Genomic DNA, 125,690 nt, shown 5'->3' with positions numbered 1-125,690 from the left:
CTGAGGCAGGAGAATGGTGTGAACCTGGGAGGCGGAGCTTGCAGTGAGCTGAGATCATGCCACTGCACTCCAGCCTGGGCGACACAGCGAGACTCCGTCTCCAAAAAATAAAATAATAATAATAATAATAAAGTGTTCAGGGATAAAGAGAGAAAAATAAATTTAGATTGTATACATATGTAAAATACATTTTAAAAGGTAAGCTTGTCTTTTTTATTCCTTAAAGGAGCAGATATTAAAAAAAAATAGAAGGCCGGGCGCGGTGGCTCACGCTTGTAATCCCAGCACTTTAGGAGGCCGAGGCGGGCGGATCACGAGGTCAGAAGATCGAGACCACAGTGAAACCCCGTTAGCCGGGTTGAGGCCTGTGTCCAGTATCGGGTGAGGCAGAGAATGGTGAACCGGAGGCGGACGACCGAGATTGCCCACTGCACTCACCGGCAAGACGAGACTCTCTCAAGAATAACTCATCTTTTTAGCCTCCACATATTTACTTGCTTCTTCACAAGTTACTTGGTCTAATTCAGTATATAAGTAACTGACTCTCACTGCTTTTTCTGTGCCACGTAAAACTTGCATTGTATTAATTTGTGTGCTTTTCTCCTGTGGACCTGTCTTATGCCAATTTAATCCTCAGGCCCAGCCAAAAAAAAAAAAAAAAACCCTTAAAGGGAGCTTAGCTTCCCTCCATGACCCTCAATGGTGGCTGTAATCAAACCACATCTTCCAGGCGAACAATACCACATCCTATGGCCTTGCAATGGCATGGCCTCCCTCCAGCACGGCCTCTGTGGAGGAGGGGGAGGCAAGGGTGGTGAGATCTCAGGCCTCCCTCATGCTACCTCCTATTAGTTATATGACCCCTGGTGTCACCTCTCCCACACTGTAGGCTCCAGGGAGTAGGATTCACATGGGGTTCATTTGTCCTCCCTGCCTCCAGCAGACTCCAGGCACAGGTGTGTTCCCAGAGTAAAGGGCTCACTGTCTGCTTCCTGGGTGAATCATTCTCCCCACAAACCCATGAGGTGAGTGCAGTGGTGGCTTCAGCTCACCGCCTAAGGACAGGCTCCAGGCTGTAGCACAGGGAGGGCCCTGTGGACTCTGCTGAGGAACCATATGAGCTCCCAGAGGCCAAGTGCAGGATAGAGAACAGAGAAGCAGCTGCTCAGAGAACTCTAGCCCTGCAGAGGCCCAAATATGGCTGCTATTATACAGAAGGTGAGGACAAAAATGCTGGAGACATTGCTCCTGAATCTCATTTTGCCACTTGTAAAACAGGGAAAACAACCCACCCTCATGTCCCCAGGTTGTTAGGAAAATCCACTACATGAAGATGTGCAGTCTCTGGCTGGGAGCAGGACACCAGCTGCCCAACAGCACAGGCTCAGGGCATGGCACTGTCCCCACTGTCCCCATCCTCAACCTGGAAGCTAGCACCTTGCTGCCCTGCCACTCCTGGATACAGGACAGAGAACAGGAACTGGGACTGTGGTCTCTCAGTAGAGGCTGGGTGAACAGCCATCTGTGGCCACACGGATTGAGATCTTTCCTGCTCACTTTTCAAACTGGGGCACAGGCTGAGTGCCCAACAGAAAGACAACTGGAAGAGCGGCAGGTAAAGCAGGCCGTGGCCCTGCAGTGCCATCACTGTCCTCATTTGAATTCTGGCTCCTCTGTTCCTCCACAGCCCCTCCGCATGGCGCTCCACCCCAGTCTTCAGAAGTTTCTGCCTCAAGCTCAGGGAGCTGGTACTGAGGTGCAGGTAGGAGAAGGTGCAGCCTCTGCTGAGTAGAGGACATGTGCCCTGGGGATCCAGAGTCCAGAGTGACTGACACCAGCCCTGAGGATGTAATTTGTCCTCCCAGACCTGTTAACAGAGCCTGCAGAAGTTTGCACAGGGCTGCTGAAGATTTTTATCCCCTCATTTTACAGGAAGGAGCTGGGGCCATGCCAGAGTCACTGAGCTGGACCGGGAGCACGGCAGGGCCCAGCCATCCACAGCCCCCAATTTCAGTACTCTCTAACAACCTGAGAGCCTGAGCCTTCGGATCATCTTGATTCCTACTTTGATAAAGAGACGGATGGGGTGGAAGGACCTGGCATAGAGATTGGACCAGTCCAGCACTGACAGAGCCAGGACCTGGGGTCAGGAACTGAGCTTAGCTCCAGGCTCATCTGAAGTCACCCTGACAGCCTGAGGATGGAGACCTTATTTCCATTCATAGGCATGGCAGTTGGCAGGGCCTGGTCCCAGCTGAGCATGGTTTTCCAAGTACACAGCTGGGAATTAAGTCTTCTCTGCCGCCCTCCCCTGCAGTCTTGCCTGGATCCCCCCGGTCATCTACTCCCAGTACCAAAAACTCCTGTATCCTTGAAAATCCCCAGTACTGAGAGGTGACAGCATGCTGGCAGTCCTCACAGCCCTCGCTCGCTCTCAGCGCCTCCTCTGCCTGAGCTCCCAGTTTGGCGGCACTTGAGGAGCCCTTCAGCCCACTGCTGCACCGTGAGAGCCCCTTTCTGGGCTGGCCAAGGCTGGAGCCCGCTCCCTCAGCTTGCAGGGAGGTGTGGAGGGTGAGGCGGGAGCGGGAGCGGGAACCAGGGCTGCAGGCGGCACTTGCAGGCCAGCTGGAGTTCCGGGTGGGCGTGGGCTTGGCCGGCCCTGCACTCGGAACAGCCTGCCGGCCCCGCCGGCCCCGGGGCAATGAGAGGCTTAGCACCCGGGCCAGCGGCTGCGGAGGGTGTACTGGGTCCCCCAGCAGTGCCGGCCCACCGGCTGTGCCCTTGATTTCTCGCCGGGCCTTAGCTGCCTTCCCGCTGGGCAGGGCTCGGGACCGCCATGCCTGAGCCTCCCACCCCCTCTGTGGGCTCCTGTGAGGCCCGAGCCTCCTGGACGAGCACCGCCCCCTGCTCCACGGCGCCCAGTCCCATCAACCACCCAAGGGCTGAGGAGTGCGGGCGCACGGCTCAGGACAGGCAGCTCCACCTGCAGCCCCAGTGTAGGATCCACTGGGTGAAGCCAGCTGGGCTTCTGAGTCTGGTGGGGATGTGGAGAACCTTTATGTCTAGCTAAGGGATTGTAAATACACCAATCTACACTCTGTATCTAGCTAGTCTGGTGGGGCCTTGGAGAACCTTTGTGTCCACACTCCGTATCTAGCTAATCTAGTGGGCAGGTGGAGAACCTTTGTGTCTAGCTCAGGGATTGTAAATGCACCAATCAGTGCCCTGTCAAAACAGACCACTGGGCTCTACCAATCAGCAGGATGTGGGTGGGGCCAAATAAGAGAATAAAAGCAGGCTGCCTGAGCCAGCAGGGGCAACCCGCTCGGGTTCCCTTTCGCACCGTGGAAGTTTTGTTCTTTTGCTCTTTGCAATAAATCTTGCTACTGCTCACTCTTTGGGTCCGCACTGCCTTTATGAGCTGTAACACTCACTGCGAAGGTCTGCAGCTTCACTCCTGAAGCCAGCAAGACCAAGAGCCCACTGGGAGGAACGAACAACTCCAGACCCACTGCCTTAAGAGCTGTAACACTCACCGCCAAGCTCTGCAGCTTCACTCCTGAGCCAGCGAGACCACGAAGCCACCAGAAGGAAGAAACTCTGAACACATCGAACATCAGAAGGAACAAACTCCGGACACGCCGCCTTTAAGAACTGTGACACTCAGAGCGAGGGTCCGCGGCTTCATTCTTGAAGTCAGTGAGACCAAGAACCCACCAATTCCGGACACAGTACCATGAAGGAATGAAAATACATAACAATGTAATGTATCATGTTTTATTTCTTAGAGTAGTGACAAATGAAAGCTAAGTGTAGCAAAGGTGCAGGGACACAGGCACCTTTGTGGACTAGGTGTGAGTGTAAGCTGGGTTCAGTGGTCTTTTGGCCAACGTAGTGAACCCCCGTGTCTACTAAAAATACAAAAATTAGCCAGGTGTCGTGGTGCAGGCCTGTAGTTCCAGCTACATGGGAGGCTGAGGTGGGAGCATCGCTTGGACCTGGGAGATGGAGGTTGCAGTGAGCCAGGATCACACCATGGCGCACCAATCTAAGCCACAGAGAGACTGTCTCAAAAAATAAACCACAAGGAAGGAAGGAAGGGAGGGAAAGGAAGGGAGGGAGGGAGGAAAGAGAGAGGAAGGAAGGAAAGAGAAAGCAAGAAGGAAGGAAAGAAGAAGAAAGGAAAGAAAACAAAAGAACGGAAGAAAGAGAAGGAAAGAAAGAAGGAAAGAAAAAAGAGAGGAGAGAACAGGAGGGACAGGTGCCCCTGGGAAGGGGAGAGGATCAAGACGTGCCTGGAAAGCGGACTCTGAACCTCAAGACCCTGTTCACAGCCAAGCGCGCGACCCAGGGAGGCGTTAACTCCCCAAGCGCCTCCTTCAACTCATTCTCCCCAAGTTTCGGTGCCTGTCCTGGGGCGGACAGGACCCAGAAACAAACCACAGCCCGGGACGCCGCCGCCAGGGCGAAGGTTAGTTCCGGTCCCTTCCCCTCCCCGCCCCACTTGGACGCGCTTGCGGAGGGTTACGTTGACGAGACTCTTATTATTTATTTATTTGTTGTCACCAACCTGTGGCGGAATTTGCAGTTGCATATTGGCTCTGATTCGCCCCGCCCCGAATGACGGCTGCCGGGGGACAGTGAAAGTACAGCCGCGCCGCCCCCAGTCAGCCTGGACACATAAAGCAGCATGCGTCCCGGGAACCCGGCAATCTCTGCGTCCACAAAATACACGGACGATGCCCGATATACTTTAAGGGCTGAAACCCACGGGCCTGGGAGACTAAGAGCGTTCCCTACGGCCATGGGACAAGGAGAACAGAGCGCCCCGGCCGCTTCGGGGGCCCGGAAAAGGCGCGGCACAGGACCCAGGGAGGCGCGGGGAGCCAGGCCTGGGCTCCGGGTCCCCAAGACCCTTCTGCTCGTTGTCGCCACGATCCTGCTGTCGGTGAGTCCCCGCCGCGGTCCCTGGCTGGGGAAGAGCGCGCCTGGCGCCTGGAGGGGGCAGGGAGAGAGGGGGACACGGCGGGGGTGCGTGGCCCGGGTCGCCTGCGGCCGGGCATGTCCGGGCAAGACGCACCAGTCGTCGTAATCGGGGGAAGAGCCGGGTCCCCGGGCTAGGCAGGAGCGACCCGGGCCGCGAGGAAGCAGAGCGCGCGCTCCACTCGGTGTAAATTCCCGAATCCAGTGGAGGAGGGCAACAAGGTGGGAATTCCCGAGTAAGCTGCGTGAAGCCAAGGAGAGGTCGTCGGACTTTGATTTTGTTTTCTTTTCTTACTTTCTGTTTCTTTCTCTTTTTCTCTTTCTTCCTTTATTTCTTTCCCTCCCTTCCTTCCTCGCTCAGTTCCTGCCTTAATTTCTTTTTCTTTTGCGCCTTCGAATGAATTCCTAAAGGAGCTCATTGCAGATCGCTTTGAACCTGCGGCCAGCGAAGAACTCCCCTGTGGTCGCTGCGGCCCAGTGCTTCAGTTCCGTGCGCGGGAGCCGTCGCGGGCGCAGCTGGAGAGGCCCCTTCCCCTCCTTAGCGGCTGCGCCCCTACGCGTGCGGGGCCGCTCATCGCCAATGCCACTGCTTGGGGTTCCTTGGGAAATGAGATTTAGGAGAAGGGAGTCTGTGGCACTTGGGGCCTGACCTGCTTGATAATAGCAGCTGCACTTTGGTCTGGGAAGAGCCTTTCTTGCCACCTCTTGGCAAGTGTCTGTGATAATCGGGAAGGGACAAAGAGTCGGCTTTGTAGGGAACAGCATGGTGTGCTCAGCGCCTGAAACAGCGCCTGGGGCCAGGAGAGGTTGTGAATCATCACATTTTACAGAGGAGGAGACCGCAGCTCAGAGGGGCTAAGTGTGTGGGCCCAGACCTAACTCAAGACTGTACAGAGGGGCTGGAAGGGAGAGGAGGAACAGTGAAAGGAAGGTCAAGAGAATGCTGATGTTGACCTAGAAGAATGTCAGTGTGAAGCACTGGAGTTTTATGGGATATTGTTACACACCTCATGTTGAGTTCACTGTTTCCACCCCACACCACTGTGTGTCCTTGGTCTCACCTCTGAGTGGAGGGAGGACCGAACCGTCATGGTGAGGAGAGTGTACAGAGGCATCTGCTTCCCCCTCCTGCTGTGGTTTCTGTGGGCCTAGGTCCCCGCGGCATCTTGCCTCTCTCTGGGTGGTGGATCTTTGGTCTCTGGCTGCTTTTAAAGATTTTTCTTAGCACTGGTTTGCAGTGATTTGGTTTGTTTGCTCTGTTGTGGGGTTTTTTTTTTTTTCTATAAAGAATTTCTTGGATTTTTGGCTTTAGACTTTTATGTTCTTTCTACTTGGAAGAGTTTTCTGTAAAGAAAGCCACAACTGGGTTGTGTTGAATTTCTTGGATTTGGGGTTTTAGAGTTTATGTTCTCCTTGGAGACTTTTCTGTAAAGAAAGCCACAACAGCCGGGTCTGGTAGCTCATGCCTGTAATCCCAGCACTTTGGGAGGCCGAGGCGGGCAGATTACATGAGGTCAAGGGTTCGAGACCAGCCTGACCAACATGGTGAAACCCCGTCTCTACTAAAAATACAAAATTAGCTGGGTGTGGTGGTGGGCACCTGCAATTCCAACTACTTGGGAGGCTGAGGCAGGAGAATCACTTGAACCCGGGAGGCAGAAGTTGCAGTGAGCAGAGATGGAGCCACTGCACTCCAGCCTGGGAGACAAGAGCAAGACTCCAACTCAAAAAAAGAAAGAAAGAAAGCCACAACAGAGTTATGTTGAATTTCTTGGATTTGGGGTTTTAGAGTTTATGTTGTTTTGGTTTATTTTGTTTTGTTTTGTTTTAAGATGGAGTCTCACCTCCGTCGCCTAGGCTGGAGTGCAGTGGTGCGATCTCGGCTCACTGCAATCTCTGCCTCCTGGGTTCACGCCATCCTTCTGCCTCAGCCTCCCGCGTAGCTGGGACTACAGGCATGCACCACCGCGCCCAGCGAACTTTTTGTATTTTTAGTAGAGACGGGGTTTCACTGTGTTAGCCAGGATGGTCTGGATCTCCTGTCCTTGTGATCCACCCGCCTTGGCCTCCCAAAATGCTGGGATTACAGGGGTGAGCCACCATGGCTAGCCGAGTTTATGTTCTACTTGGAAGATTTTCAGCCATTATTTCTTCAAATACTCTGTCTCTTCTGGTGACTGAGATCTTATTACATTTACGTTAGAATGTTAGATTTTATATCAGAGCTAACTTAGTGTCTGTTCTTTTTTCTCCCCCATCATTTTCTATGTTTCACTTTGGGTAGTTCCCAGTGAGGGCTCTTCAAGTTCATTGATCTGCTTCTGCAGAATCTAACCTGCTGTTAATCTCATCTACTGTATATCAGATATATTTTTTTTGAACTTTAGAAGTTCTCTTTTGGCATTTTTAATATCTTCCATCTATTTCCTGGTCATCTTTGTGTTTTTCTTTTTTGAGACAGGGTCTTACTCTGTCACCCAGGCTGGAGTGCAGTGGCACAGTCAGAGCTCACTGCAGCCTCAACCTCTTGGGCTCAAGTGATCCTCCCACCTCAGCCTCCCAAGTAGCTGGGACCACAGGCACTTGCAACCACACCTGGCTAATTTTTGTATTTTTAGTAGAGACAGGGTTTCACCATGTTGCCCAGGCTGGTCTCAAACTCCTGCGCTCAAGGAATCCTCCCACCTTGTCCTCCCAAAGTATTGGGATTACAGGCCTGAGCCACCATGCCCAACCTATGATTTTGGTGGTGGTGTTTTTTGTTTTCCTGTTTTTTAAATATCCTTAAGTATATTTGTAAGCTTTAGATGACCTGTTTTAAGGTCTTTAATCTATCAACACCATTATATCTGTTATTACTGCCCCTATTTCTGTTGATTACATTTTTTTCCTGCCCGTAGGGACATTTTTTTTCATGCATAGTAATTTTTTATTGCATGACATTGTGAATTTTGCTTTCTTGGGTACTGAACATCATTGTGTTCTTTCAAAGTCTATTGGGTATTATTCTGGTCACAGTTAGAAAACTGAGGATCAGTTTGCTCCTCTGATACTAGCTTTTCACTACATATAACTATATACCTTGTGTTCAGTTGACTTATTCAGGGGCTCATTTAGTTAACTACTAAAGGTATGGTGGTTGACTTCTGATGGTAACTAGCCAGCACCCCTGGCATGCGTTCTGTCCACTGTGGGAAGGGGAACATGCAGATCTCCCAGCCCTGAGTGGTCCACAATCTAGTCTGTCCTTCCCTGGGTGGCTTCTTCTCAGGCACCCAGAGTCAGTCTCAGCAGACACTGGACATGTCCTCTGCAAGGATCCAGAGTCCTCCAGGCAGCTGCTTCTCCCAGTCTCTGCCCTGCACTTGGCCTCTGGGAGTTCCTGCCTGTGGTTCTCAACAGAGGCTACGGAGCTCTAAGGGTTATTTCCCCTGCTGTAGCTAGAGGCTGTCCTTACGCAGTGAGCTGAGGCCACAGCTAGTCTCACTGCCTGTGCTTGGCGGCAGGGGCAGGAGTGATTCATTCATCAGGTAGAGGAGGAGCCCTTTACTCTGGGAAAATCTGTGCCTGGGTTGGGGAAGGACAAATGAGCCCTGTGTGAATACTGCTCCCTGGAGCCCACAGTCTGGTGGAGCAGGTGACAGCAGAGACCTAAATAACTATCAGGAAGCATGATGTCCCACCACTGTCACCTTCCCCACCTCCAGAGTGGCTGTGCTGGCTCCAGAGATGTCATCCCTCCATATTTGACTGACAGAGGGAGGCTATGCAGTCCCAAGGCTCCAGATCATGGTAGTTTGGCCGGGATAATATGGTTTGGTTAAAATCAACATTGAGGGTAATGATTGTACTAATCAGAGCATGTGTTTAAAGCTCTGTGTTCTAAGCACTTTCCATACATATTAACACTTTCAGTTCACATAACAACCTATGCAGGAACTGTGATTATCCTGGGCAGTTTTAAGGATGTGGGTGACTCAGAGAGGAAAGAAGAGGTTACTCGGGTTAACTTTTGACGAGAAATATTAGCAGGTGTTCATCTCAAACTTGGTATAAAGCAAGGAGCCTGAATCACAGGTGGGTGAGTCACAAGACAGGGAAACCCCGCCAATGACTCATGTCCGGGAGGCGGCAGGGTCCCTAGAATTCAATGGGACAAGACTGAAATAAGCCAAACCTCTGGCCTCCCTTCTTCTTGTTTTCCTTCTCTCTCTTAACCATGCCCATGGACACCCCCATGAGCCCATTTCTGTGGCCCAACACAGCCGTGCATCTCTGGCCGCATGCCCATTCTCCCTCAATCAGAGAGGCCCGCAGACAGCACAGCCTCGTCCTGCACAGCAGAAAGAGTGAATGGTGATGAGTGGCTCTATATTATTTCAACTCTCCTACATTTTGTAATCATATTACAATATTAATTCAGCAGTACCGCTCTTGTTTTTACTCCCCTCCCCCATTATACTGGCTTCCTGTCTGTCTGGAATTCTGTCTGTGTGAACTCTTTCCTCTATGTCCATTACTGTCCCTGCCACCGATGGCATTTGTCACTTCTGCCTGGGCAGCCCCTCCAGACTCTTTGCATGTTCGTGGACTTTGGGGTTAATGATGGCTGTGCCTCAGCTCCTGTGAATGGAAACTGTGCTAAGGAAAGGAAGGGCCGTGCCGTGTTCCTGATACTCCAGGCTCCTTGCATACGTGGTTGCCAGGCACCTCATGCCTTCCATGAGTGAATGAATGAGTAAAGTGGATTCTAGGAAGCTGCACTAACCCAGATGTTGTGTCCTCAGCCTGCTCATAGAGTGTGTTAAACGTGAGAGGTGGGGAGTGTGGCAGGCAGGCTGAGGACAGAACAGAGGATCTGAATAGAGTGCGGAGGAACACCCAAGTCCATTGTCAAGTTTTGACCAGGGACATCCCTCATCAGATCCGCCCTTTAAAGATCATTGTTCACCCAGTGGAGAGTGGCTTAGATGGGTGACCTCAGGTGCGGCCTGGGCAGCATATGGGATGGGTCCTAGTGATTAGGGTGAGGGTCAGGTTGCATTATTGTGAAGGAGGCAAGTGGCAGCTAAGGCGGATCTGAGGGAAATGATGATAACGCAGGCTGGTGATGCAATGGGTTTGGTAAGAAGAGGAAAGAGGCCGGGCGCGGTGGCTCACGCTTGTAATCCCAGCACTTTGGGAGGCCGAGGCGGGCGGATCACGAGGTCAGGAGATCGAGACCACGGTGAAACCCCGTCTCTACTAAAAAAAAAAAAAAAAAAAAAAAAAAGGAAAGGTTTGTGGTGGATTCTAATGTTTCTAATCTGAGACTTGGGTGAGGTCAGGAGTAAATGGGCATAAATGGCTTTAAGAATTAGGAACCTGAATGTGTTATTGGAGACAGTATGGACACGTCATTGCTCACAGACCTGCAGTACACAAAATGCTAAAATATTTCAATCTGAATAGAGATGAAATGAAATGGAAACACAGATATTTTTCTTTTTACTTTCTTTCTTTCTTTTTTTTTTTTTTTGAGACAGTTGCACTCTTGTTGCCTAGGCTGGAGTGCAATGGCGCAATCTCGGCTCACTGCAACCTCTGCCTCCCGGGTTCAAGCGATTCTCCTGCCTCAGCCTCCTGAGCAGCTGGGATTACAGGCGCTTGCCACCACACCCAGTAATTTTTGTATTTTTAGTAGAGATGGGGTTTCACCATGTTGGCCAGGCCAGTCTCAAACTACTCCTGACCTCAGGTGATCCACCACCTTGGCCTCCCAAAGTGCTGGGATTACAGGCGTGAGCCACCTCACCTGGCTGGGAACATGGATCTTAAGGAAAGAAGGAAGATCATCAGGAATAGAAATATTAATGCACATATAAAGAATGATTATTTCCTCTTAATTTCTTGAAAATATTCACTATCAAGTAATATAACACTTTGTAGGGTTTGTGACATATGTACATGCCTGAGACAACTCTAGCAGAAAGAATGAGTAGTGGAGATGAATGAATCTGTATTATTTCAAGTCTCCTACAGTTTATAATATTACCATATTAATTCTGCCATACAACTCAGTAATAAAAAGGAACAGAATACTGATGCACATGAAAATATGACTGAACTTCAAAATAATTATGCTGAGTGAAAGAAGCCAGACAGAAAATCATATATAGTATCTGATTCCACCTATGATATTTATAGCCAGAAATGGTTTAATTAAAAAAGAAGGATCTTAAATCAACAAGTTTACAAATGTAGGAATTAGAAAAAGAATGAACCAAACCCAGAGTTAGCATTATAAAGGAAATAATTATTAGAAAAGAAACAAATAAAACGAAGAATAGAAAAACAGTAGAGGCCGGACGTGGTGGCTCATGCCTATAATCCCAGCACTTTGCGAGGCCAAGACAGGAGGATCTCTTGAAGCCGGGAGTTTGAGACCAGCCTGGATACGGCAAAACCCTGTCTCTACAAAAAAAATACAAAAACCAGCCTGGCCTGGGGGAACACACCTGTGATCCCAGTTACTTGGGAGGCTGAGGTGAGAGGATCACTTGAGACCCAAAGATGTAGGTTGCAGTGAGTCAAGATCACATCACTGCACTCCAGCCTGGGTGACAGAGTGAGACTCTGTCTCAAAGAAAGAAAGAAAAAGAAAAAAAAGAAAAACCATAGAGAAAATCCACAGAACCAACAATGATTCTTCAAAACTATTAATTAAGCTGACAGAATTCACTAGTGAATTCTAACAAGCTTTTAAGGAAGAGCTAATACCACTACTTCTCAAACTCTTTCAAAAACTTAAAGAGAAGGGAACCTTTCTTGACTCTTTCCGTGAGGCCAGCATTGCTCTGATACCCAAGCAGATAAAGATACTACAAGAAAATAAAGCTACATCCCAGTATCCCTAATTGATGCAAAAATCTTCAACAAAATACTATCAGAGAGAATTCAACAATACCTTAGATGGACTATACACCATGACCAAGTTGGATTTATTTCCGGAATGCAGGAATGTTTCAACAAATGAAAATCGAACAATGTAATACATTGCATTAATAGAATGAAGGGGGAAAAAGACACATGATGAAAACGCTGAGCAAACTAAGAACAGAAAAAAACTTCCACAACATCATAAAAGCCATGTAAGAAAACCCCACAGCTAACATCATACTCAGTGTTGAAAGATGGAAAGCTTTTCCTTTAAGATTAAGAACAATGTAAGGATACCCACGTACCTTTGCCGCTCAGCATAGTACTGGAAGTTCTAGCCAAAACAGGCAAGAAAAAGAAATAAGAGCATCTGAACAATAATCTGTGTTTTCAGATGATATGATGTTACTGGTAGAAAATCAGAAAGATTTCACAAAAAATTAAACTGCCAAAAATAAAATTATATCAAATTTTTAAAATTTTGAAATTTATTGTTGTTCAGTAAGAGACAGTACAGATTGCAATCTGGGAGATTTCAAACCAAATGGTAAGAAACTTGCCATACAGCAGGTATAGGACAGTTAGGAGGATGTATTTTGACAACTTCATGATTGACTATTATAAATTTATATTCTTTTTAAAGGCAATCAGAGCCATTTAAGCTGATTTTTCTATAGCTGCTTGATTTAACTTCACTGAACCATATTATATCATGATGAAGGTGTAAAACTTACATTTTGTGGGTTTTTTTTTATGATTACAGCTAATGTTTCAGGGATATCGGGATGTCTTAAGTTTTGGCTACATGGTTATGGGTGATTGCCGTGGGGTATATCTAAACTGTTTTTAATTTTTCTTTAATAGTACTAAAATGAATTCATCAAAGAAGCGGAATACAAAATCAACTGGAAAAGTCAATTGCATTTCTATACACTACCAATGAACAATTCAAAAAAAGAAATTAGGAAAAAATCCATTTACAATCATATCAAAAATAATAAAATAGGAGTAAACTCACCAAGGAGGTGGAAGACTTGTACAATGAAAACTATAAAACATTACTGCAAATAATTAAAGAATACAAAACTAAATGGAAAGATATGCCATGATTATGAATTGTAAGACTAATTATGTCAACATTTCCTAAAGTGATCTACATATTCAATGTAATCTGTATCAAAATCCCAAGGACATTTTTGCAGAAATGAAAAAATGTATCCTAAAATTCATATGGAATTTCTAGGGGCTAGAAGAGCCAAAACAATCTTGAAAATGAATAAAAATGTAGTAAGATTCACATTTCCTGCTTTTCAGAACTTCCTACAAAGCTGCAGTAATCAAAATAGCATGGTACTGGCATAAAAGCAGAAAAATCGATCAGTGGAATAGAATAGAGCAGCCAGAAATAAACACTCACATATATGGCCAAATTATTTTTTACAAGGGTGCCAAGACTGTTGAATGGAGGAAAGGGCCGTCTTTTCAATGAATAGGGCTAGGAGAACTGGATATCCACATTCAAAAGAATGAAGTGAACCTTAGCCTAACATCGTATATAAAAATAGCTAAAAACAAATAAAAGATGTAAATCTAAGTGCTAAAACTATAGAACTCGTGAAAGAAAATATAGGATAAAAATTCTGTGACATTGGATTTGGCAATAATTTCTTGGATATGACATCATGGACACAGGCAACAAAAGAAAAAATATACATTTTGGACTTCATGAAAATCAGTAACTCTTGTGCATCAAAAGATACTATTAACTGGATAAAAAGGCAAAACCCACAGAATGAGAGAAAATATTTGTAAGTTATATATCTGATAAGGGCTTAATATCTAAAATATATAAAGAAATCCTATAGTCTAACAAAACGAAAACAAACAACCCAGTTAAAAATGGGCAACTGATTTTTATAAACATTTCTCCAAAGCAAATATACAAATGGTCAGTAAGTATATGAAAAGATACTCTAATCACTAATCATTAGGGAATTGCTGGTCAAAACCACAGAGATACCATCCTATACCCATCAGGATGACTATTATAAAAAACACACACAGGCCGGGTGTGGTGGCTTACGCCTGTAATCCCAGCACTCTGGGAGGCCGAGGTGGGCAGATCACAAGGTCAGGAGATCGAGACCATCCTGGCTAACATGGTGAAACCCTGTGTCCACTAAAAAATAAAAAGAAAATTAGCCGGGCGTGGTGGTGGGCGCCTGTAGTCCCAGCTACTCGGGAGGCTGAGGCAGGAGAATGGTGTGAACCCAGGAGGCGGGGCTTGCAGTGAGCTGAGATCGCACCACTGCACTCCAGCCTGGGCAACAGAGCGAGACTCCATCTCAAAAAACAAACAAGCAAAAAAACAAAACATACACACAATAAGCATTAGCAAGGTTGTAGAGAAGTTGGAACCCTCATGCCCTGTTAATGGGAACGTAAAATGGTGCAGCCACTATGGAAAACAGTATGATAGTTCCTCAAAAGTAAAAACGGGATTACCAGATGATCCATCATTCCCACTTCTAGGTATATGTTCAAAAAAATTGAAAGCATGGTTTCAAACAGATAATTGAACACCCACGTTTATAGCAGTATTATTCACAATAGGCAAAAAGTGGAAGAAACCCAAGTTGGACAGATCAATAGATAATGTGGTATATTCATACAATGGAGTATTACTCAGCCATGAAAAGGAAGGAAATACTGGCACATGCTACACAATGGATGAACATTAAAGACGTGCTCAGTAAAATGCCATTCATAAAAGGACAAATGAAATAGGATTCCACTTCTATGAGGTATCTAATGTAGTCAAATTCATAAAAACCAAAATTAGAATGTTGGATGCCAGGGGTTGTAAGGAGGGACGAATGGGAAGATGAAATAACTTCTGAGGATGGATAGTTGTGATTGTTGCACAACAACATTAATAAATGTAGTGTCACTGAACTATGTACTTTAAAAGATTAAAAGATAAGTTTCATGTTATATATAATTTAACTTAGTTTTAGATTTAAAAAAACAGCATTTATTATAGTCACTATAACAATTACATACAAAATGGAAATATTGTTGATTTAAAAAGCCAATGCACAGGCTGGGCGTGGTGGCTCACACCTGTAATCCCAGCACTTTGTGAGGGTGAAGTGAGCAGATCACCTGAGATCGGGAGTTCAAGACCACCCTAACCAACATGGAGAAACCCCATCTCTACTAAAAATACAAAATTAGCTGTGCATTGTGGCGCATGCCTGTAATCCCAGCTACTCGGGAAGCTGAGGCAGGAGAATCGCTTGAACCTGGGAGGCAGAGGTTGTGGTGAGCCGAGATTGTGCCATGGCACTCCAGCTTGGGCAAAAAGAGCGAAACTCCATCTGAAAAAAAAAATCCAATGCACAATTAAAATGGGATTCTAAAACATACTTAATTAACATTAAATATGCAGGTAAGAAGGAACAGGTAAAAAAATAGAATGGACAAAAAATGGTAAAATTATAGAACTATTTTGGCTATATGAATAATTACACTAACTGTAAATCCACCAAACACTATAACTCAAAGGTAGATATGGTTCTAAGGATGAAAAAGCAAGACTTAACTACATAATGTTTATAAGAGATGGAATTTTTTTTTTGAGACAGAGTCTTGGTCTATTGCCCAGGCTGGAGTACAGTGGTGAGATGTTAGCTCACTGAAACCTCCTCCTCCCGGGTTCAAGTGATTCTCCTGCCCTAGCCTCCCAAGTAGCTGGGATTACAGGCACGTATCACCATGCCTGGCTAATTTTTGTATTTTTAGTAGAGATGGGGTTTCACCATGTTGGCCAGTCTGGTCTCGAACTCCTGACCTCAGGTGATCTGCCCACCTTGGCCTCCCCAAGTGCTGGGATTACAGGCATGAGCCATTGTGCCCAGCCAAGAGATGGAATTTAAAAGCAAAACGCAGGTATAGTAGGAGCAAATGGATGAAAATAGATATACCATTCAATAATAAGCCTAAGAAAACTGCTGTGGCTATCTTAATATCATATGAGGTGGATTTTAAGGCAAAGAATGTTATAAGACATGAAAAGGGACCTTTGTAGTGTTAAGAGAGTTAATTCATCCAGTAGGCATAATAATCATAAGGTATATGTCCTCAATAATAGAGCTTCAAAATAAATGAAGCAAAAATTTACCCAGCACTTTGGGAGGCCAAGGTAGGCGGATTCACCTGAGGTCAGGAGTTCGAGACCAGCTTAGCCAAAATAGAGAAACCTTGTCTCTACTAAAAATACAAAAATCAGCCAGGTGTGGTGTCGTACACCTGTAATCCCAGCTACTGGGGAGGCTAAGGTAGGAGAATCACTTGAACCCAGGAGGCGGAGGTTGCAGTGAGCCGAGATCATGCCACAGCACTCCAGCCTGGGCAACAGAGTGAGACTCCAATCTCAAGGTGGTTCAGATCTTTTATGACTTTACTGGAATGGTTTGACAAAATATCAGTAAAGTCATAAAAGATCTGAACCACCTTGACTTAATTGACATTTATAGCACACACATGCATCTACTGAAAACTCATTCTCTTCTAGTGAAGATGGTACCCTCACTCATTTTATAGCCCATATTCTGGGCTATAAAATAAGTCTTAAGTAAAGTCTCTTTTAAAAAAGAGAACTCATACAATGTATGTTCTCTGATCTCAGTGAAATTCAATTGGAAATAGATAACAATGTCTAGAAAGACGTCCAAATTTGGATGCTAAGCAACACACTTATAAATAATCCATGGTTCAAAGGAGACATTAAAAGGTAATTCAAAAATATTTCAAAATAAATGATAATGAAGGTTTAATGCATCAAAACTTGTGGGAAGCTATTAATATGTTTTTTTTGTTGTTGTTGTTTTTGAGATGGAGTCTCGCTCTGTTGCCCAGGCTAGAGTGCAGTGGCACAATCTCGGCTCATTGTAACCTCTGCCTCCCAGGTTCAAGGGATCCTCTTGCCTCAGCCTCCTGAGTAGCTGGGATTACAGGCACGTGCCACCACGCCCAGCTAATTTTTGTATTTTTAGTAGAGATGGGGTTTCACCTTGTTGGTCAGGCTGGTCTTGAACTTCTGACCTTGTGATCCGCCCGCCTTGGCCTTCCAAAGTGCTGGGATTACAGGCGTGTGCCACTGTGCCCGGCCACTAATATGGTTCTTAGAGTAAAATGTATAGCTTTCAATGGTTCTATTAAAAGAATGGGAGTTAAGGGAAATGGAGAATGGCCCTTAATGAGTTAGAGTTTCTTTTGGGGGTGATGAAAATGTTCTAAAATTGATTATAGTGATGGTGGCATAACTCTATGAGTATATTAAAAACCATTAAGCCGTACATTTTAAATGAGTGAATTATGTGAATATAATTGTTAATTATGTGAATTAGACCTCATCAAAGCTATTAAGAAAAAAAGCACTGAATAAAATCCATGACCTGAAGATCCCCATTAATAAATTATAAAATGTAAATGTAAATTAAAACTAAGGGAAATAACAAGGAGGATTAAAAATCAGTGTAATCGAATATAAACAATAAAAACAAACTGAATCAAAAGTTTGTTCTTTAAAACTATCAACAAAATTAATAACCCCCTAACTAGACTAACAGGGAAAAAAGAGAACAGAAAGTACCAGTGTTAATCAGGAATTAATAACGATTTATTATTAAAAACTATGCACCATTAAAAGGATAATAAAGAGATCTTATCAATAACTTTAGGCCAATAGACATAGACAACATAGGTGAAATGGACAAATTATTTATTTATTTATTTTATTTATTTTTTTGAGACGGAGTCTCGCTCTGTCGCCCAGGCTGGAGTGCAGTGGTGCAATTTCGGCTCACTGCAAGCTCCATCTCCCGGGTTCACGCCATTCTCCTGCCTCAGCCTCTCCGAGTAGCTGGGACTACAGGCGCCCACCACCACCCCCGGCTAATTTTTTGTATTTTTTAGTAGAGACGGGGTTTCACCGTGGTCTTGATCTCCTGACCTCGTGATCCGCCCGCCTCGGCCTCCCAAAGTGCTGGGATTACAAGCGTGAGCCACCGCGCTCAGCATTTTTTTTTTTTAAAGGAGTCTCACTCTGTCTCCCAGACTGGAGTTCAGTGGCGTGATCTCAGCTCACTGTAACCTCTGTCTCCTGAGTTCAAGCAATTCTCCTGCCTCAGCCTCCCAAGTAGCTGGGACTACAGGCATGTGTCACCATGTCCGGCTAATTTTTTTGTATTTCTAGTAGAGACAGTGTTTCTCCATGTTGGTCAGGCTGGTCTCGAACTCCTGCCCTCAAATGATCGCCCGCCTCAGCCTCCCAAAGTGCTGGGATTACAGGCGTGAGCCACTGCGCCCGGCTGAAATGGAAGATGATTGAAAACATATGTCCACAATAAATTTGTAAAAGAATATTCTATGGCAGTCTTAATTTTGATAGCCAAAAGCTGAAAACGGCTCAGAGATCTATCAGCAGAAAAATAGATAAGCACATGGCATAATCGGGGCATATGTATACAATGAAATTTGTTTATCAACAAAAAGGAACAACACTACTCATACATAGAATGACAGGTGAATCTCAAAACAATAAGCCGAGTTTAAAAAGGCTCACGAAGATGAGTATATGTATTCAAAATTTCAGAACTGGCAATACTGATTGATCGTGGAAAAACCAATCACTTCTTCGAGCGGTGTTGCCGATTAGGATTACCTGAGAAGGGGCTATAGGGATTTTCTGTGGTTATCCTCATATTGTATGATTTTAGATAAAGGATTTGGATTATATATGTGTATGAATTTATCAAAACTCACTGAATAGAACACTTAAGAATTATGCATTTTGGTCCTGCGTGGTGGCTCATGCCTGTAAGCACTTTGGAAGGCCAAAGCGGGTAGATAACTTGAGGTTAGGAGTTCAAGACCAGCCTGGCCAACATGGTGAAACCCCATCTCTACTAAAAAGACAAAAAAATTAGCCAGGCATAGTGATGTGCGTCTATAATCCCAGTTACTAGTAGGCTGAGGCAGGAGAATAGTTTGAACCTGGGAGGCGAAGGCTTCAGTGGGCATATATATATATATGCATTTTGCTGTTGTGGGTATTCATTGCACAAATCTGCAAACTTTACTGAGTGCTTGAAAATTTTCATAGTAAAATGTCAAAGGAGAGAACCTATCAGGAGAGCCAGGGAAGACAGGAGAGAATAGGAATGTGACAGCAGAGAAAGGGGACATAGATGTTGTCTGAACCCAGAGGGGGCCCAGCCAGAGGAAGGGACAATTTGAGGGACACATGTTAGCTTCACTGTCACCAAATACTGGACAAGCTTTTATGAAAGAGGGCTGCATTTTGTCTTGCTTAAATTCAGGCAGTTGAAATGAGCTCAACAAAATGTTTTCATTTTGACTTTTATAGTCTAAATTTCACTTTTTATCTTAAAACACTCTCAATATTATAGGAAATTTGCAAAAACTACACAAATACTTTTCCCTGAATCATCTGAAGGCTAGGTGTTGACTTCATGACATAATTCCTCAACACTTTGGTGCATACTTTTTACAAATAAGAACGTTCTCCCCCATAACCATGATACAGCATTCAAAATGAGAGTATTAACATCAACACGTTACTACAACTAATCCTCAGACCCTATTCAGATTTCTCTAATATGGCCAGACACAGTGGCGCACACCTGTAATCCCAGCACTTTTGGAGCCGAAGCGGGAGGATCACTTGAGGTCAGGAGTTCAAGACCAGCCTGGCCAACATGGTGAAACCCCATCTCTACCAGAAATGTGAAAAATTAGCCAGGTACGGTGGCACATGGCTGTAACCCCAGCTACTCAGGAGGCCGAGGCAGGAGAATCGCTTGAACCCAGGAGGCGGAGGTTGCAGTGAACCGAGATCACGCCATTGCACTCCAGCCTGGGTGACAGAGCCAGACACCATCTAAAAAAAAAAAAACTAAAAACAGAAAAAAAACATCACCACCACTACCACCACCACCAAGCTTCTCCAATAGCTCTTATGTCATTTATAGCACAGAGATCCTCTCCCGAATAGCTGTACTGCTGTTTTCTGTCGTCTGTGACTCTTTGGTATTTAGTGGGGCATTGATATATTTTGGGGACAGCTTATCAGGTACCTGCTTTTTAAAAAATATTTATTTGTGATAAAATACATATATTTAATAAAACTTACCATTGTAACTATTTTAAATGTACAGTTCAGGTGTGTTAACATTCACATTGTTGTGTAACCAATCTCCAGAACACTTTTTGTCTTGATGAAGTGAAATCCTATACCCATTAAACAACTTCTGATTCTCCCCTCTACCCAGCCTCTGACAACTACTGTGCTTTCTGTCTTTATTAACTACTCTAAGTACCGCATATAATTGGAATCATACAGTATTTGCCTTTTCTTTTTCTTTTTCTTTTTTTTGAGACAGTCTTGCTCTGTCACCCATGCTGGAGTGCAGTGGCATGATCTCTGCTCACTGCAACCTCCACCTCCTGGGTTTAAATGATTCTCCTGCCTCAGCCTCCCAAGTAGCTGGGATTGCAGGCGCCCACGACCACACCTGGCTAATTTTTTCATTTTAAGTAGAGACAGTGTTTCACCATTTTGCCAGGATAGTCCCAAACTCCTGACCTCAGGTGATCCACCTGCCTTGGCCTCCCAAAGTGCTGGGATTACAGGTGTGAGCCATTGCACCCAGCCAGTATTTGTCATTTCTGACTGGTTTATATCATGTAGCATAATATTCTCAAGGTTCATCCATGTTGTAGCATTTGTCAGCATTTCCTTTTTTAAGGTGAATAAGATTCCATTGTATGCATATACCACATTTTGTTTATTCATGCATATGATGGAGACAGACTACTTCCCTATTTTGGCTGTTGTGAATAATACTGCTATAAACATGGGGTGATCTGTTTGAAACTCTACTTTTTTTAAGAAAAAAATGGATGATTCATTATATAAAATTATGCTTGGCAGAATACAGAAAAATTATTTCTTTTACCTTTACATACTTATTACAAGTACCAAGCAAAGTATAAGAATTGGAAGAACTCATTACAAATTACCAAAAAGTATTTGTTTGGTGAAATTATTCAAATCATGAATACTAAGTAAATTAATACACTTCAAAATATATGAAGTGTAAAACAAGCATGAAAACAGTGATCTTGGCCGGGTGAGGTAGCTCAAGCTTGTAATCCCAGCACTTTTGGAGGCAGAGGCGGGTGGATCACTTGAGGTCAGGAGTTTGAGACCAGCCTGGCCAACATGGCAAAACCCTGTCTCTACTAAAATACAAAAATTAGTCAGGCATGGTAGTGGGGCCTGTAATCTCAGCTTCTCGGGAGGCTGAAGCAAGAGAATCGCTTGAACCCGGGAGGCGGAGGTTGCAGTGAGCCTGGATCATGCCTTTACGCTCCATCCTGGGCCACAGAGCAAGACTCCTTCTGAAAAATAAAAGTAAACAGTGGTCTTAAATGAGGATTTGTTTCACAAAATTAACCAACAAACAAGAAGCACAAGAAAAAGTTTGTCAGGTTAGGCAGAAAAGAACAAATCAAATGTATTGTTGGGTGGCATTGAACAAAAACCAACATCTAGGCAACTAGGATTCCAAAAAGAAAAAAAAAACCTAAATGAGTAATTTGGATTCCAACTAGGATTCCAAAAAGAAAAAAAAACCTAAATGAGTAATTAGGACTCAGAAAAAGTATATTCCAATACTCTATATCGTTTTTCTACTAATAACAGAAAGAAGGATTTAGGCTGGGCACGGTGGCTCATGCCTATAATGCCAGCACTTTGGGAGGCCGAGGTGGGCTGATCACTTGAGGTCAGGAGTTTGAGACCAACCTGGCCAACATGGTAAAGCCCCGTCTCTACTAAAAATACAACAATTAGCTGGGTGTAGTGGCGCATGCCTGTAATCCCAGCTACTTGGGAGGCTGAGGCAGGAGAATTGCTTGAACCTGGGAGGTGGAGGTTGCAGTGAGCTGAGATCACGCCACTGTACTCCAGCCTGGGCAACAAGAGGGAAACTCAGTCTCAAAAAATAAATAAATAAATAAATAAATAAAAATAAAAGAAGGATTTAGAGGCCAAGTATGACCTGTAGACCCAGGTGCTCTCAAAGCATTTGCACTGAAGTCGTCTTGGAACGGACATATAAATGAACTTTACTGTTACTCAAAGGTGAGAAACCGTATGCATTATAGCAGGGCACGGCAGCTTACACCTGTAATCCCAGCACTTTGGGAGGCCAAGGCGGGGTGGATCACTTGAGGCCAGGAGTTCGTGACCAGCCTGGCCAAGATGGGAAAACCGCGTCTCTACAAAAAAATACAAAAACTAGCCAGGCGTGGTGGCACACACCTGTAATCCCAGCTACTCGGGAGGCTGAGGCAGGAGAATTGCTTGAACCTGGGAGGTGGAGGTTGCAGTGAGCTGAGTTTGCACCACTGCACTCCAGCCTGGGTGACAGAGTACAGTGGCATGATCTCCGCTCACTGCAACCTCTGCCTCCTGGGTTCAAGCAATTCTCGTGCCTCAGCCTCCCAAGTAGCTGGGATTACAGGTGCCTGCCACCATGCCTGGCTAATTTTTGTATTTTTCGTAGAGGTGGGGTTTCACCATGTTGGCCACGCTGGTCTCGAACTCCTGACTTCAAGTGATCAGCCTGCCTCGGCCTTCCAAAGTGCTGGGATTACAGTCATAAGACACCACGCCCAGCCTTAATTGGATCTTTGAGCTCTGGGCGGAGCCCACACTGAATCCTGGGTTTTCCAAAAAGGGAGAATAATTATGAGGCTAGACCATGTGATGCTTTTACAGTGCACTTAAACAATTTTTTCCCAAAGACATTTCTAAGTGTCTAAATTACACTTTTTCTTTTTTTCTTTTCTTTTTTTTTTTGAGACGGAGTCTCGCTCTTTCACCCAGGCTGGAGTGCAGTGGCGCGATCTCGGCTCACTGCAGGCTCTGCCCCCTGGAGTTCACGCCATTCTCCTACCTCAGCCTCCCGCGTAGCTGGGACTACAGGCGCCCGCCACCTCGCCCGGCTAATTTTTTGTATTTTTAGTAGAGACGGGGTTTCACCGTGTTAGCCAGGATGGTCTCGATCTCTTGACCTCGTGATCCGCCCACCTCGGCCTCCCAAAGTTCTGGGATTACAGGCGTGAACCACCGCGGCCGGCCCACTTTTTCTTTAAAACCCCAGAGTAGCTTCTGTTTAATAGCTATTAATGAAGAAAACAGAATTCAGTCAACTGAGAAGAAAAAAAGTTTTGCTCAAAAAGATAAGGCCCGGCCGGGCGCGGTGGCTAAGGCTTGTAATCCCAGCACTTTGGGAGGCCGAGGCGGGTGGATCACGAGGTCAGGAGATCGAGACCACGATGAAACCCCGTCTCTACTAAAAATACAAAAAATTAGCCGGGCGTGGTGGCGGGCGCCTGTAGTCCCAGCTACTTGGAGAGGCTGAGGCAGGAGAATGGCGTGAACCCGGGAGGCGGAGCTTGCAGTGAGCCGAGATTGCGCCACTGCACTCCAGCCTGGGCGACAGAGCGAGATTCCATCTCAAAAAAAAAAAAAAAAAGATAAGGCCCTAGGAGAGAGAGACATAAAACCAAAAACATGAAGGCCTTTTAAAGGCCTTCACGCCCGCGCGCGCGCACACACACACACATATGCACATACACATTTTGGATGTTAGCTTTTAATTAAGCTGACTGTCAATCATTGAGCTTCAAAAAATCTTTCTCCTTCCCAGAGGCCTCTCAGCAGAGATGGCCCCAATATTTCCCATTTTCAAGTTTACATGGTATCAAAAGGAACAAGACAGACACACAAACAAATGGAAACATCTCAGAAAAACCCAAGAGGAAATGCACTACGGCAAAACAGACTCTCAAAACTAACGCAAAACCTGATACCAACCAAAGGGAAAGTGGGTGTATGAGCCAGCCATATTGCTTCCCTTGGCAGTACCGGATAAATGGCTTAACAAGCCCAAATGGGAAAACAATAGGCTCCTGGCATAGGATCCCATTGACTCACCCTTTGAGCACATCCGCTCCTTATCTCTGTTCTTCCCCAGTAGAGAAAGAGACGTGTAGATTTGTTAAATGGCTTAACAAGCCCAAATGGGAAAACAATAGGCTCCTGGCAAAGGATCCCATTGACTCACCCTTTGAGCACTCAGCTCCTTATCTCTGTTCTTCCCCAGTAGAGAAAGGGACATGTAGATTTACACATAAACAGCCCTCTGGAGGGTCCCCCGGGGAAACCTCACCTGACAGCTGCTGGGATCCTCCTGAAGACTGTCTCATCGCAAGCTACCAGCCGCTGAATGCAGCACTGTCCTTATCTTCTAGCTGGCGAGTTTTTTGTTCCCAGACCAAACTGAGGGTGGGGCTGCCCAATAATGAGATGCAGGTGAACTGGGGAGGAAGCGCGTATTTCTGTAACTGGTTACAGGGAGAAGGCCTGGAAATTATCACCAGACCAACTCAAAATTACAAAGCTTTTCAGAGTTTATATCCCTTCTAAGCTATATGCCTACATGTAAGTGTGCATTCATCTAAAGACAAGTGATTAACTTCTTTTAATCTGTAACTAAGGTCTGAGTCCTGAAGACCTTCCTCCGGAGCCTCAGTAAATTTACTTAAGCTAAATGGGCCCAGGTGCTGGGGTGATACCCTTATCTTGTCTCCCGCTAAATCGTGGAGGTTTGGGGAGTTCCTTCAGACCTCCCACACACTTGTTTGTGGAGGCCTGGGGAGTTTCTTCAGACCCCCAGTAAAACTTGTTTAATCCTAAATGGATCCTTGTTAAGAATTCCTTCATTATTTTGTCATGCTTTAAGGCCCAGGAAAGGCCTAGGCAAAACTCTTGGTGCGGTTTTGTTACATCCCAGACTTTATATAAGGGCACTGGCTTTTTTTTTAGCTTTTAATATTTAACTTAACCCCTGAGTCAGTACTGACACAGTTGTGATGGAGGGCTGAGTTAGTGAAACCTGGCCTGCCACAATACTGTTTTTCACAGTGCGCGTTTACATTCCCACCAACAGGGCACGAGGGTTCCCGTTTCTTCACACCTCACCAGCTCTTGTTATTTTCCATGCTGTTGTTTTTAATATAGTAGATGTCAGCGGTGTTGAGCATCTTTTCATGTGCTTATGGGCCCTTTGCTTATCTTCTTTGGAGAAATGTCTTTCAAGTCCTTTGCCCTTTTTAAACTTTTTTTAAAATTTTTATTGTAAATTAAGAAATTACGGCCAGGCACAGTGGCTCATGCCTGTAATCTCAGCACTTTGAGAGGCCGAGGCAGGAAGACTGCTTGAGCCCAGGCGAATGTTCAAGACCTGCCTGGACAACATGGCAAGTCTCAATAAATTGTATGTACTTATGGGGATTTATAGGGTACAAGTTATGTTATGATTTATGAATACGATATGGAATAATTAAATCAGCTAATTAATATGTCCATCACCTCAAATACTTACCATTTTTATAGTGAGAACATTTGAAATTTATTCTTTTAGCAATTTTGAAGTGTACAATACGCTGTTATTAACTATATTCATTCCACTGTGCAACAGATCTCAAAAATCTTATTCTTCCTGTCTAACCGGTGCTTTGTACCTTTGATTATCATCTCCCCATTCCCCCATGCCCAGACTCTAGTAACTACCATTCTACTCTCTGCTTCCGAGTTCAATTGTTTTCTTTTTTTTTTTGAGACAAAAATTTCACTTTTGTTGCCCAGGCTGTAGTGCAATGGTGCCATCTCAGCTCACTGCAACCTCCGCCTCCCGGGTTCAAGTGATTCTCCTGCCTTAGCCTCTTCAGTAGCTGGGATTACAGATGCCCACCACCACGTCCAGCTAATTTTTGTGTTTTTAATAGAAACAGGGTTTCACCATGTTGGCCAGGCTGGTCTTGAACTCCCGACCTCAGGTGATCCACCCTACCTTGGCCTCCCAAAGTGCTGGGATTCAGGCATGAGCCACTGCACCCAGCCTAGTTGTTTTCAATTTCACATATGAAAACATACAGTATTTCTCTTTTTGTGCCTCACTTATTTCACTTAGCATGATGTATTCCAATTCCATCCATGTCATTACAAGTGACAAAATTTCTATCTTTTTAAAGGCTGAATAGTATTCTGTATTGTCTACATACCACATTTTCTTTATCCATTCATCTGTTGGTGGACACAGGTTGATTCCATAACTTGGCTGTTGTAAATAGAGCTGCAATGAACATGGAAGTGCAGATATCTCCTTGATATACTGATTTCAAATCTTTTTGGTAAATACTCAGACGTGGGATTGCTGGATCATATAATAATTCTATTTTTAGTTTTTTGAGGAAGCTCCATACTGCCTTCCATAATGGCTGTACTAATTTACATTCCCACCAACAGTGAACAAGGGTTCCCTTTTCTCCATATCCTCACCAACACTTGTTATTGTTCATCTTTTTGATAATGGCCATTCTGATAGGTATAAGATGATATCTCATTATGGTTTTAATTTGTACTTCCCTAATGATTCGTGATGTTGAATTTTTTTTTCAAATATCTGTTGACCATTTGTGTGTCTTCTACGAGAAATGTCTACTCAAGTCCCTTGTCCATTTTGTAATCAGATTATTTTTTCTCTTTGAATAGAATTATTTGAGTTCCTTATGTATTTTAGATATTAACCCCTTATCAGATGTATGGTATGCAGATATTTTCTCCCAATCTGTAGCTTATTGCTTCACTCTATTATTGTTCCTTTGTTGTGCAGAAACTGGTTTTTTTTTTTTTTTTTGAGATGAAATTTCACTCTTGTTGCCTAGGCTGGAGTGTAATGGCATGATCTTGGCTCTTGGCAACCTCCACCTGGGTTCAAGCAATTCTCCTGCCTCAGCCTCCTGAGTAGCTGGGATTACAGGTGCATGCCACCATGCCCAGCTAATTTTGTATTTTTAGTAGAGATGGGGTTTCTCCATGTTGATCAGGCTGGTCTTGAACTCCTGACCTCAGGTTCTGCAGAAACTTTTTATGTTGATATAATTCCATTTGTCTATTTTTGCTTTTGTTGTTTGCACTTTTGGGGTCAAATTTTAAAAGATGTTGCCCAGACCAATGTTGTATAGTTTTAGCCCCTGTGTTTTCTTCTAGTAGTTTAATAGTTTCAGGTCATATATTTAAGTCTTTAATCCATTTTGAGTTGATTTTTGTATATAGTGTAAGATAAGGGTCCAATTTCATTCTTGTGCATATGGATATCCAGCTTTCCTAATACCATTTATTGTGGAGACTTTTTTTTCTCATTGTGTATTCTTGGCACTTTTGGCAAAAATCAATTGACCATAGCTATGTGGATTCATTTCTAGGCTGTGTATTTTGTTCCATTGGTCAATATGTCTATTTTTATACCGGTGCCATGCTGTTTTAATTATTATTGCTTTGTAGTATAGTTTGAAATTAGGTAGTGTGATGCCTCCAGCATAATACTTTTTGATCATGATTGCCTTGGCTATTTGTGTTTTTTTTATGTTTGCATATGAATTTTAGGATTGTTTTCTCTATTTCTATGAAAAATGATATTGGAATTTTGATAGTGATTACATTGAGTCTATAGATTGCTTTGGATAGTATGGACATTTTAACAATATTAGTTCTTCCAAGTCATGAACATTTATTTTCATGCATTTGTGTCTGTTTCCATTTTATTTGTCTCTTCTGTTTTGTTCATTAGTGTTTTACGGTTTTCAATGTACAGGTCTTTCACTTCCTTAGTTAAATTTACTCCTAAGATTTTTTTTTTGTCATTGCTCTTAATAGGTTTGTTTTCTTAATGTCTGTTTCATATAGTTCATTATTAATATATAGAAATGCTACTGATTTTCATATGTTGATTTTGTATCCCACAACCTTACTGAATTTGTTTACCATTTCTAACAGTTTTTTGCTGGAGTCTTCAGGGTTTTCTATATATAAGATCATGTCATCAGCAAATAGATAATTTTACTTCTTCCTTTTCTATTTGAATACCTAATAATTCTTTTCTTTTTCTTGCCTAATTGCTCTGGGTAGGACTTCCAGTACCATGTTGAAAAGAGGTGGTGAGAGTGAGCATCCTTGTGTTGTTCCTGATATTAAAGGAAAAGCTTTCAACTTTTCATTGCTGAGTATGATATTAGCTGTAAGGTTGTCATATAAGGCTTTTTTTGTGTTGATACATTCCCTTTACACCTAATTTAATGAGAGTTTTTATCATGAAAGAATGTTGTGTTTTGTCAGATGCTTTTTCTACATCTATTGAGGTGATCATATGGTTTTTGTCCTGCATTTTGTTAATATGGTATATCACATTTATTGATTTTCATATGTTGAATCATCTTTGCATCCCAGGAACAAATTCCATTTTATCATGGTGAATGATTCTTTTAATGAGCTATTGAATTTGGTCTGCTGGTATTTTGTTGAAGATTTTTGCATCTGTGTTTGTTAGAGATATTGGCCTACAATTTTCTTTTCTTACAGTGTTCTATTCTGGCTTTGGTATCAAGGTAATGCAAGCCTTGTAAAATAAGTTTGGAAGTAGTCCCTCCTCTATAATTTATTTGGGAAAGTTTAGAAAGGATTGGTTTTAGTTCTTGTTTAAATGTTTTGCTGAATTCATCAGTGAAGCCTTCTGCGTCCTGGGTGTTTCTTTGATAGGAGACTTTTCATTACTGATTCAATGTCCTTAATCATTATTGGTCTGTTCAGATTTTCCATTTCTTCATGATTCAGTATTGGTAGGTTGTATGTGTCTAGAAATTTATCCATTTCTTCCAGGTGGTTCAATCCTTTGGCACATAATTGTTCATAATATTTTCATGTGGTCCTTTGTATTTCTGTGGTATCCATTGATCCATTGTAGTGTGTCTCCTCATTTTTTTTTTTTTATTTGAGACAGAGTCTCCCTCTGTTGCCTAGGCTGGAGTGCAGTGCCATGATCTCAGCTTACTGCCACTTTCACCTCCCAGGTTCAAGCGATTTTCGTGCCCCAGCCACCCAAGTAGCTGGGATTACAGGTGTGCACCACCATGCCTGGCTATTTTTTTTTTTTTTTTTTTGTATTTTAGTAGGCACGAGGTTTTGCCCTGTTGGCCAGGCTGGTCTCCAACTCCTGGCCTGAAGTGATCCATCCGTCTTGGCCTTCCAAAATGCTGGGATTATAGGCGTGAGCCACTGCACCTGGCCTCCTCATTCATTTTTTAATTTAATTTATTCATCTTCTTTCTTTTTTCTTAGTCTAGTTAAAGGTTTGTGATTTCATTTATTTTTTCAAAAAACTAACAGAATTTTTATAATCTTTTGTATTTTTATCTAGTCTCTTATTTATTTTTGCTCTGATTTTTATTATTTCTTTTGTTCTGCTAACTGTGGGCTTAGTGTATCTTTTTTTCTATTTCCTTGAGGTACAACATTAAGTCTTGTATCTGAGATCTTTCTTCTTTTTTGATGTAGGCGTTTATTGCCGTTTCCTCTTAAAACTGCTTTTGCTGCATCCCATACATTTGGTTATGTTGTTTCTATTTCATTTTCTAATATACTTTTAAAATTCCCTTTTGATTTCCTCTTTGACACATTGGCTGTTCAGGAGCTTGTTACCATTCAAGTTCTCTGTTCGTTTCTTAATCACATTGTTGGCTTTTTGTTGTTGTTGTTGAGTTGAAGTTTTTTATATATTTTAGATATTAATCTTTTATCAGATATATAACTAGCAAGTGTTTTCCTCTTCCTGTGGGTTGCCCCTTCACTGCTGATCATCATTGGATGCACAAAAGTTTTTAATTTTTACATAGTGCAATTTATCTATTTTTTTCCTACATTGCTTGTGTTTTGGGGATCACATTCAAGAAATCATTGCCAAATCCGAGGTCAGGAAGAATCGTTCCTATGTTTTCTTCTAAGTTTTAGGGTTTTCACTTTTATGTTAGATTTTGGATCCACTTTGAGTTAATTTTTGTATATATGTAAGTTAAAGGTCCGAGGTCATTGTTTTGTGATGAGTCAATGTCTAGATTTCCCAAGACCATTTTTAAAAAGATTGTCCTCTCTTAATTAGATGGTCTTGATACCTTTGCCAAAAATTACTTGATCATATACAGTCATGCACTACATAACAACATTTCTGTCAACAACAGACTGCATATATGATGGTGGCTCCATGCAATTATGTAACATACTACACAGGTTTGTAGCCTAGGAGCAAAAGGCTATACCATATAGGCCAGGTGTGTCATAGGATACACCATCTAGGTTTGTGTAAGCACACTCTTCTGATGTTCACACAATTGCCTAATGACCCTTTGCTCAGAACGATGTTGAGCAATACATGGCTGTACGTGCAAGTTCATTTCTGGGCTCTCTGGTCTATATGTCAGGCACCTTTTAAATCAGAAGTTCACTATTTAATGTTTGATCCTGTATCCCAATTTTTTAAGTTTGCTATATTATAACTCCCATTTATAAAAATGCATGTCTGTGTGAGAGAGAATAGGAGAAAGAAAGAGAGAGAGAATAGGCATACCTATAGAAAAATAGTGGAACTCAATGAGACAAAATATTAATGGATGCTATCTTTCATTGAGAATATCACGTGTGGTTTGTGTATTCTTCTAAAAACTTTCCTTGCCCACATTTTCTGGAATGAACATGTTTAGAAGAGTTTTTAAGTGTATGTTACTTGGCCTTCCCTGAAATACAAAGGGACAAACAAACACTAAAGGATGTTTGAGGGGTGAGAGCTGCAAGAAAGATGAGGGTTCTGTTTAGCTTGGGCGCCTGGGGTCAAGAGAATGTGAGTGGATCCTGGGAGGGGTGAGGTCTGGAAGCCACTCATGCCCATCCCTGCTTTGTCCCCACAGGTCTCAGCTGAGTCTGCTCTGATCACCCAACGAGACCTAGTTCCCCAGCAGAGAGTGGCCCCACAACAAAAGAGGTCCAGCCCCTCAGAGGGATTGTGTCCACCTGGTATGTTCAAGATGGATCTCTGATCCTTGCCCCTCCTCCCCTTGTCTCCATGAGCTTCCAGTCTGTTTCCTTTGCACTTCCTCGTTCTTTATTCCACAGAGAGGCATTGGGTGCCTCCAGTTCGAGGCTCTGTCCTTCTGGAGCCTTCCTGCTAGGATGGTATCAAGACACACAAATGAATGAGACAGCCAAAGAAACTGATAGCAACCTTGAGAGAGAATTGAGTGGGACAGAGATGGGGCTGGTGAGGCCTCCAGGCAATCGTGACTTTGGGCTGACATCCGGAGGAGGGCAGGGCCAGAAGTTCAGAGAGCCAGGAAGAGTGCTCCTAGGAGGGTTCCACTGGAACAATTGCCAGGGGGCAGGGGTTGGGGAAGATGGAGCAACGGCAGGGGGCTGCTGTGGGGAGTGGAGGGTTAGGAAGTTAGAGAGACAGGTGGGGTCAGATCCCACACAGAGGAAGTTGGATTTTATTTCATGAGTGATGGATGTCCCTGAGAAGTTTTCAGCAGAGGGCCACCAGCATCGGATGTGCATCTTGAGTGCTCACTCCTGGATTGAAGCGGAGCAAGACAGGAAGCAGGTGGAGGGCCTTGAGTGTGAGGCGCTCCCCTGGGATGTTATGTGGTGCCCCGTAAGGTCATTTGAGCCCCCAGAGATGCAGCAGGAACCTGGCCTGAAGTGTGCTTTACTGTTGTGTTCGCCTCGCACTTCTTCCCCTCTTTCCCCCGTGTGTATGAGTTAGGAATTGATTGCTGCATGAAGGTTTCCAGGCAGGCAAGTGTGGCAAGCAGTGGCTTTTAAAGTCCATTTACAAATTTGCATTTCTTTTCCATGACTAAGGGCCACAGGAAAGGCTTGCCTGAGGGCAAACCCGCACATTGCACTTGTGGGCTTGCCAGGAGCAGAGCATGGAGAAGGAAGAACCCAGCATGAAGCAGACACAAACTCATCTGTAGATGCTCCTATTGCTGTGGTCCAGGGTCAAGACCAGGAAGCAGGACGGGAATAAGAAGGACTCAAGACATATTTGGGGTGTGGATGGATGACGTGTAGGGAATGAGGACAATCGAGGCACCAAATTCAACTGCTCAGGGTAACTTGGCCTCTGAGGGGACAGTGTGTGGCAGGGCTAGCAGTACACATTTGGGGACCCTAGCACATAGGTGATGCTTGAAGCTGCTGTCTTGAGGGTGTCCACCTGGAAGAAACTGTAAATACTGAGAAGGAGGGGCACAACTGAGCCCATGAGGATTTGCAGTTGGAGACGATAGGCTAGGGAGACAGGACTGCAATGGGCTGAGCAGAAGCAGTTAGAGAACTTCCATCCTAGAGGGGAGATGGCCCTTCCAGCTACAGGGAGCAGCCCATAGCAAGTGTCGAGGACTGAGACGTGAAAACTCCTTGAAATGTGCATTTCTCTTCCTGTGAATGAGGTCAAGAATCTGTTCATGACACAGACACTATTTGTACACTGGTTCTGCAAAGGTTTTCTTCACTCCTAGTAAGAGGTTAGTTTTTTTTTTTTTTTTTTTTTTTAATCATTGAGTCACATGAATTCTTACAGATTAGGGAAATTACACATTGATTGATGGATTGAGATAGGATTTCACTCTGTTGCCCAGGCTGGAGTGCGGTGGCAGGATCATAGCTCACTGTAGCCTCAACCACTTGGGCTCAAGCGATCCTCTCACCTCGGCTTTCCAAAGTGTTGGGATTACAAGCGTGAGCCACTGCGCCGGGTCCAAAATTCTAATAAAATTTCCCATATAACGCCGGGTGCGGTGACTCACACCTTTAATCCCAGCACTTTGAGAGGCCAAGGTGGGCAAATCACTTGAGGCCAGGGGTTTGACACCAGCCTGACCAACATGGCAAAACCCTATTTCTGCTAAAAATACAAACATTAGCTGGGTGTAGTGGCGTGCCTGTAGTCCCAGCTACTTGGGAGGCTGAGGCAGGAGAATCGCTTGAACCCGGGAGGCAGAGGTTGCAGTGAGCTGAGATCGTGCCATTGCACTTCAGCCTGGGTGACAGAGTGAGACCCTGTCTCAAAAAAAAAAAAAAATTATCATATATATTTGCAGTCATTTTGTGGTTTCCTATTTTGTAATTAAGTCATTGAGCCACCTGGACTTCATTTTGTTGTAAGAGGAGAGTGAGGAAGACACATTATTATTTTCCAGCCACCTTTTTAGTGGCCCCAACACTATTATTAAATAGTCACATTTTTATCAGTGACATGAATCACTATCATTAAGTATGATACTTACATTATGTATGATAATAATGTATCATTATGATACATTATTAAGGTTTGTGTAATTTGGATTTTTTAGAATATCTTTCAATATTAATAAAAATAATTCAGGAATCTTGTGGATAGATGATTATGGTCTATTTTTTGCTTTTGTTTTTACTCATTCTGCCAGTCTCTGCCTTTTAATTGCAGAGTTTAAACTATTTTCAATTAACATAGTTATTGACAAGAAAAGATTTGTTTCTGCTCTTCAGCCATTTGTTTTCTTTATGTCTTACATATATTTATTCCTCCCTTACGACCTTTTAAAAAAACTTTAGTTTATTTCTTGGGATGTACCATTTTCACTCACTTCTTTTCTGCATATTTTAAAATGTATTTTCTTTTTTTTCTTAAATATATATTTTGTGTATCTATTTAATAAATATATGTTTAAATATATACTTAATAAATATCTTAAAGATAGATATCTTAAATATCTATCTTAAAGGTAGATATCTTAAATATCTATCTTAAAGGTAGATATCTTAAATATCTATCTTAAAGGTAGATATCTTAAATATATATATAGATATATATATTTTTTTGAGACAGAATCTGCTCTGTCACCCAGGCTGGACTGCAGTTGCGCGATCTCAGCTCACTGCAGCCTGTGGCTGCTGAGTTTAAGCGATTTTCCTGCCTCAGCCTCCTAAGTACAGGGAGTATCCACCATGCCTGGATAATTTTTGTATTTTTATTAGAGACAGGGTTTTACCATGTTGGCCAGGCTGTCTCTAACTCCTGACCTCAAGTGATCCACCTGCCTCGGCCTCCCAAAGTGTTGGGATTACAGGTGTGAGCCATGCACCCAGCCTGAAACTTATTTTCTTACTGGTTTCCTTGAAGATTACAATTACCTTCTTAAGTCTCTAAACAGGTAGTTTTATAATACCGGCATAATTTCATTGCAATCCAAATACTGTGCTCCTGTATAGCTCCATCTTTCTAGCTTTCTATTGTTGCTGTCATAGATCACCTCCTTGCACATTGTGTGACCACTGACGTCGATCTTAAGGACATGTATGTGTATGGAGCAAGGTTGACTTGTGATGGTTGATTTTGTGTGTCAACTTGGTTACCCAGATACTTGGCCAAATATTATCCTAGATGTTTCTGTGAAGGTGTTTGTTGTTGTTGTTGTTGTTTTTAGATGGGATTAACGTTTAAATCAGTGGGCTTTGAGTCAAGCAGATTACCCCCATAATGTTGGCAGGTCCCATCTAATCAGTTGAAAGCCTCAATAGAAAAAAGACTGACCTCCATCAAGAAAGAGGGTGTTCTGCCAGCAGGCAGCCTTCAGACCTAAGCTGTGACTCTTCTCTGCTGGCATATCCTGTAGTACCTTTTGAATTTGCCAGCCTCCATAGTTATGTGAACCAATTCCTTAGGATAAACTCTATCTCTCTAGAGCAGGGACCCCTGACCCCCAGGCCATGGACCAGTACTGGTCCGTGGCCTGTTAGGAACCAGGCCACACAGCAGGAGGTGGGCTGCATTACCGCCCGAGCTCTGCATGCCGTCAAATCAGCGGAAGCATTAGACTTCATAGGAGCGCGAACCCTACTGTGAACTCACATTTGAGAGACCTAGGTTGTACACTCCTTATGAGAATCTAATGCCTGATGATCTGTCACTGTCTCCCATCACCCCCAGATGGGACTGTCTAGTTACAGGAAAACAAACTCAGAGCTTCCACTGATTCTACATTATGGTGAGTTGTATAATTATTTCATTATATGTTACAATGTAATAGTAATAGAAATAAAGTGCACAGGCCGGGTGCAGTGGCTCACGCCTGTAATCCCAACACTTTGGGAGGCCGAGGCGGGCGGATCACGAGGTCAGGAGATCGAGACCATCCTGGCTAACATGGTGAAACCCCGTCTCTACTAAAAATACAAAAAATTAGCCGGGCGTGGTGGCGGATACCTGTAGTCCCAGCTACTTGGGAGGCTGAGGCAGGAGAATGGCGTGAACCCAGGAGGTAGAGCTTGCAGTAAGCCGAGATCGCACCACTGCACTCCAGCCTGGGCAACAGAGCGAGACTCCGTCTCAAAAAAAAAAAAAGAAAAGAAAAGAAATAAAGTGCACAATAAATGTAACGCGCGTGAATCATCCTGAAACCATCCCCATGCCCCCAACTCCAGTCCGTGGAAAAATTGTCTTTCAGGAAACAGTCCCTGGTGGCAAAAATGTTGGAGACCCCTGCTCTTGAGAGCCCTGACTAATACAGAATTTTTAAAGATTTGAAATTCTTTTAAACCATACTTGATCTCCAAGTAATGGAAATAATAAGATTATATTTCCACCTAACATAATACAGCTATCCTGTATACAACTGAAAATGCATTAACCCTTTCTCCAGAAGAGGATGCAAAGTTCTTGAGTAGTGTTTACTCCTTTCCTTGATACCCTGGAACATAAATACTATAAAGTGAACAATACTTAAATACTATGATATAAATTCAAAATATGTCACATAACAAGGGGATAAGAGAAGGAAGGAAACACAGATATTTGCTTAACATATATTTGCACATAAACACACACACATAACACAATAAGGAAGAAATACTTATAACGATTACGGTCCGTGTTTCCATAGCTGGTCACGTCATTGTAGCTGATATTTATAAGAAGCTTCTTTTGCTGTGCATTCTGTATTCCCTGTGCCCTCACTAAGCACCTCAGCTGGTCATGGCTCTATGCCTGGTAGAGTCAACCAACCTTTATTCCTGAAGGGTCTGAGCTATTAGTGGTCCTGCCTTAATTGGGTTGTGGTAGTTTTCCATTGACTTTACTCACAGGTCATGGTAATACTAAGAGATGCCGTAAGGAATCTCCTGTATTCTAGACATCCTCTTCCTTATGTCCGTGGTGGAATAACAGTCCACTTTCCCCTTCAATTTCCCCTTTGTGGTCAGAATCAGTCAATCCAGCCAGCAGGGTTTGTGTAACTGGTTTTTGCCTGTTGATTCAGAGGCATGAGGAGCCCAAAGTGGCCAAGTGGCAGTCTTAACTTCAAGCTACACAGAATCACTGTTGTGTCTCCTCATGGAATCATTCCTCCCTCTGAAACTCAGAGCTCTAGCAAAGCATAAAGCAGCAAAAATTTTGATAACGGGCCACTAAGGGTATTGTGGAGTGGGGCCATTCCTGCTTCCACCCCTAGATTCCTGGACACATGAATCTTAGCAATGGAAGAAACAACCGCATGTATTGGAGGATAATTCAGAGCATAGACAGCCTCCTGGAGAACCTTGTTGCAGCCCTTCAAGGTACTGCCACCCAGCTAACATTGTAAATGAGTCTTCAAAAGGCCATATCCCACCATCTTACCAAGCCAGTAGCTTTGAGATGGTGGGGAACATGGTAAGACCAGTAATTCCATGAGCACAGGCCCATTACAGTGGGTACTTCATTTGCCATCAAGTGAGTCCCTCAATCAGAAGCAATGTTGTGTGAATACCATGACTGTGGATAAGGCATTCTGTGAGTCCACAGAGGATAGTTTTGACAGAAGCATTGCATGCAGGGAAGGCAAGTCTATGTGCAAAATAAGCTTCTCTTCCAGTAAAAATGCTGCCCCCTCCATGATAGAAATGGTTCAGTGTAATAATCAACCTGCCACCAGGTAGCTGGCAGATTGACCCTCTGAATGGTGCTATATCAGAGACTCAGTGTTGGCCTCTGCTGCCTATAGATTGGGCACTCAGTAGCAGCTGTAGCCAGGTTGGCCTTGGTGAGGGAAGTCTGTATTGTTAAGCCCATACATAACCTCCATCCCTGCCACCATGCACACTTTGTTCATGAGCCCATTGAGTGACAAGGGTGGCTGGGAAAGAAGCTGACTGTTATCCACAGAACAGGTCATCCTATCCATCTGATTATTAAAATCCTTCCCTGCTAAGATCACTTTTTTGTGAAGATATTTGTGTCACATGGGGCACAAATATCTTCACTTTTTTTTACCCATTGAGAGAGGTCTATCCACACACCTCTTCCCCAGACCTCCTTGTTATCAGTTTTCCTTCTGAGTCTCTGACTGTCCAGCCAAATCATTGACCGCAGCTCATGAATCAGTATATAACTGCATGTCTAGTCATTCTTCCCTCTAAGCAAAATGAACAACCAGGTACACTGCTCAGAGTTCCGCCCAGTGGCAGGATCTCTTTTTTTTTTTTGAGACGGAGTTTCGTTCTTATTGCCTAGGCTAGAGGGCAATGGGGCGGCCTTGGCTCACTGCAACCTCTGCCTCCTGGATTCAAGTGATTCCTCTGCCTCAGCCTCCCAAGTAGCTGGGATTACAGGCATGTGCCACCATGCTTGGTAATTTTGTATTTTTAGTAAAGATGGGGTTTCACCATGTTGGTCAGGCCAGTCTCGAACTCCTGACCTCAGGTGATCTGCCCACCTTGGCCTCCCAAAGTGCTGGGATTACAGGAGCGAGCCACCGCACCCGGCCTAGAGGATTTCTTTTCACTACTGTCCTTCAGGGACATCCCAGACAGTGGATGTGATGCTGCAAACGTCCACTTCTAAGTGTTACCTGTATGTGGTGCAGAACCATCTGTGAACCTTCTTCTGGCAACTGACCATAGGGAATTCCTCATGAGGCCATAAGTGCAGGCCGGGCAAAAGAAAGTAATATCGCAGGAGTGGGGATCATGGGCACTTGGGCCACTTCTTCATGTAACTTTCTTGTGCCTTCAGGGCCTACTTAAGCCCAATTTTGTATATATACCAATTACATTTGAAAATGGAAATGGAAACTTTAGGCTGTATGTGCCCAAACTTATGGCTTGGTAGGCAAAATAACACTCAGTTCACGATGAGCAGTCAGGTCGTAGAGTAATTTGATGGCCTATGGTTAACCATTCAGTCTGCACTAAGGCCCAGAAACAAGCCAAGAGCTGTTTTTCAAAAGGATAGTAGTTATCTGCAGAGGATAGCAAGTTTTTGCTCCAAAACCTAAGGACCTGTGCTGTGGTTGACCTAGAGTGGGCTACCAAAGGTTCAAAATAGCGTTGCTGTCTGCCACCAATACTTCAAGCACCACTGGGTCTGCTAGGTCATATGGCCCAAGTGACAAAAATGTCTACGGCAGCCTGGACCTGTTGCAGAGCCTTCTCTTGTTCTGAGCACCACTCAAAACTAGCACATTTTTGGTCACTTGATAAATAGGCCAGAGAAACACACCCAAATAAGGAATATGTTGCCACCAAAATCAAAATAAGCACACTAGGCACTGTGTCATTTTCTTGGTTGTGGGGGGGTGGGGGTGGCAGATACAACACTTTATCTTTTATCTTAGAAGAGAAGGAATATCTTATGTGCCACATCATTCAACAACTAGGAATTTGTTTCCTAGTTGTTGTCCTTCTACTGAGGTAGAAGGCCCTTGAAATTTTGTCAGATTTATTTCCCATCCCCCGACATGCAAATGTCTTACCAGTAAGTCTAGAATAGTTGCTACTTCTTGCTCATGAGGTTCAATCGGTATAATGTCATCAATGTAATGGATCATCTTGTGTGATATCTTGTGGAAGGGAAAGGCCATCAATATCCCTGCAGGCCAGACGTGGTGGCTCGCGCCTGTAATCCCAGCACTTTGAGAGGCCAAGGTGGATGGGTCACTTGAGACCAGGAGTTTTAGACCAGCCTGGCCAACATGGTGAAACCTCATCTCTACTAAAAATACAAAAATTAGTTGGATGTGGTGGCACACATGGGTAATCCCAGCTACTTAGGAGGCTGAGGCATGAGAATTGCTTGAACCCAGGAGGTGGAGGTTGCAGTGAGCTGAGATCATGCCACTGCACTCCAGCCTGAGAGACAGAGCAAGACTCTGTTTAATAAAAAAAGAAAAAAACCTGCAAACTAAATTATGACATAGGGGTGCGAGTTGATGCATCCTGGAGATAGGATAGTGAGGGTATATTGCTGGCCTTGACAACTGAAAGCAAACTGCTTCTGGGAGTCTTTATTGACAGGTATGACCAACAAAGCATTTGCCAGTTCAATACCTGCATACCAGGTACCAGGGTACCAGGGATGTGGTGATTTGCTCAAACAATGAAACCATCTCTGGTACAGTTACAACTGGAATCACCTCCTGGTTAAGCTTATGATAATCCACTGTCATTCACCAAGATCCATCTGTCTTTGGCACAGGCCGAATAGGCAGGTTCAATGGGCATGTGATGGGAATCACCACAGATGCATCCTGGGTGGTGGTAATGATCTCTGCAATCCCTCCAGGAATGTTGTATTGCTTTTGTTTTTTTGTGCTTTACAGGCAGGGTATCACTCTGTCACCCAGGCTGGAGTGCAGTGGCACAATCATAGCACACTGCAGCTTGAACTCCTGGGCTCAAGCAATCCTCCTGCCTCAGCTTCTTGAGCAGCTAAGACTACAGGCATGTACCGTCATACCTGGATAATTTTGTATGTGTGTGTACAGACGGAGTCTCACTATGTTGCCCAGGCTGGTCTTAAACCTCTGGCCTCAAGTAATCCTCCTGCCCTGACCTCCCAATGTGCTGGAATTACAGACATGAGCCACCAGGCCCATCTGGTATTGCTTTTGATTTACTATCTTTTTTAAGTAAATGCAAATCTGGTGGCTTCCAACTGGTCTTTTCCACCGTAACAGTCTTCACTTCACATGTCAGGGAATGAAGGTGAGGATTGTGCCAGCTGCTGACTATGTCTATTCCAATTACGCATACTAAAATGGGGAAATCAGACAGGATGGGTTTGGGGACCCACTGGCCCCTTTCTGAGATGGACTTGAGCTTAGTTTGAATAATACCAACATAATTTCAGTGGTATGCAAACACTGTACTCTTGTACTTCTCCGTCTTTCCTCCTCCATCTTGTTGTTGTCATAGATCACATCCTTGTACATTGTGTGCCCATTAACATCAATTTGGAATTATTCTTTTCTGCATTTGCTCTTTAAATCATATAAGTAAATAAGAGGATTTACAAACCAAATGTACCATAATACTGTGCTATAGACTGAATTGTGTCCCCAAAATCATATGTTGAAGCATTACCATTCAATGAGATGGTATTTGGAGACGGTGCCTTTGGGAAGTAATTGGGTTTAGATGAGGTCATGAGGGTGGGGCCCTCATGATGGGATTAGTGCCTTTTTAAGAAAAGACACCAGACAACTTGCTCTCTCTCACTCACTCTCTCTCTCTCTCCCCCTCTTCTGGTGTGTGCAAGGAAGAGGTTACGTGAATGCACAGCAAGATGGTGGCCATCTCTAGAACTATGATAAATAAATGTCTATTGTTTAAGCCACTCGGTCTATGGTATTTTATTATAGCAGCCTGAGTAGCTGCATACCAGCATTTATATTTACCTAGATAATTACCTTTTCCAGTGTTCTTTATCTCTTCGTATGCCTTTGAGCTATTGCCTAACGTCATTACATTACCTCCTAAAGGATTCCTTTTAGCATTTCACAGGGCAGATCTACTAGTAATGTGCTCCATTACCTTTCATTTATCTAAGAATGTCTTAATTTCTTCTTCATTCTTGAATGATAATGTTCCTGGATATCAAATTCTTGGTTGCAGGATTTTGTATGCTTGTGTTTTTGTTTCTTTGGCACTTTAAATATGTTACCCACTCCTTTCTGGCCTCTATGGTTCCTGGTGAGAAATTAGCTAATAACCTTATTGAGGTTCCCTTGTACATACTGAGTGGGCCACTTGCCACTTTCAGGATTTTCTGTTTGTGTTGGGCTTTTGTCCATTTGAGTATAATGTGTCTCAGTGTAGTTCTCTTTTAACTTATCCTGCTTAGAGATCATTGAGCTTCTTGGATATGCAGACAAATGTTTTTTAAAAGTCTTGCACCTCCTTGTTAAATATTATTCCTAAATGTTTTATTTGTTTTTATGTCATTGCCAGTGAAATTGTTTTCTTAATTTCCTTTTTGGATTGTTCTTTGCTACTGCAAAGCTTTTACACTGAAAACTATCAAACATTGCTGTAAGAAATTTTAAAAAAGCAAAATAAACAGGAAGCTATTCCATGTTCATAGATCAAAATGGTGTTAAATTACAGATTAAATGCAACCCCTACCAAAATCTCAGTGGTGTTATTTTAAAAATGGAAGAACTTATATTCAAAGTCATATGGAATTAAAAAGGACTTACTGACCAAAAACAATCTGGTAAAAGAAAAGCAGAGTTGGCGGGACTCACACTTTCCAATTTTGAAACACATCGTCATTCCAGGGCAGCTTTAGTCCCCCTTTCTTTGGATCATTCTTTGACTCTATAGAGATTCCTCCCATTTTCTTCCCATGGCTGATGGTGTGAGCTTTAATTTTGAAGGCTTTTCCCATTGTTGTATGACATCTGCTCCTGATGTATCTTCCACTGGCTCGGAGCTCTTTCAGAACAGGTATTAGGACATTCTTCTGTGCATTTTAAAGGTCTAAGTGGCACTGTCTAATATAGTAGTCCCTAGGCCCATGTGATTGCCAATCACTTGAAATATGTGAGGCGGGTGGATCACGAGGTCAGGAGTTTGAGACCAGCCTGGCCAAGATGGTGAAACGCCATCTCTACTAAAAATACAAAAATTAGCCGGGTGTGGTGGCAGGTGCCTGTAATCCCAGTTACTCGGGAGGCTGAGACAGGAGAATCACTTGAACCCAGGAGGCAGAGGTTGCAGTGAGCCAAGATTGCTGCACTCTAGCCTGGGCAACAGAGCAAGACTCTGTCTCAGAAAAAAAAAAAAGAAATATGCTACTGCAAATTGAGATGTGCCATGAGTTAAAATATACGCAGGATTTGAAGACATACTATGAAAAAAATGCCGTAAAATATCTCAATGTTTTATGTGGATTACATATTTAAGTGATATTATCTGGGGTACATTAAATTAAAATGCATTATTAAAATTAATTTCACCTTTTCTCACTTTTTTTTAATGTGCTGAGTGTGAATTTAAATTTCATATGTGGGCTGGGCACAGTGGCTGACACCTGTATTCCCAGCACCTTGGGAGTCCAAGGAGAGTGAATCGCTTGAGCCCAGGAGTTTGAGACCAGCCTAGGCAACATGGTGAACCTCGTCTCTATAAAAAAAAGTACACAAAAAATTAACCTGGTGTGGTGGCGTGCACCTGTAGTCCCAGCTATTTGTGGGTGGGGGGAGAGGGAGGGTGTGGGAGGTCGAGGGTGCAGTGAGCTGAGATCACATCACTGCACTCCAGCCTGGGCTGTAGAGCAAGACGCTGTCTAAATAAATAAATAAATAGGCCGGGCGCAGTGGCTCACGCCTGTAATCCCAGCACTTTGGGAGGCTGAAGCAGGCGGATCACCAGGTCAGATCGAGACTAGCCTGGCCAACATGGTGAAACCCTGTATTTACTAAAAAAGATACAAAAATTAGCCAGGTGTGGTGGTGCGTGCCTGTAGTCCCAGCTACTCAGGAGGCTGAGGCAGGAGAATCGCTTGAACCCGGGAGGCAGAGGTTGCAGTGAGCCAAGATCATGCCACTGCACTCCAGCCTGGGCGACAGAGTGAGACTACGTCTCAAAAATAAAAAATAGAATAAGATAAATAAATAAATAAATAAGTGGCTTATGTTTCTTTTGGCAGTGCTGGTTTAAGGTGTGTAAATGCAGAATTGATGAACTGACCAAGCTAGGTAAAGGAGATTTCCCTGTTTTAGTTCCACACATCCCTGAAAGAGGAGTCCTCCAGCCACCACTGCCAGCTTCTGGGAATCCTGTGACATTTCATTCACCAGCGTTTCTCTCCCCTCCCAGGACACCATATCTCAGAAGACAGTAGAGATTGTATCTCCTGCAAATATGGACAGGACTATAGCACTCACTGGAATGACCTCCTTTCCTGCTTGCCCTGCACCAAGTGTGATTCAGGTACAGAACATATGGACCCCATGCCTAAAGGTGGAATGCAGGGTGATGACATAAAAGTTGTAGCTAAAATGGGATCAGGAGACCTAGATTCTGGTCCACCTTGGTCTTCATCATACCTTGTTCCATGATTTTGTCTTTGAGCTTTTTAATAAATATAACAGGCCAGGCACAGCGGCTCATGCCTGTAATCTCAGCACTTTGGGAGGCATCACTTGAGCCCAGGAGTTTGAAACCATCCTGGGCAACATGAGAAACCCCGTCTGTACAAAAATATAAACATTAGCTGGGCATGGTGGCGCGTGCCTGTATTCCCAGCTACTTAGGAAGCTGAGGCAGAAGGATCTCTTGAGCCCAGGAGGTCGAGGTTGCAGGCAGCCAAGATTGTGCCACTGCATTCCAACCCAGGCAACAGAGCAAAACCCTGTCTCAATAATTAATAATAATAATAATAATAATAATAATACAGAAATTATTTGTATAATGTATGCTACATGATAAGGAAATCTTTTAAACTGTCAGCTGCAAGGGGATGGGGCCATGAGCCTGGCCAAGTGGACAGGGCTGGATCTCAGCGGTGGCACGGGTCTGCTTTGGGGCCAGGCTCTCTCCCCTGGGCTGTGTGCTCCTGGCAGGTGCTCAGCCTCACCCTTCAGGTTCTCAGGCCTCTCCCTCCTCCCCGGCAGGCTGGGCCTTGGGGAAGGTCCCCCAAGGGCTCCTCTCCTTGCAGTCTCTCAGGTGATGCCTTGCACTTCCCTTGCTACTGGCCATGCGATCTAAATGATGCTTGTCCCCTAAACGATGCTTTCCCCTAATCTAATGTAATAAATAATGAACTCTGGTCCTTTTGTATGACTCTGAGTGTTAGTGACAGCTGAAGGGTGGGTGTCCTGAATGAGCCACGAGCGTGCTGGTGCAGAAACTGGCCCTCAGAACTCCTTGGCGAACCGAGTTGAGCTGAGTAGGAGGGTCTTGGGGCGGGGAGGAAGGGTCAAAGGACACATCAGGAAAACACATTCCCAAAACCTTATGCTCTGTCATCAGGTGAAGTGGAGGTAAGTCCCTGCACCACGACTGGAAACACAGTGTGTCAGTGTGAAGAAGGCACCTTCAGGGAAGAAGATTCCCCTGAGATGTGCCGGAAGTGCCGCACAGGGTAAGACAGCAGCCGGGGGCTCCCAGTAGCCCCATGGAACCCCAAGAAGACCCAAGTCTCCTTGTACCCCTGTCTCTCCCCTGAGAGCACCCCCATGGGGCATCCTTGAGCCTGTGGCTGCCCCTCCTGGTCCTGCTGCCTGTCCCCACCCCTGCCCCCTGCAGCAGCCTCTTCCCACCCCTCCCCAGCACAAGTCCCCTTGGCCAGGCTGACTCATTCACTGACCACAGAAGGCCATGACTTAGGGCCCATGATACTTTTAGGGGCCCATGAAATGATTTAATTTCTTTTGAAATGAGAAGAACGAGTAGAATGCAGCCAGGCTTATATTCATCTTTATACCAATTCAGCAATAAAATGTAATTTTTAATATTTTTTATGCAGGCAGGGGTCCATAAAGACAAAAGTGCCCATGGCCCACAAAAGGCATAATAAGGCCATGGGTGGAGCTCCTTTAAGTTCTCATGAGGACCTGAGCCCACCCAGCCGGCCTCACCCCTGGCGCCTGATCCCTCAGTGAGACCTGTCTTTTCCCTATTTGGGTTTTAGGGGCCAAGAGTAATTTACTCTTCTCTGACCCCCCTAGTATTTGCTGTGATTGGGAGGAATGGGCAGACAGCTGGGGACAAGAGCTCACTTTCGTGGTTGACTGGAAGACCGGACTCAGCGTGTGGCCACAGGGGCTTGTGATCTTCCCCTGGAGTGTGGCTCCTCCTAACGCAGGCCTCCCCTGCAGCCCAGGGAAGCTCAGTGTGTGCCCAGCACAGAAGGCTCCTAGAACTGCAGCTCTGACCCCAGAGCAGGGAGGCCGAGGGGCTGAAGTGCGCGTGCTCAGACCCCTCCCCAGCCTCAACAAGGGAGCTTAGGGGACCCCCTGCAGACACGAGGAGACTGTCCTTCCCCTGACGCCTTCTCAGAGACACTGAGGAGAGAGGGTGGCTCCTCTTTCATCCCACCTGGCCAGCTTTCCATCAAGAGTCCCCCCTCTCCCTCCCTGTGTGTACCCAGGTGTCCCAGAGGGATGGTCAAGGTCAGTGATTGTACACCCTGGAGTGACATCGAATGTGTCCACAAAGAATCAGGTACAAAGCACACTGGGGAAGCCCCAGTTGTGGAGGAGACCGTGACCAGCAGCCCAGGGACTCCTGCCTCTCCCTATTCTCTCTCAGGCATCATCATCATAGGAGTCATAGTTCTAGTCGTAGTCTTGGTTTTGGCTGTGTTTGTTTGGAAGACTTCACTGTGGAAGAAGGTCCTTCCTTACCTGAAAGGCATCTGCTCAGGTAGGTGCTGGCTGAGGGCGGGGGCACAGGGCACTCTCTGCCCTGCCCCCTCCCACCCTATTCCCACAGACAGAAACGCCTGCCCCTGCCCCAAGTCTAAGTGCCTCCAGACTGGCTCTGTCCTCCTTGTGGTCACCCCCATCCCCACATCCCGTGCATCCCCCAGGACCCTGGTCTCATCAGTCCCTCTCCTGGGGCTGGGGGTCCCCACATCTCCCAGCCAAGTCCAGGAGGGCAGGGCCAGTTCCTCCCATCTTCAGGCTCAGCCAGGCAGGGGGCAGTCGGCTCCTCAACTGGGTGACAAGGGTGAGGATGAGAAGTGGTCGTGGGATTTATTCAGCCTTGGTCAGAGCAGAACCAGAGATTTTCCACGTGTTTGTTTTTACTCTAGTTCCCCTTCTCATCCCCCTTCCTCAGGGTGTCTCTGAGTTGTAGCCCCATTCCTGTCCCTAGTCCCAGGGCTCCTTGTCCAGTGTCCCTGCCCCCAGCCCACCCCTGCACCCCACTGTCCTCTGGGAGGGAGGTGCTGCATGGGACCCTCCCCGCCTGCTAAGGAGACTCCTTCTTTTTTAGGTGGTGGTGGGGACCCTGAGCATGTGGACAGAGTGAGTTAGTTTCTTCAGGAGCTGGGGGCTCAAGGGCTCAGGAACTGCTTCCTGGGACAGCAGAACCTGAGTGGGTGGGTCCCCATTGTCCTCATGGCTGCCCTGACTCTCTGAAGTGGCCTGGGGGCTCTGGGCTGACTGTGGGGGACACATGGCTGTTTTAAGCACCACATAGGCTGGTGAGCCCTGCTGCAGCCCAGGTGACACCCTCACCCCACAGCCTGCACCCTGGGGATGGGGTGTCTGCCTGAGCACAGCACTGGGGGCCTGGCCCCAGCAGCGGGTCCTGGATGTGTTGAGTCTGGGCTGCCTGTGGTGACCTCATTGAGAGCGGGTGGGGATAGCAGGTCCAGCTGCATACTGGGGATCCTGCAGCGAGCCCTAGGTGTGGACTCCTGAGTCGTCTCTTTGCCTTCCCAATGTCTTTTTCCAGAGCTCACATTCCCCACAACAGCCTGGGGCTGAGGACGATGCCCTCAGTGAGACCATGAGCATCTTGCAGCCCACCCAGGTCCCTGAGCAGGAAATGGAAGTCCAGGAGCCAGCAGAGCTGACAGATGTCAACACGTTGTCCCCAGGGGAGTCAGAGCATCCGCCGGTGAGTGGACGACAGGTCATTTTGCTTCCTGGCCTGCTGCTCACCCGGGATTTCGTAGACAGTGGGAGAGGGCAGTGCCTTAGCTCTCCTGGCCCAGGGGAAATGGAACCTGAAGGAGACAGGGGACTGCAGGGCATGGAGCAGCTGCACTGAGGTGGTGACCGTGCCAGTCTGCAGGACATCTGCTTCTTACTCCCTGTCCTGTCCTTGCTGTGTCCCCCGAGTCTGGAGCTCTACAGGCATAGAGTGGGGGTCACAGGGTTCATTGATGAGTGAATAAGGCTGCACAGTCTCCATCATGTGCTCCTAACAGAACTCAGGGAGCCCTTGCTTTTAAGAGCAGGAGTTTTAAATTTACTCTGAAATTGTTATTACATTGAACATATCTCACGGTTTGTAGGGCAGCTTCCAAAAAGTAGGATTCCAAGTCAGTGCACAAAGGGCTTTTGTATTGGACACACGCACACAATCAGTTCATATCAATCCATCAGTTTTGATATGATATTGAGTAGGCGGGAAATCTGTATATACATTTATTGTTCATTGCTTGTAAGCACTGAAAGTCCTTCCCTCGAACATAAGATGAGACTATCCAGTTTCTTGCAGTGTTTTATTTTTAATGATTTGATTTTTAACATACAGCAATATAATCTAAACAGAATTGAATTTTTGATTCAATATAAGCTGAGGAACTCCCTGAATTATTCTGAGTCTCTGTTTCCTTCTTCCAAGCCCATTTAGCAACCAATTCTTCCTTTTTCCTCTGCCTTTGCCCTTTTGCCACCTCCTTTGCTACATGTCAAATGTTTACTTTTTTCTCTCTTCCTCTTCACTCTTTTTTAAAACTAAAACAAAACTAGATCTTATCCTTGAAAATGTCAAATGTTTATATGGGCAGTGATCTCTTCCACCTAGACTGTTTCTGTTTCTTCCTTGCATCTGTACCACTTTCTTTTTAAATAAAGAGAAGAGATTTAAAAGGAAACAAATGAACAATGCCAATACTTCCTCCATGCTTATTAATGACTTTGAACTTTTTTTTTTTTTTTTTTTAGAGACAGGATCTTGCTCTATCACCTGGGCTAGAGTGCAGTGGCACGATCTTGGCCCATTGCAACCCCTGCCTCCTGGGCTCATGTCATCCTCTCACCTCAGCTTCCTGAGTAGCTGGAACTATAGGCATGTGCCACCGTGCCCAGCTAAGTTTTGTATTTTTTGTAGAGACGAGGTTTGGTCATGTTGCCTAGGCTGGTCTCGAACTCCTGAGCTCAGGCAATCCACCCTCCTTGGCCTCCCAAAATGCTAGGATTACAAGCATGAGCCACCATGCCTGGCCTGATCATTTTTTGAAAACAGGTCACCCATAGCCACACATCCACCAGAGCATGAAAAAACTTGATCATATCAAGAGCCTTCTTCACTCTTTCCCAGCCTTCTGGCCCTTCTTATTTCAGGTAACTACAGTGGGTAATTTCTTGCGATTCTTTGCTAAACTCTTTATGCATATACCATCTAGGTACATAAATGCATATGTATATATGTGGTATTGACATGAAAAGGATTATATCATATACAACACCAAACAAAACTGTCTAATATGCTTTAATATCTTAGACAGCAAATATGTTTTCAAAATTATTTTTACACATCTTATAATTTAGAATTAGATAAAATTTAGAATTATAAGATTTTCTCCAGCAACCCCCCGCCCACATAGTCACTAGACTTTAAAAAATATTAATTTAAATTAATACATGGTTCTAGGAATGATTGAGATCCTTTCACCATTCAATTTTATTATCAAAGAAGATAGTATTTCAAGTCAAGTGTTTTATTATGACTCAATCAAGATTTGGGAGTTTATTTCAGATAAATTATTCCTATTCCTCATCAAAGCTGTTTCTTTGCATTGTGGGTCTTCTTGTAAGTCCATTTTCTAATTTATTATATCTGCTGCTACTTTTCTTTTCTTTCTTTCTGAGATGGGTATCACCCTGTCACCCAGGCTGGAGTGCAGTGGTACAATTATGGCTCACTGCAGCCTTGACCTTCTAAGGCCAAGTAATCCTCCTGCCTCAGCCTCCTGAGTAGCTGGGATGACAGTTTTGTGCCACTACACCCAGCTTATTTTATTTTATTTATTTTATTTTATTTTATTTTATTTATTTTATTTTAATTTAATTTAATTTAATTTTAATTTTAATTTAATTTTATTTTTAGAAACAGGATCTCACTATGTTGCCCAGGCTGGTCTCAAACTCCTGGGCTCAAGCAATCCTCACACCTCAGCCTCCCAGAGTGCTGGGATTACAGGTGTTGAGCCACCATGCCCGGCCTCTGCTATGTGTTTTAACATTCATCAGGGCTAGGTGCAGTGGCTCACACCTGTAATCCCAGCACTTTGGGAGGCCGAGGCAGGTGGATCATCTGAGGTCAGGAGTTTGAGACTAGCCTGGCCAACATGGTGAAACCCTGTCTCTACTAAAAATATAAAAATATAATAAAATAATTAGCTGGGCATGGTGGTGCACACCTGTAATCCCAGCTACTTGGGAGGCTGAGGCAGGAGAATCTGTTGAACCCAGAGGTGGAGGTTGCAGTGAGCCAAGATTGCACTATTGCACTCCAGCCTGGGAGACGGAGTGAGACTCTGTCTAAAAAAAAAAAAAAATAAATAAATAAAAAAAATCATCAGGACATATTCACTTTTAAGTATTACAATTTAAACCTTGGGGTTTTAAAAATATATACTCCTAATCTAAAATATTGACTGCTGTATCGGCCTCCTTCCGAGAGTCTTACCCCTTTGTTTCCTGTCTTGTTGCCAGAACTTTCAGAACAATGTTCTGGAAGTGACGTGCTGCAGGTCTCAGGGCTGGCTGGTGATCGGGGTCAGTACTGGACTGCAGGACTCCTGGCTCTGACCAGGACATTCCCTATTATGTGTTACAGGAACCGGCAGAAGCTGAAGGGTCTGAGAGGAGGAGGCTGCTGGTTCCAGTGAATGAAGGTGATCCTACTGAGAGTAAGTGTTTTGCTCCTGGAGATGCAGCAGGAATGGAGGGAATAGGGACAGGGTCCTAATTGCTGTCCCCATAGGTGAGAGGGCTCTTCCAGAGTATTCCATGCTGGAAGCCGTGGGTCCTGTGCTATAGACCATCTGGACCCTAAACTGTCTTCTCCCATCTCTTCTCCCCACTCTACCTCATCCTCTCTGCACCCTATCATTGACCCTAATGACTCTGTCCGTCCCCTCATCCTCTCTCCTCCTTTGTTCAGGGCCTGATGTAGCCCCCCACACCCCCCAAGGACCTCCTGAGGGGCTGGCCTGTCCTGCACAGCACCACTAACTCCAGTGGGCTAAGGAGCTCTTGACCTGTGCCTAAGCCCAATTTGCACAGCCGCTGTGTAAACTACATACGAATTCCAAAGACTTAATGCAAAAAAGAGTGGAAAATATTTCACTCATAATTTTTGTATATTGATTGTATATTAAATTATATTTTAAATATATTCAGTACCATGCATTAAAATGAATGTCACTTGTTTCTGATGTTCTTTAAAATGAGGCTGTTGGAAAATATAGCCTCGTGTTCCTGGCCCTGTCTATCTCTAAGGACGGCGAGGTGCATCATGTTGCACACAGGTCTCATTTAATCCCTCATCGCCCCGAGATCTGGGCAGCGTTGCTCGGTCTTTGGGTTCGCTTCTTGCTCAGAGTCTGTTTGCCTCCACCTAGCTCTGCCCCAGTCCCAGGAAGTGAGGCTGAGGTGGGTGAAAACAGGGCCTGTCCAGGCCCTGTGCTTTCCACAGATGCAGACACGGCCGCCCTGGGACCTGCTCCCATGACAAGCGCAGCCCAGGCAGCCTCCTCCCTCCTCTGAGCTCCCGCTGCAGCCACTGTGTCTCCCTCCCTCGGGCTCTTACCCACTTTACTTTCTGCCTCTGTAGGGTCCATCCATCCTCCCCTGGTGGGTCCTCAGCCCTGTGTGAGGGCTGATTCTCTGATGACCTTGACTCCCTGCAGCGCCCTGCGTGTGGGGGAGGCCAGGCCGTGTGGGCGCGCTCTCTGTGGATGGGAAGCGGGTGGGCGCTGGAGCAGCAGGTTTGCCTGCACACGGGGCTCTCCAGGTTCCCCGCCTTGGGTTCTGGGCCTGATGTGGGATCCTCTGCCCTTTCTGAGTCCCAACTCACCTGGCTGTCTCTGTGGTCTTCCCCACCAGCTCTGAGACAGTGCTTCGATGACTTTGCAGTCATCGTGCCCTTTGACTCCTGGGAGCCGCTCATGAGGAAGCTGGGCCTCATGGACAATGAGATAAAGGTGGCCAAAGCTGAGGCAGCGGGCCACAGGGACACCTTGTACACGATGCTGATAAAGTGGGTCAACAAAACCGGGCGGGATGCCTCTGTCCACACCCTGCTGGATGCCTTGGAGACGCTGGGAGAGAGACTTGCCAAGCAGAAGATTGAGGACCACTTGTTGAGCTCCGGAAAGTTCATGTATCTAGAAGGTAATGCAGACTCTGCCATGTCCTGAGTGTGAATCTCGTCAGGAAGTCAGACCTTCCCTGGTTTACCTTTTTTCTGGGAAAATGCCCAACTGGACTCCAGCCAGTACGAAACTGCCACAATTGTCACATGACTGGTACTGGAAGAAACTCTCCCATCCAACATCACCCAGTGGATGGAACATCCTGTAACTTTTCACTGCACTTGGAATTATTTTTATAAGCTGCATGTGATAATAAGGACACTATGGAAATGTCTGGATCATTCTATGTTTGTGTGTACTTTGAGATTTGGTTTGGGATGTCATTGTTTTCACGGCACTTTTTTATCCTAACGTAAACGCTTTATTTATTTATGTGGGCTACATTGTAAGATCCATCTGCCATAGCATCTACGCAGTTGTCCAACTTCACTTGATACTATACGATATGAACCTTTTTTCGGCGGGGGGTGCGGGGCAGTTCACTGTGTCTCCCAGGCTGGAGTGCAATGGTGCAATCTTGGTTCACTATAGCCTTGACCTCTCAGGCTCAAGTGATTCTCCCACCTCAGCCATCCAAATAGCTGGGACCACAGGCATGCACCACCACGCCCAGCTAATTTTTTGTATTTTGTCCAGATATGGGGGCTCTCTGTGTTGCTCAGGGTGGTCTCGAATTCCTGGACTCAAGCAGTCTGCCCACCTCAGACTCCCAAAGTGCTGGAATTAGAGGCGTGAGCCCCCAAGCCTGGCCTTACCTTTCTACTTTTATAATTCTGTATGTTATTATTTTATGAACATGAAGAAACTTTAGTAAATGTACTTGTTTACATAGTTATGTGAATGGATTAGATAAACATAAAAGGAGGAGACATACAATGGGGGAAGAAGAAAAAGTCCCCTGTAAGATGTCACTGTCTGGGTTCCAGCCCTCCCTCAGATGTACTTTGGTTTCAATGACTGGCAACTTCTACAGGGGCCAATCTTTTGAACTGGACAACCTTACAAGTATATGAGTATTATTTATAGGTAGTTGTTTACATATGAGTCGGGACCAAAGAGAACTGGATCCATGTGAAGTCCTGTGTATGGCTGGTCCCTACCTGGGCAGTCTCATTTGCACCCGTAGCCCCCATCTATGGACAGGCTGGGACGGAGGCAGACGGGTTAGATCACACATAACATTAGGGTCTATGTCATATCCCAAGTGAACTTGAGCCTTGTTTGGGCTCAGGAGAGAGAGGACAAAATCTGTCACCCACGTCTGCCATGGCATCAAGGGGGAAGAGTAGATGGTGCTTGGGAATGATGTGAAATGGTTGCCATCTCAGGAGTAGATGGCCCGGCTCACTTCTGGTGATCTGTCACCCTGAGCCCCTGAGCTGCCTTTTAGGGTACAGATTCCCTACTTGAGGACCTTGGCCGCTCTGTAAGCATTTGACTCATCTCAGAAATATCAATTCTTAAACACTGTGGCAACAGGACCTAGAAGGGCTGATGCATTAAGGTTTTCTTCTTGTGTCCTGTTATATTATTGTTTTAAGACCTCAGTAACCATTTCAGCCTCTTTCCAGCAACCCCTTCTCCATAGTATTTCAGTCATGGAAGGATCATTTATGCAGGTAGTCATTCCAGGAGTTTTTGGTCTTTTCTGTCTCAAGGCATTGTGTGTTTTGCTCCGGGACTGGTTTGGCTGGGACAAAGTTAGAATTGCCTGAAGATCACACATTCAGACTGTTGTGTCTGTGGAGTTTTAGGAGGGGGTGGCCTTTCTGGTCTTAGCACTTCCATCCTCTCCCACTTCCATCTGGCTTCCCACTCATTGTCCCCTGTACTTCTGGAAGGCACAGGGTGCTGCTGCCTCCTGGTCTTTGCCTTTGCTGGGCCTTCTGTGCAGGACGCTCAGCCTCAGGGCTCAGAAGGAGCCAGTCTGGTCCCAGCTCCCTTGTCCCTTCCACAGAGGCCTTCCTTGAAGATGCATCTAGAGTGTCAGCCTTATCAGTGTTTAAGATTATTCTTTTATTTTTAATTTTTTTTGAGACAGAATCTCACTCTGTCACCCAGGCTGGAGTGCAATGGTACGATCTTGGCTCAGTGCAACCTCCGCCTCCTGGGTTCAAGTGATTCTCGTGCCTCAGCCTCTGGAGTAGCTGGGATTACAGGCACCCACCACCACGCCTGGCTAATTTTTGTATTTTTAGTAGAGACGGGGTTTCACCATGTTGGTCAGGCTGGTCTCGAACTCCCGACCTCAGGTGATCCACCTCGGCCTCCCAAAGTGCTGGGATTACAGGTGTGAGCCACCACGCCAGGCCAAGCTATTCTTTTAAAGTAAGCTTCCTGACAACATGAAATAATTGGGAGTTTTTGTTGTTTAGTTACATTAAGCTTTGCTATATCCCCAGGCCAAATAGCATGTGACACAGGACAGCCATAGTACAGTGTGTCACTCGTGGTTGATATCCTTTCATGCTTCTGCCCTGTCAAAGGTCCCTATTTGAAATGTGTTATAATACAAACAATACAAGGAAGCACATTGTGTACAAAATACTTATGTATTTATGAATTCATGACCAAATTAAATATGAAACCTTATATAAAAAGAGGTGTGGTTTTTGTCTCCCACCCCCCAACCTCCTCTCCTCCTGTGAATCAGCTCTGAGTGACAGGAAGCCAGGGCTGTGCTCCTGCTGGGACTCCTTCCTTCCTCCCTCCCCTCTGTTTTCAGGCTTGGCCTCCTGGGGGTGTTTCCTGAATCCACTCCCTGGAGTTTAAAGAGCTAGGTTCCTGGGGACTGGGATTCATACCTCCTTCCCCTCTCTCTCCTGCCTGCTCCTCCCTCTGGGGACAGGGACACCAGTGCTGGCCTGGCTCACCCACAGCCTCCCAGGAGTGTTCTCTGGGCTGCCGGGTTGCATCTGGTTCCGACAGCTCTCGGGGAACGGAGGGTGGGTCCCCGAAGTTGGGGGGCCGGCCCTGTTTCTCAGGGAATCCCGTGGTCACGCTCCTACGGCTTCTTACAGCCCTGGGCCGACCTTTGCTTTCTATGCCCCAGCCTTCCCTGCATCCCCACCAGGGTACCCAGGTTGCTCAGCACTTCAGGCACCTAGGAGACCTATTTCCCGTTCCCCTTGCCCTGGAGGACCCGCTCTCCCTCTCGTCCACAGCTTCCGGGAAGCCCAGGCGTGCCCCCACGCGGTCCGCCTTCCCCAGAGGTGGAGGTGCTCCGGGCTCCCCCTTCGGTCCCCCCGGCCCTGCCGCTTCTGGGCCTCACTTGGAGCCCTGGGCTGCGCTGAGCTGCAGGGAGGCCGAGCAGCCTGTAGAGGGCAGCACACGCGTGGCTTTCCAGCCAGCCGCCCTGGAGGCCGTGGAGGGGAGGCAGCCACAGTCCTGGAGGGGCCTGGGCCTGGACAACATGGCTTCCCCCAGGGTTAGAGCCACTTGTCCTCCAGCCGCCTGGTCTCTCTTGATGAGGATTTAACCTCTGGTCGTTAGGTCCTGCCAGCTGCCTTTGTTTCGGGTTAGCTCAATCCCAGGCCTAACCAGCGTTTTCCTGGAGCCCACCCCAGGGCCAGGCCCTCTCGGCTAGAAGATCTTTCTCAGGTGAGGCGACTCCTGAGCTCTGAGCCCACAGCCCCACTGCCTCCTGGCTCTGCCCCTCCTCCATGGGACTCCATCTTTTACACCTAAAAAGGGTGTGGGTGGTGAAATTTGAGTCGGGGTTAGAAAACGGAAAGGGGCAATTGTGGGCCAGCTTTTGCCCCATGGGGGCTGGGAGCTAGTTTCAATCCCCCACATTCCTCCAGCCCCGCCCTCCTCCTCTCTAGACCAACTCTGCTTTTCCTCCTGCTCCATTCTCCCTCTTCTCCTTCCCTTTATCCCACCCCAGCAGTAATAAGGCTGTGTCCTGTGGCCTTTCACTACAGGTCCGTGCCCCTTTCCCTGACCTTTGGCCCCTATTGTAGCCCCCCAATAACACCCACCATAAGCACCCTCTGAGGGCAAGGAAGGGAACCTGCAGTCTCCAGATGGGCAAAAGCAAGAGTCTGGTGCCATTTGAGCCCCGAGACCAAACCCCTCTTTGCCGCCAGCCCGGGCCCCTCAATCACCAGCCCTCTGGAGGCCAGGCCCCTGTGCTGCCCTCAGAGCCAACTGGCAGGGTCAGGGCCTCTGCAGTCAGAGAAGTGCCGAGTCCTTTCCTGAAAGGCATTGGAGTCGATTCTGCAACCTAAATCTTCACCTCCTTATCATGGGGGCCTCTGTTTATAGAAATGTGAGCTAGGCAGGGGCTTTTTCTGATTTTCATTCTTTGGAGGGATAGAGGACAGAGTGTTTGTTGGTGATTTTTTGTTTCGGTTTCAGTTTGGTTGTCGTTGGTTTTTGTTTTTTGCTAATTTTGCCCCACCCTATAAAAAGCAGTGCCACCTAGAGGCAGGGGAGGGCCCTGAGGAGCACGGGGTCACCGTGCACTCATTCCTACTTCCTTCTCCACCTGTCCCAGCTGCTTCCTTTGGTTCCCATCTCCAAATCTGAGGGTAAATGAGGGGGTGAGGGAGAAGTTTCTTGTTGCACCAAGAGGCACTGCTTCCAGGCCCGGAGCTCTGAATGACCTGTGTCCCCATTCTCGGGTCTGTGCCAGCACAGCCCCCTGGGACGGAGGGACGCTGGCGGGATACAGGCCTTTCCACGTCTGGCCTTTTGCAGCTGCACCCTAGGATGTAGAAGCCTTGAGTTGGGCTCTGAAGTCTCAATTTCTACCCTGACTTCTCCAGTGAGGATGTGAGTAGGCTTCGTGTGGAAATGCCCACAAAACAAATGCAACACTCAAGTCCATCGGTGGAAAGACATGGCCAGCAGGGGCAGGACCCTCGAGGATCACTTCTGCTTGCTGGGAGGGGGGCTGCCTCCCTGGCCAGAGCAGCGACCAAGACACACAGAGAAGCCCTGGAGGCTGGGAGGCTTTCCCTTTGACTCTAGGGCTCTCAAACCCAGAGATAAAATGCCAGGGCTCTTCGCTCCTCCAAGCAGTTGTCTCCTGTCCTGCTTTGGGTCTGGGGACCTCTGCAGGTGGTTCCCGTTCTGTTCCACAGGGCTCAGCTCCTCTCTGGCTGAGCCACGGTGGCTGGTAAGAAGAGCTCCACCCTCTGGGTCCTGGTTACGTGGGCCCCCTGGTCCCTGTAAGGTGGATGGGGTGATGCGGAAGAGCAGAGGGGCGAGGGCAGATGGGGACAACAGCAGCAGGGTCAGAAGAGGGTGGCAGCATCTCAGACCACAGCCGAGGAGGAAGACGGGGACGAGGAGGAGGCTGCTGAAGAAGAAGGGGAGGACGGACTGTTCCAGAAGAGCCAACGCCGCTTGGGCTGCCGCTTGAGGTGGAGGTAGTCCTCCTTCTCACGCTCCTTCCGTGCCCGCTGGTAATGATCTTCCTCCTTCAGGTACCACACAGGTGGCCACCGATGCTTCTCGAAATACTCCTGGTTTTCTGGAGCAGAGAGCAGCACAACTTGGTTAGAAAGGAGGCAGAGGGACAAGAGGAGCGTGGGACACCAGCCCCACCCCACCACAAGGCCTGCAGCACTGGGGAAGGCCTTTCCAGGTGAGTTCGACCGGGGGCGACCTAGACAAGGGCTTCTTGTGCGTTCGGAATGAAACAGGCGAAGGATAAGGGAGAAGGGGTAAGCGAATGTTGGCCAGGAGATACTCAGCATGGTTAGGGGATGAGAGTGGAAGTTTCTGGCCAGAGCTGAGGTTCCAAGGGGGAATATGGAGTCAGGGCACAGCAGGACACAGCAGCAGACCAGAGGAACGGCTGGCCTTATTCTACAGGGTATGGGGCCATGGAAGACTACTGTTTCAATGGAAGGTCTGGAAGCAGGGAGTGATGCTATTGGACCTGTGCTTTAGAAAGAAAATGCTAGGCTGGGTGCAGTGGCTCATGCCTATAATCCTAGCACTTTGGGAAGCTGAGGCAGGCAGATTGCCTGAGGTCAGGAGTTTGAGACCAGCCTGGGCAACATGGTGAAACCCCATCTCTACTAAAATACAAAAAATTAGCCAGGCATGGTGGTGGGTACCTGTAACCCCAGCTACCTGGGAGGCTGAGGCATGAGAATCGCTTGAACCCAGGAGGCGGAGGTTGCAGTGAGCCGAGATTGCGCCACTGTACTCCAGCCTGGGCAACAGAGCAAGACTGTTTCAAAAAAATAAATAAATAAATAAATTTTTTAAAGTGTTGTAGTAGTGAAAAGGAGAGATCGGGGTGGAGACTTGGCAGCATGCAGCAAAAACACAGCAGCAGGGAGGAGGGTCACGGCAGAGTGGAGGGAGCCCAGAGAGGACCCCATGGAAAGAGTGGCAGACAGTTCAGGGAGGCCACGGACACCTCTCCCTGGAGCCTGTGCAGTTCCTGTTGAGTTCTAGGGCCTAAGAAATTAATCAAGAAGAGACAGGAGGCCTCGGAGGATGCCCAGACCTGGGTGGTCCAAGCTGTGGCCTGTACCCATTCCTGGGTTGTACCATCAATTTAGTGGGCCATGAGCAGCATTAAAAAGATGTATATATTTTCCTATATGTGTCCCGGGTCACAAGAGGAAATGTATTTCTTCTTATGGTATTCTGTCCAGAAAAGTCTGAAATCTACCAACTCTAGTCCAGTATCCTCTTCATACCTCTGAGAATGAGAAGCCCAGAGAGGCAGGGTGAGTTGTCCTCCAGGCCAGCACTTTTCCTGGGGCCCCTTGGCTTGGCTGGAGTCTCCTTTGCAGGCTGCTCCCAGCCCCAAGGTCAAGGATTACTGGCAGCCTCCGGGTCCCTGGGAAAACGTAGGAGCTGTGGACCCCTAAGGGGAGGGCAGCAGGTACTGCCAGGGCTGGCCCCGATGCTCACCTGGGGACATGGCCTTCATGTCTCGGGGGAACTTGCGGCACACGTTGTTGTAGTTGGTACAGATGTGGTGGAGACACCAGTCGGCCAGCTGGTATGCACAGTGAAACTGGGGACAGAAGGGAAGAGCGTCTGTACTGAAATCCCCAGGGGAGAGGGTCTGCATAGATACCTCCAGCTGCTTTCAGAGCTGAAGCTCTGGTGCAGGGCAGGCAGAGGCCCTGCAGTTCTAGAGAGCCTGCGCCAGAGGCAAGGCCACACAAAACTGAGGAGGATGATGCTGCCTCAGGCTCCTTGGCACCACTGCCGGCACCACCATCGTCTCACCTCTGTTCTGCCCACTCCCGGCATCCTCGCTGCAGACACCGGAGCCCTATGTGGTGGCTTCATACTGCATCTGCCCTCCTCAGATCTCACCCTACATGACTTCCCTTTCCTCCGCATCCGGGATCAAGGCAGCCTGCACGGAGGCACTGACAATGAGCTGAGGGAGCTGCCTTCCCAGGGGTGTCTGCAAGCCCTGCGTGAGCCGTGCTTCCACTCCACACGCTAATCTTTGGTGGCTGAATTTCTGGCACCGTGAAGGCCAGTGTGGGAGATTTGGCTTGTTTGTTTGGGATTAAGGGAGTAGGCGGTTAATTTCAGATGGAGAGTCCTCAGTGCCCCTTAAATGACCTCAGGCAGGCAGCAACCATGTGTAAGCCTGAGCCTGGGGTTCCCTCCCCGGCCCTACTGTTGCCTAAAGCCTCATCCCTTCCCCGCTTGGCCACCTCCCCTCCGGGTACACCAGGGAATTCCCCAGCTGCTTCCTGGCATGAAGGAGGAGATGGGCTCCGCATAGTCAAAGAGCCCAGTCCGATGATAGGTTCTCCCACATAGATCACCTTCCACCCCTTCCCATTCACAGCCAATGGGCAGGCAGAGTGTAGAATTGAGACTGTTGTAGATTCCCTCCCCTGCCATGATACCTGAGCCAGTTCCAGGAATACAAGGACGTCTCCATCGATGTCCACCATCATCTGGGTCGCTTCCATCAGCCCGGTCACTGTGTACTGCTCTGTGACACACACAGCCACCAATCAGCTGAAGAAGCACATGACCTGGGCTCACCCTGCCCCACCATGTCCCCCAGCTTACTGCAGGGTGAGGAAAACCAGGGCCCGGGCAGGTCCCAACAGGCCAGGAAAGGCCCCAGGCTATGAAGCCTGCTGCCACCAGGGGGACCCCAGGGATGAGAGCAAGACCTCAACCGGGTAGGGTAGGAAGAGAAGGAGGACACTGGAATTATCTAAGAGGATTTTTCAAACTACATGTGTCCCATGACATAATCTGATACAGGTAGGGTCAAAGTTCCCAACAGAACCAGCCTCTGATACAAAAGGGAAAGTATGTGAAACCTCATGTCTGCTGATCACGGAAAAAGGCTAAGAACTGTGAGTTAGAACTAGGAGTTAAGTCTAGTTGTTTGTTTTAATTTAAATTTTGTAACAAATTGTGTACTAACCTTGTATTTTAAGTTAAAACATTAATATTGAAGAATTAAACACCCTTGGTTCTGAATTTTAATTAGAAGTATCAGTATAAACTCATGAGGTATCTTATCTTTAAAAAGATCAATATATTTCCCAGCTCTGCCCACAAAAAAGACCTAGAAACAACAGTCATCCCAGTACAATGAGCATTCCTAGTGCACACAAATACCAGTTCCACTTCCAACACAAGAAACCAGGACTTCCTGGAGAAATGGCTGATTCCAGGTCTGGGGCACAGAACGTTCAAGAGGAACCTAGAACATCCCATCATTCCAGATAGAAAGGAAGCTCGTAAGACTCTGGAGTCAAGCCAAAGAGTGCAGGATTTGAGCTTCAGCGAGGATAACTGCAATTAATTGAAACCAATCAAGAATGTTCAAATCTAAACGATCATAATAATACTTCAAAAACAAACAACCGGCCGGGCATGGTGGCTCACGCCTATACTCCCAGCACTTTGGGAGGCCAAGGCGGGCGGATCACTTGAGGCGAGGAGTTCGATACCAGCCTGGCCAACATGGTGAAACCCAGTCTCTACTAAAAATACAAAAATTAGCCGGGTGTGTTGGTACGTGCCTGTAATCCCAGCTACTCGGGCGACTGAGGCATGAGAATCTCCTGAACCTGGGAGGTGAAAGTTTCAGTGAGCCGAGATCACGCCACTATACTCCAGCCCAGGTGACAGTAAGACTCCATCTTCAAAAATAAAAAATAAAAGTAAAAAATAATGTAAAAAACCATGCTGTAGTGTTTAATGACACACACTTGGATGATAAAACTATAAAGGAAAGTAAGGAACTGTGCCCATAAAAAGTACCATAAAAAAGGAGTACTAGGCAAAGGGCTTCCTCTTAGGGAGGAGAGAGGGGTCTGTGAGAGAGGAGGGAAAGGTGGAGGACTTCTGGTGGCTGGCAAGGTTCTAGTTCCTGACATAGGTCATGATTAGAAAGGCATTTTCTTTATAATAATTCATTAAACTAGGCCAGCTTGGTGGCCCACGCCTGTAATCACAGCACTTTGGGAAGCTGAGATGGGAGGCTCACTTGAGGCTAGTGTTTAAGACCAGTCCAGGCAACACAGTGAGACCTCATCTCTGCAAAAAATTTAAAAATTAGGCCGGGTGTGGTGGCTCACGCCTGTAATCCCAGCACTTTGGGAGGCCAAGGCGGGTGGTTCACTTGAGGTCAGGAGTTCAAGTCCAGCTTGGCCAACACAGTGAAACCCCATCTCAAATTACAAAAATTAGCTGGGTATGGTGGTGGGTGCCTGTAGTCCCAGCTGCTCAGGAGGCTCAGGCAGGAGAATCGCTTGAACCTGGGAGGCAGAGGGTGCAGTGAGCCGGGAACGCACCACTGCACTCCAGCCTGAGCGACAGAGTGACACTCTATGTCAAAAAATAAATAAATAATAAATAAAAATAAATAAATTTAAAAATTAGCTGGGTGTGATAAGGCAGGCCCATAGTCCAAGCTACTTGGGAAGCTGAGTTGGGAGGATTGCTTGAGCCCAGGAATTTGAGGCTGCAGTGAACTATGATCAGGCCATTGCACTCCAGTCTGGGTGACAGAGCAAGATCCTGTCTCTAAAAAAACATGGTAACAATAATAATTCAGTCACCTGAACATATGTTTAATGTGCTTTTATGTATTTGTGTTCTACTGAACAGTAAAAGGTTTCAGCTTGAATTAACAGCCTCATAGGAAGCATATCTCACAAAACTTAAACCATCACCAATTATATAAAACTTGGCATCTTCCACTGATCCTTAACAAGGCAGATATAAACATTTTTGTATATGTTCCCTAGTGTGTATCGATAATTTCATGAAAAGTTACTTAACATTATTTTCAATAAGCCTTTCCATGCAGCAGTCCAGTTTAACATTTTTAATGACTACCATGTGAAAACTGCCTGTGTGTGCTTCACCAATGGTTTTTCTGTGACTTGCTTTCAATTGCCTGCCATGATGAAATGAACTTCTAGAAATACCTTTATGCATTTTTCCCCTTTGGGTCATTTCTCTGGAGATAGTCTTTTAAAAGTGGAATTATTCCATCTCGGAATTTGAAGTTTTATGTGCTCTGGGAAGATCACACCATTTTTTTATGGACAGCAAAACAAGATACACTGTTGTAGCTGGGATCTTTAGATGCCTGTCTTGCTACCTGCCCCAAAGTTCCCTTTATCCCCTTCTGGGGACCCTGGACTCTCACTGCAGCCTCCGTTCTTAATATTCTGGTTCTGATCAATGATTTCTGCCTTCTTTCCGTAACCCAGCCCCACCTTTTAATTCATTTTTCCTCAAAGGATTGCTGTTTTCCCTCATATCTGAGCCCCGATCTTGATCATCTGCCTGGACCCCAGCAGCTATGACACTAGGTCCTTCCCTGAATCCCAACTCATTATGTGAGGATCTGCTCTCTGCCCCCCCGACCTATGCAAGAATATTAACCTCGGCATCAACACCAGCACTGGTACCCATGCTGCCACCACTAGCAACTCAAATGCCAACTCCAACATGAACAAGAGCCGTCTGCCTGCCTGGGTCTCTGGCCCCAGGCTCCCTTCACCCCACGAGCACCACTTCTCTTCCGTAGCCTCTTGGACCCCAGACTGCCTGCCGCTGGCTCTCCCCCATGACTCAGTTCTTGCTCCAACTCAGACAGCCCCTGGGATTGGTCCACACTAAAAGCTGAGCTCTGGTTCACACAATCCGTGCAGGGACTAAGGAGTAGCAGGGATGTTTGTGTGCTGTTTCTGGAAAGAGGAAGAGAAGGTGATGTCAAAGGTAGGGGAAGAAGAAAAAAGGCAAAAGAAGAAGAAAAATAAAAGGAAGAAGGAGGAGAACCACAGGGTAGAAGTGTGGGAATTGTGTTCTATTATTTTTTGACTTCTTAAGCTTGTCCAAGTGAAGCCAAGCAAAGAACATAAAGCACTGTCATGTTCCATTTTTTGTTTGTTTATTTTTGAGATGCAGTTTCACTCTGTCACCCAGGCTGGAATGCAGTGGCGCAAACTCAGCTCACTGCAACCTCCACCTCCCGGGTTCAAGCAATTCTCCTGCCTCAGCCTCCCGAGTAGCTGGGATTACAGGCGCCTGCCACCAAACACAGCTAATTTTTATATTTTTAGTAGAGATGGGTTTCACCATGATGGCTAGGCTGGTCTTAAACTCCTGGCCTCAAGTGATCCTCCTGCCTCGGCCTCCCAAAGTGCTGGGATTATAGGCGTGAGCCACTGTGCCCAGCCTCATGTTCCATTTTGTTGGGTTTAAATCGCCTTTGGAGAGAGCCTCTCAGGTGACCGCATCAAACATGCCCTGTACCACCCTTCTTCACTCTGTGTCCTCACCCAGAACTCTGTGCCCGTCAACAGATTCCATTTCATGTACGCTTAGTCCCTTGGACATCAGCTTGTCCCCCAGGAGAGAGGTGAGAGGAGAACATTGCACCTTGGGGTTTCCCTGGCCTCTGCCGCGGGGAGGTCCCCAAGTGCACTGCTTAGTTACCTGTGAGGGCAACCAGGTGTGGCAGGCAGAGGCGGTTGGCTAGGATGATGAGCTTCATGTCATCCAGGTCGGGGCTGGAGGTGAACATGCCGGTGTAGAGGTATTCCAGCACGGCCCGCATGCAGCTCTTGCTTGTGTAGGGAAACACCACCTGGGGCGGGAAGGAGCGAGCGGACAGCAATGAGATCCTGCTTAGAAGAAGATGAACTGAACCCTTAGAAACTGAAGAGCTCTGGCCCTCACACCCGGGCTCCCCCAGACAGGCAGCCTTCCCTGTGCTGTGTGTGCATCTGCTGAGAAGACCCCAACACCTGGCCCCTAGGGCGACAACCTGTGCCGAGCCCCAGTTTGCTGACAGCACCAGAGTACAGGCCTCTACTATCATTTATGTGTCTACTTTTAGAAACAGGGTCTTGTTATGCCATCCAGGCTGGTCTTGGACTCCTGGTCTTAAGCATTCCTCCTGCCTCAGCCTCCTCAGTAGCTGGGACTATAGACACAAGCCAGGCGTCCAGCTTCTAAACTCTACCAAAGGGACCCGGATACTACTCACTGGCACCCTTTGGAAGCCCCTCTTGCTCGCGGGATGCTAGAAGGAGGCCTTCTGGTCACCTCAACCTACACCCCAGTCCCTCCCATCCCTTCAGGGAACAGAAGTGGGATACAGAATAAGTAAGGCCCACGACAGCTGATTTCTTTCTGTCTGCTCAAAGCTGCTGCTTTGGGCCTCCAGGATCTCTTGAGAGCAGCGCTGCAACACAAACTGCCTTCTCATCAGGCTCTCCAGGCTGTGCTGGGAACTGGCGAGAACTTTAAAGCTTCCGTCTACAGTACCGAGAAGTGCCTGGGGCTGGCAGGCCCCTGGGGCTTGTGAGAGCTCCTAGTCTCACATTTTGTATATCCAAATCCTACTCCCACTTCAGAGACCAACTCCCAACGCTTCCACTTAGGCTTCCTTAAGTGCTTCCTTCCCAGAAATCTTAGAAAATGCACATTCCACATCACGGGATGCGACGCAGCCTCGTGCTTGGTTCTGTTTTTCATTCAAGCATTTGGTGAGCATTTCCCAAGAGACTGGCGCTGAGAGGGTTTTTGGCAGAAGGAAAAAGACCCATTCCCTGCGCTCAGAAGCAGTTACAGAACAGTGGGGGAAACTGTGTGGATGTTCAGAACTCCACGCGCCTGCATGAAGTCGAACCTCGTTAACTACAAGGTTTGACGACACTCAGTGATGGGCGATTGCGGTCCAGGAGTTCAGAGCACACCAAGGGCTACTGCCCAGGCTGCTCTGCTTGGAATGGAAAAGAGACCAAACCTAAGAGAATATTTCTAAGGACACATTGCTAGGCTTCTTCCAACCCGAAGTTTCCAATCTCGGTGCGTGAGAAAGTGGTGGCGTCATGGGAGCTGGAGGGGCACTGATTAGAGGGGCAGGTGGTTCTATTAAGTGTGCTTTTCCTTCCCTTCCTCCCTCCCTCCCTTCTTTTCTTTCTCTCTCTCTTTTTTTTTTTTTTCTTTTTTTCTGTAGAGATGGTGTCTGTGTTTCCCAGGCAGGTCTCAAACTCCTGGGCTCAGGCAATCCTCCCACCTCAGCCCCTCAAAGTGCTGGGATTACAGGTGTGAGCCACCCCCTACGCCTATTTTCTGTATTTTGATGCTTTGACAACTGAAGCCTTGCTGGCCCTATAGGGATTGCCTCCCTCAGGGCTGGCCAGGTCCTAGGGTTAGTGAAGGAGTTGCCTGCAAGCGTGCCTTTCATATGCAAACCAACCAATCCAGAGCCCACAGCCCACTACCTCCCCTATGGACTCTCACACTCCAGGCCACTGTTCCCCTGCCCTAATCCCCCTAGAGCCAGGTGACAGACAACTAGAGACAGCCTCCAGGCCCCAGAGTCCGCTAACATTATTCAAACCAGCTAATCCTAAACCTGCTCAACCTGCCTCGCCCATTCCCTCCCATGGAAACCCTCTGCCTCCTGATTGACCCCAGAGCTTCCCCATGTGACCCCCAGCCATGGTGCTGTGGCATGCCCCCTCTTCTTGGGATCTGTAACAAGTTGTCTTATCAATGACAGCCATCTCGTGATCTGTGGGCCTCTCTACACCTCAATAATAATAAAACCTATCTTTTGAAACAGTGATGGATTCAGTTGTTTCAGGTATGTCAGGGAGGCAGTAAGGTACAACGTAAAGAGCCAAGGAATGGAAGTCCCGAGTTCGAGTCCTAACTCTACTTCCAACTTCATACAAGCCACTTAACTTCTCAGGGGCTCCCTTTCCTAGATATATGGTAGGAGTGGCACATGTGTAAGTTGCGTGTGAATTCATTGAGATAATGAACCGAAAGTGCTTTCTAAACTCTCAAGATGAGGTGTTAGTGTAATTCCCTTTCCTGGTGTATTGTATAATCCTTAGCTCCAGGAACTACCTCATAAACCTCTCTTGGGCCCATCACCCTGTGGTTAGCCCACAGTCAGTGATGAAGAAAGTACCCTGAATGGCAGTGCCTCAGATGTAAAGGGTGCAAATGTCTCACTCCCTCCTTCCCCCCTTTGCGTCCTCGGCCTTACCTCTCGGGTGGAGCTCTCCACAAATGGCCCCCCAAACATGGCGGCCATCCAGTCACAGCTGGAAATCAACAGGGGCTTGTGGGCGCTGATGGTGCCATCATCCAGGATGAAGGTCACATCTGTCCAGAAGAAGCATCACAGGAGGACCGGTGAAAGAAGGTGGGAGAACAAACCCCAAGGGGAGCTACGGAGCCTCCTCCTGAACCCAGAAGATTCGGGGCACAGAACAAACCCGCTCCCAGCTGGGGAAAACCAGGCTTCAAGAGCATGGCAGCTGCAGCTCCAGGACACCAGGAGCTGAGACCGACAGGCAATGCTCATAGCACCAATGCAGAACCCCCTTGCTTTCCAAGCTTGTTCCATACCTGAGAAGGTGCCTTTTGCCAAGCACTCCTTAACCCGGTTGGTTCGGCGGACGTGGAAGGCCTTGGTGATCTCCTGGTTCATGAAGGCCTCATTGTTGAGAATATTGGCCACCATCATGCGCAGATCAAAGACCTCGAGCAGCTCAGCAATGTGGGCAATGTGCATGAGGTCACGCTCGTTCTCATCCAGCTCCCCCGTGTACAGGTACTTGAGGACAGCCCGGAAGGGCCCTGGCTGGATGGAGTTGTCCATCTTCACCACCACCATCAGCCGGGATTTGTAAGTGAGAGGATCTTCTGCCATCTCTTCCTGGATGCTCACAAAAGCTCGGCTCCAGGAAGACAGCACACGACCCCTGCCCGGCAGGTACCCTGTTCCGTTGCCCCGTAAGATCCCATCACTGGTGGAAGCACGGAGGCCAGCAGGACCGGAGCCCCCAGGCTCATCCACGCTCTCGCACACGTCAAAGCTGGCTGCTCGGAGCAGGAAGTCTCGCCCATGGTGGTGGTGGTGATGGTGGTGGTGTTGATCAGGGTGGCCCTGGTGGTCCTCTGGGTGGGTGCCCCCTGGCCCCGAGGGGCCCCCCAGCTCCCCCTCACTCAGGTCCATGAGGAACAGGTCATAGAACTTGGAGGAAGAGGTGGAGAGGTAGATCTTGTGGGCAAAGATGCGCACCCGCTCCTGCAGCACCAGGATGACGTCCGCGCAGAGGGGGTCCTCCAGGAGGTGGGCGGGGCACTCCTCGCTGCTGGAGGGAGGGTCGGGCACCACGATGATGGGGGGCGGTGGCTTGGGGGGTAGGAAGGGTGCCTGCAGCAGAGGCCGCTGCACATTGCGGAGGTGGGACTTCCAGAACTGCAGGTGGCGGCGGGAGATGAGTGCAGCTCGGATGGCGTTGTCAAAGACGTCCTTGATGCCGAACTGGGCCACCACGCTGGTCTCATAGTAGGGGATGCCCAGCTCCTTGGCCACCTCCCGACCCTTCTCTGGGGGCAGGATTTCATTAGGTTTGATGGGCCTGGTAGGTTCAAGAAGGAAACCAAGCTTGTGTTGGTGGTGGAGGGAGGCTGCCTGTTCTTCCACAGGCTGGAGGGACTCTGCTCAGGAACTGGGTGCCAATCCCCACCCACTCCTGCCCTGCTCTGTCTGGCCAAATCCCATCAAGCTCCTTCAAGGTCCACCCCAAGCCCTTTTTCTTCCAGAAAGCTTTCCCTACTATGCCAGGCCCCAGTGACCTCCCCAGTACAAAGCCGTGACAGCACTGCCTCTCTGGCAATTAGCAGGCAATGCTTCACATGGGTATTTAACATGCTCACATATTTAGTTTATCCCTCAGCAAAATTATAGGACTTTTTCTTGCAAATATCACCTCTTCCTCTCTGTTTTTCTTCGTGATGCTTTACATAGCACTGCCCACACCAGAGGTGTGCAACAGGTATATGAATGAATGAATGAATGAGCATGCTTGTTGACTCCCAATGCAAGCTTGTTCCAAATGGAGGAAGAGATATGAGGCTCAGTGGAATTCCCCCAGGGCTGAGCAGGGAGCCATGGTGAGGCACCCATCCATGTCTGTCTCCTTGGTACCAGCACCTCCTACCTAGCCAAGGGTCGCCTAGCCCTGTTGACAGCCTCCAGGTCAGCGTAGCGCAGGTCCAACTGGCAGCCCACCAAGATGACAGGTGCTCGGGGGCAGAAATGCTTGATTTCTGGGTACCACATGGTCTTGACATGGTGGAGGGAATTGGGGTTGGCAATGGAGAAGCACAGAACCACCACATCAGATCTGCGGGTGGGAGAGTAAGGTTACGGGCAGAGAAGCAAGCAGTAGCTTACCTGGTCCTGGAACATCTGCCGCACCCCAGCCCTGTACAGTCCCACACCTGGCTTAGGTATCTGCTCACGTGCTCTTGACACAAAACATATAATCACAATACCTCCAATTTATGTGGCACTTTAGAGCTCAAGACTTGTTTTGGCCTCACAGCTATTTTGTGAGTTACAAATGGCCGTTTTCACCACTTCGCAGCTGAGAAACACCATCTCAGAGCTACTAGGCACAGAGCTGGAACTCGATCCAGGCTTCCTGATCCCGGGCCCAGGCTCCCTTCACTTCCCCAGGCTGCCCCAGCCCCCACGAGGCTCTGCCATAGCTGTTTTCTCCACTACTTCTTGCCAGCTGAAATTTCACAGAGGTGCTTGGTTCCTGGGAAAAGCAGGAAAAAACCCACCCTATTGGTTCTCTGCAGGCGGCCAGAGGCCTTCCCTACCTCCCATAAGCAAAGCGACGGTCTTTGTGGTGGTCTCCAAAGGTGTCCCAGAGGCGCAGAGAGACGCTGACATCATCTACCACGTCTCGGGAGCGTTCCAGCACCTGGGGGCAAGGGAGGAAGAGTGGGACTCAAAGGCAGCAGTTCTGGGGCCCTCTGCCTGCCACCTCAGGGTAAGTGCCGGCTGACACCTGGGGGCCCCAGACAGCACTGGGGATGGAGGGACAGGGCTGGCATCGCCCACTGTGCACCCTGCACAACTTTCATCCACGTGAAATCTCTGTACAATCAATAACAAGGGTGGCCTCTAAGCGGGTGGGAGAGACACTAAGAGGGTAGAAGAGACCCTAAGGGGGTGGAAGAGACCCTAAGGGACTGCTATGGGTGTGGAAGGGGCCTCTTCAGGAGCTCACCCTTGTTCCTGGCTTTCCTTGCAAACTGCATGTTTGTTAGCCTCTGGTCTTTTGCTATCAGCTACCAGCTTCTTTGCTCCTCTCAGCTTATACCTCTTCCAAGCCCCAGCCCCCCAGTGCTCCCCATTACTTAGGGCTGTGACTACATACAATGCAGTACCCCAGACAAAGCTGGAGTCCCAGGCACCAGCTCAGTCCCTGAAAACACAACCAGCCAGAGACACTTCCCTGGGGCAGGCTTGGCTCAAACCTCTCTCCAGGGGCTCCTTCCTCTTCAGCTGCCCCCATCCCACCCTCTCCCACCCCTAGAGGGCTCCCGTGAGCTCTGGAGACACCAAGCTATGCCTCAGGAAGCCCCTAAGCCCAGACTCATGGTGTGGACCCCCAGCCAGGTTGCCCTGCAGCCTTACCTCCTGGCACACACGATATTGGTCGATGGCCCACACTGTGGGCACATGCGTGGCCAGCAGCTGGTACTGGGTGAGGGTGGCATTGCAAGCGCGGGCACAGATGAGCCTGGTCTTGCCCACGGCGTTGTCCCCCACCACAACGCACTTGATGGTCTCTACGTTTGGCCTTTCATAATCCATGTCAGAATCCATTAAATGGGACCTGAGGGAGAGGAGGGAGGTGGTCAGGAAGGCATGGCATGCCAGCTCGCTGTGGGCCAGGGCCAGCACCCGCAGCTCTCCTCAGCCAGGCTGCCCCCTCTGCAAGCCCCGGAGCTGACAGGAGGAAGAAGGAGTGGGCAACATTCTGGGCAAGAGCTCTGCGAGGGTCCAAGGGGCCAGGAGCCCATTCAGGCTGAGAGGAGCAGTGTCACCAGATGGGCCACCTGTCCCCTTCCTGCTCCCACGATCTTCCAGCTGTGCGTCTGGATGAAGGAGACCTGCGCAAGATCACCAGTGGAGCTTGCCGAGGCCCTGCCCTGTCCCCTCTCCAGAGAGGGCAGCTCACTCCTCATCTGCTTTCCTCCTCCTTCCCCGGCAGAGCAGTGGCAGCAGAACAACAAACAGCTGAGAGAAGCAGAGTCCGCCAAGTCCCCACCCCTTCCCAGCATGCCTGAGGGCAGGGCACTTTAAAATTTAATGGACTTGTCAGAACTGGGCAGCAGCTCTCCTGGCCTCCACTCTTTCCCTTGCCCTCTCTGGTGGTGGTGGATTTCCAAGCCCTAGCCTGCCTAAGTGCATGCTTCAACCCCAGATCCCAGCCGCCTTTATGGAGATGCAAGAGTTTTTCCTCCCAGCCTCTCTAGGATGGGGAGGTTCCTAGATGCACCTGACCAGCCCAGGGGCCTCCCTTTCTCTACTCTGGGTCTGTCCTGTTGCCTATGTGTCATGCTCGGCTACGCGTCCAGCTTTCAGATGGGGGTGAGGGGAACTACAGTCAGTGGTCAATGGGCCTCTACTTCCCCTACGAGGGGCTGTCCTCCCAGCACCCTGCCCCCAGCGTCAGAGAGTGAAATCCACCTCCACCCTCTTCTGCCCTTCCCATTCCTAGGGAGGATGATCCTCAGGCTGAAGATCCCAGGCAGCTGGCACTCCTAGGTGATGTTCACTAAACTGGCTACATGGGTGATGGGGTTGCCAGAAAGCAAAGGATCAGAAACTTGAGCCTGAATTTCTGGGCAAATGCTTGCCTCAGTTGCCTTCGATGTTGAGCAGAGAGGAAGTGGCTCGTCCACCCCCAGAGAGGGATGGCTTGAATGAACAAACAGAAGGCACTTCTGTAGTCAGATGTCATGTTGCTGTTTAAAAATCTGTTGCCAGGAGGCCCTGGCCTCAGCATCTACCCTCCTGGGATTAGGGAGCAGGGGCAGGGCCGGCGTGATTAGGAAGCTTGGTTTCGCCAGCGTCATCTGCCCGCCCCACTCACATTCCCTGTGTGTATGAAAGTCGTCTGGGGGAGCTTTAGAAGCCCAGAGTCATCCCTCCTAGGCTAAGGAAGGCTGAGCTCTTGAGTGCTGGAGGCTGCCCAGGCACCCTGGCTGCTGAGCCATCCAGCCCAGAGCCAGGCCACCAGCAGCAACAGGGAGGCTCCATTCCTGCTGGGCTGTAACTGGATGCCAGCATGCAGGGATGCAGACCGAAATATCCAAGTAACGATAGCAACTGGGATTCGCGCGAGTAGATGCATCTCAGCAACCTAAGCAAAAAGTGCAGCAAGGACTTCTCAATGAGACAACCTCCTCCTCCTTTTTGGAACGTTACAGGATCTGGACCCTTTGACAAGGTCTCCATGCAGTGCCCTCGTGGTCTCCAGGGCAACTGTACCATCCCTTCTCTCTCCTCACCCTCCCTCAGCAGACAACTGTTTTTTGTTTTTGTTTTTTTTTTTGAGAGGCAGTTTTGCTCTTGACACCCAGGCTGGAGTGCAGTGGCATGATCTCGGCTCACTGCAGCCTCCGCCTCCTGGGTTCAAGTGATTCTCCTGCCTCAGCCTCCCAGGTAGCTGGGATTACAGGTGTGTGCCACTATGCCGGCTAATTTTGTATTTTTAGTAGATACGGAGTTTCGCCATGTTGGTCAGGCTGGTCTTGAACTCCTGACCTCAAGTGATCTGCCCGCCTTGGCCTCCCAAAGTGCTGGGATTACAGGCGTGAGCCACCACACCTGGCCTAGAGAACTGTTATTCTAACCACAGGCTCCCTCCCCCCAATTCTCTCTCCTGAGCTGAAGACTGGGCACCCCACCTTGACAGTTCCTGATCTCAAGTTGAGGAATGTGCTGGCGCCAGGAGGTGGCATCTGGGCTGTGGTTTCTGTTTTGTCGGGTGAATACCAAAACAGATATAATCCCAAATACAAAATATGTGCAGCTGGAGGATAAAGATTAAAACCCAAGAGCCAAAAGAACTTCTTTCTCAAGTTTCAATTCTCGCAGCATGTAGGTCTGTAGGCAGAAGCGGGGGAATGAGGAGGCCTAATGGAGGGGTGCCAGTTCTCAAATTCAGGAGCACCTTGACAGTGAGAATAATGCCAGGACACCAGCAGGGCAGTGCTGGGCCAAGTTCAGCTACTTTGTGATGACAACACTGCTGCCCACCTTGTGCTATGTCACCTCTAGGGTTAAGCAGGGGTCAGCCAATCAACAAGTGGAAATTGACAAATACTGTGCCATAAATTTAGACACCAGACCTGCTGGGTTGTGCGACTCCTTCCATCCATTCCCCAGCCCCTTCAGCTGTCCCTGGCTTGTCCTTCAGCTGCCTCTCTGTTTGTATCATCTCACCCTTTCTACCCCGTCCCAAATGCCCGACTGGCAAACTTCACTGTCCTATCTAGGAAGAGGCAAGTCACTTATATTTTCTGGGCATCAGTCTCCCCCTCTGGGAAATGGGTATGAAGACATTGGAAGAGTTTCCTGAGCCATGGTTAATTTGTGCCAAGAGAGGCTGGGCTGAAAGGAGGTATTTGTCTTCTTATGTAATGTGGTATTATATAATGCTAGATTGCATATCTATATGTGTAATTATATCTCTCTTTAAGATACAGACTGGCCCAATTCAACTGGCAGAACTCCTAGTCTAATCAGGCCTGTCTTAAAGGAGGATCCTGTCCTGGAGAGAGTGTGCCAAGAGTAATATAATTTTTGCCCTAGGATGTTGCTGGTGTTGTATCATTGCTGATGTATGGTGAAAAAGCCCACTCATTGCTGATATATGGTGATACAGCCCATTCAGTGAGCTTCTCAACTTCCCCTCTCCCTCTAGCTCTCTCTTCTTCCCTGACTCCAGACTCTCCCTCACAATTGCCTCATCCTCACTCAATCAACCTCCATAAACTATGACCTCCTCACCACCCAGCCCTGGGCATCACAACCCCCAACTCACTCTTCTTCCATGACAATCGCAAAGTCACTGGCATGTGTTCCTTCCATCCCTGTCCCATGATCCCTGTGCCCCTCTCCAAAAACAGCCTCCTGCCCACCGCTCTCCCAGCTGTTTGTACTTGGTGCAAGCCAAAACCCAAGGTGTGCTGAAATTAGCTACAAACCTCGTGCACTCCCAGTCCCACCCCCACACCCCTACACACACTCTTTGCAGAGCTCAGAAAGGGCCCCTTTCCCTCCCACAGCTGATAGGAGACTTGTTCATCTGTGGCTGCCCTAGTCTGGTTGTCAAGGAAACAACAGAATCTCCCTGGGAGCCTGGCTTGTCTCCTAGCAACCAGTATCCCACATCATCTTCCAAAATGGGAAAGGGAGGAAAATCCTGAAAATGAAGGTAAAATCAAGAGAGATGGATTGAAGGGAGAATTGGAAGGAGAAGCACAAAGAGAGAGTGGACTCCGAATTCGGGGAGGCTCCCACGGGGGTCACTGGCATTGCAAGAAGCCCCGTGCAGATCCAACGGAAAGCAAGGCCCAAAGGGACCCTGAATGGTCAGATTAAAGAAATGCAAGCCTAAACACAGATAAGCCCCCTCAAACCTAAAATGTGGACACATCACCAAACACCGCCAAGGAGCTCCCCAGTAGTTTCACAGAACTCAGTTAGCAATGTAGTTGAGTTCAAAGAACCAGCTCCAGAACCGCCAGCAAAACACCCCAATTCCACTGTTGTTTTGTGTTTGTTTTCTTAACAGAATCACTTCTACCACTCTGGACCGTTTTTCCTTTTTTCTGACACGCTACTCTGCACACACACAAAATAGAAATTAAAAAATTTTTTAACATCGAGAAGGGGGAGGGGCACGACACGCCGAGGTAATCAAGTCATCTTCCTTTCCCTAGAAACACCGGAAAGGATTAGTCTCCAGCCCCGCGGTACCCAGCAGCCGAAGCCAGAGCCCAGGTAAGAGCGGGGCCCAGGGAACGTAGCGAGGGGGGCAGCAGCGCCAGGAGGGCGGCGCAGCGCGTCTGCAAGGGCTGCTGGCCACCCCGCCATAACCGCAAGCAGCCATCTACTTACACCACTACATGTGAAGGGGTGGCTTCTAGCGTGAGGAACACATCTCTTCCTGCTGAGCACGCTCATTTTAGTGAAATATCAGGGGTCCCTCCGCGCCTGCAAGTTGGGACGACGCCGGCGCCGCCACGCTGCTGCTGGGCTCCAGCCTCCCGGCCACCTCGCGGCCACTCAGAAACTCCGGCAGGGCAGCCCAGGCCGGACGTGGGCCCAGGAGCGGACGCGCGCGCTGCAGTGCAGCCGCTGCCCCTTCCGGATCAGCATCGCCCCGCGCCCCGGGCGCCCAATGTCACGGCGGCGCACGGAGCCGGGCTGCGGAGGCTGCGGGCGGCGCGCAGGGGCGCCGGGAGAGGGGCGAGGCCGCCGCCGCTACGCGCCCGGGCCCGCGGCGAAGGCGCTGCCGCGAAGACGCCTGGCGCTGCAGTCCCAGGGACCGCTCGCGACCTCCTTTTTTCATTCACAAAAAAAGGATAGGGAAAAAAAAGAAAAGAAAAAAACGGGAGGGTAGAAAAAAGGGGAGAAAAAAATCGCAGCCAAGACGACAGCCGTGACGGGCCCCGCCCACTGCCGCGCGCGGTTGGTGGAAAGCGTTCGGGGGGCGGGGAGGGGGCGGGCGGGGGAGAAGGGGATTGGACGCCCCGCAGACCCCGCCCCGCCGCACCGCTCCCGCCCACCGCCCGCCCTCCTCCGCCCCTCCCTCAGGGACGCCGCGGGGAGAGTCTCGGCTCGCCGGTCTGGGTGGCGCCGGTCCCTCTACCTGGCGAGGCGCAAAGCCTCCCCGGACGCCCGCGGGGTTTTCCCCTTTCCTTCGGGAGGCAGGGGAGAACCTCTGAGAGGCATCCTAGTGCACCCTGGAAGGGATGCTAGTTGGAGGAGAACGTGTGGTTGTAAACACAGGCCCCCCACCACTTGCCCACGGGAGGCGACGGCAGGGGCAGTCGGGGGCAGGAGGGAGGCGGGGAGTGGGTAGGGACGAATAACCGGCGTTTCCATACAAGCCCTCTGCTGCCTTGAGAATTTTCGTGGCACTTGAGAGCCTTCCTCCCTCCATGGCCCTTAATGAGTTGTGGGGTGGGTACCTGTACCACCTTACCTGTCTCCCACCTAGGCCTTTTTCAGCGGGTCCCCACCTCCATCCCACCCCCCTGCTGTTGCCTCCTGGAATTCAGTAATAGCTGCTAATCTCTGAAGGAAACACCATGAAGACAGCTGCCTCGAAAATCATCCCTAAGCTTTCTTTGGGTTCTCTGCCTCAATTTACCCCTCTGTAAAACAGAGAGATCCTAAGGTATAACATCTATAACCTGAGTGGTCCCTAGAAGACACTTTCCATATTCAAGGCTGGTTTTATCAGGATAATCTTTTTTTTTTTTTTTTTTTTTTTTTTTTGTCTCCCTCTGTTGCCCAGGCTGGAGTACAGTGGTGCAATCTTGGCTCACTGCCACCTCCGCCTCCTGGGTTCAAGCAGTTCTGCCTCAGCCTCCCAAGTAGCTGGGACTACAGGTGCACGCCACCATGCCCAGCTAATTTATGTATTTTTAGTAGAGACGGGGGTTTCACCACCTTGGCCAGGCTGGTCTCGAACTCCTGACCTCGGATGATCTGCCTGCCTTGGCCTCCCAAAGTACTGGGATTACAGGCGTGAGCCACCGTGCCCAGCCAGGATGATCTTGACTGCTAGTGTTACATTAGTCAGCTCAGTCTGGTTTGATTCATCTCCTCAGTTACCTCTGGACAACTTTTAAAGCCCAGACCGGCATGCCGCCCACCTGAACCGCCTCCACTACTCCTCCATCTTGTGCTCTGAAAATGCAAATCCACTCTAATATTAGTTTATGCAAAATATGATTAGGAAGAGAAATTTACTGCCAAAAGAAAGCCGGGTTAAAAATGAATTTTGTGTTGTCTGAAGCATGCTTCTCATCTGTGAATGCATATACTTGGAAGCTGTCCATCAAGGTGTGATCAACGTGCCTGCCTACCTGGTCAATGTACAGGAAGTGCTCGGTTGTTGGAGGATGCTTCTCCCACCCCTTTCTCAATCTACTCAGAGCTAGCCAAGAGGTTAACAATGACTGACAGTGCTACTCACTTCTCATTTCTGGTTAGAAATCACCCTCCATAAACCAGAAAGTACTTATTTGAATACATATTTAGGAGAGAAACTAAACCATGCTCACATATGTTCTTCCTCCACATGTTTGGCATTGAAGAGCCTTACCCCATCTTCTGTGTGCCAAAGAGCCCCTGCGCCAGAGAAAATCATAACATGAGCTCTCTGCATGGTTCCCACGGCAGGCCAGGGTCTCTCCCACGGACACCCTGTTCCCTCCACCCACCTCCAGAGACCAGCTGAGTACCAGATGCCGGTTGACATCACCTTTCACCTGTCCTGGCAGGAGCATAGCCACGGTGGAGCAAGGATTAGGAAGACAGAACTCCCCTCCACCCAAAGTCATGAAGCAGGAGAGGGTGGCTGCTCAGCCTGTAAGCTAGAGCCAATGCCCTTTCCACCTTTGGAGAAAAAGCCAGCTCAGCCTGGAAACCTCAACCAGGCTGGACTGTGTGAATTCCAAGGTGTAGTGTTGATTAGGGGGGAAGGGTCTTGTACAAAAATGTGGGTGTCAAATGAAATTGCACCCCCACAGCCCCCACCCCGCTCACACTCAGTGAACTGTTTCAGGCAGAGGCAGGCTTTGCTGGGGAGGTTCCCTCAATTCCCAGCCCTGCTTTTTGCACGCAGTTCCTTCTTTCAGCCTTTCTCCAAATCAAAGTCCTTCCCCATCATTTCACCTCTAGGGCTGTCATGGTTGGCGCCCCAATCAGTCCCCTCTTATCATCAGGGTTCCTCCAAGTCCCCACCTTCTCCAGCCAGTGCCCACCAGCCCGTCCTCTGCAGCCCCTTGTCACTGTCAAGCCGCCCCATCCATGTCCCACCCTAGGCTGTCTGGGGACCTCCGCAGACCTCTTCCTCAGGCCAGCCTGCGAGGAGCTCCAGCAGTTCATTACTCACAGCTCAGATGGCAGCATTCCCCCCGCTGTACGAGGGGCAGACCACCAGCAAGCTGCAGCCGTCGGCCTGTGCCCCAGTTGTGGCTAAAACCAGGCTTTCTTCCCAGCCAGCCCTGGCCAGGACTGCCCCAGGCCCCTCACTCCTGCTATTCAAGACAGCCTCCAGCCCCTGGTACCCTAGCCAAGGATCTGCCATGTCCCTTCATCTTTGCCCAGCTCTCCATTGCCAGATCCTGGAAAACAGGGCCATTCCCAGAGGCCAGGCTTCCCCACTAGCAAGCAAGGAGCTGTTGAGCCTTCTCATGCCCATCCCTGTCCCCAGCTGTTAGCACCCGGCAGGCAGCAGCGTCTCACAGCACAGGAAGCCTCCCACTCCCTTCACTGCGCCCTCCCACCACAGGCCCTGAGGAGTCCATTTTCCTCTATTCAGGTGACTTCTCAAGGCAGGCCTGGGTGGGAGACAAAAGCTCCTGGCCTCTTTCTTTCTCTGCCTCCTCCATTCTGTTACATACACAGACACACATACACACACACCAGCCCTCTCTGCCCATTTGCTGCAGCTTGGAAACACTGGTGTGATTCCGAGGAGCAGTTCAGCCTGAGCACTGACTCCCCCCATTGCTGGCTTCCCAAGCCTGCTTCCGCTGGTGGGTCTGGCAATGTCCTGCCATGTGCCCGGCCGCGTGGCTGTAGCCCAAGGGCTTCCTGGCAGCATGGAGGCAGGTTCCATTCTACAATCTCCTGCCCCTGCCCAACCCCAGCATCTCTTCCCTCACCAAATCCCTTTTGTGACCCACATCCCCAGTGACATAAACCCCTGGAACCTGTCCCCAGAAGGCACCCCCTCTATGCCTCCCCACACCACCCTCCTCCAGGCCGTCACGCTGCTGCTGTTTTCCTGAAGCCGGGCAGATGCCTGCCTGTGAGGCTTATCTGGGGAAAGAGAAACCTCCATCCTGGCTCTTAGCAAAGCGCACACGCAGCAGGCTCCCTGGCCAGTCCCACCAGCGTTGCTCTCCCTGTGGCTCTGAAGGCCCCTCCCCAGTGCCAGCCCAACGCAGACCCCCTGGCTCAGTCCCTCCTCCAACCTGCGCCTTCCCTTTGCTTCACAGGCAGCTTTACCCTTCAACACTTTGCAGGCTACTAACCGTGCTTTCATGGCACCCCTCTCCTGGAACACTACAGCCTCTGTGGAGCCCACCCCATGGGCCTTGTGACATGAGCTCCGCCCCCCACCCCCTGCCATGTGCAGACTGGGGCACGTGGTGTTCCTACCCTGCAGCTGGGGCAAAGTTCAGGACCAGCCATGAGCAAAAGCAGAGGCATTTCAAGCTGCAGAGCCCCAGCAGGGTGAAGGAGCTGAATCCGGAAAGCCTAGAGTCTCTCAGCCTCCCTGTCTAGGCCTTAAGGGACACCATCAGGTCCCCACAAGGATACAGGAAGCTTCTAGGACTTTGCACAAGCAGTTCCTCAGCCTGAACACTCTTTCTATTTCTACTCCTTTCACCAGATAAATGTGTACTCATCTTTCAAGTCTCAGCCTAGATATCACTTCCTCCAGCAAGCCTTCCATGAATACTTTCTTACACTTGACAGAGTGTAAGTTTCCTGTTCTTCCCCTGTGCTCCCCTAATAATACCAATCACACCAATCTATCACTGGGTTTTTCTCTGTCCTTGATTGTACTGAGAACTCCCTGGGACTGGCAGGGGAGCTTTCCTAAGAGCCAGGATGGAGATTTCTCTTTCCTCAGATAAGGTTCCTGCTCACAGGCCAGGAAGCAATACTATAATGCTTGTTCAGGCCGGGTGTGGTGGCTCATGCCTGTAATCGCAACACTTTGGGAGGCCGAGGTGGGAGAATAGCTTGAGCTTAGGAGTTGGAGACCAGCCTGGGCAATATAATAAGACCCTGTCTCTATTAAAAATTTTTTTTAATTTTTTAAAAAAGATAATGCTTATTCAAAAAGGTATTTTGAACCTGGCGCGGTGGCTCATGCCTGTAATTCCAGCACTTTGGGAGGCCAAGGCGGGTGGATCACCTGAGGTCAGGAGTTTGAGACCAGCCTGGCCAACAAGGTGAATCCCCTTCTCTACTAAAAATACAAAAATTAGCTGGGCGTGGTGGCAGGCGACTGTAATCCCAGCTACTCGGGAGGCTAGGCAGGAGACTCGCTTGAACCTGGGAGGTGGAGGTTGCAGTGAGCCGAGATCACGCCACTGCACTCCAGCCACTCCAGTACAGTGGGTGAAGAGTGAGACTCTGTCTCAAAAAAAAAGGTATTTTTTAATGCTGGTCTAGTGCCTGCATTCTAGTGCTTCAACAAACAATTTGGGAGATGCTTAATAAATGCTTGATGAATGAATCAGTGTTTGGGAAGTACACAGTAGCTACTCACATGCTGTCTGAAGGGGTCTTCTGGGGGCCATCGGGGCCTTTTCTCCAGGCTTGCATTGCTCTGTGTTCCCTCCAGGCTCCTGGTTGTGAGGGACAGGAGTGGATGGGGCGGGGCAGGGGAGACAGAGGGGAGAAAGGGAATGAGCACATCGCGAATTACTCCAAGGTCGCTCAGCTCAGATAGAGGGCCCTACTCAGGACAGGAGAGCGGCCCCTGCTGTCCGGGCCCAGCACGGGGTGAGACCCCAGCCTGGAGGCCAAGACCGAGGCCACCCAGGGAGTCAAGGGACTAGATGAGAGGCCGAAACTGGGGTCCTGGTGCATCATGTGCCTCAGGCATTTGCGGATACTGAGCTGGTTTGGTGATTTGGAAAAGAGCAGTCAGTCGTGCATCGGAGGCCTGGATTCTGCCGGCACGAAGCTGCTTGACGCTGGACAATATCCTCCCGTCTCTGGGCCTCACTTTTTCATGGACAAGGGCCAGGTCTGGTGACCTCCAAGACTCATTCTGGTCCTGATATCCTCTGTGGGTGCCCAGCATGGAAGGTCTATATTTTCTTGGTCATTCTTTTCATTGAAACATCTCCTGACCCAAATCGAGACTCAGAAAAAGACCAGCTGATGGCCAACATGGCTGAGAATGGAAGGAGGAGGTATTTTTTGGAGAGAGAGTGAGGATTAAACACATGGTAAGAGACAGAAAGAGAATCTAATTCTGCAACGTCCCCACCTTCAGTTTCTTTAAATGGTCAGTCACAGTCTTGGGACCAGTTTAGCCAAAGAAAAGTCCAGAATTTCAGGAGAGATTGGAAATGATCAAGGAAGAGGTTAGAGATGCCAGGCAAACAGCTCTGGAGGTTACTGGCACTGTGTGGTTCAGGAAGGATGGAAGGGCACTTCTGTGACAACCCTTCAGGGGCAGAGAAGCCAGAGAAGCCAAGAGAAGAGGAAGCTCCCCGGAGTGAAAAGAAACCAAGGCAGAAGAGCAACCGATGAACTTGGTGCCAACCTTGGAAGTGGCTGTATGACTTTGGGCAAGAACCTTAATCTCTCTGGCCTCCCACTGGGGAGATCACATTATCCCTTACCTGAAGACAGGGGCGGCTACATGGCCTTCTTCCTGTCGCTTCTAGCACCGAGACCCTTCTAACTCCTTCTCCACTTCTGCCTGCTCCCCCTCACAGACCTAAGCCCCATGCCCTGGGTAAAGGGGGAGCCACCTCCCATTTGTGCCTCTGCCATCTGGGCCATGTGTGGGGGGCAGACAGCACGGAGGGTAAGGGTCTAATCCCCCAAGGTCAAAAAAATCCCATATAGAGCCGGATGCAGTGGTGCACGCCTGTAGTCCCAGCTACTCTGGAGGCTGAGGCGGGAGGATCACTTGAGCCCAGGAGTTCGAGGCTGCAGTGCACCGTGATGGTACCACCGTACTGCAGCTTGGGTGACAGAGCAAGAACCCATTACCCCCTCAAAAAAAAGAAAGAAAAAAAGAAAAATCCCATGCGCACCTTGGCTCTAGTGCCCTGTGGGTCTCCCAGAAAAATGAAGCCCAGAAGAGGGAGCACCAGTCAGAGTTCTGACAGTGGGGTCCTCCCGGCTGGCCAGCCTCTTGCAGCCATCCTACAGCCACATCGTGCAGCTGGCAGAGCTGCTCCAAGCAGGACCTGAAGAATCCACTTCCAGTCCAGTCTGGCCAGGCTATGCCTAGTCCCTGCTGGGAGAGGTGTGGGCATGCAGACCCCTGTGCCCATTCCCCCAATCCTCCCTACCCTGGCCCTGCATCTCAGGAAGTCACAGCTGGCCAAGGCCTCCATGAAACATTTATTGCATCTCTGAAACATCTCCGGCTTCAGTAAAGAAATTGGGGCATTGGTTTGTGTCTTTCAAGAGCTCCAACTACCACCCTTAATGACGTGAAACACTGCATGCAAAGGAAATACATGATATATATCAATGATTGTTGATCCACTCCAAGTCCCCTGGGATGGTGATATCTCAGGACAGGGCCTGGAAGCCACCATCAGGCAGGCCTGCAGCAGAAAGAAGCTAGATCCTGTGATTTCCACCCTGTTTTCTAGGCAGAGAAGGTACAAGAGGGAGACAAAAATGCAAATTACAGCCAGGGCTTCCAGGTCTAAGAATCCTTCCCTTGACCAAACTGCAGACCTCCTGAGAGAGGGAAGGTCCCTTTCCTTAAGCCCTGTAGAGCTGGGAGTGAGAAGCTCTGAGGAGGCTGATCACCCCAAAATAAACTTGTTTTTTTCACAACTTTTTCATGAGGCATTAGCATCTCTTGCAGCATGGAAAAAAAATAGCCTGAACTGTTAACAAATAAAGATTATAAAAAGCCCCAACTGTTCCCCACGGGTTTCCATGTGGCTGCAGTATTTAGAGGGGGCAGGGGAGGTGTGTGTTTCCAGAAGCCCCCCTCTCTTCTCCTCTGACCCACATCTCTCCTTTGGTAGTTGGTTCTGCTCACAGGGATGACAGTTGATGTCAGGGTTGAGAAAGTTATATGTTGACCTTCAGAAGTGGTCCACTGCGCATGCGTATTCTTGTTTACTGCTTCCAGATAAAGGAGTGCGTGGAACAGAACAGGCTGCTTAAAAACATGATCACATTGCAATGAGGCTGGTTTCAATTAGGCTGTCTGACTAGGGGTGCAGAATCTGTGTAGTAAACACTTGGAAGACTCAGTGTTCTTATCAAGGTCAGCGAATCCTGAACTTTGACCCTTCCCTTGGGCATTGCTGGATGTCAGTAACTAAGCACGAATTTAGGGTCATAGCTGCTTTTGACCCAGGTTGGAGGATTGCCAGGGGCCACCTGAGAAGGGCTGTGGTTCTCACCTGTGCTCTGAGCTCCTCTTGCAGAGTTCCAGGCTAGACCCTGCCCAGCCATCCCCCTTACCCTCTGCCTTCTTGGTACATGGACCCCCAAATGACAAAGCCAGTCAGAGAATGGTGCAAAAGCCGTGGAGTGGAGTCAGGAGCTGAGTTCCTGTCCCCATGGGGTCTTCAAGAAAACAGGTCATTGGCCTGGATGATACCTGAGGGGTCTCTGGCCCTGACTTTTTCTAGTTGAAAGAGGAGAATGCCCTCAACTGTCCAGGGCTCTGTGTTTTCCACCAGACTCATTCATCCATCAAAGATCCTCCAGCCCATCTTCACAGGCCCCTCTTTTCTCCTTCTTTCCTCCTCACTTCTCCTCCTCCCTTTTGTTTATCTGTCCTATCCTTTCCCCACTTCCTGAGCAGAGATTTCTGTAAAAATAAATGCACGTGGCCCTGGCTTGGACGGCTTACAGATTAGCAGGCTGGGATGGCCAGGACCCCAGGGGCCCTGGTGGAAAGTATTCAAACCTGGATGGGCCCTGGATGGACGAGGGCAGGGAAAGCCGGCCAGCAGTTTCCTGAGGTGGTGACAGTGATGAGAAGCCCACAGGGCAGCTGCATTGCTTTGGCCTTCTCCGGACCCACAGCCCTCTCTCAGGCTCCCATCAGCCCAAGTTAGCAGCTACCTCTGAGCTCACCCACGGGAATCCCACCCCCTCCCAGAGTGACAATTTTTAAGCTGAGAAGAGGGAAAGGACTTAGGTGGAGAAAACTGAGAGTCCACTCTGACTTGCCACAGCCAAAGCATTGCTCTGCAGGACATGGCTATTCCCCCTGACACAGTCTCTGACCCCTCCACAAGGCATGAATTGAGGTGGGGGGAGGCAGGCAAGCAGGCCAGACCATAGGCAGCCAACGCAGGGACCGGAGAGGCAAGAAGCTGGTGCTGAGCTGGAAGCTTTCTGTGGAACAGGCTGGACCCCAGATGGCCTGGGATGCGGGGGCCTGGACTGAGCAGCGGGGGCCGCAGGCTGCTGCTGTACTGCCCATTGGACACACGGTTCAGGGTGCCTCAAAAGCCACTAAACACACGCCTCAGCCTTCTGGTTGTCTGTGGCTCACCACATGCCTGGAAACATTCACTCTAGGTCACATGATCTTCCTCGCAACCCACCCTCTTCCTCCTCTTTCTGGGAGGCGCCAACAGAGAGCCCCCAGGAGCCTGGGCTGCTGGTGGAAGCCTGGCTGGAGGAGAGAGTCTCCCTAGAGTGGACTGATGTGCTGCCACCTCTGCAAAGCCTCACAGCGGCCACCCCTTCACAGATGCAGAACTGAGGCCCAGGGAGCCGGGTGCTAGGAGGTATCAAGTCCAAGGTCCAGCCAAGATGTCCTGCCTGCAGGCTGCCTCCCAGCTGCAGGCCTGCAAGGTGGGGTGGTGGGGATGTGGAGGGCGAGGGTGGCAAGGGTGCACCAGCAGCCCTTCCGGACCAAAATACACCGGACCTGCCTGTACAGCACCCCAAGTCCCCTTGCTTAACCTGGGTCCCCCTTTTCTCTGAAAAATATGAGGCTTGTTTGGTCCTTCCTTCGTTTATCCTTTCTTTTTTTCATTTATCAAATGCATGTTAAGCTCTTGCTAGTGCCAGACCCTGTGCAAGAGATGGTGAGGATGATAAAATGATGATATGCTATCATGTCATCAAGGAGCTGAAGTCTAATAATACTAATCCTAATAATAACTTACTGAGTGTTTATTACATGCCCGGGATTGTGCTGCATGTACTACTTCATTTAAATTTCAAAACAATCCCATGAGATGGAGGAACTATTCTTATCCCCATTTGGCAGAGAAGGAAACTGGAGCTCTAAGAGGGGATGTGACTTGCCAGGGCTGCAAAGCAGGCAGGCAGGGTGAGGGTTCTCACCAGGCGGCTGGCTCAGAGCCTCTTGGGGAGACAGACGCACAGCACAGCCCTGAGGCCTTGTGCCCTAGCACGTTATTCTTAATTTATGTCAAAATCACCCTCTTTATCTTACAGATGAGCAAACTGAGGCCTAGGCAAAGTCACGGCTAGTTTGCAGTTGCGTCAGACCCCAGTGCTGTGGTTCTGATGCCAGATTTTACCTCTGGCCTTCAGTTTCCTCTTGCTTGCCTGAACCTAGGGAGTTTCCTTAGATGATCCCCAAGTTCTGAAATTCTGATTGTATGATGTTAGCCTAAGACAAGTTAGGGAGACAGAAGAGAGAGGCAGGAATGGCTCAGCTGAAACTAGACCTGGAGCCCTGCCCCATCCACAAGCACCCCAGGGAACAATCCTTGCCCAGTAGGGAGTTAAGAATGTTGAAATGCGGCCAGATGCATGGCTCATGCCTGTAATCCCAACACTTGGGAGACCAAGGCTGGTGGATTGCTTGAGGTCAGGAACTCAAGACCAGCCTGGCCAACACGATGAAACCCTGTCTCTACTAAAAACACAAAAATTACCCAGTCGCGGTGGCATGCACCTGTAATCCCAGCCACTTGGGAGGCTGAGGCAGGAGAATTGCTTGAACGCAGGAGGCAGAGGTTGCAGTGAGCCAAGATAGTGCCACTGCACTCCAGCCTGGGCGACACAGCGAGACTCAGTCTCAAAAAAAAGAAAGTAGAAATGTTTTCTTGCTTCAAGGCACGTGACTTTTAACTCAATTGAAGGAAAGTATGCGTGTATTGATAGAGATGGCCATCAGAGGAACTGACAGGTCTTAGCAGTTGCAGATGAGGTTTCCCTAGAGGTCGGGGAAGAGGGAAAAGATACAGAGTTCTTTAACTTACAGCCTGAGGCAAAGGTGAACTTAACAGGGCCAGCAAAATCCTTACATGGTGAGGTGAGAGGGCCCAAATCAGCCGAGCTGCCACTTCTGCAGAGCCCGTCCCCTTCCCCACCTGTGTCAGTGGAGGCTATCAGCCTCAGCCCCTTGTCTGAGTTATCACTGCCTCGCTAGCATCTGTCTCAGCTCCAACCCTTCCAAAAGCCAGGGTGACTCATTCAGCTACTCCTTTGCGAGGAAGTGACAGCAGCCTGGCTGGGTTTTGGGTGGGGCAGTGGTTGGGGGTCTCTGTTGCCCTGGAAGGAATTCCTACAGTAAGCCTGAGAGCTCCTGGCCAAGTGTGGCTACAGAAAGGAACAAAATTTGGGAGGCTGAGGGCAAGAGAGGGAGAGAATTAGGGATGCTGCTCAGTTTCTCTTGATAAACAGATCCTGCTGCCTGAAGGATGGGGACCTTCCAGAGTTGGGTGGAGCCATGAATGGGCCACCCAGGACGTGGGAGTGAGTAGTAAGAAAAGGGGGAAGGAGGTCAGGTTCGGTGGCTCATGCCTGTAATCCCAACACTTTGGGAGGCCGAGGTGGGTGGGTCACTTGAGGTCAGGAGTTCAAAACCAGCATGGCCAATATGGTGAAACCCTGTCTCTACTAAAAAAAACAAAAAAATTAGCCGGGCATGGTGGCAGGCCCCTGTAATCCCAGCTACTCGGGAGGCTGAGGCAGGAGAATCGCTTGAATTTGGGAGGTGGAGGTTGCAGTGGGCCGAGATTGCTCCATTGTACTCCAACCTGGGTGACAGAGTGAGACTCCGTCTCAAAAAAAAAAAAAAAAAAAGTGGGGAAGGAGCAGCAGGACAACAGAGATGCTGGAGAGCAGCCTTCAGTTGGGGAGGGGCAGGAGATAGGGTGGGCATGAGGGCCTAGGTGGCCTTTTATCACAAGCTGTTCCTGTGTTCCCCTTGGCCAGTGGCCCCTCTGGATAGATAGGATTCAATGGGTTGTTGGGGGTGGGGTGCAGTGTCATCTGCTTGACCTTGGGGGCCTTCCCTTCCGTCCTGGCCAGGGTCACAAGGAGAGAGTGGCATCCAGGCCTGCCGCTGGCACATGGCGACTGGTGACACTCCCCCTGGACACCCTCATGACGAGTGGAAGCCCTCCACCTCCTGCCCCAGATCTGGCTGCCACAGGTTGCTGCTGGGCCACAGTCCAGGGGCCACCACACCTTGATGGGGAAGATGCCTGATTGCTGATTGCACCCACCCCTCGTGCTCCCTTCACACATCCCTCCTTTGGAAGAAATCTGATTCTGAGAACTGGAAATTGTGCAGTGCTGTGAGTGACCAGGTGAAGATAGGTTAGAGAAGCCAGGGCTTGGAGAGCCCTCTCTTTTCCCTGGGCACAGAGCAAGGGCCCAAGGATTATAGACTTACCTGCTGCCTCGCCTCTGGGGCTCCGCTGGCCTGTCACTATTCCCTGTCCTGAAGCAGTGTTCTGGACCAGGTATGCAGGAAGAAACAACACAAGGGTTTTAAGGGCTGGGATCCAAAGTCCAGCTTATGGGAAGGCAGGTGAGGGACATGATTCCTGGGACCAGGGTGCCGGCCTCCTGGTCAGTTCCCTCCTCCTCCAGGGCTGTGCAGAGCCCAGAGATAAACCACCTAGACCGGAGGCCCTGTTCCCCATCTTCGGCCAGGTGAGCATTCTTGATGCCTGTCCCAGTCCCTGGCCCTCGGGGCACTATTTTGGTCCACATCCTGCTCTTATTGTCCTGGCCTGTCCTTCTCAGCTCCTGGTGACTCACACTGCTTTGGAATTTCACTCACTGGCCTTTCTGACGCACATCTTGAGAGCCTGGCCTACAGCCAGGGAACAAGTTACGGCTTCAACCCTACTGGTAATTAATTCTGGCTACCTGAGCTAGAGGCCATGGAAGCTGGGGAGAGGGAAGGCCATGAAGAAGCAAGGTAGGGGTGGTTGCTGGTTTGTGGGAGGAGGCTTTGCTCCTACTTCTGCTCACCTGCACACAGGTAGAAAACAAACAGCAGAACAGCTATCGGCTTACAGTGGCCAGACATCCAGGGCTGGCCAGCCGGAAGACACGTGAAGCAGGAGTGATCTAGTGTAAAATCTAGACTCGCCATTATGCTTCTTGGAGTGGATTTCTGGATCTTAGTTTACCTTTTTGTGAGTCCTATAGGTTTGATAGCTCCTGCTTTGGGATGCTAAGGACCTTTATACTGTGGTGATCTTGCCTCCATGTCACTCCAAATAGCTTTAGCTCTGTTTTCTCTCCATTTTCAATACATTTTGAGGGGTTGGCCCTGGATAGAATTCTGGAGAAGGGAAGAGAGAAAGAAAATTGTCATAACAATGCACTGGAGGCCAGGCGTGGTGGCTCATGCCTGTAATCCCAGCACTTTGGGAGGCTGAAGTGGGTGGATACTTTGAGCTCAGGAGTTCAAGACCAGCCTGGGCAACATGGCAAAACCCTGTCTCTACAAAAAATTAGCCAGCCATGGTAGCCCATGACTGTAGTCCCAGTTATCCGGGAGGCTGAGGTGTGAGAATCACCTGAGCACAGGAAGTCGAGGCTGCAGCTGCAGTGAGGCACTGCACACCTGGGCAAAAACAGTAAGACCTTGTCTCCCAGAAAAAAAAAAAAAAAAAAAAAGCAATGCACTGGGCTGGAAATCGAAGACCTGGATTCATTTCCAGCATCCCATTCCCTGGCAACCCCCTACCAAGTGCCTCATCAGTTAAATAAGAAAGAGAGAGAGAGAGAAGTCCACCGTCCTTGCAGTGTCCCCTCCCATGGGTCTCTGATGCTCGCTGCAGTCACTGGCAGAGGCCCCCTGGTTCTCCACTCCTCTGGAAGGCAACTACTTTTCCCATCTCTTACCTAACTGTCCTTGACCTCCTTCCTCCTTCCAGCTTCCCAGGCTTGAGGGGTCCCAGCCTTGCTCCTGCGCCTGCTAGCGCCTCTGTTGAGAAGGGCTTTCTGCTGCCTGCTGGGCTGACTCCTGTGGGTGCACTGGTGGGTAGGCCAGGGGAGATCCTGAGTGGGTTCTAGAAACAATGCCCTTATGTGTAACTCCAGCCCGAAGAGTGACTCCAGGCAGAGGAACGGCTGGCCAGGTCAGGGGCGTTGGATTGCCTGTGAAGACACACCCTGAGGTCTGGTCAAACCTCTGCCTTCTCATCGGGCAGGTCTGGCTGGGAATGTTCTATAGGGAATGCCGGAAAAGCATGCTTCCAGCCCTCCATTGCACCTTCCTCCCTGTTGGGAAAAGGGCTTGTGGGGTGCCTGCATAAACTGGCCATAAAAATATGGGACAATAAGTTGTGGAAAGCCACAAGAGGCCTCTGAGGAGGAAAGCCTCCTAATTGCCATCATGTTCCCATGCTCAGAGCAAGACCTGCTCTCTTATCTAGAAACACTGTGTTCAAGGAGAAAGACACTCCTTTGAAGCACTGGAATGTGGACAGACGTGCAGCCTCCTAGTTAAGCCCACTCCCACTAGCTACTCTCTGATAAGTTAAAGATATGATGTTTGAGCACAAAGGAGATTCATTTAAACCGCTATTGCTATAGATTACGCTTATGATGCACTGCCTCCCTTTCACTGTTTCACCCTGGACATCTGCTTCTTAGATCTAAGTGATTGTACTCAATAAATAGTGTGGAACCAAAACTCTGGGCCTTTTGCAGCCTCCATTTTGCAACTGGCCCCCTGGCTCCCACCTTTATGAACTCTTAACCTGTCTCTTCTCATTCCTTTGTTGCCACCAGACTTCGGGTACCCTGTGGGTGGTGTTGAGGCTGGTCCCCAACACTCCCTCTTAGCCACACCCATGGGAACCATGATCATTTGGGAAGATCAAAGGAGTAAGGGGTGGGGGTAATACAATGAGTCTGGGCCTCTAATTCTATACCAATTACTATAACAGATTTTTTTTTTCTAAATTGAAAACACTCTTTTTTTTTTGTTTTTCTTTTTTGAGGTGGAATCTCACTCTGTTGCCCAGGTTGGAGTGCAGTGAGTGCAATGGCTCACTGCAATCTTCACCTCCCAGGTTCAAGTGATTCTCCTGCCTCAGGCTCCTGAGTAGCTGGGATTACAGGCGTGGACCATGATGCCTGGCTAAGTTTTGTATTTTTAATAGAGACAGGGTTTCGCCATGTTGGCCAGGCTGGTCTCGAACTCCTGACCTCAGGTGATCTGCCCACCTTGGCCTCCCAAAGTACTGTGCTGGGATTCCAGGCATGAGCCACCAAGCTCGGCCAGAAACACCTTTAAAAAGACAACACTACATCATGATCAGGTGGGTTTAAGAGTCTGGAATCCCAAGTCCAGCTGTCTGGGTTTAAATTGAAGATGTTCCACTTACACGTTTTGAATATGCCTCATGTTTCCTTCTGCTGTAGTCATTAACATATTTAAATGATGTAATATATGGTGCATAAGAATATTACACATATCTAAGTCATAAAATACAATAAGGACCCAATCAGCCGTGAAACCTTGATGTATTACACAATCAATACACTGCCTGGTTGAAGCTGCACCTGTGTGGTGACTTCCAATTTCTACCTCCGACCTCTCCAACGGAGCCAGCCCCTGTTCTGTATTTTGTGCTTGTCATTTATTTGATGGTGATATTGTCTTTGAAGATATTTTGTATCATATTGTGTGGGCATCCCAAAATCATATACTGTTTAGGTTGGCTTGCTTTTAAGTTTAAGAAACTATATTATACTACATGTACAACAGTTTTTTGTACTGTTTTTTTTTTTTTGCACTCAGCCTTGCATTACTAAAAGCTGGTCACATTGATATGAATAGCTGTGGTGGCTTCATTCCCACTGCAGTGTAAGATTCTGTGGCACTGGCTGGGCGCAGTGGCTCACGCCTGTAATCCCAGCACTTTGGGAGGTCGAGGCAGGTGGATCACAAGGCCAAGAGATCGAGACCATCCTGGCCAAAATGGAAAAACCCTGTCTGTACTAAAAAATACAAAAATTAGCTGGGCATGGTGGTGCATGCCTGTAGTCCCAGCTACTCAGGAGGCTGAGGCAGGACAATTGCTTGAACCTGGGAGGCGGAGGTTGCAATGAGCCGAGATGGCACCACTGCATTCCAGCCTGGGTGACAGAGCAAAACTCTGTCTCAAAAAAAACACAAAAAAGCTACACTGCTGAATATTTAACAGAACCATCCAAAGTATGTGAAACCAGTTATTTAAGTGATAAAAAAGTCATACCTCTATTTCTTTTGCACACCCAAAACCTTTTTCCCTCAAGATAGAAAAGTAAAACCTAGGTTATGATAACCATCACCAAAACTAAGTAACTCTCTGTATTTTACTCATGCTTTACTCTGGCTGAACTGTCAACCTCAGAGTTTTGTTTCTTTTCTTACTATTTTTTTTTTTCTTGAGACGGGGGTCTCACTTTGTTGCCCAGCCATACCTCAAACTCCTGCCTCAGCTTCCCAAAGTGCTAAGATTACAGGCATGTGCCACTGTGCCTGGCCTTGCTTTTTTTTTTTTTTTTAACTAAATGGTTTGAACTGTCTTTCACTGGATCAAGGTAAAAGTGTCACACATCAGTGCAGATTTATCTGCATGTTGTTCATATTCCCCCCTTACACACGGCAAGCAGAGCTAATCCACCATAGTTCCCAGAATTTCTAACCCAACGTCAGAGGCACCTTCCCATCCTCAAGACAGTGCCTGTGTCAGTAATTGGGATGTACACGGAAGTGAAAGTCTAACTTGCTGGACAGTTCTATGTTGTTATGTGCTATGATCTGAGTGTATCCTCCCCAAATTCATATATTGAAACATAATCTGGAATGTGGTTGTATTAAGAGGTGGGGCTTTGGGCAGGTCATCGGGTCATGAGGGCTTCACCCTCAGGAATGGGATTAGTGCCCTTATAAAAGAGGCAGAGGCCTGAGGAAGCTTGTTTGGCCCTTCTGCCATGAGAGAGAGCAGCCAGAAGGTGCTGTCTATGAGAAACCAGCCCTCACCCGACACTGAATCAGCTGACACCTTGATCTCAGACTGTCCAGCCTTTGGAACTGTGAGCAATAAATTTCTGTTTATAAGTCACCCAGTTTAAGGTACTTTATTATAGCAGCCTGGATGGAATAAGATAGTGTGTGAGAAAGATCCGTGGGGTTTTCTTCGTTTGTTTGTTTGTTTTTGTGACGTTGTCTCGCTCTGTCTCTCAGGCTGGAGTGCAGTGACGCAATCACAGCTCACTGCAGCCTCAACCTCACAGGCTCAAGTGATCCTCTTGCCAATGGCGTCATCTCAGCTCACTGCAACATCTGCCTCCTGGGTTCAAGTGATTCTCCTGCCTCAACCTCCTGAGTAGCTGGGGTTACAGGCACCCACCACTATACTCAGCTAATTTTTGTATTTTTAGTAGAGACAGGGTTTCGCCATGTTGGCCAGGCTGGTCACGAACTCCTGACCTCAAGTGATCCACCCACCTCGGCCTCCCCAAAGTGCTGGGATTACAGGCATGAGCCATCGTGCCTAGCCAAGAAAGATTTGAGAATGAGGAGTGGCAAGAAGATTATCGGAAGGAGATGGTAGAGCAGTGTGTCCTGACAGCAGGTGGGAAGGCCAGGAGACGGGGAGAACGGGTTTAAAACACACTGCCATCTTGCCCATGCCCTTTCTTGGCTACTTGACGGCATAGGGATGGAGGCACTGAACCAGTGGCCTGTGAGTCTTCCTGCACTTGGGTTAGTTGCAGTGGTGGGAGGACAGAGCCAGAGGTCACTGGAGCAGGCAGGTGGCTGCTCTCTTCTAGTCTACTGCAGAAATGCCTGGGCAGGTCCCAGGGCTCAGCCTCTCTGGTAATGGTCACCACCATTTATACATTGAGGGCTTTAAGATCCTGGTGGGGGCGCCTGGGGTCGGGGGACAGGTGGGCAAAGTGGCCAGTTGCCCCTGAGTGGAAAGTGGCCCGGATATGGGACCGCCCAGGCTGCAGCAGCAAGGCGCCACTGCAGCTGGTGCTCAGCTGACTGGGCTCAGGGCCAAGCTGAGGCCCTAAACTCGTCTGGAAAAGCTGGCACTTTGCTGTAAGAGTATGCCAGCCAGGAGTGGGCCTATTGCTCATTCTGCACACTGAGAGAACACACTGAGTTGCTTCAGGGGCAGGCAGTGGGGGGACAGGGCAGCTGACTGCACCCACCTCTGTCCTTTTCAGCTTCACTCCTACCCCACCTCCCACCTCTGCCCTCTTTCAACCCCCACAGAAGGAGCCTGAACTAGCCACAGGTGCAAATTCCTGAATTCCCTAATTTGAGGCAAGGACCTGGTGGCTTGTTCAAATGAATCTGGTTGGCAAAAGACCCAGCTCTCAAAACCAGCCTACTTAAAACAGTCTGGAGGGGCCTGCCCTGGCGAGAGAATGTCTCAGGGCTCAATTGAAGCAAAGAAGAGCGGTAGTCAGGGTGAGGGGGTCCTACACCAGGAATGAGCTGAGGGTAGCTACCCCAGACTCATCCAAGCTCTCTTTCTTTCGAATATCGATAAAATTCAGCCTAGGTTTAAAAATGATTGTCACCACAACCAGAGATAAGGAGACAGTTCACTTTTATTGGGTGATTGAAGCAACTCCAGGCAGTAAGCATTTCTTGAATGAGTTCTGGCAGGTGTGCCAGGCACTGACAACTTGCTTTACAACAGGAAATGAGATCGTAAGAAAAGAATATGTAATCTGACAAGCAGACCTTTTATATGTACTGAAATAGAATTCTGGAAAATACATGTATAAATCTCAGAGACAAATCAGTTCGTGGTTTAAAATTGGAAAAGTTGTGAACAAATTCTTTTGCTTTAATCTCTGCAAACAGATAATGTATCATACTTGGAAGAAGAAACATCACCAAGCAATTTGGTGTTTTCTTTTGATTGGCTGTGGCTGAAAGAGAAAGTTAAATATAGGAGATGAGAGCATAATTAAAAATATTGTTTTTGGGTCACAGCTATGGGGTGAGGTGCACTTAATGTAATCAAGTTGAAACACAAAGTTGTAATTTGGGATTTCTAAAGTATTTGGGACATCACACAAAGTTATTAGAAGAAAAGATTCCTTGGAATTTAGAGCTCTAATTTTAAATATCCACAGAGTTTGTTTTTTAAAAAAACTTAGTGTTGGACATTAGTTCAGAATTTCACTTTGAAGACAGCTAGCATAACAATCAAAATTGCCCTGATTAAATGAACTGGCCCTTCTGTTTTTCAAAATTACTAAGGAATTTGGTGATTAAATGAATTCTTATTTCTCTTCACACTGGTAAGATAAATACACAAGTTTTTCACTACTTATCCTCATAAATATTCTAATGTAACAATCGAATATGTAAAATCTGAAGGATTGAAATTTACTAGTAAATGATTTCTAGCAAGTAAAAATAGGCAATGAACATGCAGTTATAATTCATGAAAAAGGAAATAAACATAGAAGCAAACATTAAAAAGGTTTTATCTCACCTAGTAATTTTTAAAGTGAAAATTAGATTAATTTTTAACCTATCAAATTGGTAAGAATTTTAAAGAGTGATAATACTCCTTCTGCTTAGTAAAAGTGTAAATTAGTAAAATATATCTGGAAACTAATCAGATGATATATGCTACTTCTTTTATTGACTCCCACGTGCACATAAATAAACCTTATTTTCTCCTATGAATCTGCTGTTTGTCAGTTCAATTTACAGCCCTCAAGTAATGAACCTAACAGGATAGAGGAAAACTTTTCTTTTTTGCTCCTCTACATATATATTAAGAGGCTTAAAAGAATTCCCATACCTGGCTGGGCGCGGTGGCTCTCACCTGTAATCCCAGCACTTTGGAAGGCCAAGGAGGGCGGATCACGAGGTCAAGAGATCGAGACTATTCTGGCCAACGTGGTGAAACCCCATCTCTACTAAAAAATATAAAAATTAGCTGAGCGTGGTGGCACGCGCCTATAGTCCCAGCTACTCGGGAGGCTGAGGCAGAAGAATCACTTGACCCAGGAGGCGGAGGTTGTAGTGAGCCGAGATCGCTCCACTGCACTCCAGCCTGGTGACAGAGTGAGACTCTGTCTCAAAAAAAAAAGAAAAAAAGAAAGAAAGAAAAGAAAAAGAAAAAAAAAGAATTCCCATAATTTGGCCCAAGAAAACGCTAATAACAAAATCTAAGGAAAATAATCAGAAGTCAGGAAAAGGTTTATGTATAGGACGTCATAAACACTAGTGATAGTGGGGAAAAAATGAAGAAAAAAATAAACTGTCCTCCAAGAGGGGCTGTCTTCAATAAATAATGGCATATCCATAAGATAGAATGTGTGTGGTACATGCATGCACACACACACATCCACAGTACATGATTGTACACAAAACCAAAAAAAATTCATACACGAAGGATAGAAAGAACTATTGCAAAATATAAACAGTAGTTATCTCCGGATGGTAAAATTATAGGTCTTAGAATTTTCTTTTCTGTATATATTTTTATATTTTCCAGATTTTTACAACATGTATGTAATACTTTTAGATTGGAGTGTTCGAGAGAAGCACAGATTTATTTATTTACCAAAATAATAAACAAATTAATTATTTTGAAAGGAAGAAAGGAAGGGAGGAAGAAAGAAAAATGTTTGGAAAGATCTTTTCTTTCCCTTGTAAAATGTCATTAAAGCAACAAATATGGGTGGATTGTTTTTTTCTTAGGGTAAGAACAGTATTTTAATTATTTTATTGCATCTCAAAGGTCAGTGATAAAAGAAAATGTAATTTAACCAAGTCAAAATACAAAGTTGCAATTTGGTATGTTAAATAACTTGGTTCATAAAAGATTCTAATAAAGATGGGAATATATGTATATATCATGGCCATATATAAGATAAAGGAAGACAGGCAGGGAACTACTTTCTGTAAATAACTTTTAAACATACTTTCAAAGATAAGAAAACATAACAGGAAGTTAAGTTAAAAAAAAAACTCACATGATTTCAACATCTGAATACCAATCATTTTCAGTTACTCTATTTGCATGTCATACACTTTTTATACATTTTTTGCTTTTTAATCTATCAGGTATTTACTCGTAAATGATTTTTAGCAAGTAAAAACAGTCAATGAACATGCAGTTATAATTTACTAGAAAGGAAATAAATACAGAAACATTTTTTCCTTTCTTTTAGCCTCCTGTTACATGGAATACATTCTGTTTTCTAACTTCTTGTTGTAAATGTTTGCAAACATAAAAAAAAAAACCTAAAAAAAAAAGTATAATAAATACTGATATTCTCCTTACCTAAACTTAACAATTGTTAAGTTTTGGGGTTTTTTTTTTTTTTTTTTTTGAGACGGAGTCTCTCTCTGTCGCCCAGGCTGGAGTGCAGTGGCGCGATCTCAGCTCACTGCAAGCTCCGCCTCCCAGTTTCACGCCATTCTCCTGCCTCAGCCTCCTGAGTAGCTGGAACTACCGGCACCCGCCACTACGCCCAGGTAATTCTTTTTATTTTTAGTAGAGACGGGGTTTCACCGTATTTTGGGGTTTTTTTTTAAATAAACTTAACAATTGTTAAGTTTTGGGGTATTTTTTGGGCCATAACTTTTCAAAATAACTTGTAGACATCATGTCACTTTACTCCTAAATACTGACTTTTTATTTTAACACATTTATTTTAAAAGATTTAAAAAGAAGATATTTTTCTTTTTTTAGAGATGGGGTCTCGCTATGTCACCCAGGCTGGAGTGCCATGGCTATTCACAGGTGCAGTTCCACTACTGACGAGCATGGGAGTTTTCCTTCCTTAAGTAACCTGGTGGTCCCTCATTCCCAGGATGTCACCGTATTGATGTGGAGCTTAGTGCAGACACCTGGTCAGCACAGGACTCTTGGGCTCAAGCAATCCTCCCACCCCAGCCTCCCCAGTAGCTGGGAGTACACGCCTGAGCCACCATGCCTGGCATTACCTCTAAATATTTTAACATGAATTCTCCTATATAACCACAAAACCACCATTACCTTTAAGAAAATTAATAAAAATTCCCCAATATTATCTACCCAGTTGATAGTCATATATCCCAATATGTCCCCACACATTTTTATACCTATTTTCTTATTCATACCTTTTTAACAGTTGCCTAATATTACTATCAATGGGTATACCATGATGGAATTAACCAGTTCCCCTACCACTTAAGGTATTCTCAGTGATCAAGGAGCTTCTTTGCAAATTTGTTCTTTCAACAGCTTTTTTTTTTTTTGAGAAAGGGTCACATTCTGTCACCAAAGCTGGAGTGCAGTGATATGATCTCGGCTCACTGCAGCCTCCACCTCCCAGGCTTAAGCAATCCTCCCATCTCAGACACCTGAGTAGCTGGAACTACAGGCACGCACCACCATGCCCAGCTAATGTTTTGTAGAGACGGGGTTTTGCCATGTTGCCCAGGCCGATCTTGACCTCCTGGGCTCAAGCAATCTACCTGCCTTAGCCTCCCAAATTGATGAGAATACAGGCATGAGTCACTACACCTGGCCTTCGACAAATATCTACTGAGCATCCACTGTGTTCCAGGAAAGTGCTGGGTGCTGAGAAGTGTAGGGTGAAAGTCATTGCTCCTGCTTTTGTGCAGCATGTAGTTAGTGGACAAGGAGGCTTTTGTTCTTCATTGAAGTATTATTAAATTAGCTGAAGGAGGAAACTGAGTTAAATAGTGGGAGCTATTAATAAATTAATTAATTTTGTAGAGATGGTGTCTTGCTATGTTGGCCAGGCTGGTCTCGAACTCCTGGAGTCAAGCAACTCTTCCACCTCAGCCTCCCAAGTAGCTGGGATGGCAGGCATAAGCCACTGTACCTGCCTGGGAGCTTGTATCTTGATATGTATATCTCCATTAAAAAATTGTTCTAGGCCAGGCACAGTGGCTCATGCCTATAATCCTAGCACTTTGGGAGGCCGAGGCCGAGGCCGGTGGATCATCTGAGATCAGGAGTTCAAGACCAGCCTGGCCAATATAGCAAAACCCGTCTCTACTTTAAAAAACAAAAACAAACAAACAAAAACAAACCTATCTGGAGATGCTGGCACATGCTCGTAATCCCAGCTACTTGGGAGGCTGAGACCCAAGAATCACTTGAACTAGGGAGGTGAAGGTTGCAGTGAGCTGAGATCATACCACTGCAGTCCAGCCTGGGTGACAGAATGAGACTGTATCAAAAAAAAAGTTCTATGGATTATGCCATGTCAACAAAAACAGTGCTTCTGACATTTACCCCAACTAAAAATGGCGGTATTCCCAATATTGGGATTACTTCCTTTTATTTTTCTTCTTTGGCACTTCATTGGGTAGAAAACAATACTGCCTTTTTATTCCTTGAGGACTAAAGTGGAGTTTTCTTCATGAACCCCTCAAGTGCCTTGCTTGGCTCTGTTTCCGTGTTCTTTCCGCAGCTCTTTTTGTCCCGTCTTCCCCACCTCCCAAGCAGAAATATTTACTGTCTGGGAACCTCTCTTTGCAGTAGAATGTCCTGGGAGACAGCCTGTTTTCAAACTGAGACCCACTGGCTGTCCTCAGCTCTCTGCCTGAGGTGGTCTCATAATCTCGGCTTAAATAAAGGACTTTACAGCTTTGACCCTTGCCCTTCTCCCCCAGGAGTCCCCAGTAGTCTTTATTTTTTATTTTATTTTATTATTTATTTATTTATTTTTTGAGACAGAGTCTCGCTCTGTCACCCAGGCTGGAGTACAATGGCGTGATGTTGGCTCACTGCAACTTCCACCTCCCAGGTTTAAGTGATTCTCCTGCCTCAGCCTCCTGAGTAGCTGGGATTACAGGCGCGTGTCACCACACCTGGCTAATTTTTATATTTTCAGTAGAGACGCTGTTTCACCACGTTGGTCAGGCTGGTCCCGAACTCCTGACCTCATGATCCGCCCACATTGGCCTCCCAAAGTGCTGGGATTACAGGTGTGAGCCACCGCACCTGGCCCCCAGTGGTCTTTAGAGAGAGAGATCTGGGAAGAGACAGGAGGGAGGGAAGAAGAGGGAGGGAAGGGGCCACCCAGTTGGAAAAACAGGTTTGAATTCAGGCCCCCTTGGACTGGTTCCTTCTTTCTTGCCTATCCCACCTTTTGCTTCAATAAGCCTGTTGCATTCTCCAGGTTTCACACACATCCTGTGTGAGGTGCATTTTCTGATCTTACCTGGGGGCTGTGTACCTAGAAGTTTCTAGCCATCAGTCAGGTTTGACACCCTCTCGTCCAAGCCTAGTTCTAGCACTTTCTAGTGCTTTTTGTCTCCTTTCGCTTCTGCATTTTAGTTCACATCCCCGGGCCTTCTCAGCCTCAGGCCTCCAGCACTTGGGTCACGTGAAACACATCGCATGCACCGACTCCCAAGGGCCTCACCTCTCCACTTCCTGCGGTGCCTCTAGCCAGCTCTGGTGGGAGGGAGTCAAGGGACCCTTTTGGTATGCATGGCAAACTCCCACCAAAGCCTGTCCCACAGCCTGCAGTCTTTTCTGGCAGTTCCAAGGAAATGCAACTTCAGGATCTCCCCAGCTAGCGAGAGAAGACCCCGTTCCACCCCTTCTAAGGTAGAAACAGGGTGGGGCGGGTGAAAGGGCCCTGCCAAGAGCAGCATCAGAGGGGAGAGGGCTGGTTTGGGTGGGAAGGAAGCATGCAGTTCCACTTTGAGCCCTTTACATGTGATGCGCCAGGGGGACAACTGCTTGGAGATGTGGGCTTGACTCTCTTCGGAGAGAGGAGGCGCCTCCCATGTAGGTTTTCGGGTCAGCAGTATGGGGGGAGATGTTTAGGCCCTGGAAAGAGATGTCTAGGGAGATGATAGAATCTCAAGGGACAAAACATTGATCCAGGAGATAACCCCAGATGTAGAGGGACAATTGGGGCGCTTAGTGGGTGAGGCATTTCCCTTGTCATTTTATGCGCGGGTCTTTAAAGTTCGTGTAGCAGGAACTCTGAGTAGTACCTGATTGTGCACAGTACCTGTTTGTGCACAGTACCTACCTGAGCACAGTATCTGATTCTGCACAGTACCTACCTGAGCACAGTACCTGGGCCATGCAGCTCCCAGCAGCCCTTTCTCTCCCCCTGCCGGTCACGTGATTTAATTTTTAACTCAGGAAAGGGAATTCCCAGTGGAGGGGCTTGATGGCCAATTAAACTCTCTACAAACTGCACTTCATAGACCCAGGATGCAACCTGGCCTGGCCTTATAGCTTCTCGGCCTTCAGGGAACCGAAATCTCTCCCTGACCAACGTGACAGTGACTAAGGTCTAATCTTTTAGCTGGGCCTCATGAGGAGGAAAATTAGAATTGTGAAATGGGGCAGAGGCCTGGCCTGCACTGGAGTGAGTGCTGTGGGCCCCCAGCTTGTCTGGTTGTCTCACCAAAGACACTAAAAACGGCACAAAGAGCCGGCAGGCCACCCTGCACCCCGCACTTTGCCTCTGCCTTGTGACTGTGCTTAATATAGGTCAAATGAAAACAGCTCCCAAAATAGACCTCTGAGAAGCAGCTGCAGTTGTGAAATGCTCCACAGAAAGGGAAGAGGTGTGGGTGACGGGAGCCCAGTTCTCCTCAGGTGTTATGTAACCCAGCCTTGGAAATTGGGGCCAGATGTCTGCAGAGAACAAGCCAGCCTCCCCTGCCCTTTCCTCCCGGCTTTCCTCCCTCCATGCCCCCACCCTAGACCCGGGAATCAGCCAACCCTAGACCCAGGAATCAGCAAACTCGGAGGGAGGGAGCTGGGCCCGTTCTGGACAGCAAGGTCACCCCTTAGAGCATCCCTTGAGGAGCTGGTCGTGCATACCTAAGTGATCACATGGCTCCCAGCAGAGCTGGCTGGGAGCCCCGGAAGTAGTCAAGTGACTCCCTGGAAGGGCTGGTGCCTGGGGTGGGTCTCATCTGACCCAAATGGTGGGGCATGGGAGGGGTGGTGAGGGTGATGGGCTGAGATGGCTGAGAAGATGCCCATGGGGCAGGCTGCTGCTCTGGTCTGTTGAGGGATAGAAGAGGCCTCCAGGAAGGAGGGTACCTCTGTGCTACCCCCCTCCTGCAGACTTTGCCTCTTCCCTCTGTCCCCTAAGCAGCCTCTGCCTCTGACATTTCCATCTTTGCCTTAGCAAGGAGGGGGATTTCCACTATATAATGAAAGAGAGGGGCCTCCCTCCCATCACCCATTTCTCCATTCATTCAGTGATCGTTTCATCAGTGAGGAAGTGCCAGGCCCGGGCTGGGCACTACAGATACAGCTGGGAATGAGAACGACTGCTTGCCCTCCAGAGTCTCTCATGGTTTGACATGGGGGAGAGCAGACCAGGTGTGGTGGCTCATGCCTGTAATCTCAGTGCTTTGGGAGGCCAAGGTGGGAAGATTGCTTGAGGCCAGGAGTTCAAGACCAGCATGGGAAACATAGCCCAGGAGACCCAATCTGTACACAAAATGAAAAAATTAGTCCTGTATGGCAGCACACACCTGTGACCCCAGCTACTTGGGAGGCCGAGAGGGGAGGATTGCTTGAGCCCAGGAGGTTGAGGCTGCAATGAGCTATGATTGGGCCACTGCACTCCAGCTTGGGCAAGGAAGTGAGACCCTGTCTACAAACAAACAATTGTAAGAAAGAAAAATAAGCAGGGGGTTAGACTTCAGGGAAATAAAAGCCAGGAGAGGTGAGCACAGGGTGGGGTCAGAGCCCCAAGAGGGGCACTGTCTTGGGGGCAGGTGGAGGACCAAAATGACTTTCCTGAACAGGAGACTTCTGAGAACAGGCAGGAAGGTTGAGAAGCGCCAGCCAGGTCCGGGGAAGGGAGTGAAGGCTGGAGAACTTCCCGGCAAGGGAGGCTATGCCTGTGCAAAGGTGCAGGGGCCCGGTGGAGAGCATGCCTTCCCGGGAAACTGCACCCATCGCAGGATGGCTGCAAGGCAGATTCAGAAAGACAGGAGGGGGGATGAGGCCGAGAAGGAAAAAGAAGGCCATTTCTGGAAGGGCCTTGTGAGGAAGTGTGGATGTCACCCTGACAGAACTGGGGAACTGCTAGAGCAGGAGGTTCTCAAAGCATGGTCAGCAGCCAGGGGAGCAGGTCAGAAACGCTGGGGGTAGGGTCCAACCCTCCACATCTTCGCAGCCTGCTCCGAGTGCCTCTGATGCCTGTTAATGTTTGAGAATCACTGAGCAAAAGGCTTTTATACCAGGGAAGTGCAGAAGCAGCTCAGGAAGATCTCTCTGGCTGCAGGGCAGAAAGTGGTGTGGAAGTGGGTGAGACTGGAGGCATAGCAGGAAGGAGGGTGTGTGGTGGCACCCAACGCCCCCGGGAGGGCTGCCACCATGAAGCAATATGCCAGATTCAAGAAACCTTAGCAGGGCCATGCACTGACTTTGGTCGGGTCTGGGCACTTTTGACTTTGTGGACCATTTCCTCCATTAAATGATATTTAAAATTATGTGTGATGACTGCATTGGTATAAAATGAATATACTTCGGGCCAGGTTATGTTAATTTTATTCTTCTAATTTTAAAAGAAATGAAAACTTTTTCATGAGCCCCTGAATGTGTCATGAACCCTAAGTGCTATGCCTAGAGCAGGAGTTGGTTTGGAACATCCAGGCTCTACTCTCAACAGGAAGTGGCCTTTGACGGAATGCAAAGAAGAGGGAGAGAGGGCATCGTGACTGACGCCCACCATCCGGGCTGGGGTCCTGGGTGGAAGGTGGTCCATTGACACTGAGAACACAGAGGAAGAGCAGATTTGCAGAAGGAGATGAGGCCAATTTCTTTATACAAGTGCAAGTGCAAGGGGCCTGAGACACATCCAAGTGGAAATGTCCAGGAGGCAGCTGGATACCAGGATTCGGACTTAGATAGGGATGTGTAAATAATGGCTAGCAAGGGGGTAAATCAACTTAGATAGGGATGTGTAGATCATTCCCAGCAAGGGGGTAGCTGAAGCAGGAGAAGAGTGGAGGTTATCCTGCAGAAAGTAAGAGGATGAATCCAGTGGGCAAAACCTGAGGGAGAGTCACATTCAAAGGATAGACTGGCCAGGGAGGTGGAAGGAAAATCAGAGAGGCCCAGGTACACCGAAGGAGGTGAGCATTTCAAGGGAGAGTAGTCAGGTGTCAAATGCTGCAGAGAAGTTCAGCAATGGGCAGTGCAGCATGTCCTTCAGATTGAGTTGCCAGTGAACAAGCTGGCCTTGTTCTTTCAGAACCAGTGGAGCTGTGGAAGTCGGTTTGTAGAAGTGGAGGCAGTGAGTGCAGGTTGCTCTTCCAAGGAGTCTGACTGTGAAGGAAAGGAGAGAGATAGGGCCAGGTGTAGTGGCTCATCCCAGCACTTTGGGAGGTCGACATGTGAGGATCACTTGAGCCCAGGAGTTCGAGACCAGCCTGGGCAACATAGCAAGACCTCACCTCTACTTAAAAAAAAAAAAAAAAATAGATGGGCGTAGTGACACATGCCGGTAGCTGCAGCTACTTGGGAGGCTGAGGTAGGAGAATCGCTTGAGCCCAGGAGTTCAAGGCTGCAGTGAGCCATGATCATGCCACTGCACTGCGGCTTGGGTGACAGAATGAGACTTTGTCTCTTTAAAAAAAAAATACAGAAAAAGAAAAAAGGGTAAGAGAGAAGTAATATGGGCTGAGTGAGGGTGGGAAGGAGAGGGCTGAAGCACAGGAAGAAAACTCAGCCTTAGACTCAAGGGAAAATGGTTTCTCCCTCATGTTGGGAGGGAGATGGAGGATTTCAGGTGGTTTTTGTCTCGTAACTTCTATTTTTCTCTATAAAGTAGAAAGGACCCTGAAACAGACAGGGAGGTTTATTGAGGGTGCAGAAGGTTTGTAATGATTACAGTGGAGAATGGGAGAAAGCACTAGAAAATTACAAATCAAACCGTGCAACATTGAGGAGCCAAATGGAGGTAAAGACAGTCACAGTTTAGCAGCAACCATCTGCGGAGTTGTGTGTGGAAAGAAGGAAATTAAACGAGAACACAGAGTATGAGACTGATGGGTTTTTTAAAAATAGTTTTTGTGGTTGGGCATAGCGTCTCATGCCTGTAATCTCAGCACTTTGGGAGACCGAGGAGGGAGGATCACTTGAGCCCAGGAGCTCAAGACCAGCCTGGGCAACAGGGTGAGATACTGTCTACACAAAAAATAAAAAATAAATAATTTTTGTTTTTGTGTTTTTTTTTTTTTTTTAGAGACAGAGTCTTGCCCTGTGACCCAGGTTCTGAAATGCCGTGGCATGATTATACCTCACTGCAGCCTGGAACTCCTGAGCTCAAGCAATCCTCCTGCCTTAGCCTCCCAAGTAGCTGGGACCACAGGCATGCACAATGCCCGGCTTACATTATTTTTAATGGTGTATGCTATGGTCTGAACAAAATTCATATGTTCAAACATAATGGCCAATGTCATGGTATTAAGAGGTGGGGCCTGTAGGAGGTGATTAGGTCATGAGGGCTCCCCCCGGTGAATGGGATCAAGGCCTTTCTAAAAGAGGCTTGGTGCTGCGTTCATTCCTCCTGTATTTCCACCTTCTGCCATGTGAGGATGCAGCAACAAGGTGCCATCTTGAAGGCAAAGAGCAGCGCTCACCAGATGTGCAAACTGCTGGTGCCTTAATCTTATGCTTTCCTGTCTCCAGAGCTGTGAGAAACTAAATTTCTTTTCTTTATAAATTATCCCAACTGTGTATTTTGTTATAGCAGGACAAATAGACTAAGATAGTGTGTTTTCTAAATTGTGGTGGTGCATTCTCCTGTATAAAATACTACAATTCGGCCAGGTACAGTAGGCTGACGTGGGCAAATCACTTAAGTCTAGGTGTTCAAGACCAGCCTGGGCAACATGTGGAAACTCCATCTCTACAAAAAATAGAAAAACTAGCTGGGCATGGTGACACACGCCTGTAGTCCCAGCTACTTGGGAGACTAAAGTGGGAGGATCACCTGAGCCCAAGGAGGTCAAGGTTGCAGTGACCCCTGATCCTGCCACTGCACTCCAGCCTGGACGACGAGAGAGACCCTGTCTCAAAACAAAGAAAACAAAACTATAATTTGTAAAATTCTAATTTCTTATTGTTAAACTGATATGGTTTTCAGATTATTACTATTATAAATAATATTGACTATACTTGGGCATTTCCTTAAGGTAAATTTCAGATACAATATCTTGGTTAAATTATATAAACATTTTAAGGCTTTTGATAGGCATTATGGATCAAAATGTACCTGGCTTCATTTTGCATTCTTTGAGTGCTAGTGCTTCATTTTGCATTGTTTTAGTCACATTTTTATTTCTTCCCCTGTGATTACTTGTTCACAGTCTTTACACAATTTTTGAGTGGAAAGCTACTTTTGTTCTTATTGGTTTATAATGGCTTTCTTTATATATTATTAGTATTTTGTCATCTGTTGTCAATATTATTTCCCAGTGATATGGTTTGGCTCTCATTCTCTCTCTTGCCTGCTGCCATTTAAGACGTGCCTTTCACCTTCCACCATGATTGTGAGGCCTCCCCAGCCATGTGGAACTGGGAGTCCATTAAACCTCTTTTTCTTTATAAATCACCCAGTCTCAGGTATGTGTTTATCAGCAGTGTTAAAACAAATGAATACATCTAATTTGTTGCTTGACTTTTATGCTGCTTTTTGACATTCAGTAATTCCAGATTTTTATCTTGCAAAAGATCCATTTTTTGTTTAGAGTGTCTTTTTTTTTTTTTTTTGCTTTTATTCTTAGAAAGGCCTTTCCCTCTCCAATATCATATAAATATTTTATATTATTCTTTTCATTATTTTATACTTTTCTCTTTGAACTATCTGATTTTTTTTCTTAATTGTCAATTGTCCCAGCATCTTACTTCCCTAATTAAATCACACTTTTACCATATATTAAATATTTACTCATTGTTGGGTTTATTCCTAGACTTTCAATTTTGTTTCGTTGAGCTATTTATTGTTGTAACATATCATACTGTTTTAATTATTGTAGCTTTACAGGAAAACTATTAATAAGGCATAATATTCTCCCCTCCACACTCCATTAACTTTTTTTCAAAAAATATCTTGAATATTCTGCCACATTGACTCTTCCAAATGAAGTTTAGACTTATTTTGTAAAGTTGCACTAAAAACTCAAAATTTTGGCTGGAATTACTTTTATGAATTCATAAGGAAAACTGATATTCTTGAAATATTAAATCTTCTCAACTAGATATGTATCTCTATTAATTCAATACTTTTTTAAAAAGGTTAAGATTTCTTTAATAAACTTTATTAAATTTAATCACTTTCTCCATATATATTTATGATTTAATATACACTTCATTTAATTTGTTAAGAAAAAAACTCCCATTTTAGGTTAACTAAGATTTTTAAAATTGTTTTTTAATGTTTTAAAATTTTATTTAATTGTGAAAAATATTCATACCATTTTAACAATTTTTTTTTTTTGAGACAGGGTCTCACTCTGTCACCCAGGCTGGAGTATAATGGTTTGATCATAGCTCACTGTAACCTCAACTTTCCAGGATCCCATCCTCCCACCTCAGCATCCTGAGTAACTGAGACTATAGGCGCTCACCACCTTGCCTGGCTGTTTTTTGTAATTTTTGTAGAGATGGGGTTTTACCATGTTACCCAGGCTGCTCTCGAACTCCTGGACTCAAGTGATTCTCCTGCCTCAGCCTCCCAAGGTGCTGGGATTACAAGTGTGAGCCATGGCACCCAGCCCCATTTTAACCATTTTTAAGTGGACAGTTCACTGACATTAAGCACTATACATTCGCATTGTTGTGCCACCATCCCCACCATCCATCTCCAGAACTTTTTTATCTTGTGAAACTACAACTGTATACTCCTTTAACAATAACTCTCCATTCTGCCCTCTCCACAGCCCCTAGCAACTACCATTCTACTTTCTGTGTCTATAAATTTGACTATTCTAAGTACCTCATATGAGTGAGATAGTATTTACCCTTTTTTTTTTTTTTTTTAGACAGAGTTTTGCTATTGCAAAACTTTTAGACAGAGTTTTGCCCAGGCTGTAGGGCAGTGGCACAATCTCGGCTCACTGCAACCTCTGCCTCCTGGGTTCAAGCGATTCTTCTGCCTCAGCCTCCCAAAGTAGCTGGGATTACAGGCGCCTGCCATCACGCCCAGCTAATTTTTTTGTATTTTTAGTAGAGACAGGGTTTCACCATGTTGGCCAGGATGGTCTTGAACTCCTGACTTCAGGTGATCCACCCGCCTCAGCCTCCCAAAATGCTGGGATTACAGGCGTGAGCCACCGTGCCTGGCCAGTATTTACCCTTTTATGACTGGCTTATTTCACTTAGCATAATAATACCTTCAAGGCCCATTCATGTTGCAGCATGTCTGAATTTTCTTCCTTTTTAAGGCTGAATAATATTTCACTGTATGTATATATGACATTTTATTTATCCATTCATTCATTGATTGGATACATACATATGATGATAGTTGATGGACATTTGGGTTGCTTCAAGTTAATGAGATAATGCTACTACAAACATCTCTCTAAGACCCTGCTTTAAATTCTTTTGAATATATACCCAGAAGAGGAATTGTTAGATTTTATGGTAATTCTATTTTTTAATGTTTTGAGAAGCTACCATATTGTTTTGTGTAGCAACTACACCATTTTCCATCTCTACCAGTAGTGCAGAGTATTTTAATGTCTCTACATCCTTGTAAACACTTGTTATTTTCTGGTATTAAAATATATATATAATAGACATCTTAGAGTGCTACATGGAACATCTTTGCTCCACAGAGTATGGTCTGCGTACTTATTATGAGCTCCATTCAGATGTGTTTTTAATATTAGGGATAATATTAGGAAAAACAAGATTCTAAAGCTAATTACTATAGCTATAGGATATATATAATATATAAAAATTACAATGAGTGATATCTCATTGTAATTTTTATTTGCATTTCCTTAATGATTAATAATATTGAGCATTTTTGTGGATGTTCCCCCCTCTGCTTTTTTTTAATTTTCATGGAGGTAAGGTTTTGCTGTGTTGCCTAGGCTAGTCTTGAATTCCTGAGCTTAATCCTCCGACCCCGGCTTCCCAAAGTGCTGGGATTACAGGCATGAGCCACTACACCTGGCCTGATGTTGAGCATCTTTTCACATACTTATTGGCCATTTGTATGTCTTTGGAAAAATGTCTATTCAAGTCCTTTGCCCATTTTTTACTTGGGTTGTTTGTTTTTTTGTTGTTGGGTTTCATAAGTTTTCTTTTTCTCTTTTTCTTTTCTTTTTTTTTTTGAGACAGAGTCTTACTCTGTTGCTCAGGCTGGAGTGCAGTGGTGCCATCTCAGCTTACTGCAACCTCCACCTCCTGAGTTCAAGCAATTCTCCTGCCTCAGCCTCCCAAGTAGCTGGGACTACAGGCGCAGGCCACCACATCTGGGTAATTTTTTTGTTTTTTTAGTAGAGATAAGGTTTCCCTACGTTGACCAGGCTGGCCTTGAACTCCTGACCTCAAGAGATCTGCCCACCTCGGCCTCCCAAAGTGCTGGGATTACAGGCATGAGCCACCGTGCCCGGCTGAGTTTTATAAATTTTCTATATATTCTGGGTATTAATCTATTATTAGGGATGTGATTTACACATATTTTCTCCCATTCTGTGAGTTGCCTTTTTACTCTGTTGATAGTGTTCTTTGATGTGCAGAAGTTTCTAATTTTCATGGAGTCCAGTTTATTTTATTGTTGTCTGTCTTTTTTATGTCATATTCAATAAATCATTGCCAAATCCAATGCCATAAAGCTTTACCTCTATGTTTTCTTCTAAGAGCTTTATAGTTCTAGCTCTTAAAATTAGACCTTTAATCCATTTTGAGTTAATTCTATATATGGTAAAAGGCAAAAATTTCATCCTTTTTAATGTAGATATCTAGTTTTTCTAGTGCCATTTGTTGAAAAGACTATCCTTCCCTCATTGACTGGTCTTGGCAACCTTGTCAAACATCCTTTGACCATATATGCAAGGGTTTATTTCTGGGCTTCTTCTTTATTCCACTGGTTGATGTTCTGTCTTTATGTCAGTGACACACTGTTTTGATTACTGTAGCTTTTTAGTAATTTTAGACATCAGGAAGTATGAGTCTTCTAACTTTGTTCTGCTGTTTCAAGATTGTTGTGGCAATTCGGGGGTCCCTTGAGATTCTATATGAATTTTACCATTTTTTTTCTATTTCTGCAAAAAAGCATAATTGGGATTTTGATAGGGATTGCATTAAATCATTAAATTGCTTTGGTAGTATTGACATCTTAGCAACATTAAGGCTTCCAATCTATGAACAAAAGATGTCTTTCCACTTAGATTTTCTTTTTGAGTCAAATAGCTTAATTGTATTACAATTATTTTTAAAGCCAGCTATGAGGTTGACAAATATTTGGGTTAGTCTATAGCAAGTCTCTAATTTCCAAGATACAAAAGACAATAAATATGGATTCGAATTCAGCCTAGAAATGAGATTCTAAAGCTAATTACTAGGCCAGGTGTGGTGGCTCACACTTGTAATCCAAACACTTTGGAAGGCTGAGGTGAGCAGATTATCTGAGGTCAGGAATTCGAGACCAGCCTGGCCAACATGGTGAAACCCCGTCTCTACTAAAAATACAAGAATTAGCTAGGCGTGGTGGTGGGTGCCTGTAATCCCAGCTACTTGGGAAGCTGAGGCAGGAGAATCACTTGAACCCAGGAGGTGGAGGTTGCAGTGAGTTGAGACCACACCACTGCACTCCAGCCTGGGTGACAGAGGAAGACTCCATCTCAATAAATAAATAAGTAAATAAATAAATAAATAAATAAATAAAATAAAGCTAATTACTAGCAGTGTAGCTTAGTTTTGGTATTTCAAATACATGTATAATTCTTAAGATGCTACAAGAACTCATATAATAAAGGTATTGCTCACTGACAACAAACTACCAGATCTTCACTGACCATACACGATTGTATGGTGCCTTGGAGCCTTCATGTGAGTCCCCTGAGGGTTCACCGGTGCTGGGGGACAATCAGAGATGGCATCATGATGGCACTGGTCCTTTCTAGCAGGAGGACTGGTATAGGAGCAGGTGCTGAAAATGCCTACTGAGCAGGAAAGAAAGCTGATTTCCCAATAGCACAATAAATGGTCTTATTTTTTTTGCAGAAAACAAGATTGTCGCTGTATATTTTTCTGATTGCTACATGGAACACCTTTGCCCCATAGAACATGGTCTGCTTACTTATGAGCTCCACTCAGATGTGTTTTTAATATTAGGAATGAATGTTGGAATGCTTTTATTTTCACAAGAAAAGTGATATGGTTTGGCTATGTCCCCACCCAAATCTCATCTTGAATTGTAACTTCCACAATTCCCATGTGTTGTGGGAGGAACCTGGTGGGAAGTGATTGAATTATGGTGGCGGGTCTTTCCTATGCTGTTCTTGCAATAATAAATGAGTCTCACGAGATCTGATGGTAAAAACAAACAAGCAAAAAAAACAAAACAAAAAACAAAAACAAATAAACAAAAAAAACAGGAGGCTGGGCATGGTGACTCACGCTTGTAATCCCAGCACTTTGGGAGGCCAAGGTGGGTGGATCACGTGAGGTCAGGAGTCTGAGACCAGCCTGACCAACATGGAGAAACCCCATCCCTACTAAAAATACAAAATTAGCTGGGCATGGTGGTGCATGCCTGTAATCCCAGCTACTCGGGAGGCTGAGGCAGGAGAATTGCTTGAACCTGGGGGATGGCGGTTGTGGTGAGCCAAGATCACATCGTTGCACTCCAGCCTGGGCAACAAGAGCAAAACTCTGTCTTAAAATAATAAGAATAATAATATAAATAAATAAATAAAATAAGAGTGTCCCTGCACAACCTCTCTCATTTTTTGCCTGCCACAATCCACATAAGACGTGACTTCGGCTCCTCCTTGCCTTCTGCCATGATTGTGAGGCTTCCCCAGCTATGTGAACTGTAAGCCCAATTAAACCTCTTTCTTTTGTAAATTGCTCAGTCTTGGGTATGTCTTTATCAGCGGCGTGAGAATGGACTAATACAGTTGGTAACTACTTTTTTTTTTCACTTTGTTAAGTTTTGGTATTACACTTGCGCTAGCTTTGTAAATTGTATTGAGAAACTTCCTGTGCTTTTCTCCAATGTGAAATTATATTTTGTAGCAACGGAAATATCTTTACCTATTTCATTTTTATAGCGGTATGAATTTTACACAGTCTCAGAGATATAAATATGTGTCTTCATTTCTCTGTAACAGATACTTAGTTCAGGACAGCCCACTTCTGCTGATGAGAGAAAACTTACTTTTATAAATCTTAGCCGCTTTTGTATTGATGGGTATCAATTCAGAGTATAAACTTAAGTCAGTTGTCTCCCTTTCTCCTCTTCTTTCCCATGGTGATCTTAATTCCAAGAGGCTTCCTCATCTTTCTAGCATGGGGTGGGTTATCTGGTCCTGGCATCATGTCCTTTGGCTCCTGTTGCCATATGCTGATGCTGAAGCAGATGTGCCCAGCCTTGCTATAGTCTCTAGTGGGCAAGGGGGCCAGGAGCACTGCATACCTTTGTCCTGATGACAGGACCCTTCGAATCTGTCCACCTCCCTACTCACCCCTTCTGTGGCCACCAGTGCTTGGCTGCTTTCCCTTACCTGCCCATGGGTGCATGGGAGCAAATGAGGCTTCCATCCACCCAGGTGGTCCACTCAACTATTTTGCTTTTACCACTCTTGTTCTGTGTCCTCTGAGGCTTGCTGGGCTACAGAAACCAGCCTATGGCTCTGCTCTGGGATGCACTAAATGATCTGGGTTTCTCTCATCCTGCTCTTCAGTGTCCACCAGGAGAGAGTCAGGGTGCTGAGCACTCTCAGAGACTCTCTGTCTGATGTCTCTCTATGTCACCAAAAGTATCCTTTTATTACATGACCATATACTCTATGTTCTCAGTGGCTTCATCTATAGCCTTTAATTGTAAAGTCAAGTTTTTTAGAATACAAAATAAAATAAAAATAGCTTCTTTCTCAGTATCTGAACTCTTGAAAATCAAGTGTTTTTGGCATTCAGGCTTTCTCTCTCCCATAAAGTAAAACCTGCTTTGAAACTCAAAGTTTAGCAACATCTTCTTGTTCTTGGAACTGCCATATCCTCAAAGTGGTGAATGCCTCTGAGTTAAGAACAATGAGCTGCCAGGTAACTAAGAGAAAGTACGAGTTATTTTAATGAAAAGTACGTCAGTTAATGTAAAATAAAATATCCCATTTTTGAAATCATTTTCTCATAAAATCACCTGGGCCTAGTATATATCCAGAAGATAATCTTTGACAGGCTTTTTTTTTTTTTTTTTTTTCATTTTAATTTGTCTCTTTGTGGGTTTCTTTTTCTTTTCTTTCCTTTTTTTTTTTCTTTTTTGTAAATTTGTTACTGTTTTTGGAGACAGCCTTACTCTGTGGCCCAGACTGGAGTGCAGTGGCACCATCATAGCTCACTGCAGCCTCCAACTCCTGGACTCAAGTGATCCTCTCACCTTGGCCTCCTGAGTAGTTGGGAGTACAGGCACCAGCAACTGCACTTGGCTTTTTTGTAAATTTGGAAAACTTATATATTCTGAGAAACTATCAGATGTATCTATTTTTTTTCAAATGCATTTATTCACAATTTTTAAAATGCCTTTTTATCTATGATTGTATACCTTTCCTTACATTGTCGGTCATTTTCCTCTTCCACTTGCGTTTGTCAGGGTTCGGTTGCAGGAAAAGAGTCCCCACAACTGGTGTAAGCAGAAAGGACATCACATCAGTGCAGTAATTAACTTACAGAATGGTTGGGAAGACTGAAGAGATAGATGCAAAGCTGAGCTCTCAAAGACAACCTCAGAGCCACTGTGGACACACAGGGAGTCCTTGTGTGTTCACTTTTCCCCTCCCCACCCACCTTTTAGCTCTTTGTGAATATCGTTTCAGTGATGTCTGGCATCAATGATGTACCCTATGAGGTAGGACAAGAACAAAGACCAATGAGTTATTAAAAATAAAAACTTTAGGCAAATTAAATTTAGCAGAGTTTAACTGAGCAAAGAAGGGCTTTCCTTCCCTATCTTAAGGTACTAAAGATATTCTCCTGCATATTATTCTAAAGATTTAAAAGTTTCCATTTTAATATTTCATTTTTTAATCCACCTGAAATTTGTTCTGTTTAAAGTATAGCATCACAGCATGATTTTATTTTTTCACAGTGAATTCAATTGTCTGAACACTATTTGTTGGATAGTGTGTCCTTTTCCCTATTCACTTGAAATGTCACCACTGCCAAGGAAGCTTGTAATAAGCAAAAAAGATTATTAAGTGTCTGCAATAGAAAATTATACATAGCTTAGAGCTCATTCTTCCAGGTTCTCTGATTCATTGGATTAAGCTATTTTACAACTTTATACATTGTAGATAACTAGCAGCCAATAGAGTGATTTTTGTCTATACATACATTAAAAAACAAAAACAGAAACAAAAACAAAACAAAACAAAACAAAACAAAACAAAACCTGTCTGGTGGAGATTCAATTGAGATTCCCTTTCCTGCTGTGTTAGAAGCCAGTTAGTTTTGCTGCCATTTTCATGTTCATGTCAATATCTCTGATCTATCAATGTGTCCATTCTTTGGATTGCCCTTGTAAGGTCTTACTAGTTCCCTCATTAATGATGAGTTAAATAAAAAGTCTACCATGTGTTCATTTTATGCCTGTATGAGAGTGATCATTTTACCCTTTTTGAAACCACCCTTTAACAGTCACATATTAATGGCATATAGCTTGAAGCAAACACAAAGGGATCAATTAGATAGCGATTATTCACTTGTATAATAAGCTCTTCCTACATGACAACAGGATACAATTTACAAGTGTTTAGGCCATTTTATCAGCAGCCAAGTCCTGAGTACAAAGGCAGCCTTGTACATCTGGCAGTGCTCTGACAGGCCAGGGAAACAAACCAACCATTCATATTCTTCTATGTATCATCATATTACAGGAAGCTTTTCAACATCGTGAGGATTGCATAATCAACTCAGAACATCTGGAATAGGAGCCTGACTGAACAGAGCAGAAGTGAACTTTCCCAGAGCTCCCGTACTCCATCCACTCAACTCAACAAATGTTGACTGAGTGCTTGTGATGTACAGCACTCAGTGCTAAAATGCGGTAGCGAAATAAATGTCTCTTTGATCTGATTGAAATTAATTTCCTAATTTCAAAAGGAGGAACTAACCACATGGGCCCTACACTGAGAGATATGTTACAGGTTACCAGTGCAACCAAAATGCAGGTTCGGTCACTCATCGCTTGCAGAATGCAATGAACAAGAGCAAGGTCTGATATTGTTAGGCAGATACGAGCAGGGCAGGAGAGGGTCCCCCTCACCCCAACCCCACCCCAGGAATGTCAGGTCATCATCAAGTGATGGTCAGGCAGTGGTTAGTTGTCTCTCTAAAATAATAATTGGTAGCAGCCAGCACTAGGGAAAGGCAGTCTTTCAACAGATAGAAACACCTGAAGCTGGTGATCAGCAACGATAAGATCTTAGGAGTTGGGAGAGTGGGCTCAAGCATGCGCACTATGGGGCAAAATGGCAGAGTGTAACTGGTACAAGACGTTCCTCCAGGAACGCTCAATTGGTAAGGGAAAAGTGCCTCAAATGAGCATGTGTATAACTCCAGTAAACACGCTGCACATGTGGTTCCTCCTAAGTACTGGCAGGCCACTGTGCATGTGGACAGCCCACCCCAGGGGAAAAATCAGGGGTGAAGGGATGCAATTCCCCAGAAGCATGCCAATGTATAAGACCTCCAGTCAAAGGCCATACCACGCATTTGATCTCTCAAGTAGCCCGCTTGGTGCTCTTCCAAGTGCACTTTACTTCCTTTTGTTCCCGCTTGAAACTTTTTTTTTTGAACAGGAGTTTCACCCTTGTTGCCCAGGCTGGAGTGCAATGGTGCAATCTCGGCTCACTGCAATCTCCGCCTCCCGAGTTCAAGCGATTCTCCTGCCTCAGCCTCCCATGTAGCTGGGATTGCAGGCTTGCACCACTATGCCTGGCTAATTTTTCATATTTAATAGAGATGGGCTTTCACCATATTGGTCAGGCTGATCTGGAACTCCTGACTTCAGGTGATCCACCTGCCTCGGCCTCCCAAAGTGCTGGGATTACAAGCATGAGCCACCACACCCGGCCTCAAAAGCTTTTGAATACACTTTCACTTCTGCTGTAAAACTTGCCTTCGTCTGTCACTCTGCCTTATATCCTTCAGGTAAATTCCTTCTTCTAAGGAGGCGAGAATTGAGGTTGCTGCAGACCCTTATGGATTCACTGCTGGTAATAGTATAAAGAAAGTGCCTTTATTCCAAGACTTAGCTTAGGGGAAGAAGTACAGACTCCTGCCTTTAAGGGTACTGCTTTACTTTTGGGGCAGAAATCAGGGGCTTTTAAAGGGGGATTTGGCATGCATGCATGGCATGCAGAGGAGGGAGCGAGCAGGTGGGGGTCTGCATGACTCACTTCGGTGCCTTACCTACCACGTGGTTCAGCTGGTGCCACCGCAAGCAGAACTAGGTTGTACAATGGCCATTGTTTCAAGATACTTGCCACGTGGGGCAGAGTTGGGTCAAGGGCATACTTTAGGTGGTAAATTGACTGTTGTCTCTCCCAGTGGGTCAGCGTTCTGGCTCTGGAGCTTCTAAGTAAGCACGTAGTTAGATAAGCTTGCCCTGTAGGGAATGCCTGGTGAAGGGAAGGTAAAGGTTATAATTACATTTCTAAAGAGCTAAGTAGAGGCTCTTTAAACATGGTGGCTCACGCCTGTAATCCCAGCACTTTGGGAGGCCGAGGCAGGCGGATCACTTGAGGTCAAGAGTTTGAGACCAACTTGGCCAACATGGTGAAACGCTGTCTCTACTAAAAATACAAAAATTAGCTAGGCTTGGTGGCGCACACCTGTAATCCTAGCTACTTGGTGTCAGGCCTCTGAGCCCAAGCTAAGACATCATATCCCCTGTGACCTGCACGTATACATCCAGATGGCGTGAAGCAACTGAAGATCCACAAAACAAGTGAAAATAGCCTTAACTGATGACATTCCACCACTGTGATTTGTTTCTGCCCCACCCTAACTGATCAATGTATTTTGTAATCTCCTCAACCCTTAAGGAGTTTCTTTGTAATCTCCACCACTGTTAAGAAGGTTCTTTGTAATTCTCCCCACCCTTGAAAATGTATTTTGTGAGATCCATTCCCTGCCCCTAAAACATTGCTCCTAACTCCACCGCCTATCCCCAAACCTGTAAGAACTAATGATAATCCCACCACCCTTTGCTGACTCTCTTTTCGGATTCAGCCCGGCTGCACCCAGGTGAAATAAATAGCCCTGTTGCTCACACAAAGCCTGCTTGGTGGACTCTTCACGTGGACGTGCATGACACTCAGGAGGCTGAAGTTGGAGAATCGCTTGAACCCGGGAGGAGGAGGTTGCAGTGAGCTGAGATCGCGCCACTGCACTCCAGCCTGGGTGACAGAGTGAGACTCCGTCTCAAAAAAAAAAAAAAAGAAAAAAAGAGCTAAGTAGAAAGAGGGAAACGGGGAAAAGGAGGAAAGAAAAAAGAAGAAAGGAAAAAAAAATTTTAAACCTTTCTGTCTTAGAAAAATGGGGGTGCTCAGTTACATCATGATAGGATAGGCTATGTTACAGTATTGGTATCAGAGTTAAGAGGAAATTATTTAGGCAGATAGTAAGGGTAAGGAAGTCCTTGATAAGGTTTTTCTTTTAATGAAAAGCAGCCCCCAAATCATTTTCTTTTCTAACAAAGAGCAGCCTATAAAATTGAGCTGCAGACATAGACAGGTAAGCTAGAAGCTTGCACAGGTGAATGCCGGCAGTTGTGCCAATAGGAAAAGGCTACCTGGAGCTAGGCATGTTCAAAATGGCGGCTCCGTGTTCCCTTATCTTTGCCACTCCTTACTTCCACGTGTACAGGAAGAAGCAGACAACATAGCACAGACCAAGTGGAAAGCCCTTTGCATAATAAGATTAGAATGGGGTAGCTAGCCTACCCTGCGTGTTATGTAAATATCACACGTGGTCCAACCAATCTGTGGGCCCCATGTAAATCAGGCACCACCTCCTCAAGCCAGTCTATAAAATCCAGTGCACTCAGGCACAGGCCAGAATTCACGTTGAGACCCCTGTCTCTCTTGCAAGAGGGAGAGCTGTTCTCTTTTCTCTTTCTTTTGCCTGTTAATCTTCCACTCCTAAGTTCTCTCCTGGTGTCTGTCTGTGTCCTTAACCCTTCTTGGCTGAGACGACAAACCTCGGGTATTTACCCCAGACAATGACGCCGCTTCAGTATCATTAAATGATACAACTTAAGAGAGATAATATTTTCACTAGATAGAGTGGGCCAACGGCAAGTTGCAGTGTTGCTGCCTGTCTTAGATAGGGGTGGGGAGAAATGGGGGGAGCCCAACCCTGAAAAGAGTGAAGAGCTCCAGTCCTCACCATTGCAGACAGGGGCACATTGTCTCAGCTAGCTGAGAGGGGCTGGCATTCTTCCAGCAGCCCCATGCTTCCAACATGAGCATCTGGGAGGGTTCTGGTGGGTCCTCCAGAAAAACCTTCCTCCAAGGGACCCCATGGGTGAAGCCATGGCATCATCTGTTTATAATTCAAGGCCTGTGGACTCTATTAATTTAGTAGGAAACCTGGTGACCAAAGGAAGAAGGTGTCGTTGTCAAATGATATTTTCTTGGGAGGCCCAAGCCCCTCAAAAAAAGTTTTCCCAAGGACCCCTACCAACACCAAGACAGAGAAGCTGCCATCAAGAAATATATGACCTACTTGAGAAGGCAAGATCTGCACAGGTAGAAAGTCAGGTGCAGATGCCCCTTGATTTATGAAGGGGTTACATCCTGATAAGCCCATCATAAATGGAAAATATTATAAGTTGAAAATGCACCTAATACCCCTAACCAACTGAGCATCACAGCTTAGCCTAGCCTACCTTAAATGTGCTCAGAACACCTACATCAGCCTACAGTTGGGCAGAATCGTCTGGCACAAAGCCCGTTTTATAACAAAGTGTTGATTCTCTCATGTAACTTACCGGATGCAGGACACAGCAGCACGTGGCATCAGGTTGTTCACCCACGTGATCATCTGGCTGAATGGGAGCTGCATTCTCTGCACTGCCCAGCCTCATGGGGCAGTGTCCTACCACATACTGCTAGCCCAGGAAAAGATCGAAATTCACAACTTGAAGTATGGTTTCTGCTGAATGCATGTTGCCTTTGCACCATCATAAAATTGAAAAATCATAAATCAAACCATTGTAAGCGGGGGGATGTCTATAATGATGTCTCAGCCTGAGTGATGCTGGCCCAGGGGACCATTAGGAAAGCTTGAAGAAGGCACCGGGCCAGAGCTGGGCATTCTAGGTGTTGTGGGATTTGGTAGCCAGGTAAAGGGGGTAGAGAGCATTCCCGAGGCAGGCCCCAGACAGAAGGGGAGGGAGCTAGAGGAGGCCCAGAGACAGGGCACTGGGGACAGCCTGATTGTTCAGGAATGTTACTACTCCGTAGCCAGCCAGCTTAGGAAGTCCCCCCGAGGCCACTCATTTCAGAAGCCTTTCCCATTCACATCTATGGAAAAATACCCAGGCTGCACATATACACAGGCTGGGCCTCAGGCTGGCCTTTGGGGAAGGCCCCTTCCCTCTATCAGATTGCTTTCCTGCCCCGCAGGACTGCGCTTCTGAAGCGAGACACACAGGGCTTGGGAAGCGGATCGGCAGTGAAGTCAACTCAGGCACATTCATTCAGTGTTGCCAGGGTCATCTGATCAAAGACAGAAACACCAAACCATAGTCCTCAGAGGTGAGGTCAGGAGAGGGATCAGGGGAAGTGCCGTGGGAAAGAGTGGAGGCCCAGGGTCAGTGTGGCTGGCTTAAAACCCAGCCACTGCCACTGACCAGCAGTGAACCTTGGGCAAGCTCTCCCACTCTCTGTGCCATTTCCTTGCCTGAAAATGGGGCCAGTCGCCGCACACCTCATAGAGTATTTCTGAGGATAAAATGGGCAACACAGGTCAAGAACAGAGAAAAGCAGACAGCAAAGGTGCAAAAGAGGTGCGTTTGTACATATTGGCCCACTCAGTGAGTTCTTGACTACTTACCAGCAGAATAATTCTGCTGGTATATAAATTTTTTTTTTTTTTTTTTTGAGACAGAGTCTCACTCTGTCACCCAGGCTGGAGTTCAGTGGTGCGTTCTCGGCTCACTGCGACCTCTGTCTCCCGGGTTCAAGAAATTCTCCTGCCTCAGCCTCCTGAATAGCTGGGATTACATGCATGTGCCACCACACCTGGCTAATTTTTGTATTTTTTTTAGTAGAGACGGGGTTTTACCACGTTGGCCAGGTTGGTCTCAAACTTCTGGCCTCAAGTGATCCACCCACCTCAGCTTCCCAAAGTGCCAGGATTACAGGCATGAGCCACCGCACCCGGCCTTATTCTTTAAAGTATACCCTAAACAGAACATTGCTGTAGAATAGCTTGTACAGGCCCAAGCTCTAACCAGTCAGATTTCCCTCCCCGCACTTTGCATCCACAATGGTTCTTGAAGCACCTCCCTAGAGCACAGGTGGAAAAACCATTGCTCCGAATCCACCCTATTCTCAAGAGTGGGATCCCTTCAGCAATGCTTCTGGCAGGACATAGCTCCTCCAGAGGGTCCCTTGAAGGAGGGCTCTCTGTAGGAAAGCCAGACATTCACACCTACCAAAACCCTCCCAGATGATCATGTCAGGAGCATGGGGCTGCTGGAAGGATGCCAGCTCCTTTCTGCCATCTGTATCAGAGTTTGGGGCTGAGCTGGTTCCTCTGCCTGGGATAGTGAGAACCCAAGCTCTTCACACTCCCCTAGGCTGGCTCCTCCCATTTCTCCCCACCCTGGGCAGTATCTAAACACTGTGTTGATGGGTCCCTTATGAATCCCCAGGTGGTCCTGCAAGGGAACAGTCATCTCATCAGTGGTGGCTGACCTGATGCTGGGCAGAAACCTGCCTCTGGGTAGCCTGATCCATTTCCCCTCTGGAGCTACAGAGGACTAGGCTTCCCTCAACCCTTCCACCCTCACCCGTCTGGCGTTGCTTTGGGAGATGATTGCTACATATAAAAGGAAAACAGTCGGCCAGGCATGGTGGCTCATGCCTGTAATCCCAGCACTTTGGGAGGCCGAGGCAGGTGGCTCACTTGAGGTCAGGAGTTCGAGACCAGCCTGACCAATATGGTGAAAGCCCATCTCTACTAAAAATACAAAAATTAGCTGGGCGTGGTGGCAGGCACCTGTAAACCTAGCTACTCGGGAGGCTGAGGTACAAGAATGGCTTGAAACCTGGAGGTGGATGTTGCAGAAGTGGAGGTTGTAGTGAGCCGAGATCACAACACTATACTCCAACCTGGGCGACAGAGTGAGAGCGTGTCAAAAAAAAAAAAAAAAAAAAAAAGGCAAAGTGAGCTCCACAACGTCTCACCCTGACCTTAGCAGTTACCTTCCTGAAAAAGCTCCCTCCCAGGTAGGCAAACATCATGGATAAGGCCAGGGTAAAGAGGAAGGAAGGTCAGAAGGCCCAGGAAGGAAGGTCAGAGGGCCCAGGAAGGCCGCTCTTGTGTTTCCTGAGTTCTCAAATGACTTTCCCGGTAAAGAGCAAGAGCCTGGCCTTGTCCCAGACCCGGTCTTTATTCCTTGGCCGGTGTCTGCAAATGTTCTGACACACGGGCCAAGCCTCTCACGGCTCCCAGCACACACTTGCTGTCGGTGGCTTCAGGCTTAATGACTTGGCTGCCTTCACTCCTCCACCGGGCAGTGTGACAGCCATCAGCCCTCAAACCGAAGGCTGCAATTGGTGCGAGGACTCATTGAAGAGGCGCTTCAGAGCCAGGGCCGCTCTAATGAGACTCTGCAGCAATACCTAATCAGATGTCAGAGCTTGGGACTCAGACAGTCCTTGAAGGATTCGATGCAAGAGTTCTAGTCCCCCTCACGGAGAAAAAGGATGAGCTCACGGTAAACAGCCTCCAAGACTCATTGCAAAATACCTTCTCTACGGTGAAGTCTTCCTCAAATCTGTTCTCACAAGTTTCCCTACTAGTTTACCCCTTTGTTATAGCCTTATCACAGGCTGTCTTGTTTTGGTGTTCGTTACATAAATGTTCGTCTTTCCCATTAAACTGTGGAGGTGAATATTGTGTTGCATTTGTTGTGGCAGTAAGCCCCAGAGCTTAGGACATTGCATTGTACGTGGCTAGGCAAGGATGGTTTTTTTTTTAATTGAGATGGAGTCTCGCTCTGTTGCCCAGGCTGGAGTGCAGAGGCATGATCTCAGCTCACTGCAACCTCCGCCTCCCGGGTTGCTAGGACTACAGGCGCACGCTGCCATGCCTGGCTAATTTTTTGTGTTTCAGTAGAGACAGGGGTTTCACCGTGTTGCCCAGGCTGGTCTCGAACTCCTGAGCTCAGGCAATCTGCTGGGATTATAGATGTGCGCCACCGTGCCCAGGTGGCCCATGGATATTTAAATTGCTTGGGCAGCGACTCTACTCACCTTTCCCAGAAGAGATCAGCTAAACTCCATTCTAGACCCAGCTGAAACCACTTCTTTTATTTTTTTTTCTAATTGCACACTGGTATAGTGGGAAGGGGCCACGCAGCCTCAGAGGTACTCGACACCTGGCCTGGAGAGGACCCCAGTGGAAATCTGTTGATTTGATGCATGCATGAATTAATAAGATGAGACGCAGGAGAGGTATCAAAGAGGGAAGATCCAAAGTGTCACAGTTTGGGTGAACTGAATCAAAGAGATACAGCCTGCACAACAAAGGTTCGTTGTCCACAGGCCTTTGGACTGAGGCTGGAAAATGCAAGTGGCCCAGGACACCCTCGTGCAGGGAGGAAGCATACAGGCTTTGGATTCAGGCAGATCTGGGTTGGGATCCAGCTCTTCCGTTCACTAGCTGTGTGACCTTGGATAAAGTTTTCAATCCCACCAAGCTTCAGCTGTAAAGCGGGGTAAGAGTCCCCATGCCACAGGGCTGTGGGAGGAGGAAATGGAACAGTGCTGGTTATGCGTGCTTACATACTCCTTTGCACACAGTGAGTGCTCAGTCAATAAAAGCGGTTGTTGTCATTCGAACAGCTCTAGGGGCACAAAGCATCCACGTGGAGCAAAGGACCTGGAGGCAGAGAGCGGGGATGGAAAAGACTATCCCCAGCCTTGCCTTTCTACAGAGAAGCTCAGGAAACAGGATGGGTGGGTATCTGAGCTCCTTGGGCCTATTGCAACATCTGTTTGCCCTGCAGTTTTCTCTGGAGGCTCTCCAGGAAAGTGACAGGCCTTATTTAGCACAAGATGATGGAAGCTGACACTGGCTAGCTGAGCAGATCTTGTGGTTCCTCCGCAGATCAACAGCCCCAAGGAGCCCCTTATGGCACTGATTGCCTGGAAGAGACGCCCTTACTGAACTATCATCCCTTGGCACCTCCTGAGCTGCTGTCTTGCAGTTTTGATGGATCCCCTCTCTTTTTATTCTCATCAGAGTTAGAATTTTTCTTGGTTTAAGAGGGAAAAGATAAGGCTGGGCACTGTGGGTGATGCCTATAATCCCAGCACTTTAGGAGGCCAAGGTGAGAGGATTGCTTGAGCCCAGAGGTTCGAGACCAGCCTGGGCAACATGGCAAAACCTCGTCTTTACAAAAAACAAAAACAAAAACAAAAAATTACCCAGGTGTGGTGGCGTGTGCCGGTAGTGCCGGCTACCCAGGAGGCTGAGGTGGGAGGATTGCTTGAGCCTGGAGGGTTGAAGGCTGCAGTGAGCTGTGATCGCATCACTGCACTCCAGCCTGGGCGACACAGCAAGATCCTGTCTCAATAAAGAAATAAGAGGGAAAAGATGGAATCAAACATACTATGTGTCAGACACTGTGCTCACCCTTCCCCTTCCTCGTCTGCATGACCCATGGGTTAGTACACCCACTCTAAAGATGAGGAAACAGGAATAGAAAAAATAGGAAGCTTGACTAAGGCACAAGCCGGCAGTGGTAGGTCCATGCCCAAAGCACGTATCTTCTCTCTTAAAAAGGAGTTTTGCCAGTATAGGCTGTCTTCCCGTAGTTTCGGGCCAGGAATGTTGGTGCCAGCCTGAAGCCTCTCCACTATGACCTTGTTAACCTCACAGAAACCCACACTGAGAAATGGGTCAGTTCGGGGGACTTGCTGGAGAGAAGACAAGTGCGTAAGTCAGCTCTTATTTAAGGCAGAATCAACTCTTCAGTATGCCCCAGTTTCCCATCTGTAGAATAGTCTCCTGTCTTCTCTCCAGCTCTTAGAGATGTTGTAAGGCTGAGTGACAATACGAAAGGGGGGCATCCCATGCTGCCCCAGGGTTCCCCGATCCAGCCTAAGACTTGCATGCTGTCCCCACCCCACCTCTCTTGGTCCCTTGTGTTTTTGTGCTCCAACAATCACATCCTGCTCCTTGTCCACCAGCCTCCGCGCCCTTCTGCCTCAGTGCCTTCTCACCTCCTCCTGTCCCTCTCGCAAAGCCTTTTCTGACCCTCACTCGGTAAGAGAATCATACCCTCTGTCTTGATTGTATTGGTGGGGTTTTAACTGACAGAGGTTACCAAGTGACAACACAAAGAGGCCAATGCCACTGAAAGTATTTATTATCTGCAGTTTCCAAGAGAAAGGGGCACACCACATCGTGCAGGGCCACATGGGGAAGCACCTGGTAGCTCAGGAGGCAGGAGGAGCTGGGACAAAGTAGGGCCCTGATTGTGTTTCCTATGGGAAGGAAAGAAGGAAGGGGCAGGTTGAGTGGCTGAGCTGGTTGAGGATTGGCTGGTTTTGTTTTTTTTTTTTTTTTTTTTTTGAGATGGAGTCTGGCTGTCGCCCAGCCCAGGCTGGAATGCAGTGGCGCGATCTCGGCTTACTGCAGGCTCCGCCCCCCAGGGTTCACGCCATTCTCCTGCTTCAGCCTCCCCCGTAGCTGGGACTGCAGGCGCCCACCACCTCACCCGGCTAATTTTTTGTATTTTTAGTAGAGACGGGGTTTCACCGTGTTAGCCAGGATGGTCTCGATCTCCTGACCTCGTGATCCGCCCGCCTCGGCCTCCCAAAGTGCTGGGATTACAGGCGTGAGCCACCGCGCCCAGCCGGATTGGCTGGTTTGCATGATGTTGGTGTGGGGTGATTTAGGGCAGGGGGAATATTGGCTTGGTGTGACAGTAGATAAAGGAGGTGGTTGGGGGTTGGGGAATGAATTGGCTGATGTGCACATGAAAGGCAAGTTCACAGGGAAGTTATTTACTGTCTCTAGGAATTAGCTAGCCCTGGGAAGGACAGTCTTTTCTAGGCCAGCAGGGCCCTCAAGATGTCAAACCATCATAAAATACAGAAAATTAAAAACATAGCCAGGCACGGTGGCTCACGCCTGTAATCCCAGCACTTTGGGAGGCCAAGGCGGGCGAGAGTTCAAGATCAGCCTGACCAACACGGAGAAACCCCGTCTCTACTAAAAATACAAAATTAGCCGGGGTGGTGGCACATGCCTGTAATCCCAGCTACTCGGGAGGCTGAGGCAGGAGAATCGCTTGAGCCCGGGAGGCAGAGGTTGCAGTGAGCCGAGATCGCGCCATTGCACTCCAGCCTGGGCAACGAGAGTGAAACTCCATCTCAAACAAAACAAAACAAAATAAAAAAAAAAACATGATTGGTTGGGCACAAGGGCTCACACCTCTAATCCCAGTGCTTTGGGAGGCCAAGACAGGAGGATGGCTTCAGTGCAGGAGTTCCAGACCAGCCTGGGTAGCATAGTGAGACTCCCATCTCTACAAAAATTTAAAAAATTAGCTGGACATGGTGGTGTGTGGACTGTAGTCCTAGCTATGTGGGAAGATCCCTGGAGTCCAGGAGTTCAAGGCTGAAGTGAGCTATGATTGCACCACTGCACTCCAGCCTGGGCAACAGAATAAGACCCTATCCTCTAAAAAATTTTTTTTAAAAAACATGATTAACACACCCTCCTCTTTAATCTGGGAGTGCTTCTATGACTGAACTCAGCACACAGTTGGTGATTTTTCTTTTTTTTTTTTTTTTTTTGAGATGGAGTTTCACTCTGTTGCCTAGGCTAGAGTGCAGTGGTAGTGGTGTGATCTCAGCTCACTGCAACCTCCACCTCCCAGGTTCAAGCAATTCCCCTGCCTCAGCCTCCCAAGTAGCTGGGATTATAGGTGTGTGCCACCACATCTGGCTAATTTTTTTTGAAGTTTTAGTAGAGACGGGTTTTCACCATGTTGGCCAGGCTGGTTTCAAACTCCTGACCTCAAGTGATCCACCCGCCATGGATTCCCAAAGTGTTAGGGTTACAGGCGTGAGCCACTACACCCGGCCCACAGTTGGTGATTTTTTCTGTGTTTTTTTGTTTTGTTTTGTTTTCTTTAGACAGAGTCTCACTCTAGGCTGAAGTGCAGTGGCACAAACATGGCTAACTATAGCCTCTACCTCCCAGGCTCAAGCATTCCTCCCTCCTCAGCCTCAAGGTGTGCACTACCACACATGGCTAATTTTTTTTTTTCTTTCTTTCTTTCTTTCTTTCTTTCTTTCTTTCTTTCTTTCTTTCTTTCTTTCTTTCTTTCTTTCTTTCTTTCTTTCTTTCTTTCTTTTTTTGTAGAGACGGTGGGGGGGGGGGGTGTCTCAATATGTTGCCCAGGCTGGTCTTGAACTCCTTGATTCGAGTAATCCTCCCGCCTCAGCCTCCCATTGTGTTAGGATTACAGGTTTGAGCCACCACACCTGGCTATTTGTTTGTTTGGATGCTCATCTCCGTTCCTAAGCTGTGAGCTTATCAAGAGCGGGATCTTCACCTTGTTCATCTTTGCACCTTCAGCACCTGCCGCATGCCTGCTATTTATCTAGATTGAATACAAGGACTCTCTAGCCTGGCTGCATATGAGAGTCACCTGGGAAGCATTTGAAACCCTCCATGTCTAGGCTTCACCCTCCGAGATTCTGGTCTAATTCACCTGTGGTGGGGCCAGGCATTGGTGTTTTTCAGGAATTCCTCAGGTGGTCTACTGTGCAAAACTACTGGGTAAGTGTTTGACTTCTCATTGATTTGTTGATTTTCCTGGGAGGAATTCTCTAGAAAGAAAGTAAGGAGATGGTTCCAGGTGTGGTCATTTAAAACACAGCAGGAAACCCAGGACCTGAAAACCACGTATTTGCCCTGGGCTTAGTTACCTGATTGGCAGAACCTTCCCCAAGTGTGAGCCAGCCTGAAAGACCTGGGTCTGAGCCAGGTGGTGGTGGTCTCCACTATTCTGCAGGCTCCAGGCCACACTTGTTGGGGAAGGGGACGATTCTAAATCCCTCCAATGGCCAGGTGCTGTGGGTGGCTCATGTCTATAATCCCAGCACTTTGGAAGGCCAAGTTGGGTGGATCACCTGAGGTCAGGGGTTTGAGACCAGCCTGGCCAACGTGGTGAAACCCATCTCTACTAAAACTATAAAAAAAAAAATTAGCTGGGCATGGTAGTGGGTGCCTGTAATACCAGCTTCTCAGGAGTCTGAGGCATGAGAATTGCTTGAACCTGGGAGGCACAGGTTGCAGCGAGACCAGATAGCGCCATTGCACTCCGGCCTGGGCAACAGGAGTGAAACTCCGCCTTAATCAATGCCCCCAGACTGGGAGCTCTGAAGATAATTGTCA

At 47.2% G+C, this 125,690-nt stretch overlaps 2 protein-coding genes and 1 long non-coding RNA gene across 8 annotated transcripts; 2 read left to right on the top strand and 1 right to left on the bottom strand.

The window, feature by feature from the left end:
* The first annotated feature begins 4,635 nt into the window (after positions 1 to 4,635).
* On the top strand, positions 4,636 to 53,908 carry TNFRSF10B (TNF receptor superfamily member 10b). 3 transcript variants are annotated; one of them, XM_032144152.2, is made up of 10 exons: positions 4,636 to 4,948; positions 30,856 to 30,961; positions 43,064 to 43,177; positions 44,219 to 44,330; positions 45,339 to 45,412; positions 45,500 to 45,613; positions 46,187 to 46,218; positions 46,652 to 46,816; positions 49,769 to 49,841; positions 51,040 to 53,892. In XM_032144152.2, exons 1-10 carry the CDS (start codon positions 4,691 to 4,693, stop codon positions 51,351 to 51,353), a joined length of 1,362 nt encoding a protein of 453 aa, XP_032000043.1. In that variant the 5' UTR covers positions 4,636 to 4,690; the 3' UTR covers positions 51,354 to 53,892. The 3 variants fall into 3 exon arrangements, with proteins under 3 accessions (XP_032000043.1, XP_032000042.1, XP_058289389.1); XM_032144151.2 differs by having other exon boundaries at positions 45,339 to 45,613; positions 51,040 to 53,908; XM_058433406.1 differs by lacking the exon at positions 4,636 to 4,948 and adding an exon at positions 5,137 to 5,205 and having other exon boundaries at positions 45,339 to 45,613.
* A 922-nt stretch (positions 53,909 to 54,830) lies between these two features.
* Positions 54,831 to 113,018, top strand: LOC131382268 (uncharacterized). Of its 3 annotated transcripts, none has more exons than XR_009211578.1 (5): positions 54,831 to 54,908; positions 56,741 to 56,901; positions 68,415 to 68,608; positions 73,581 to 73,641; positions 112,910 to 113,018. It is a non-coding gene; the product is annotated as an uncharacterized LOC131382268 (long non-coding RNA). The 3 variants fall into 3 exon arrangements; XR_009211580.1 differs by lacking the exon at positions 112,910 to 113,018 and adding an exon at positions 83,146 to 83,372; XR_009211579.1 differs by lacking the exon at positions 112,910 to 113,018 and adding an exon at positions 75,480 to 75,633.
* RHOBTB2 (Rho related BTB domain containing 2) lies at positions 54,902 to 86,988 on the bottom strand. 2 transcript variants are annotated; one of them, XM_058433404.1, is made up of 11 exons: positions 86,818 to 86,988; positions 79,166 to 79,244; positions 69,259 to 69,460; positions 68,436 to 68,539; positions 67,766 to 67,951; positions 66,165 to 67,183; positions 65,800 to 65,918; positions 63,228 to 63,378; positions 59,156 to 59,244; positions 58,191 to 58,296; positions 54,902 to 56,787 (listed from the first exon to the last, which is right to left on the bottom strand). In XM_058433404.1, the coding sequence occupies exons 1-11, from the start codon at positions 86,939 to 86,941 to the stop codon at positions 56,570 to 56,572; spliced, it is 2,397 nt and encodes a 798-aa protein (XP_058289387.1). In that variant the 5' UTR covers positions 86,942 to 86,988; the 3' UTR covers positions 54,902 to 56,569. The 2 variants fall into 2 exon arrangements, with proteins under 2 accessions (XP_058289387.1, XP_032000041.1); XM_032144150.3 differs by lacking the exons at positions 79,166 to 79,244; positions 86,818 to 86,988 and adding an exon at positions 73,759 to 74,274.
* Positions 113,019 to 125,690: the final 12,672 nt, after the last annotated feature.

Source organism: Hylobates moloch, unplaced genomic scaffold, assembly GCF_009828535.3.
Source record: "Hylobates moloch isolate HMO894 unplaced genomic scaffold, HMol_V3 SCAFFOLD_22, whole genome shotgun sequence".
NCBI lineage: Eukaryota > Metazoa > Chordata > Mammalia > Primates > Hylobatidae > Hylobates > Hylobates moloch.
Note: the sequence above shows the minus strand (reverse complement) of the source record. Positions and strands in the feature narration are given on the sequence as shown.

Bases quoted from the DNA above. Each gene is read 5' to 3' on its own strand.
- RHOBTB2 (XM_058433404.1), bottom strand. From the start codon at position 86,941: ATGGCGAGTCTAGATTTTACACTAGATCACTCCTGCTTCACGTGTCTT. The intron at 65,919-66,164 runs GTATGGAACAAG...TCTTCTGGACAG, and splicing joins GGCAAAAGGCACCTTCTCAG to ATGTGACCTTCATCCTGGAT. The intron at 63,379-65,799 runs GTAAGGCCGAGG...TTCCCGCCCCAG, and splicing joins TGGAGAGCTCCACCCGAGAG to GTGGTGTTTCCCTACACAAG.
- TNFRSF10B (XM_032144151.2), top strand. From the start codon at position 4,691: ATGCGTCCCGGGAACCCGGCAATCTCTGCGTCCACAAAATACACGGAC. The intron at 4,949-30,855 runs GTGAGTCCCCGC...TTGTCCCCACAG, and splicing joins TCGCCACGATCCTGCTGTCG to GTCTCAGCTGAGTCTGCTCT. The intron at 46,219-46,651 runs GTGAGTTAGTTT...GTCTTTTTCCAG, and splicing joins ACCCTGAGCATGTGGACAGA to AGCTCACATTCCCCACAACA.